The following is a 137,857-nucleotide window of genomic DNA, read 5'->3' as shown; positions in this document are numbered from 1 at the left end:
GTTTTTTTTTCCCCCAATCTCTTGGAAATCTGGTTCCCCCCCTGCATTTCCCCCTCCTTTCCCTGCAACAGGGCTCTTAGCCCCTCGGTTCCCAGGGCTGGTAGTGCTGAGCACGGCCGGGGAGGGGACAGACAGACAAAGAGGGGGACAGAACGGACGCGACCCCCCAGTTTTTGGACGCTGTGAAGCAAAGAGCGCGAGAGAGACGCCTCGTGGAGGAGACGGGATCCCTGCTGTTGGCTCAGACAGGCACTGCTCTTCTCCAAGCCCTTAAGAAATCGCTTTTTAACACTTATTTAGTATTTTATTTCCCCCTCCCCACCCCATCTCTGCTCTACTGTGCATTAGAGGACCAACGGACCAGCTCCTTGCCTTAAAACTCTCCAAAAGCTGGCTTTGTTTTTAGCAAAAAAAACATCCCCCTCCCTCCCTGACCCCTCTGAAATTAAAAAAAAAAGAATTAAAGAAAAAAAAAATTCTTAAAAACCTTAAAAAGCGTTAGTTTTGTTATCGATATATTAAGTCTAAAGATCACTGAGCAGCCCCCCCGCCCCCCCGAAGCCAGGCGAGCTCCTGGAGGACACGGGTGGCTTTTAGGAAATTTAAAAAGAAAAACAACTCTCTCTCTCTCTCTCTCTCTCTCTCTGTCTCATCTCTCTGCCTATGTTAGTCCAACTAAAGGGACAGCGTCGGGAGGCGACGCAAGAGCCCTCCCCCGCGCGCACCCTCGCAGCGCCCCGGCCGCAGCGGGGGGGTTGGGGGTGCTGGGGGGGTCTTTGGTTGGGGTTACATTCATGGGGCGGTGCCGGGCGGGAGCGTCACTTGCTGGGCTGCGAGGCCGCGGCTCCCTGAGCGTGTTTCTGCTCCTGCTGCTTCACCTGCTGAACGATTTCCCTGATCTTGCGCTGTGCAGTCTTGGGGAAACAAGAGTCGGGGGTCAGGGCGGGCACCCCGAGGCGTTGGTGTCCCCCCCCAGCCGCAACAGCATCTTCTCCCAGGCAACCAGCGCTAGGACAAGAGGACACAGCCTCAAGCTTGGCCAGGGGAGGGTCAGGTTGGACATTAGGAAGCATTTCTTCTCAGCAAGGGTCATTAGCCATTGGAAGGGGCTGCCCAGGGAGGTGGTGGAGTCACCATCTCTGGAGGGGTTGAAGAAAAGCCTGGACATGGCACTTAGTGCCCTGGTCTAGTTGACATGGTGGTGTCAGGGCAATGGTTGGACTCGATGATCCCAGAGGGCTCTTCCAACCTCATTGATTCTGTGATCTCATCAAGTGTTTAATTACAGGACGAGCCCAGCTGTAATTAAGGATGGGCTGAAGAAGGAGCTGCGGGGTTTTAACTTGTGCTTCCTCCATCGTTCCTTGGGAGCCGGAGTCCTGGGGAGTTTTGGGGAGTTTTGAGGAGTTCTGGGGAGTTTTGGGGTGCAGACACCCCCCTTGAGCAGTCAGGACACAAGGAGCCCACTCACACCCTGGGTGCTGCTCTGCGGGGTGGCCAAGACACGTATTTTAGCTAAATCGAGCTAATTTAGACCCTGGCCCAGGTTGCCCAGAGAAGCTGTGGCTGCCCCCTCCCTGGCAGTGTTCAAGGCCAGGTTGGATGGGGCTTGGAGCAACCTGGTCTGGTGGAAGGTGTCCCTGCCTGTGGCAGGGGGTTGGAACTAGATGGGCTTTAAGGTCCCTTCCAACCCAAACCAGTCTGTGGTTCTAATTGTTAATTTTAATGCTCACAGGAGCTGCTGAAACACCTTCAGCGTGTTCTGGGTGGGCAGGACCCATCCCCACCAGAGCACCAGGGTGCCCAGGCTGCTTTCCTGGGTGGGTTAAACCAGCTGGGAAGAGCAGAAAAGCCCCGGCCAACCCCTACCTGACTGGCAAAGAAATGCCCAATGATTTTCACGATGACCTCCTCGTTCTCGTCCGGGGTCTGGTCTCGCGGCACGATCACTTCTGCGCTCGTTAAATTCTGCAGCTCGTTTACCTGGAGCAAACGACAGAGGTTTGGTGGGGAAGAGCACGCCAGGCTGCCACGGGTCACACCGTGTCCCCCCACCCAAGGAGAACCACCACCAGCACACGGGGCTGGGGCCAAGACATTGCTGGGGTCACTGGGCTTTGCCCCCAGGGAGGGCAGGGGGTGATGGATGATGCCCAGCTCTGGGGTGGGGGGGGGGCATTCCCCCACACCACCCCCACCTACCGTCTTGCCACCTTTGCCTATCACGCGGCCGGCGGCGAAGGAAGGCACCTTGATGTGGGCTTCAAGCTTCACTTCTTCTTTTGGGTTAAAGAAGTTTTCCTCTTTCAGCTTCCCAAATATTCGCCCCTGGGCCTGGGGGAGGAGGCGTAAGGGAAGTAAAAGCAGCGTAAAAGCAGCGGTCCCTGCTCTGCCTTCCCCAGTCCCCAGGGTGATGATGTGCCAAAGTAAGTCCAGCAGCACCAAAACCATGGTACCCATCACCAAAACCATGGTACCCACCACCAAAACCACGGTACCCACCACCAAAACCACGGTACCCACCACCAAAACAACCAGTACCCACCACAACCATGGTACCCACCACCAAAACAATGGTACCCACCACCAAAACAATGGTACCCACCACCAGAACCACAGTACCCACCACCAGAACCACGGTACCCACCACCAGAACCATGCTACCCACAAAAACCATGCTATCCACCACCAAAACAATGGTACCCACCACCAAAACCATGGTACCCACCACCAGAACCACGGTACCCACCAAAACCACGGTACCCACCACCAAAACCACGGTACCCAACCACCAGAACCATGGTACCCACCACCAAAACCACGGTACCCACCACCAAAACCATGGTACCCATCAAAACTGCTCCCCTGGCCCTCAGGGAAGCAAACCCAGGCTGGCAGCACAGCGGCGACCAACGGGACGCTCTCAGGTTGCCCCTTAGCATCCCACCCCCACCCCTTCCCCAAACCACAGCCCCCCACCCCCTTGCCCAGCGCACCTTGAACTGAGCCTCGGGCGGCCCCGTGATGATGACCATCCGCTCGCTGGCGTTGGGACCTTCTGCCGGGGCGATCTGCAGAGGGGTGGGGGAGAAGGAGCAGGAGGGTGGCCCCACTGTGGCAAGATCTCTGCTATGTGGGACGTCCCCCCATGTAGGTACATCCCCCCACACAGGGGCATCCCGCTCCCACCCAAGCAGGGGTGATAACGGGGCTACTGCAGGACTCAGCAATGGATTTCTACTGATTTAGGGAGTGAAACTGCTCCCCCAGGACTCCCGGTCGCTGCCCTGGTCAGAAGACAGGTGAAACTGAGGCACGAAGCGCAGGCCCAGCCCCGCAGCGCCCCGTTCTACCTTGATGGAGGCGCCGGCGAAGCGCGCCAGCTGCTTGATGTGCTGCCCCTTCTTCCCGATGATGGCCCCCACCGCCTGCGTCGGGATGAACAAGTTCACAACCTCCTGCTCCGGCAGCTGCGAGGGGCACAGAAGGGTGAGATGGGTCAGGGGGACCAGCTGGACCAGCTGGACCAGTGGGATCCCCCCTGCCAGCATCCCACCCCTCCTGAGGTGCCCGAGTGAAGATCTCCTGGAGGAAGGCGCTGGGGACTTACGGGGTGCTGATGGGGGAAGGCACCGGCCGGGGGGGCTCCGTACAGACCCGAGAGGTACGCCGAGGAGCTCTATGGTGGGAGAGAAAATGATGGTCAGTGGTGTCCCCAACGTGCCACCCCCTTCCCAGCCACCCCCAAGCCCAGCGTCACCACCGTGAGCCTGGCAGGGACACGGGGACAACGCTTCAGCCCCCAAAACCCCTCCTGGAGAGCACAGGTGGACCTGAGGGTGCATCAGGGTGGGGAGCAGCCCAGATCCTGCGCCTGCAGCACAGCCCAACGGCGCTGGGAGGTGGATGGGAGCTCCCAGTCACCCCCACTCCCTCCCTGCTGCTGTTTTTTCGGCTGTGTCCTGCTGGGGTTTATAGTGTTCGGAGCAGCCACGACCCTGGAAAGCCACAACTGTGCTGTGACCACCACGGGGCCCCTGCGCAGAAGGTGGGGGTTTGGTGAGAACCGAGCAGAACAGCTGGCTTGGCCCTAATTTCCATCACCAGTTCCAAGAGAAGAAAAAGCAACGGCTGAAGATGTCCTCCCAAGGCCTGGGCTGGGGCTGGGGACAAACCAGTGGGTCTCTCCATGGCCAAAAGCAAGGGGTGCATGCCAGCACCCCAACCCAACCCAACTCAATCCAACCCAACCCAACTCAATCCAACCCAACTCAACTCAACCCAACCCAACTCCTCAACTCTCCTGCGTCTCAAACACACCAGACATTGCTCCTGGCAGCAGACACAACTCTCTCCCACTCTGGATTTGGGCAAGTGCAACCAGATGCTACCTGCAAACCACAGTTACTCGGGCGAAGAAGACCCAGCTCCCCCGTCCACGGCAGACATCACTCTCGCTCCCACCCCTCTCCTTACACCTGCTGCGCTGAAGCTTTGTGCTCCTCCTCGCACCGAGCTCGTGCTCCCTCTGTCCACCCTCTTCTGCTGGCCATAGGCTGCTCCATGTCTCCTACACCGTGTCCTCTCCTGCCCAGTCTGTCCTCACAGCCAGGCTGGGCACTGCAACCTCCCCAGCTCCCCCCGTTCACCATGAGGCTCCTTCCTTGCTAGAGCTCCAGAGTTGAAGCTACAGCCACCGGCCCCAGGTCCTGCTGGGGACACGGTCAGAAATGACCACTCTGAGGTGTGAAACACAAAGTCCTCGGGGGACAGGAGCCACCACAGAGCCAAGCTGGTTTCCTCTGAAACCTTTTGCCACCTCCTTGTTTTACTATAAAAAACGCTGGTGGGGGCAATTGCTCCTCTTGGCTTGAAAAAGGTCACGCAAAGCTTTGGGGTGAAGGAGCCTACACCAACCACTGGCCTTCAGGAGACCTGCCCAGCTCCTCTCCATCACACCACCCAACGCTCAAGCAGATGTTTCCCGAAGGCAGAGCATCCTCCCCTCGGCGGGCTGGCAGCGCATGGACACACCGACCAACCGACCCTCTTGGGGCCACCACACACGTCACACTCCGCACCGCCAGCCCGGCACTCACCGTTCTCCTCCGCCCGCTCTGCTGCTGGCGTCGCCAGGAAAAGAAAACAGCACAAGTAAATGAACCCGCGGCCGCAGCATCTCAGCACGTTTAGAGAGACTTAAGGGACCACAGAGCCTGGGCATCCTGAGGGTGCTCTGTAGGTGCACCCCAAGGAAGAGGAAAACCCTTCTATGAAGGCAGGTGAAGAGCATCTCCCAGCAAGCACAACCCTCCAGGTGCTGGGGCAGGGGTCAAGGCCGATGGCGGTGGTTGTGCAGGGCGTGCTGCTTGTCCCCTTTCACGCCACGCTCCACGTGCCCTGTGGTGATGCCACCAGGTTCAGGTGGCCACCAAGACCACCTGGTGGTGTGAAGTGGGAGTCGGCCTCTTCTCCCAGGCAACTATTGATAGGACAAGAGGACACAGCCTCAAGCTTCGCCAGGGGAGGTTCAGGTTGGACATCAGGAAGAATTTCTTCTCAGCAAGGGTCATTAGCCATTGGAAGGGGCTGCCCAGGGAGGTGGTGGAGTCACCATCTCTGGAGGGGTTTAAGAAAAGACTGGACATGGCACTTAGTGCCATGGTCTAGTTGACATGGTGGTGTCAGGGCAATGGTTGGACTCGATGATCCCAGAGGGTCTTCCAACCTCATTGATTCTGTGAAGACCAGACTCGCAGGGCACAACTGAGTCCACACCATCGCACCCCAGCAGTGGGTTTGGGGTCAGGACTGAAGACCACCTCCATGGTTTTTCCGTGCTGGCATCAGCACCGATTGCCCCCAGCCACCTTCAGAGAGCAGCACCCTCGGGACACGGCCAGTCCTTAAACACAGGTGACACCTTGCTCAGCACAACATGGGGATGCAGCTGATCTTCCCGGGGAGCTAAATCCAAGCCACGTTCAACCACCATCTTCTCCACTTCGCTGGCCAAGAGTCAGAGCACTTGTTCAAGGCTCCCCATGAGATGGCTCCTATAGCTACGGTGTCCACCAAACCCAAGAGCTACAGACCAAGAGTCTAGAGACCACTCTGGCCCCAAGAACGCATCCCCCACACCCCAAAAACCTCTTGCACTTACTGCAAACGGGTGGTATGGGGTGGCCGCCGCAGCCCCTCGGGCCCCGGGGGTGGATGGGAGCATGGACATCCCCGTCGAGAAGATGCCCAGAGCACTGAGGTTCAGTCCTGGGATCAGGTGGGCTTGTTGCTGGGAAAGCAAAGACATGGAGAAACGTGTAAAAGGCAGCGTGGGGCTTTTGGGGTTCTCACCACGTGGTGTGGACATGATGGGTGAGGGCCAACCCTTGCCATAACACATGGACTCCCCCCTAGGTTTTCTTCTGGCCACCTCAGCAGTGGCTCTGAAGCAGGGGCGTCCCAGGCGAGAGGGCTGGAAGCTTACATTGACGGCCACCACGTCGTTCTCATAGGCCTCTCGCAACTTCTTCATGATCTCCACCTCGGCGTTGGAGCACGCCTCCATGCTGCCCTTCACCGTGATGGTCCGCTCGGGGTTATAAATGGTTAAATCCTGCAAACTACCCCACAGATAAATCCGGAGACGTGGTTACATTCTTTTTTCAAGTCAAAAAAAAAAAAAAAAGGAAAACTCGAATCAAAGATGAGGGTTCCCCCCTGAGACACAGTGGGACCACATGCCCTCTCCCTGCCCAATGCCACCATCCACCCAGGATGAGGAACGCCCACCCAGGGTGGGGAACATGCATGGGAGGACACAACTTCTCTGTTTTCTGGCTCCAGCGCTGCCCGTACCGTGTTGGATGGAGGGGGATGGCTTGGTGTTCACCAGGACTTACGGGGAGATGGTGATCTTCGTGCCCGTGTCCTGCTCGATCTTCTTGAGGTTGCGGCCCTCCTTGCCGATCAACCTCCCCACGAGGCTGTTGTGCGCTAGGATTTTCAAGGGAATCTCTTCTGTTCTAAAATGGATTTAAAAACAAAATCTAAAGGTCCATCTGGTCAGGAAACCAATTTCCAGCAATGGGCACTAACGATGTGGTGGACGGAGCGGAAGAACGACCACCATTTCCCACCAACGTATCTCCTCAGCTTCAGGGACCTCCCAAGCCCAATGGCGTTTTGTTCTCCAAGTTTGCCCACATGCTCTTTGGACCCGCTTCAGCTTCTGGTCTCTACAGCACTGTCAACCACACCATGGGGAAGTTATGAAGTTGGAAGTTATCAATTGACCTGACAGCAGGTCCCTTAGGGGGTGGGGGGTGACAGAAGATGGCTGCTTCTCCACTGATGGCTGAATTTACTTCCCTTCCACTAAACCCGCCCTTTCTGCCGAGCCAGGGGCACTTACGATTTAGTCTCATCAGCCTCCTTCTGCATGATATCAAGGATCATGCGACAGGCTTCGGAGCACCCCTCCGGCGTGGCGTGGATGGTGACGGGCTTTTCGGCGGCGCCGGCGTTCTCCTTCCGATGGATGTCAACCCTACGGCGAAACAACCAGCAGAGAGGAGCCCCCTGAGATGCGTCTGATGTCACACAAAGACTTTCGAGAGCTCAAGAGCTGATTTCAACACTTGGGGTCAACCTGGGCCTGGCTGATGTACATCTACCACCACCTGGTCTCATGCAAGCCCAGGTGGTGTTTCGCTTCGGTTGGTTTAGATCAGATATTTGAGCTACGTTCGCCTTTCTGACCTGAGGTCTGCCTGGGAGCTGAGGGACGTCAATCAACATCTAACGATGCATCAAGAGGGGGCAGAACAAATCCTCAACTGGACAAAGCCCTGAGCAACCTGCTCCTGCCTGGAGCAGGAGACCGGATCAGAGGGCTCCAGAGGTCCCTTCCAACCTCAGCCTCTCCCTCCGCACAACATCCGAGGCTCTCCAGCGACCAGCGGCTGCCACGACTGTCGCGTGTCCTTCGGGACAGAGAGACAACTTACCCGTGGGCAGCATTTTGTCACGACACGGAGGCACGCGTCAACAACAGCGCTGGTACTCACGCCCTTCCACGGGAGACCAGAAAGCTCTCCCTTGCGCACCGGCAGGGACCGTGCTCTAGCTCCTCTGGTCCTCCCCTCAGCTCATGGCGGGGAGGAGGCACGTGCCTCCAGCTCGCTCCTCACCGCTCAACCGTACCTGGCAAAGGCCCTGAGAGAGAGGGAGAGAGGAAAGTAGAGTAGGAGACTCCTGCACGTCAACCGTGTGTCTTGAAGCAGAGGGACAAGCAACCTTTCCACCTCCACCATCTGAGTCCGTGCACTCTTCCCACTGGAGGATGATGCCATGCAGCCATCCTGCCATCGGCCACCACCTCAGGGGTCCCTGTCACTGCCACAGCCAGAGCTGGGCTGGCCCAGATCTTCTGAGGAAGGTGCAGTAGCAACTGCTCAGCCACCCAATGAATGCCACCAGCGCTCAGCTCCAACACGGTGCCCTCCAGCCACGTCTCTGTTTTTGTTAAGAGGTCCCCATCCTGACCAGGATCATTCATGGGTGCTGTTGTGCATGCACGGCCAAGGGTTGCGGTGCAGTCACCCCTAACCAGCACCACATCTGGATGCTGCAGGGTCACGGTGAGTTTGCACACGTCAACTCTTCCAGGAGCTCAGGAACCAGCACGTAGGAATGAGGACGCTTCATCTACGGGTAGAGGGGGAGCAGCTGGGTGAACCTTCACTGAGATAAGGGAAGAGCCTGACACCACCAGCCTCAAAAGGGAACCCAGGGTGGTTTTGTCTGCACACTGAAGAAGGAATGAAGACAGAGCTTGATCCCCCTTGCAGGCTACATCTCTCCAGATCTCCTACGGCTTCAGCCAGAGCTGCTCAGGCAGGAGACTGGTCCTCCTTGGACTGGGCAAAGAGGTGCTGGGGACACCAGCACTGCCAGGCTCTCCCTGCCCTTTCGTTATGTCTACAGCACACAGTGACCCCATCGTGTGCTGTCACTTGCGTGTGACACCCTCTAAGGCGCTCCCAGCTACGGAGCTCCAGCAGGTTGACTTGGAGGACGTGCTCCTTTGGAGGCAGCACCCAGCAGGCACAGGGACACCCACTGCCACCCCCTCCACCACGGAGATGGCAAACGCATCATGACATGCCACGAGAGGCAATGACAGGCCCGTGCTCCAGAGCAGTGCCGCAACGTCACACCAGGTTGATGGTCCCAGCTAGGGAGAACTCATGAGGAATCCATGGTTGCCCCAACAAAGCCCACAGACAGGACTCATGCAGCTTCTCGAACCCATGAGCAGTTGAGGTCGGTGGAGGACCAGGACAGCTGACAACAGAGGATGGTGGGTTTGCCCATGGTGCAGGTACAAGGCAGGTTTGCTCATGGTGCAGCAGGAAAAAAACCTCCAAGACACCTTATAGTGGCTGGCAACGCTTCAGAGAGTGGTGGCCATGAGGGACAGCCCTCTCAAGGTGGATGGTACGGTGTGCACGTAGGATTATCCTTGCCCCATGGCTGCCTGGTAGCAATGGTCCTCTCTCCTCATCAAACTACAAGGGCTGCAATCACCGTGGAAGGTCCTCTGGTGGGGTGGGCTCTTGGTCTGGGCTCCTCTTCAGCCAAGGAAGAAGATGGCTCAACCTGCAGAGTTCTGTTCCCTGGAGCTCAGAAGCATCTCTAGCATCACAGCGTGTGAAGCGTTGAAGTTCTACCTGACCAGAGGACTCCTGGGACCCAACGTCGCTCTGCGTAGGAGCAGGGGCCAGGCAACAGGATGTCACCAGCACCTTCATCCCCAGGATCAGCACACCAGTGGGTGAGGGTGGCCTGAGCAGGCACAGAGCTGCAAGCTGACACCCCAAACCGAAGGCAACGGTCTCCTGCGACTGCCTGGTCCAGGTGCACAAGGTGGTGGCCCACCATGGCACGTGGCCTCCTTGGGCAGGCCAGAAGAAGGGAGAGCACAGAGCACAGTCTTCCTCCACGGCACCAGGTCTTCAGGTCAGGCACAAGGAGCCAACCCACAAGGCGGGACAGTTCAGTGGCAGAAACTGCCCCAGACAGCAGTATTGGGCCTTCTGGTCAGGAGAAACTGGCAGCCTGCGCATCCCACCTTCCTCGCCAGGCTCAGGGCTTGCAAAGAGCAACCTTCCAATCTTGGGTGGCAAGGACACAGCTACACCCGCTGCTCATCACACCAGGGGACTCACCTGGAGAAGAAGGGCTTACAGCCAACCAGGACTGGCTCATGGCTACTAGGTGGCCACGTTCTAGGGCTAGCCAGGCTCGAAGAGCTCCTCTCCCTACGCATCTGCCCCCTTTCCATACCAACCTCTTCCTGCAAACCCAACGCTGGGGTTCGTCTCGCTACCTCCTGCTCAAGAGGACCAAAGAATTTGCCTCTAAAAGCTTCTCTCAGAACTAGGATGCCCTGCAGATGTTCTGGTACAGGAGTTCCTACGTCCTGTGGGATCACCAGGTTCAGGATGATGTGCGTGGGAGAAGACAGCTTTGGGTTAAAACACAAACAAATCTGGGCAGGAAGAAACCATGCAGGAAAACCATGCGGAGAAATCAGAGGTGAAGAAATCAACGTGAACATCGACAAGAGAAACATGGACAACTTTGGCAAGACACTCCCCTCCCTTTATTTTTTTAAAAAAAAATGTTAGATTGAAAAAAAAAGGCTTCAAATGGTTACGAGAAGCCCATCCTTGTCCAGGCAGCGCTCCCACCGTGCCCCCTTTCCCCCTCCAACAGCTCCAGCCCGTACGGGGCACCGTGGAATGAGCAAATCCTGAGGGCAAGGACCACGTGGCCGCCGTACCGAGGATTCCCCGTCAGCATCTTCTCCCCAAACTTGCCGTTTTTCCCTAAAACCTCATCCCCAGCCCTTCTTTAAGAAGCCCATTCCTGGCCAGTTTTGGTGGGCATCCCCCTCTTGCCGCACCCAGACCACCCTGGCCAGCAGGAACGGTTGAGGAAATGGGTTGTGCCACCATCCCCTGAAGGCTGCACCCCAAAAAACCAGCACTGGCCGGCACTCAAAAGCCCCGAGCGCATGGAGGACCCACGCCAAGGACCTCCAGCACCCTACGGAAGGAAACAAAACCATTCGAGGTACTTACTTGGACTGGGTTTGCTTAGTAAGGTTCTTTATGGTCAAGCCCTCCTTTCCTATGATCGCACCAACAAACTGCGTGGGCACCAGCATCCGCAGTGGGAACTCGAGCTGTTTGGGCTGCGAGGAGCCCCCCGGGGAGGAGCCCCGCTCCCTGGAAGAGTGGCCCCCGCGGCGGGATCGCTGCGGGGGCGGAGGGGAGCTCACCTCTTCATCCGGGATGTAGGATATCTTGAAGGAATAGTTCTCAAACTGGTGGCCACTCAGCTTCTCAATTGCTCTGCAAGGTAGGGAGAGGTAGGGGGTGGTGAGGGGCTCTACAGGGATGGGTACATCTCCAGAACTTGCCCCTGTAGATCATGGTCCCTTCCCCAGCCCTGCACCTTCCTCCCTCCCCAGTTTGGAGAAGGTGGCCACAGGAAGCCAGAGCCCCCCACTTTCCCCACGCAGAGCAAGCGCCATAGCGTGGTGGGATGATATCCTCTCCCACGTGGGTGATGGCACATGGCTTGTCCCCGCAGCAGAGGTGGGATGCCAGCCTAAGGATCTGCCACTTCACCCAGGGAAAGTGGTGGCCAGAAGCTATTGCACAGTGTGGAAACGCTCTCAGGGGCTTTTTGGACATGGAAAAGGTGACAGACAGAGGGGCTCCGAGCAAGAGCCACCGCTCCAAGGAGAAGGACACGGCACGTGGTGTCCCTCTACCGGGAACCCCAGCTCCCCTTCCCACTCCACTGAGGCTGGGGGTGCAGCACCTGGGCTCTTCATCCCCCCAAGCCCTTCCTGGGCAGTGCGATGCTCAGCCGTGCTGGAGTCACAGAATCCCAGCCTGGTTGGGGTTGGAAGGGACCTCTGGAGATCATCCAGTCCAACCCCCTGCCCAAGCAGGGTCACCCAGAGCACGTTGCACAGGGTCATGTCCAGGCGGGTTTGAGTATCTCCAGAGAAGGAGACTCCACAACCTCCCCACATTCTAGTACATTCTTGGTTTAAGTTTGGACTTCCAACCTGGGAAGACAACTCCTTAATGAACAGCTTATCTGACCTGACCCTCAGCTTTCTAGAACACTTTGCTCCCTGAAGACAAGGCCACTGCGACCCCTCCTTGTAGGAGGTACGGTGTCCAGAGTGAACTGCAAATCAGCACAGCTGGGAGCCCTTGGGGACAAGAGGAGAAGGCACAGAGGAAGAGTGGACAACCACGGAGCTTGACGGCTCCTAGCTGCATGTATGATGGGACACCACGAGGAACCCCATCTCCCATGCAAGGGGAGAAGGCAGGAGACGGCCCTGCGGTGGGACGAAGAGGAGAAGATGGAGCTGACTGCTGGCAGAAGATATGATACAGCTCAAGATAAAACCCAAATCTGCCTGTTGTATCTTGAGAAGATACAGAGATGGTTCTTAGGGCACTTGAAGCTTCTACTGCAAGAGCTTAGAAACAGCCCAAGGAGGCTTTGGGAGAAGACAAGAAGCAGCCTGGGGGAAAACAGCTGGGATTCCTCAGGAGAAGTCTGGGTGGTGTGAAAATAGGGACAAAACGCAATAAAACCCACTTACACTTTTGCTTCTTCCTTCGTCGCGTACGTTACGTTGACAACGGCCGTTTCCGTGTCTGTGTTGACTGGGGGGAGAGCAGGAGATGGAGCGTTAGAGCAGGGGAGGAGGGAGATGTCACCACCACTCACGGCCCCCCGCGGTGTGCCCTGAAGGGGGGATGCAGGTGGGAAGGGTGGGAGGGTAACGCCTGTCCCATGGGACAAGTGGGTTTTCATTTGCCAGCAACCAGGAGAAGCCCCGGGGATGGAGAACTGATGGCCACCACCATCCCACCACCAGACGGGTGGCCCCACCTCTGCCAGCAGGGCTTGTGTCTGCAGGGAAAACCATTTTAGCCCAGTACCGATGACTGGGAAAACCAGTTTTCACCCCGCTGGGTTTTCTCCAGTGTGGGCAGAGCTGGGGAGCAGCACTGGGACTTTCACACAGACGGGGACCACCACGCTGGACCATCTTACCTTGCTCTACGTTCTCCACTGTCCCATACTGAGCTAAGAGGCCGTCCAGCACCTGGGGAAGAGAGCAGCAAAAAGGACAAGTGAGGTGGGCAGGGAGCAGGCAGGGAGCAGGCAGGGAGCAGGCAGGGAGCAGAGCCTGCTTCACCCACCGACACCCTCCAAAGAGCCAGTGTCACCCAACTGCTTCAATGCCTTCACCCACCTGCATCCCATTACTCCAGGGATGCCCTACTGCTCAGAGCTGCCCCACAGCTCCATGACCCACCAGGAGATGGAGCCCAGCTCACGCTCCACCTCCCTCCTGGGGTTACTGGGAAGGGAAAGAGTGGCCCATGGGCAGGCAGACCACACAGTCCAGCACAACTGATGGAGGAGGAGATGGATTTGGGGATGGTTTTAGGATGACTGATGGAGGAGGAGATGGATTTGGGGATGGTTTTAGGATTGTCCTCTTCTTACCTCCCACTGCAGGTGGGGGGGGATGTTTCGGATCTGGATCTTCCTGCTCCTGCAAAGACAAAGCCCAGGGTGAGGGTCTGCAGACACGCCGCAGCAGGAGGGCAAAGGCGTTCTGGAGACTGGATGGCAGCTGGTGAGAGCTTGATGGAGCAGCTCAGCCCTGGGCTAAAGCCATTCTTCTCCCAGCCTTGCCCCGGTCACCTCCTGCCAGGGCCGAAGCTGTCTCAGGAACGTTCCCTCCCCACGCCAGCTGATGGGTTTCCAAGGAAACCTCCTGAAATGAGCCTCTGCAGAGCCACGGCCGCACAGCACGGCCAGGATGCACACACACACACCCCTGACCGCACTGCCCGCGCTGGCCAGCTGGGTGGGGACAGGGGGACAGCACCTCGAGACCCACCACGGCCAGCCCTGCTATGCCTTGAGGGGGATCTCCAAAGGTGTGTGCTGCTGATGTCCACCATCTCCCAGCAACGTGGGGCTGCTTTCTGTGGGGAAACCTAAATACATATCCTCAGAGCCTGCCCTTGGAGATGGCCAACACACCCAACCTTGCCTGGTTGCACTCCCTCACATGACTGAACTCCCAACCTTGCCATGGTTGACACCCAACCTCACACGGTTGCACACCCAACCTTGCCGTGGTTGCACTCCCAACCTGGCTGTGGTTGCACTCCCAACCTGGCTGTGGTTGCACACCCAACCTGGCTGTGGTTGCACACCCAACCTGGCTGTGGTTGACACCCAACCTCACATGGTTGCACACCCAACCTCACATGGTTGCACACCCAACCTTGCCATGGTTGCACTCCCAACCTTGCCATGGTTGCACTCCCAACCTTGCCATGGTTGCACACCCAGCCTCACACGGTTGCACTCCCAACCTCACACGGTTGCACACCCAACCTCACATGGTTGCACACCCAACCTCGCCACAGTGCAGCCTTGGGGCATGGGCACACAGGAAGCATCACAAAGGCTTCCCAAGAGGGAACGGCCACCAAACGCCTCCCTAGCCTGGCTGCAAGAAGATGTGGTTGGGCAGTGGGGAGTTTTGAGACACCCAAGTCCATGGAGGATCCAGCCAAGCCATGGACTCATCCACTGTTCACCCAGACCAGCTTTCATAATCCTGCTTGTAGGCAATCAGCTCCGCCCGAAGTGGTGTCCTGTGTCCTCACCTGGTTCAGCTCTAACGCTCTGATCAGAGCAGAGCAGGACCACCTCTCCCCACATCAGGGATGAGTCTTCTGACTGAACCACCCCATGCACACAGCCAGGTTTCGGGAGCTGATCGGCAGCTGGAAGCTGGTTTTATGAAGCTTTGCCCTTCCTTGAGATGAGCTCAAGGAAGATGCTGGTACCACCAGCTTGAACGCTACGTGGGCACATGCAAGCAGCCACCAGCAGCCCCAGCTGATGGCCAGCAACATCCAGGGGCTTTGAGCCAAATCTGGAGGAGCTCTGCTTGCCTGCAAACCATCAACACCCAACACCCTGATTCCACCAGTGGGCTGTGAGGGCAAGACAAAATCCACAGCTTGTCCCACGAGAAGGACCGTGGTCAAGCAAAGCAGCTGATACCACCAAGGAGCCTCCTATCTCATGGTGCTGCTCAAACAGGTATGGTCAGCGGTGCGATCAGCAATGGACAACCAACCCTACGCTCGCCTCCGACCAAGGAGGTGTGCTCAGTGCAGCCCTGCATACAACCCGGCTTTCCCAGGCCAGCCCCTGCCGGATCCTCCTCTGGGGATCCTGCGTACGGCACTACCAAACCCCTCTCGTCCAGCAGCCATTCCAGAACCACAGACTGGTTTGGGTTGGAAGGGACCTTAAACCTCATCTAGTTCCAACCCCCTGCCACAGGCAGGGACACCTTCCACCAGACCAGGTTGCTCCAAGCCCCATCCAGCCTGGCCTTGAACACTGCCAGGGAGGGGGCAGCCACAGCTTCTCTGGGCAACCTGGGCCAGGGTCTCACCACCCTCATCACCCCGCTCCCGAGCCAAGTGGTTGCACACAGTGAGGCCAGTTTGCCCGAGCAAACCCCAGCCCAAGTGCCAGTGAGTCTCAAACCCCTGGCACCTGAAAGCTTTCCAGAGGAAAGCCCTTCTCCACTCCAAAAGCCCAACAGAAGCCCAGGGCTGGCCTCTCCCCACTGGCAGAGAGCTGGACACGCTTCCCAGTTACTTTTACCACCTTCCAGCCCCAAAACAGAACTGGTGACACCTTCACCTGCCTTATCCCAAGACGCCACTGCTCAGCTGCCAGCCAATGTATCGCTACAACCATCCTCCTCCTCCTGCTTGGCAAACATCAGTGCTCATGGATGCTACGGGCTGGACCATGGAGAAGCCACCCTCCTTTTGGGGTTCATTTGGCTCGTCTCGCCCCATCACCGAAGCCCAGGGGACACGGGAGCATTTTGAAGCAGCTCATCTAAGTGAAACCAGGACACTGGACACAGTCCCCTCGCCACGGTGTTGGGAGCGACTCTAGAAAAGCCTCTGCCTTGAGCTGAGCTGCACCAGGGCCATCATCTCCCTACACCTCTGCCAAGGGTGATGCCAGGGCAGCCCTGGTTCCCCGAGGTGCTGCCTCACCCCTCCGTGCCACTCACCCACCTCCTGAAACACCCAAAGAGAAGGACGACAGCAAGGTGCCACGTAACCCCACTCCCAACAGGATGCTACAGCATATTCCCACTTCCAACACCCATCTGAGCTGACCCAGAGCATCTAAAGGTACCCAGACGGTGCTCAAGGCTTCACCCCAGAGCATCTAAAGGTACCCAGACGGTGCTCAAGGCTTCACCCCAGAGCATCTAAAGGTACCCAGATGGTGCTCAAGGCTTCACCCCACCACCCAGCAGGGCCTCCCACCAGCTCCTTATCACCACTCAGCATTTACAATACGGTTATTATTCCTCCTGGGTGTATTTTTTACGGCTCTCATAATTCCCCACCTGGTTGAAGCGGTGCTGGAGCAAGCGGAGCGATGGATGTGTTACCTGGGGCCATCACAGATGTGTTATTGCCGGGGCACAGACCACGTGTGGTCCCCTCCAACACCACTCCCGGCAGGACTTTGGGGCAGAAACCCCCTTTATTTTCCTTTCCCTCGTTCCTCCCCAGACCTGGGAGGGAGGGGAGTCATCCCGGCGCACGCACACAACCCCCCGGCGCAGGACCTCGTGACGAAGGCAGCGGCCACGCTTCACCCAACCTGTTTTGCAACAGGCTGGTCGGAATTTAAAAAAACAACCATAAATCATTAATAACCAGTAGCTCCAAGCATGGAGTTTGTGGAAAAATACTTAATTACGTGGTGCCACAAGCGAGCTGACCTCAGAAAACCACAAGAGCTGGATCCTTCTGCATCGCCCTCCTGCTCTTCCCTACCACCTTGGTGCCCAGCCCAGGACGAAATGCCTGGTGGCAACCAAGCAACAGCCTCAAGAAACCAGATTTCTACAGGTTCACCTGCTTTTTCACCCTTCTAAATCCAACCAAAACCAGTCCTCCAGCTCGAGGAGGAAACATCTCCATCCCAGAGCTGGGTTTTGGGTACCACATGCTGGCCAGCACCACACGCAGGAGAAAGGAGCCAGCTTGCTCATCAAGTGAAGGTGGGTTCATGCCATAATCCACGACGAGCTGTGCTATATTTCATGCATCAATTATACCAAAATCATGAGGTCAACGTCACAACCGTGCAGGTAAAGGCGATGGAAACCCCACGTCCCAATAAGAGGAGGTACGAGATGGCTTCACCATGCTTTGCCCTAAAAAAAATGAAGATTTTTCTTCTAGACAATCTTCATATTATAAAATCTAAAGGGATTTTATCACCTTCCACCTCAGAGCGGTACGAGGGCAGAGAAAACACTGTCCGGCAGCTCCTGCTTTCAATAAAAAAATCAGTTTTCAAGAGAATTGGGGGAAAAAAACAGAGGGGAAATGTGCTGGAAACCAACCATCTCCCTGGCAGCCCTGCCTGCTTTATGAAATACTTGTCCCAGGCAAGAAAACATCTACAAAACCTGATGCTCATCATCAGGTGGGATCCAACCTCAGTCCCACCTGATTTTTTCAGCCCCCAAGTCGGACACACGCCCCTAAGCAGGCCAGGAAGAAAGCGCCTGGTGGGTTTGCCTCTCTCTGGATTAATATATATAATTTTTTGGGTCTATCGGGGTCATCCTTGACGAGTTTTGCTCTCGCCCAACCCAACCCAGCATCTTAACGATGGATGCGGATCTTAACGAGCGATGGCTCCGTCAGCGCCGGGTTGGATAAGCATTAAAGAGCTGCCCCAGTTTCAACCAGTTGCCAAGATGCGTCTGCTCCAGTTGCACTCCCAGGCCGGGGGCTTTGCCTTGACGCTCTTAAGGAATTAAACTCGGTGCACGTTAAAGCCCTGTCCTCCTCGGCGGGACGAAGGGACGGAGCTGGGGGGGACGGCGGCAAGGACGGCACGTGATTGATGCATCCCCGTGAGCTGGGGATGTCTTAACGGTTGGGATGAAGGGGAAATACCGTCCCATCTGTCAGGGCTTTGCGAGATTAAGGGGGTGGGGGGGAAGGGGGGGAGGAAAAAGGGGGCAAAAAAAAAAAATAGAGGGGAAAAATAAAAGCGGGGGGAATAGATGGGGGGATAAAAGGGGGAGGAATAAAAGGGGGGGAACTAAAAGGGGGGGGAACTAAAGGGGGGGGAACTAAAGGGGGGGACTAAAGGGGGGGGAACTAAAGGGGGGGAATAAAGGGGGGGACTAAAGGGGGGGACTAAAGGGGGGGGACTAAAGGGGGGGGACTAAAGCCATCACCAGCCACTGGCCACCCAAAGTCACTCCCCGTGTCCCAGCACCCGTCTCTCCCCAGGGAGGGCTCTGGGGGGTGAGCGGGGGGAGCAGGGCGTCAACACGATGCCCAAGGGGGTCAGGAGGGCGAGTTCCAACCACTGGAGGAACTATAAAATGATAAAAATAACAGGTAATTAATGGCCTTGGTCACCCCGCTGCGTCCTCCACGTCCCGCATCCCCGATGCCACCCCGCTCCCACCCCCGCGTCCCGGTGGGCGGCAAAGGGCCAAGCGAAAAGGTGGCTAAAGCAAAATAAAACCACTCCAACGCCACCAGCACGCAGCTTATCCACACCTGAAAACAGGGAAAATAAAAGGATAACAGATATAATAAAGAGTGACGGCGTCACGCCTAGCTAGGACAGGTCTGCCTAGGAAAGGATCAGCTTAACGGGGCTTTTCTGGGCCAGCTCCATAGGGAACAGCACCTGAGACCTATAGGAATCCTATAGGAAACCTATAGGAAACGCTCCCAGCAGGCAGCAAGAGGGGGTTTCCCCATGCCCCATGCGACCAGCATCGCCCTGGCAATGTCATATCTATATATATATATTTTAAAAGTATCTTTTTTAATATATATAAATATATATTTTATAGTAAAAGTGTATATATAAAGTATTTTATATATAGTATATTTATATATACAGTATCTTTTATTTGTATATGCAGTATCTTTTATTTATATATACACAAAAGATACTAAATACTTCAAACACGAAAAGCGACGCTATTAATTCACATAACTATAAAAGAAAAATTAAAAGAAAATATTAAACATATATATTTAAAACCCGGACTAGGACTGAGAGCAGCCCCACTTTCAGCCCTCCAAATTCACTTTTCAACCCGACGTGTACCACACGCAAGAAAATCTACACCGAGTTTAATACTCTCAGCGAAGCGAAGTATTTTCTCCCCGGTGAAAAACCTCTTCGTGCTTTTTTTAGGTTTCTCGAATATTTTTTAAAAATTTGAGATAATTTTTTAAATTCGAGCCGTCAGAAGTGCAGAGCCATTTTTTTCTGCTCCTCGTATTTATAGTCGTGCGCGTGAACAAGGTGCTGGTGGCTTCTCCTGGCGAAGCGACTGGTTTGCACGAGGATTTCCTCGCCCTTAATTAAGCACCTCACCGACGACAAGCAATTAAGAATAAGGAAAGAAAAGCTGGGCTGCTTAATGGGGAAACAAAAGGGCTTGTCTATTTATTCCCAGCTTTAACGTCGCCAGCTTTTTTTGGGTTTAAAAAACAAGGGGGTGGGGGGAAAAAAAAAAAGAAGGAAATAAATAAATAAAAGCCAAAAACACGCGGAAACGAGAACTGAATTGATGCTCAAGAGAGGAAACTTAATTTAAGGAGAATTCCTTTGGGAACAGGAGAAAACCCTGCCTATCCCATACCGTCACCCCCAGCAAAGCTCCTCGGGCAGGCGCTTTCATCGCTGCCCCTCCAGCGACCTCTCGTCGGGGCAGAACCACCCAAGTTTTGCCATTTACTAGAATAACAAAAAATTCTGGGTGTTTTTTTTTTAATATTCCAGTGCTTTCCAGCCTCCCCCTCCGCGCTGCTCAGCTGTCCCTCGTGCTTTCATTCCTCCCTGCTGAAAATTATGGGTGAAGCAGAAATTAAAAGGCACCTTTGCAAGCGGAAACCTGACAAATTTCACTAGTTTGGAGCCATTAAATGGGGCTTCACTTATTAATCTCATCATTTTTATCCAACCCTTTGTATAAAAGCCAGTATTGGGGCGGTTGGGTTTTGCCCTCCATATTTCATAACCACTCCTAATTTTTTTTTTTTAACATCTTTCTTTCCCATTAACAGGATTTTCAAAGATTTCAGCGATGGGGCAAGATGCTGATGCCATAAAACACTCTTGAAGCAGGATGGCATCGCCCCGCTTTAAGCTGAGAAAAGTATCCCCTGCTCCTGCTGATTTTAAAAATCAATTTAAAAATCATTTTTAAATGTTGATTAAAAAAATAGGCTGATTTTTTTTTTTCCCCTTTAATTCCCCAAAGCACAACTCAGCATATAAAAGGGGGAATAAAAAAAAACAATCGAGACACTGTTGGATCCTTCCTATAGGAGCCCGAAGCGTTTGCACGGCAGCAGAAGGGCTGATTTTTAACTCGTGAGAGGCAGATCGGAGGAGGAGGAAGGATTTACGCTCCCTTTCCCATCGCCGGCACGTTTTGCCTTCGGAGAAACAGAAACAACCTCCTGCCAGCAACTCCCGGCAGCACCTCGAGGAAAATCCCTTCCCCTCCGGAGAGCGGCGAGACGTCGGAGGCGTTTTCCAGCCCGTTTCTTATCCATACGCCTATTTACACACGTATAAATACATCGGGACTAATCGATCCGTATTCGATTCGGTTGTAAAAATGAAGCGCTCCAGGTGGACGCGGGAACGTCGGGCATCGGCACCTCCTGGTTCCCATCCCCGTGACGCAGAAACGCCGGGGGACCGGAGCCAAGAGGGGCTCGGGTTGCCCAAACCCAATTAAAACACAACCTCACTGAAATAACAGGGGGGATTTCACCCCTTTGAACCCCCCCTGAAATCCCAGCACTCGAGTGCAAGTACAAAAATTGGATTTTCTACAAATTTTTAAGGGGGGGGGGAGTAAAACATGACCGCGTGAGGCTCCGTTCCCTGCCAAAAATCACATTATAAAAATAAAATCTCTAATCTACCACAGCCCCCCCTAACTGGATATATTAATATAAAGCAGAATATATTTTTTTTTAGCTGTGAAAAAAAGGGTATCAGCTTAAATTAGATCTCAATAATCCGAGGAAACTCGGGAGCCGAGCTGGAATAGAAAACTTGGAGCCAGCTGAAAACAGACCGATGCAAAATAAATCTGCATTTATTTCTGGGCTGTTTAAATGGCTTTTTTTTTTTCTTTTAAAACTCGGAAGGAAAAGTAGCAGCAGCCCAACCCGACAGAGAATTGAGGTAAAGAGGAATTCCTTGTTTACATCCCCTTCGTACAGGGTGAAAGTCGAGTCCCGGGTCCATACTATCTTCCCAAACTCCCAGTTTCTGGCTCCATCACTCTTAAAAAGTCATCAGCAGAGCAGCCCACGGCTGCAGAGCTTTACCTGAGAAATAGTATAGATGGTTTGGGGTTTTTTTTAGCTTGTTTTTTGAAGATTTTTTAAGGTAAGTGAGCGTGTGATCCCTGCCGAAGATGAAATCCCGCTCCGGCACACGTGATGCTGGGCACGAGCCGTTCCCCCACCGAGCCTCAATTACACAACAGCATTTCCCCCCCAAAAAGAACCCTATAATCTCAAAATTAATACTCCCAACACCAATCACAGCCCAAACCTCCACCTCAAGCCGCAGCAAATTATCCAGCAGGACCATCCAACGAGGTTTTATCCCGACCTTTTATCCCGACACATGTTGGCGGGGGGGGGATAAAATTAAAATCAATCTCACGCCGAAGCAGCTACGCAACGCGGGTGCCGGGTTTTATTTTCTCTTATTAAACGAGCGTGTCCCCACCTGTGTCCGGCCTCAGCGCTCCCCAACACCTGATATTAAAATAAGGCGGCAGCGCTTTGACACAGTATGGCAAGGGGGGGTTGGAACTGGGTGATCTTTAAGGACCCCCATGGCAAGGAGGGGTTGGAACTGGGTGATCTTTAAGGACCCCCATGGCAAGGGGGGGTTGGAACTGGGTGATCTTTAAGGACCCCCGTGGCAAGGAGGGGTTGGAAATGGGTGGTCTTTAAGGATCCCCATGGCAAGGAGGGGTTGGAACTGGGTGGTCTTTAAGGTCCCCCATGGCAAGGGGTGTTGGAACTGGGTGATCTTTAAGGACCCCCATGGCAAGGAGGGGTTGGAACTGGGTGATCTTTAAGGATCCCCATGGCAAGGGGTGTTGGAACTGGGTGATCTTTAAGGATCCCCATGGCAAGGGGGTGTTGGAACTGGGTGATCTTTAAGGATCCCCATGGCAAGGGGGTGTTGGAACTGGGTGGTCTTTAAGGACCCCCATGGCAAGGGGGGGTTGGAACTGGGTGATCTTTAAGTACCCCCATGGCAAGGAGGGGTTGGAAATGGGTGATCTTTAAGGACTCCCATGGCAAGGAGGGGCTGGAACTGGGTGATCTTTAAGGTCCCTTCCGACCCAAACCACTCCGTGACTGCAGGATTACAAATACCTTTTAGTTTTTGGGATCCTCTGGCAAATATTAAAGGGGGGGAAAGAGGCGGTTGGGAAGAGCAAGGAGATGAATTACTGATGAAAAACAACCTTGGCCCCCAGCCCCGCTGCAAATCCCAGCCCACCCTGCCGACCCCCAGCAGAAAGTGGGGGGAAAAAGGGTTCCCCCCCCCCTAAAAAAAAAACAACAACTCCCAGTTGTTTTCTACCTGCCCCGGGTAGGGGGGGGACACGGAGGGACCCGGGGGGACATGGGGGGACACGGAGGGACCCCCGGGGCCGGCAGCTGCCTTCTCTTCGCCTCCGCTTCCCAGAGCGAAAGTAAAACCCTGCGGGGCTCCCGCCTACCCCCCCCCCCCCAACCCCCGCCCGGTTCCGGACCTTCCCCCCCCTCCCCACCCCGGTGGGCTGAGGTGAGGGGGTGAGGTTTGGGGAGGGGGACAGCGAGGGGGGGGTTTTACCTGAGCTTTTTGGGCACGGAATAATCCACCTCCATCACTTTGCCGTGCAGTTCCACTTTCCCTGAGGAGACAGCGGGGTGCTCAGCGTCACCCCGGGGTAACCCACCCCCCCTGTACCCCCGCCATGTCCTCCATCCCCCGGCCCCCCCCCCGCCCGCCCCCGGCCCGGCCTGCCCGTACCCGCCCTGCCCGGTGCTCTGCCCGCGCCGCCCCGGCCCCCAGCCGCCCCTTCGGCCGCCCTTTGCTCCGCACCCCCGGCGAGTTGGGACAGGGCACCTCGTAAAATGGTTCCCGAAGGGGAGAAGGGGCCGGGGGGGGGGTGGGTCGGGGGGTTCCGCGCTCGGTTTCTTCTTAATAAAATCGAAGAAAAAAATCAGCGAAAAATCCCCGAGGTTGGAAAGAGCCGGGAAGGAGCGGGGCGGGGAGGGGGGGGGACGGGATCGGTGGGGATGCCCGGGGATCGGGGGGGTGGCACTGGGATGGGGGAGCCCCGGAGGAGCTGGGGGGGGGGCAGCCATGAGGGGGCGGTGGGGTTGGGGGGGGGCTGCGGCTCCTGGCTTACCCGAGAGGGTCTCGATAGCCCGGATGGCCCAGTTTTGGTCCGGGTAATCCACAAAGGCGTAACCCGATTTGAGCAGGACCTGGCCGGCCAGGGGGAGCTTCCTCTCCCCGAAAAGCTGCTTGAGGTCGTCGGCGGTGACGGCGGGGCTGAGGTTCCCGATGTACAGCTTGTTCATCCTCCGACGCTTCATGGGGGACAACCCCCCCACACACCTTACAGCCCCCCCCCCCCCCCCAACCCCGGCTCTCCTCCCCGCCTTCGGAGGCCGGTAGAGCCACGGGGACGGGAGGGTTACGGCTCTGCGCCACCCGCCCTACCCCAAACCCCACACCCCGAGCCCGCAGCAGCCTGTAACGGCGGCGGGCGGCGGGCGGAGCCGCGCCGAGCCGAGCCGAGCCCAGCCCAGCCCGCCGCCGCCCCCGCCGGCACGGAGCCGCCCGGCCCCGGGGCCGCCCCGGCGGCTGGCGGGGCTTGGGGGGGGTGGGGGGCAGGTGGGGCCGACAGACCCCCGCCGTGGGGCCGGGCCGGGGTGTCCCCGTCTCAGGGGGGAGCCGGAGGCAGCTCCTCACCCCGGGGCGGGGGTGCTTAGCCCGGGTAGAAGCGGCTTCCAGCGGGCCTCCCCCCCCGGAGAGGGGTCCCAGGGCATTTAATGGGGGGGGGGGGTCCGGCCCTGCCTGCACACCCCAACACCTCTGCCCTAAAACCCATCCCAGCCCCATCTCCCCCAGTTTGCCCAGCTCCGGTGTCCCACTGGCAGATCCCGCTCTGTCCTCGCTCCAGAGTTCCTACAGGGAGAGGGAAACCATCTCGCCCAGGAACTGAGGTAAAAACATCAGTAAATATATAAAAGCGTGTTATAAATGTGCTTTTTTGGAAGGTGCAAGTGTGCAAACCAGCCCTGACCAAGGGCTCGTCAGCCATTGCCATGCACGAGCCCATCATCCAACACCTCTGCCCTAAAACCCATCACACCCCATGTCCAACAGATTGCCCAGCGCCAGTGTCCCACTGGCAGATCCCGCTCTGTCCTCGCTCCAGAGTTCCTACAGGGAGAGGGAAACCATCTCGCCCAGGAACTGAGGTAAAAAGATCAGTAAATAAATAAAAGCATGTCATAAATGTGCTTTTTTGGAAGGTGCAAGTGCGCAAACCAGCCCCGACCAAGGGCTCATCAGCCATCGCTACGTGCGAGCCCGTCATCCGAAAGGCTTCAAGAAATGGCGAGCTGATGCTCCGACATCCCGGCGCTGAGTTTTGCCCGTTCTCAGCCCGGTGGTCGATGGCTGTGGTAGCTTTTGGGGCACGTGGCTCTCGGGGGCTCTGCTGAAGGATGTCCTCAAGTGACCAAAGGTTAGTGTCACGACCTGCCTCGCCCTCTGAGGGCTGCATTAATTAATTAAAGGCAGGTTAAATGACTTTTTTTCTCTCTCTTCTTGAGAATACAAAACCAAATCATTATGGAATTGCATCGGGGCTGTGACTGTGACTGTGGCAGGACAATGGCAAGCGACACTCCCTTCTGCCGCCCTCCATCCCTGCTGCCGCCCTTCCCCTGTCATGCGGAGGTGCTGGATGGGGTAGGAATAGCGGTGACGGGTGCTTGATGCCACGCGTGTAGCAAAAATAGATGTGGTTGGACTGCGATGATGCAAAGCGAGAAGAATCCTTTCTCCTCCGATTTCTTCGTCTTTGCTTTCAGCGCAGCTCCTGCCGAGCTGCCGTTTAGCAGCGGGGCTGGGGGCTCTTCCATCCCCAGCACCTTTTTGAGGTGCTTTTAGGCTGAAACGTGTTGATAATGGCCTTTTAAAAAAGGCTTACCCTCGTCCGGGTCGTTAATTCATCCTCAGTGACAAGCTATCGACAGTAACAGGGCAGGGGGCCACCATTTCATCCCGTGAGGTCATTGCCACCAGGAAGCAGCAGGAGAAATTGAGGTTTCTTGAGTAATTAGTGCCCACAGGTTGCACTACTCATTTATGACTCAAGTCTTCTGCAGGAGCTGGATGTAACGTAGGAAAAATCTGCAGTTACCTGGATGATCTCATCCCTCCTGCCCTTGATTTTTGGCTTTGCAGAAGGAGCTCAACAACCTTCTTGAGATGTTTTCCCAACCCTATGGAGTCGGTTACTCTCTTTCCCAGAGTTTTGGTGGAACGGTCCTGATGCGGATGAGAAGGTCAAGGGAAGTATGTGCTTTGGGGAGGAAGGTTTAAGAGCACTGACACAAAATAGCTGGTGAGGCAGCAACCACACAGGGAAAGCTTGGGATAAATGGTCCCAAAGGTGGTGCAGGACCTGGCAGGAAAGTCAAGTTGTTGGACTCGATGATCCCAGAGGTCTCTTCCAACCTGATTGATTCTGTGATTCTGATTCTGTCCTCTTCTAAGGGCAGATGTTCAGCGAGATCATTCCTCTCTGAAAAGAGATGCTGACATGGAATGAGTCCAGGAAGTGGTGGCAAGACTGATAAAAAGAACAAAACAAAAAGCCCCGTGAGAGCAAGGGAAGGTTGAAGGAGGGTTTGTTTAGTCTGGAGGAGGAGGACAAGATAACGGGCTCGTGTGTGTGAAGGGCTGCTTGGAAAAGACAGGAGAAATGAGGAAAAAAATTAGTATTTGGTGGATCAGACAGGGGAAGAGAAGGAGGTGGTGCCAGTCCTTGGCTGGAGGTAGGACAAAACATCTGGGACCACCACATCCACCCTGGTGCTGGCCCAAGGGGTTCCCGAGTCCCTCCAAGCTCAGGAGAAATGGGTTTGGCCCACAACTCTCTTTTATCCGGAGCCATTGGTAAGCCTGTCTTGCAGGAGGCAGGTTGAGCTCAATCAGGTTTCATCGCCCTTTTCTGCTGGACTGGTCTTACTGGGACGTGCAGTCAGGGCACTGATTGGGCTCCTGTTAATGGATGCTTTTGGGGGGGGCCTGGCTGGGGCATCTGTGGTGGGATCTCTGCTTGAATTGTGCAGCTGGAGCATCCATCCCCAGAGGGAGTTGGGAAGGGGACAGAGAAAGGGACAGCGCGGGGATGGTGGGTTGTGCCTCAAGCCAAGGGGAAGGGTACGGTGAAGCAAGAAAACCGAGCAGCTGCTACGGAGACAAGGGAAGAGCATCACCGAACCGGCTGCAGTCAGCACTGAGGCACCTCGGTAGGGTGAGATTATCCATCACAAACAGCGTAGTTGAGAAAAATAATTCAGAATCTGGTTGAAAAACCAGAATTTCAGCAGCTTTCAGGTCATCAGCTCTTAATACTGGGGGATGCCGAGGCGCAAAGCAACTATTGTGGCTGGGTGGTTGAATTAATAACTGGGTCTTCATTAATTACACTCTTACAGGGGCCGAGCACAACCAAAAAATAACTTATAACCTTTTTAAGGATGGGAATGATGGACAGAGACTGTACCAATAGCTCCTTCCCAACAGGCTAAACGTTTCGGTGACGCTCCAGAGGTGATGTCTAGGTACAGATGTCTAGGACTAAGGTGGTGGAGCAAAGGCCAAGTGCCAGAAGTGGACACCCAGGTGAGCCTCGAGGAGCCGTACCCATGGTATTAAAGCAGGGAAGAAGAAGGATGAGCTGCTCTTGGCTCCGAAAGCAGCTCTTGGGGCAGGAGTATCTGCCTTTGGTGCCATTGATTTGCTGGAACTGAAATGGGAACCACAAAATAAATTGCTTGAACGCCAATTAAGGAGTTGCTGGGGAAAAAAAGAGGATTTTTAGGAACTCATGAGGTTGAGCAGAGCCGAAAGCTGCTTGTGGGAGGGGTGCCAGGCCAGGCACAGCCCTGTGCTCTCCATTCCCTGGACCCAGGCACTCTTAAGACCCAGTTTCAAGTTAATTTCGGCTTGTTAAGCTCACCTTACGATGCTCAGGAGGTCCCTCGAGCAACGTCACCCCCACAGGGTGCCCAGGGGAGCAGGGGGATGAGGGACCCAGAGCAGAGGACGCTTCCCCAGCGCCGGTGGGATTTCTGCCCGAGTTCAGGGGATGCTTCCCCACCTCGCCCTTCCCCTGCGATGGGTTTCTGCGTGACCCGCCGGCAGAGCGTCAGGCCATGCAGCAGTGATTCAGAGGCGGTTTCGAAGCGCATCGACATACCACAGCAATCTGTCATTCCTGCGTTAACAGGGCAACATGACACACGCCGGGGAGCATCTGACCAGGGGCCCTTTCTGCACTGAAGTGACTCGGCAGCAGGAAAACACCCAGACAAAAGGCTCTCCCCACCCCAAGGCTACAGGAGCACGGGAGCTGCTGCTTCCCCAAAGCCTCAAGACAGCTTTAAAATGGATTTTAGGGTGCACCTGGGCACCGACACCACCCGCCCCGTTCCCTTTTGTAGCCTTTGCGGAGGAAAAGCTTGCTTTAGAAGAATGGTTTGGGGTGGAAGGGACCTTAAAGACCATCTAGTGAAGGTCATCTTTCCTCCAGAGCAGGACACAGCTCCGTCGTGGATCCCAGAAGTCCCCCAGGTATCAGTGTGCAGGGAGGGGAGTGGGAGGACGCTGCCATCAGATGAACTCAGCTGCCAGGAACTGCACGGCAAGTTATGAAATCCTGATTTTACTGAAACATAAAAGACCTTTACCCAAGGACACGTGCTCTCGCCCGGCCTTTGTCAGCCCCTGCCGGGTGATTCAAAGGAAGCGTAAGACCATGACTAAGAAAAATTGAAAGAATGAAGAGAGAAAGGTCAGCACCAGCGGGTGGGATCCACCTTCCCGGAGAACCGTGGCACCACAGCCCCGAGATGCCCACAGCAGGCAGGGACCTGGCACAGGGATTTGGGATGCTCTCGGCTACACGCTCCAGGGGACGTGTAAACGGGAGCAGCAGCTCGGCCCTGGCCAGGATGCTACTGCTGATACAGTTATAAATAATCACTGCTGAAATCCTGGTGTCCATTCTGGACTTAAGATATGGATTTAAAAATCCATTTTGCTTCTGAGAGCGAAAGGGGAAAGCATTTTCTTCCCTACAACAGCAGAGAACATCACTTTTTGAGTCCAGAAGTGAGTATACCACTATTTCTACACAAAAAAACAACTATTCTCACCATAAACCAATGAGCAAAGCTCAATGCATCTCCTCCAACCAAAGATTAAAAAAAATAATTAGATCATAGAATCAATCACAGACTGGTTTGGGTTGGAAGGGACCTTAAAGTTCATCTAGTTCCAACCCCCTGCCATGGGCAGGGACACCTTCCACCAGACCAGGTTGCTCCAAGCCCCATCCAGCCTGGCCATAGATTTAACCGCACAGATTTACTACACGGTATGACAGATACACCATGTAGTGTTTGTCCACAAACTTTTAAATCCAGTAGATAACTCAGCAGCTGAAAACCAACATGAGTTATTTTAAAAATGAGACATGGACTTCAGGAGCACATAACGAAGAGCCTTCAGTGCAATTTCGCCTTCACAGGACAGCAAGTGACGGGCTGCTCCTAGAAGCAGCAGGATGTTGCTCAGGGAGTATGTGAACACTCGCCCTGGGATTCCCTCTGGGTTTTTGTTAGGCTGACAGGACTGTTAGACTACCAAGGGGAAGTGAGGCTGCTGAGTGTTCACCCTCCAGTGCAAGCCCTTGGCAGTTGCTGTATGAAAACAGCACTTGAGAAAACCAAACCAGGACAAGCGTGAGACGGTGCTCAAAGAATCAACATCACGTTACCAGATAAACCTCAGCCTCAGCGCAACGCTGCGTGCCATCCTTCCACTCTCCTCCGCGAGAACAGCCAGCAGGATCAGGAATTATTCAAGTTAAATTACTGAAAGCTTGCACACAAAGATCTAACTAGATCTGAAAAGCACAGGAAGACAAAAGGTGATTAGAAATGGCAGAGAAATGCACTGAGAGTTCTCTCTTCCATTCCCATAGAGGAACAGGGGAAAGAAAATCATCAAATAAAGGTGTGCAGGGTCCTGTAACTGCTCTTAGTCCACGAAAAAAAGTGTGGAAATTGCTATGCAGGTAAAAGGAGAGGAACTTGCATTGAAAATCTGAGAGAGCAGCAGCAGAGGCAGCCTGGCATCTATAAGAAAAACCAAAGTAGTCTAGATATTATTTCATCCCCTTCCCTAAGTGGATAGTTATCTACTCCTACCAAAGCCCTCTCCTTATTTCAAGCTCTCCACATTACAGGTGATAATCTGCTGAGAGCTCAAGGCTCAAGAGCATTACCAAGAGTTCACCACAAGCGTTGCTCAATGACATCTCTCGCTCCTGCGGCCGTACCACTCGCACACAGACCTCTCCACGCAGTGATTTCACACACCTGAAGGTGTTACAACCCAGAGAACAACCCAGCAACACAAAGTTAGGGTGAATTTTACTTCTGGGCTTGAAACGTTATTCCAGAATACACAGCAGAAGCGCTGTAGTCTCTTTTCAACCCATAACTTGGCAAAAGTAATTAGGAAAAGAAAAACCAAACTCCTTTTTATTTTATTTTTTCACTTTTGGAAAGCATTTTACACAGGTTTTGATCTTCAGAATACCTTGGAATCAGTAGAAAAAAAACCTAACTGAACAGTTTGTCTTTACAATAGAAACCTTTCAGGAGTCAAAATCGAGACTAAAAAAATACATGCAAAACATACTCCTTCCAAAACACAACTGGAAACAAAGCACCGAACTACACAAATATGCAGAACGAAACAGCGTTGAACATCACAGAAGTAGTCTTCATAAAAGGTGTAAAAGTCACCTATTCACTAGGCACTGTTCACTTGTTTAAACAGAAGAGACAATAAAAATATTGTCCACAAACTTGCAATTTCAACTCAAAAGGCCGTAGCTAGAAATTCCTCTATGTGTCATGCTTCAATAGCGACCTGAAAGGAAAAACAAAATATATATGTATTTTTACACTCCACTGTTAAGACTTCCAAGGATTGACAGGTTTAATTAAGAGTTCTCAATTCACTGCCACCCCTCAAATCCACATCGAGTTCGTGCACCTTACGATTTGCCTGTGACAAAGCCCAGCAGTCAGTATGGTTGTGCCAGGAAGTTCCTTTGGGTAGAAAACCCCCAGTGCACAAAGAATTCACCCCAAAATTCACCCCGTTTGGGTTTTTTTCAGCTTCCCCATGTGGCAGTAAAAGGGGTGACACTTGTTTTCTGAGAACACAACCTCTTCACTCCCTCTCCATCCACTACAAGGGGAGTATGTTAGGAATGCTGTTGTGTTTTATTACACATTATTCATTATTATTATTATTATTATTATTATTCTGGGCCCCGCACTTCAAGAAAGATGTTGAGTTGTTGGAGCAACCCAGAGGAGGGCGACCAAGCTGGGGAAGGGTCTGGAGGGTCTGACCTACGAGGAACGGCTGAGGGAGCTGGGGGTGTTTAGCCTGGAGAAGAGGAGGCTCAGAGGTGACCTTAGTGCAGTCTACAACTACCTGAAGGGAGGTTGTAGTGAAGTGGGAGTCGGCCTCTTCTCCCAGGCAACTAGGGACAGGACAAGAGGACACAGCCTCAAGCTTCGCCAGGGGAGGTTCAGGTTGGACATTAGGAAGCATTTCTTCTCAGCAAGGGTCATTAGCCATTGGAAGGGGCTGCCCAGGGAGGTGGTGGAGTCACCATCTCTGGAGGGGTTTAAGAAAAGACTGGCCATGGCACTTAGTGCCCTGGTCTAGTTGCCATGGTGGTGTCAGGGCAAGGGTTGGACTCGATGATCCCAGAGGGCTCTTCCAACCTGCTTGATTCTATGATTCTGTGATTACATTTCTGCCATCAAAATGCAGCTTTATCTTCCACGTAAATAAGCAATTTAGAAAAAAAACCCCACACTATCTGGGCCTTAAATGAAGTTAACCTCCTCTTGGGAAATTTAGCTGCAGTGTGAGAACGTGTGAGGGTTGGGAATTGAGCCTTGTTGTCCCAGAGGCGACCAAACTGTCAACGTACTGTGGACTCCTGTTGTAACAGAAAGAAATGGTACCTCCCACTTTGTAACAAGGGGTATTACCTGGTTTATTTTCTTGCAAACTAAATATTTGCTCTGTCCTCAAGGCTGTCGGTTGCTCGATGAAACATTAAAGGGAACCATGGTTCAAAAAAAAAAAAACCACCACACTGAAGTCCCGCAGTCTTTATGGACACAAACCCTCAGGAGAAGTGGAAATTTGCTTTTGAGATGTGAGCTCAGAGTACTTACGAGGCGAATAGGATCGAGATCTGGATCGAGATCTGTAGCCCCCTCGGCTGTAATAAGGGGATGGTGACCTCCTCCTGGGAAAGAGGAAACAACCCCTGCGTTAGAGCCTGGGAGAGGCTACATGGATACCTCTAACCCGATCCTAGTATCAAGGGTGTGCTTAGGAAAGCTAATGAGCACAAAAAGAGCTGATCAACATTTCTACTGCATAACAAAGCAAAGATTTGCATTTTCTTAACGCTATTTTTATTACTGGGTCAGAGTAATATTACTTTGGACTAATAAAAGCAATACAAGGTCTCCTGCGTTCACAATTTGACCGCCTGCCATTCTAGCTTCAGGCCAAACAAGTTGTTTTGGTTAGTTTCACACCCCAAACAAGCAGTGTTAAGCCAAATCACACCTAAACTTTGAATCTAAGTTGTTTGTTCCGAGATGAAGAGTTGATTTGAGTAGCAGACACTGCTACAACCAACCCCACCCCCAAACCCCTCCGTTCCAGGCACTTTCCTTGCCTAGTTCCACTAATCTCCTAATAAAAAAAAAAAATAAATCCCCAAGCGTTCAGGACATTCACTTCTTGGCATAAATCACAAGTTTTTCCTGGGCAAAGCCACACTAACCTGTCCCTATACTAACGTCTCCCCTCTATGCAGCGATGAGGGAACCCTGAAATGAATTGCACTGCTCACGGAAGAGCTGCCAGTGCTCAGCATCCACTGAGCTTCTGTTAATGTGTTTAAAGATATCCTAGACTCGATTCATAGAATACTCAAAAAATATCATGTATAAGATATCAAAAAACATATTTCCACTGTTGACCAGCCACTGAAAACTTCCCTATCATACACACCTGTAGAACTGATCCCTGTCTTGAACAGCTCTCCAGCCTCCTCCGCCGCCGCCACCACCTCCTCTGCGAATACAAAACCAAAACGACTTTTGAAACTTTTAAAAATAACCAAAAAGTTCCTTGTACAAGCAAAAAGCATCGTCAGGCATAAGAAAATGATGTGAAGACAAGAACACATTGGTTCTCACACTGGATAATGGTGAATTACTTCACTATCTTCATTTTTATGTATTCCTGGCCTGAGTTGGCTGAACTCGGTGTCAAGGAGCAGTTAATGTCATGTTCCAGCTGACCAATATTGTATTTTACGATGCCATACCCTCCAACAAGCAGCATTTTAAGATCCTAAGGCTGTTTCTATTCTCAGATCCTCACCCACTTGAGGCAAGCAATTCCATTTTATTTTTTCAAAGCAGCAGGATCAACTCACTGTCCTGAGGAAAAAGTTGATTCCAAGGTGGAGACAGGGAAAAAAAAAAAACCCACTCTTACATTTTAACACTTTGTGTTTAAGGGCATTTAAGAACAGAGGTACAACCTCTCCTTATACAGAAGCTGCCTAGAACTGAAACAACACATTATAGTATTTAACAGTATATTAAGTGGTTGGGCTAGTACCTCCAGAGGTTTAGATACAGTAAAGCATTATCAGGAGGAGATCAAATCAAGTTCAGATTAGGACCAGTCACTGCCGATGTCTCACAGCAGCTCAAAAAGGCCGTAAATCATATGAAAAAGAACCCCCAAACACTAAACCACATTTTCAAATCAGCAGATCTCCTGTTTTTTTTTAAAGTCTCCTGCATTTGGTAGATAGTCAGTGTGCAAGTTGTTTTTTTTTTTTTTTATTTAAAGGTTATTCTTTAGTCTACAGATACTTTTCCAGCCAAGATTAAGCATCCCATGGCACTGAGGAGAAATTAAAGCTTTAACATGACAATTCCCATCTGAAATTGTATTTCCCTTAAGGCATCACCACACACAGGGCAAGGAAAGCAAAGTAATTGTTAGCAATTGATTTGCTAGGGTGGAGTACTAGTATGCAACGCTCTAGGGCATCTCTAACAAGTCTAACTTTCCCCTCCCCAAGGAAGCACTCACGACACACACACACACAACTACCCCTCTCAAACGACCAGTACCTGGCAGGATGAGAGAGTAGGTAGCTGACCTGGGCAGACCACGATATTTTTTTAGCCACACACAAACCATCTGTGCCTTACTTTCAGTCTTCCAGTATCTAATATCTTCTATGAAAAGACATCAAGGATCTGCAGTGAGCTTTTAAAAATTGGGGCGTGCTTTGTTGGGGTTCCCTTTTTCTTTCTCAGATAGGAAATAAGAAATCACCCTTGCTGGAATTGTCACTACTGTGAGTATTTCCACCCCAAAGCACTAGTTCACAACAGACACAGGGTAAGAGAGCGCGTAGGAAGGTCAGAACGTCGCCCAGCACGTGACCGAGGCATGGCCATGAACTCTGATATGCTACACTCACTTCTCACATCACTTCTTACCAGCCTGCTCTTCCTCATCTAACACATGTACTCTTCTTTATGTTCAGTCACCACCACAGTCTGCAACTCTTCTCACTAGCACGCACCCAGAACTGAGGTAGTTACAACTTCTGATAATGTTTTACAAACCTCTGAGCCCCTGTTCACTCTCAGGAGTGAAAAAGTAACACTTAAGCACTAAAGACTAAGAGCCATGCCATAATCTACACCAGGAATAAATTACATTTCAAGAACACGCACGCAACAAACAACAGCTTTCAAGGACAACCAGTACACCCTGACTGACCCTAAGGAAATCTGTACTGTGAAGAAGCACAAGAATAAAGACCAATGGTGTAAAACTCTTCGCAAACGCCACGTGGCCCCACATCTTCTGCTGGCCCTTAGGTGCCTTTGCCATTTGATGGGTTCACATCAGAACACAACACACAAAAACAAGCTGGAAGCACCACTTACAGACTGCTTAGCAGGCTATGCTGCAAGTCTTCTGTTCCCCAACACTTTGGCGAGCTGCTTCAGTTAATTTACCCACTAGATTTCAGTTAATTAGTACATTAAGGGCTATGTTAACTATCCCAAGCAAGTTTTTGTACCTCGTGCTCTGAAACAAACTGGAAGTTTGGTCAAAGAGCCATCTACCACGTATGAAAGCCCATGTAAAAGCGCTGGCAAAGTGAAACTCAACACATCTTGGTTCTTGTGTGGCCGGAATCAACTTCAGATTTTAGCTGCTACAATTCTCCAAAATGTTTAAACCACTGATGTCTCAAGAAAATGGATTGTTAGAGGCAGAGAAATACCCTAATGCCTGCTTTGCTTCCCAGAAACGTGAGCAGAACGCTTCTGTCATGCATTCACCGTGATGATGTAGAGCACCTTGACCCCTCCCTGCCCACACAGCAGCACTGAAGCGCTGTAGAAGCAAGGCAGGGAGGGGAGAAACGGCCTGGAAGCAATGCCAACAGCTGGGGAAGGAGAAACTGTGGCTAGAAGTAGTGGGAGGGGAAGGAGATACCTGCCCTCAGTCACTCACAATGGCCATACAACTATCAATAATAGTATAAAGATGATACTTTTTTCTACATCTAGAAAGCAAGTACACTGTACTAGAAAGAGTACACTGGAAGCTGAGATCACAGAATTTATTATTTCTTTTGTCTTCAAGCTGTAAAGTGATAATGCCATTTGAATTCACCACGAATACATGGTTGCCATCAGGGAACAATCCTAAATCCACCCATCGCTGATGCATTTAAGCTTTGCAAACCACTTAGAAAGCCCTACTACAGAATTCTGCAACTACAGGAACGTTTGGTAATTGCAGACAGAAAAAAAAAAAAAAAATCAACTCTTATCTTTGTGTCCAGCTTAATAGTGCCCCAGAAATTGTGAGGATTTCACAGGGGACAAGTCTAAACACAGAAGTTTAGACTGAAGACAGACAGAAATCGGAGGTGTGAGTCCTTCAAGTCAAACACACACATCCCACCTGACAGAGTATGTTAAAAAAGCTTTTTTAGGCACATGTCCAACACAGAACAGGTAACGTTCCAATCCCTGATTCCTCCTTTTTGGCAACATTTGAGGTGCCATGATTATTAGTAGGGGATACTGGTGACCACTGAAATCTCCCACTTTTTGGCTACTACACTACACTCAAAATGTAACTTGGCACTGTGATACCACCACAAATATTACATCTGCACCTGTATCCCCACCATTTCACTGCTAACAGATGAACCAACAAAAGATTCTTTTAAAATGAGAGTATAGAGAACATACTCTGTTTTTCAAAACTTAATGCAGATTAAAAAAGCATTATGGACTAACTCATGCCCCAGGTTAAACATCACGTAAGTGTTTCTCAACCTGGTTTGGACTGAGCAGTCATTTTGGTCAAGATTTCATAGTAAGAATCCAGAATGACAGTGAATGCAAAAATATTTTGGCATATATATATATGTAGTATGAACTGAGTAACATTTATATAGGTAGAAATGTAGATGAGAAAGCAGAGTTTAAAAAGCAGTCGAGCATTACAAATATTGCCTCACCTGTACGATCTGCTGTAATAGTCACGATCATCATACCCTCTATCATACCCTCTGTCATAGTAATCTCGTCGTCGTGAGCTGCCACTACAAGTAGTGAAAGAGAATTACACTTAAAACAGAAAACATTAACACTGTTTGCAGTGCTTTTCAGTAGGCACACAGTTAAGTACACACTATTTTAACTGGGTGTCCTCATAGCTGAAATGATTGTGAGCACTCCTACTTTCCCATCAGTGCAGATGGGAACAGAACTACTTGCTTTTTAAAATGCTTGAATGTTCACATAGCTACTTTCCTCCTTGGTCTGAAACCTCTTAACCTTTTGATATCACAGGCACACGAGGAATTCCATTCTGTGACAACTCTTCATTCACTTTTAACTCTCAGAAAGCTCCTTTTGGAAAAACTTTCTGATTAAAAAAAAATAACCTGCAGTCTCAGCACAACATTAACTATGTAACCACCAGTACCGTAAGCTGAAAGCACTGGGAAAACACAACTGGGAAATGACTTGGGAAAACAATTTACATTCTTGGCAACTTCGAGTCAAAAGTGTACTCTGTGGACAGGGCAAACTGCGCCACACAGCTGCTTAATTAGTATTTGTTAATTCACTCTGTGAAAACTTGTGCTTGCAAAAGACACCCATATTTGAAGGTACACAAGGCAGCAACTGAAAGTAATTTAGAAATTGTCAAAAAAACCTCACTGTAGACTTATTTAAATGTTTAGCTAGCTCATGCCTGGGCTGCATAACTAAGGAACACAGGTTTCTGCTCACTGTAATCCAGGCTGACCCTGTATCAGTCACTGCTAAGTGCCGTATAAATTAACTCCTAAAGAGCTGGAAAGATCTGCATTACTACTGATGGCTGTCCACATGTAGTCTTTTTTTTTAAATTCTGAAGAGCCTCCTTTATCAGCTGAGTTTTTTAGTTTTCAGCAGCTTTGCCAGGTAACCACATCAGTGTTAGCACAGCTCTTGTCAAGGAGACTTGACAATCCTATCCTGTACTGGTTTGGAAAAAAAATCTCACACAAGTAACTTACTAAGTGGGTCTTCCCATGTAGATTCCAGGGGTAGGTGTGTGAGGTCTTTTTGTTATGGAGAAGTCCACCCGGATCCTTCTTCCGTCCAGCTCCATTCCATTGGCACGTTCCTTTGCCTAAACGGAGTGATGAAATACAATCAGCTGCAGGTATGAACTTTATTACCAACACCAGTTTCTAACCACTGCTTCAAGTACTAAAATGGCTCAGTTAAGATGCACGTATCTAACTTTCACTTATGCCTTTACATGTAACACTGAACATAAACTGTAAGACCTTCTAGGCCAGCTGGATATAAGCTTGAGTAACCACGTAAAACATGACTTATATTGCATAAAAAGCCTGAAAGGAACACAATTTAACAACTGTTACAGTACCTCTGTTTCTAAGATGATTAAAAGGAACCTCTGAACATGCTTAAGTAGGGAGATGTAACAACTCCAACAGGCAACATGAAGCAAAGCATTTGTAAGCTAACAAAACAGCACTGTTATGTTGATTTAAGTTGTTTTTTCCTCAAAACCTACCATAACCTTGAATATAGTAATATCTGAAGTCATAAGTAAATCTGAAGTAAAAAAACCCAAATCATTGGGGTTTTTTTCTGCCACGTTAGCAGGACCTACAACCAAAGCTCCAACCTAACGTGGAAGTCTTCAAACCAAATTTGGAAAAGATGACACTAGAGACTTCAGTAGTGGAATTTACACTGAATAGAAGCCTAGTTACAGCCCATAAGCATGCTGCTCTCCAAGGGCTGCCCCGAGTGTAGAATCCCCTGTTCATTCTGTAGCACTTGTAAGCACAAATCCCGTAATTTATTATAGGGTATTGACACTGCTTCAATTTACTGCCTCCCTTAGGGTTTCCCAGAGACATGTGCAGGGACCAGGAAGCCACCGTACACTTGCCTGGCCTTTTATTTTCAGAAAAGATTCCCTCCCCACCTTCCCCTTTCAGACTGAGGCACTACAAGTCAGCAGAGTGCACGTTAGTGCTCCTAAGAGACCTCTGAAACATCCGTCTGGTCCCCTCTGAACACGCCTGTCATTAAATATAAGATCACACGTGGAGTTAGGAAGGAACTCTCATCTCATAATTAGAACAGAGAGCCTGTGTTTCTATTTTCTTTCCCTTGCTGGCATGGTTTGCACTATGGCTAGCCTGAAGTTTGCTTTTGCGAGTTACACAACAGCTCAGCCTGCACAGGGACCAGCATTCATGCCCCTCTCGTACACAGTACTAAGCCTCTGACGTTTATTATGAGGTGCCAAGTGTTTTTTAGGTCCTCAGAAGGCAGGGAAGAGAAGATACTGAGGACTAGCTTGCATAATGATTATTTCATATAGGCAAAAGGAACTTTAAAGGCTCCTATAGCATTTGAAAGGTCAAACAGGGAGTTCCCCCAGGCTATATCCTGTTAGTGTACATAGAATCACAGACTGGTTTGGGTTGGAAGGGACCTTAAAGCCCATCTAGTTCCAACCCCCTGCCACGGGCAGGGACACCTTCCACCAGACCAGGTTGCTCCAAGCCCCATCCAACCTGGCCTTGAACACTGCCAGGGAGGGGGCAGCCACAGCTTCTCTGGGCAACCTGGGCCAGGGTCTCACCACCACATCCCAGCAACTGAGAACACAGCAAACACCCCACACGTTCGGTACCCCAACCCACCTCCTTGGCATCCTCAACGTTCTCAAAGTACACAAAGGCAAATCCTCTGGAACGCCGAGACTGCTGATCATACACAATGGAAACGTCAGCAATGGGACCATACTTGGAGAAAACTTCTCTCAGGTCTCTTTCTGTGGTGTACAGACTCAATCCGAACACGCCAAGACAACAGTTTGGGTCAGGATTTGCCTGAAGGAAGGGGACAGAGAGATAGGTATTAGAATAAAATCGCTTGTGTTTGCAGTACAAGGTATTTCACAAGTTGTGATGTCAGAGCTTCAAGCCAAAACAACAAGTAGATACTGCTGAGGTTCAGGTTGGGTTAACCTGCTAAAAGACACCATTACAATCAAACCTACAAACCTCCTTTCACAAAAATACTTTACATTTCTCAGGGTACTCTACAAACTACAGTTACAGCACATAATAGATGCTGTGTTTAAGAAGTTTCCCCTCCGCAGGCTAGCTGATGACTGTTGAATGTGGAGAGACACACACACAGACAGAGGCCTGGACCACATCTTCCTCCGTGTTAGTTATTACTTTTTCCCCCTAATTCAGCATGAACCACACTCAGCCACCTGAGCCTGTAAGGAGCTAAAAGCAAGCTGCTTTGCGTGCTCATTTCATCAAGACACCATCAAATCACGTTTTAATGAAATGTTTTGTTTTCCCAGGCTTTCTAATCAAGAAAAGCACAAATGTTTCTCCCTCTGCTCTTCACTGCATACATTTGCTCATTTATTCCAGCAGGTACACTGATGCCTGCACTGGGAGCACTTCTAAAAGCATCTGTTAAAAGCCAAACAAGACACCCCCACCCCACAACCCTCAGCAAACTTATGGAGAGCTACTGTTTATCAAAAGCCAAATTACAATTAACCTCAACACCACCTTTTACACAGACCTGAGCAGGAAGCAGAATGTTTTTCTGGAAAACTCCAATTAATTAATTCAGTGATTTCAGGATGTATTCGGGACTATGTATGAGTCACCTGCTTCTGTAACAGACGTACCCTGTTTCCAATATGACGTCTGCGAGTAGACATGGGGGAATGGCTGTGGCTGTGTCGTCGCCGATAATCCCGACTGTAAGACCTACTCCTGGATCTCCTGTGAGAGCGGGAACGAGAGCGGGATCTTGTGTAGTGTCTACGGGAACTCCTCCTTGATCTAGATCTGAGGGGAAAAAAAGAACAAGGAAAAAGTTACAGTGTTGGGTTCGTTTGGTTTTTTTTAACCCTTCAAAAATATTCACAAACAAAATGTCTAAATAACCATTTTCTAGAAACCTGCTGCACCACATGATTCAGCTATAATCAACTTAGTCACTACTCTCAAGGACTGCGTGCTAAATCTTTACAAGTGGATTACTGTAGATGCTCTCAGAGCATTTCTACTGCAGAACAGGAACCTCAGCTTCCATTTTAGTTAGCTTTTAATTCCCCCATAGCTTTTAACTTTCTCTAACAAGGCTATCTTGGTTTGACACAGTGTATGCTTAGAACAGTCACAGCATTTACAGTAGTAGTTAAAAATAGCTGGGGTGGCTTTCTTTAAAAGACTTAACAGAAAAAGGGAACAGGAATAAATGACTCAACATGAAGCATGCACGATTGCAGAGGTGCACACTCCTGCTTAGTCTAGCACTCTGAACAGCACTGCCTTCAGTGACACTGAAAAGCAAATACACTTTTTACACAGTGCGTAACTACAAGCACAGAAGTCTGGCCAACGCCCCTGAAACAGAGCTTAACACAACTGAAGCCATAAAGCTGTAGTAGGGTTATTTCCCTGCTGGTATTTCAACAGTTATTTACCATTAGCTGTTCATGAATATTTACATGTTCACACTTTAAGTGTATTCAGGCAAAGGTGTAACTGCTCACTAATTTCAGCCCGAGCCTCCTCAGAACAGCTCCAGGAATGTTTCCTGACAGCACTAGGTCGGTGGAGATGAGGTCCTGGAACACTTCAATTCCTTCTCCTAAACCCTCAGCCCTCCCAACCCAGGCAATCGTAGCTGAACCGCTGGGCAGGCACTTAAACTGGAATACTACGCTGATGGCAGTCACTGAATAATGTGCATTCCACACAACTACAAAGAAAACTCCTGCAGGGCTATGTGTAACAAACAGTTTAATATTCAAAGGCTCTTAGCTATAAATCATTAATCTTCAGACTCTTGTTTATGTCTAAGTGTCCTTCTCTATTTTGCAGAAGGCAAGGTAGCAAGTACTGACCAAGAACACAAGCTCCCATCGTGGCACAGCCAGGTTTCCCAGTACCACCACCACTACGCTGGCATGAAGGAAGCTCTGAACCTGAACCTGTTTTTACTCCTGAGCATTTAACAGCTTCTTCCACAGTCAGGATTTCTCACTGTCACCACTGCATGATATACACTATGTTACAGGCCTCCTTAAAAAAATGCCTTCAACCTCATCAGAAGCGAGCCAGCTAAGTTCTGTCTTCCTCAACTTGAAACATATACACGTGTCCAGAAGAAACGATTTCAGCACGTCCCATTACAACATTTCTAACTATGTATTTAGAAAGAATAAATAATTTTTGGCAACAGAAAGTAAAAAAAAAAAAAGAGAGAACTTCCCTGAGGTGGGGAAGACAGACAGAAATAATAATAAAAAGGAGTTAAACACATGCACACAGCCACATTTCAACTGCTGACACAGAAAAAAAATGAAGGCAAACATACAACTGATGTTCCAGGTAACAGAATGCACCCATCACACATTTCTAACCCAGGCAACCCGTTATGTGAGAGAATAAGGCTTATTTTAAGTAGGCACTGCTTCTATCACTGCCTTAAATGTCATATTGCCATTATTCTCCTTTGCCACCACAGCTGAAAATCCTACTCCTTCGTTAAGAATTGTTTAGACTTCACAGAGTCAGCCAAAGATAACAATATTGCTGTGCTGCTGCTGAAAACTTCAATAAAAGCAGATTTTTGAAATCAAGTAGATCCACACCCCAACTGATAAATACGCCAGGACACAGATTAGTTCCCAAATCAAAGTTTAATTTATAAAGCTGGTAACTCAAAAATACATTTGCAACAGAAACTGCCAAGAAATATGAAAGTTCTCACAAGGTTATTTCTCTGGCGAGAGCCAGAGTTAGATGATCTGCTCATGATCACATCCAAACATGTGACGGCACTGAAAACAGATGTAAGTATGTTGGTTCTAAATACGTGCCTTGACACAATTCTGCCCAAATCTGCTAATGAACACACTCTAACTCTGCAATAAATATTCTTCCAGTATTTCCAGCCACAGGCATTTTCAAGACAGCTGTTAAATGCTCAGGAAACCGTGGTAGTCATAAGCTTCTACTTCTGTTCATAAAAAAAGTAAAAATTAAGTTGCCAGGGTATTATTTAAAGGGTGATTTCTCAGAGTAAATGATTTGTCAGGTCTCTTGTAAATTCTACATCTTTTATTTGCTTTTTCCAGCGTTTTATACAATTTGTGATTGCATTCTTACACAGTATTATGGTTATTCTGCAAGTGAGAAACATGGTGCTTTGAAGAGTATGGAATCCCTAGGCGTTATGGATTAAGGTGCAGAAGGACATGCTGGGCTGGGTCCTGACTTGTTTGTTATTTTACAACTAAAAGGTTCCCCAAAGGTGTTTTGCAGTCTCTGTCCTCTGAGGTTTTCAAAACCCAACTGGATAAAGCCTTGAGAACACGGTCCGAGCCCAGAGCTGACTCTGCCTTGAGCAGAATTTTGGACTGGACCCTTCCTGAGCTGTCCTATGAATCTCTCACTACTAGTAATTCCAGAGGTCACTCTGATTTCATACTCTCTAAAGCGATATTACTCTACCAAGTATTTAATAATTTAATTTGACATCTTTATTCTTGTGCTACAGGGATTGCCAAGTGTGTGATTTGACACTTGTGGCTGTGCCTGAAGCACACAAAAAAGCCCAGCCCATTCCTCTGCTGTCAAAATCTCCCAAGTATTTTCCTTCTCACAAAAGCCTTTAAAACGGATCACTTTGATCTTGCAAGGAGACCTGAACACAGGATTTGATAGCTTTCCATCGTGGGTGATTGCTAATAGCACAATGTCTTCCAGAGTGGTCATCCTTCCTCCAGCCTGACCCTCAAGCTTTGACAAGCCTAATTCATTGCTTATACACACACTGTGACCAGCTCAACTGGAAACCCCACTGCTGAAACCCGTGTTAACCTGAATGCTTACAAATGAGTAAAGAAACTATCAACACATTCACTTCTGTAGTCAGTGCTCAATTACCTAGCCTCTTAATAACATCATTCACCCTTTTACAGGTTTTATTGCCTTTCTATTCATTCTTTATCGAATATCTATCTCTTACATGAATGACACACCTGGTAAAGCCAGCGTGAGGTGGCTAGCAGTGACGTTTCTAGCCTTATTTTTAGACTATCAGCATATTTTATGTTTCAGTTGTGTCTGTTAACAGATTTAAGAGGAATTTGGTCACTGTGCACAGCTTGTTTAGCAGATGAGTAGAAGGGCAGGTAATACAATGCAAAAGGCATTTTCATACTGCACATTTGCCTTGCCACATAACCAATACAATAAGCAAGCTACTTTCTCCACAACTTTTTTTTGAGCACTTGGAAAGCTGTCTAAATCTTGAAAGCTTTCCAGTCTGGTAATTTTCAAGTTAAATTAATATAAATTTAAAAGGTCAGACAGATGTCTGTTGAAATTCACATTTATCTTTTTCACAGAATATACCGTTAACTACTCCAGAAACATCACTGCTGCCAGTGAGAAAACATAATAATGTGACCTAAAATGGGAAATCTGCTGATGCACCTACTTCTTTTAATGCAAAACTAAGATCTAGAGCTCCTAATGCTTCACACTCAGAAACTAGCCATTATTGTCAGACTTAAAAGGCAGGCCAGCTCCAAACTGTATCAGCAGAGATACAAGCCTACGTAGCCAACTACCTCTTAAAAAGCTGTAAAAAGATCTAACTTGATAGTTTAGCTTTTCAAATCCTGAAACCACACATGTCCCTTTGGATTCAACGTCCACAGACCACCAGTTATGTCTGGAAACAGAACTGGGCTACACTGGACTTCAGTTCACCGCTGACATCATCATCTGACTTGCGAAGAGGAGGAAGAGGTATAAAAGAAGTAAACTCACCTGGATTCAGATCTGGATCTAGATTTTGACCTGGAACGCCTGGAATCCTCCTTAGATCGAGATCTTGCAGGGGTGTGCCTCCCCGACTTGCCAGACCCATGAGCACTTCCGCTTCTGGAAGCAGAACGGGATTCCTGCACGCAGATATTGAAAGCCTAATTTGTACACCATTCCTCGTTTACCTAAGGTCTGTAAACAAGCTCCAGTGAAATAAATGGTAAAAATTCATATCTATGTGTCCGGGCAGTTGGCATTAGAACTGCCTAGATTTTTAAGAAAGGTTGTTTTTTTTTTTTTTTTTCCCTGGTAGACACTTCTTTACCCTGCATATACTTTTGCTATTAAACAGATAATGCATGCATGTTTAGCAAAATATACAGGGACACATAAACAGACTAGTAATTACTTAGCGTAGTGCTTTCAGATTCCAGATTACTTCTTATCTTAACTTCATTTTTATTCCTTTTCTTCATTCTTCCGTTTCAAATTCTGACTTCTTTCATCTTCCCCACTTCACACAAATTGCTCAATATTCTACAAGTGGGACTTCTGGTCTGATAATTAGCATGCATTCACTTTCTTTTTTTTCAAATTTCAGCTTCACTTATTCCTGAGCTTCAAATAATTCTCATTTATAAAACTTGTCAAATGGCGACTTCCGCATTTTCCTTCTTCAACATTAACCTTAATAGAAAAAGAACAGGATGAAGAATATTTAAAAACTCCAGGATAAAATCTAGTGCCAAAACTGAAACTAGAAAAAAAAAAAATTGTTTTGTGGACTTTTACTATATATGCAGTTCAAGAATTGAATCTACCAAATGCCCTACTAGTCTACAAACAGATTCAGTCCATTCAGTTTAACTTAGCACTAAGCAACTGAATTCACTATTTATGCCTATATTTAATAGCAAATGCACAGCGGATCAACTGAACATCTACTAATGAATTCTAGCATGAGAAAACTCAAAATACTTTGCACTGTCAGCCACATACTTAGATAAAAATCAACAAGTGACTCAAGCTAGGTCCCTACTGTGGCCAGAGATGACTGACTGATGCACTTTTTGATCAATGACTTACGATTACATTACTTTTTGGGACATTTCTTGCCATTTAAAGGTCTAGTCTGAAGGTTTGTGAGCACAACTCCGCCTGCACAAGCGTGGTTACGTACACAGGCTTCGTGCTTCCAAGGAAATCATAATTTTCCACTGACTGAAAATCCAATTCTGCACAACACACTCAAACGCTGTTCTGGAATAACACCCCATCTACTCTATTATTTACCTGTAATCTTCTTTGGTAATGACATCACCTAATTAGCATTTTCAACTTTTTTATATGTATTTTTTTCATCAGTATAATATACTTATATTATACTTACAATATACTTCACTTCAGTCACAGGGCTTAAACACTGGGTCTGAACACACCAGAAAGTATTCTTTATTACTTGATATTAGAGAAAATTAAATGTTCAGCAGCAGAATTCTATTTTTACCCTAAATCCAAACAATTCTCAATTTTGTGTCAATTCTGACCAAGAATGCTCACTAACACCACCGGAGCACCAGATTCTTCTCAAAAATCACTTGATTTCTCTCTGTAACATCTCTTAAATCTCACCACTCACCGGGCATTCCGCACTAAGCATTCAGAAATTCATTTGCTAACCCAAAATTTAATTGTGTTTAAACCACTTCCACACAACTTAAAGTTTAGCTGCGTACAATTGCCTACCATGTGATACTGGGGGGACAGGGCAGGACACAACTTGCAGGATAAAGCAGATTTTCAATGAATACCAAAAGCAACAGATATAAAACAAAGCTTATCAAGGTCATATTCTTCTCTGGCAAAGTGTTTAAGGAGGTGTTCTAAACTATAGCCACCTCATAGACTAACCCCGCAAAGGGCAGTGCAAATATTGAGAATTAATTTAAGTTACAAATAACAAATTTAACCTAAACCCACAACTACCTTCAAAAGAAAACAATCCACGGAGTTCTGAGTTAACGTATTAGTTGAGTCATAAAAAAAAAAATATTCAGTTCTCTTTTTAAGAGTTAGACAAAGCAAGATTGAAGAAGGGATAAAAACCAAAGCTAAGGCTATTAATTTGAGGAAAAATATTCCCATTCACAAAACGTAACAGTCTTCACAGATTCAGGCTAGACAGAAGGAGCCGTGTCCAAATACAGGTGGTCTAAAACTGAGAAGGACACAAGAAACACAGGATGGGAGGGAAGCAGCAGGGAGGATCTTGCCCACAAACACACCCATAACCCTTTTGAGAAGTCAGTAAGCTCTGAAGAAATCAGTAGCAAAATGGTATTAGCATAAGCAAATTACTGAAGTCTTCATCTGTGTGATACATGTTTTTTTTAGAATGATCTTTGCTATATTATGGTAAGACTGATGTGGAAGCTGGACACCTAGGATCTGAGAAGAAACTTAGGAAGAAAAAAACCTTAAGACAACTGTATATCTAAATCAGAAAATTAAACAGCTGCTTATTTTCATCCAGCTCCTTTGGACTTGACAACATTTTCCAGTTTTTAAACATCCACATTTTGCTTCCAGATCATCCTTCTTCAAAACCTTTATCTTCAAACTACGATGACATTTTACAGGATTATGTCACTTTATACTTTCAGCCTCAAAGGAATTCACTGCACCTCACGTGCTCCAGATGTTACTGGTAATAACCCCTAAAATTTCCAAGCTCTTACCCTCCCCACCCCACCTCCCTACCCAACATTTCAAGCCCCAGGAGCCTGCAGCACTCCAGACAGTTTATGCCCCATTACACACACAAGCCACTCCCATGCTCGCTTAAACTGGAGAGTTTCTACTATCTGGCTTTGTTGTTCTTCACAGTTTCTTTTTCTACCTTTTGCTCTTTCACTTTATGAATTTTAAGTTTTTTTAAAAAATGCCAAAGTAGGCTCCTGTCATGACATGTGGAAGAAGAGAGAAGAAACAACCTTCTTTATCCTACCTATATTCAAGCACTGCTGGTAAGCAGATCAAGACTGGCATTCACTATTAAATAACTTTTTTTTTTTTGCCTAACCTTGAATTTGTGAAGTGTAGATTTTAAAAACCACCAGATCCTTGATCTTTACCAACAGTTCTTCCCCCCTCACCAGGCATTACTGGAATTCAGGTGGAAGCCCTGAAGTCCAGGCTTGTGGTTTCCAAATTATTCTTTCCATACTTTAAGCATATTAAAAACAGTGTAATACTGTAGGGATGATATTTTTAACACCTCTAAGCACACTCAAAGATGCGTTACAGCTGTCTATAAGCAGGGAATGCCACAACAGCAGGATTATTTTGGGGGCAGCAGACAGAAAAGGTTTCCATGGACAGAAGCAGCTGTAAGGTACGGAAGTGAGGACAAGGTGTTCTTCGCACTTCTGAGATCCAGTTTTTCCTCACGGGAATACAAGTTACAGATTTCAGTTACTTAATAATGTAAGATAAAATTATTAGTATTTAAATCCTAAATCCCTATAAACTTATATATTCCCACTTGTTTTTCTAAAGAAAGGTGCAGCCTCACCTTACACATCACCACGGTCAGATTTATTCAAGGTGTAACTGTGCTAACTTCACACTCCTTCAACCTCTCTACTCCTGAATTTAGCAATTGATCCAGCAGAAACCTTTTCAACCTAACCTTCTCAACCTGCTTCCTTAGGCCTTCTGCTACAACTCAGCAATAAAATCAGCATTTTTGAAAATATCTGTTAAGTACCTTGTAAGTACACCTATAAATTAAGCATTTATAGCATTCAAGTTACTCTGATTAAAAAAATGAACAAAAACCCTATCGTATTAAAGAGTTTAACCAGACACAGATCACATAATCACTCTCAGTATTAAGAAGATGAGACTATTTTTTTTCCTCTACTCTTCTTTCCAACCCTTCCACGCCTGAATCACATGTACAATTTCAACGAACAAAAACAAAACACAAGCGACTCCGAAAAACGTGGCAATTATTACAGCATACTGAGAGTATTTCAAGTGTATTCCAGTATTTGAAGTATTGGCAGCATTTAATAATTTATAGTCTCTTCAGTTAAAAAGTGTTTCCAGAGTTCAATCCCACTGTGGAGTAGAAGCTGTAAAAGAGAATTTGGGGATTTTTTTTTTTCTTCTTCCTTTTTTTTTTGTTCTAAACTGTGACATAAACCAGTTCAAGTTTGTATTGCTGTGGAAATAGTAAGTCCCATTACTTTTGAAAGCACCTGGTATTTCTTCTAGGACATTAGGACTCACGGCTACACAAGCAAATCAAGCCTGCAAACCAATGCAGCTGGAAACAGAATCAGAAAAAAAAAAATTCAGCTGATTTAATTCCCAGATCTGACTGACTACACAAACACTAGCACAAGGGAGAAAGCAGGAACACATTTTCAGGAGCACAATTCTTGTTGGCAGCAGGGACTTGGAACAGCTTAACACACAGCTGTAAAGTCATATCCTAGATCATTTATCCAAACACTGTTTCTACTCTGCAGAGACTTTAGCACTTCCAGCTTGAAAAAGCAGAAAGAAATTGACTCAGTAAAATATAAGCCTTAAGTAAGCCAAAAATATCATAAAACTGGCAATAGCATTAGAAAAGCCACTCCCTGATCTAGTCTGAAACAGCAGGCTTGTAGCTCTGTGGTTTTATCTTTTAGTTTTACAACGATGTACATTGCATACAACTTACCTATTTACGATTCACAAAAATTCAGACATAAGTCATTTTAAGCCTCGGTGAAGACTGCCTGCACATGATTTGTTTTTTTTTTTTTAATAAAAGTACAGAAAAGACAAAACAGAAGAGCGGGTGGGACAGCAATTGCTGTCCTCTCATACCCTGCACAATGATGTTTCAAAAAGACTTTGCTATGAAGGTTTTAACCTTTCCACTCGTTCTGATTGAAAATACAATGCAGGTTACCCTGACAAACTTTAGTAATTAGGCTACCACCTTAAACAGGTTTTCAGTCTGACTCGCACAATAGCAGTTAAATCAAATTTTTTAAAAAACCTAACACCCAGAAATCCACCTTGAGCAAGTCAGAATATTCCCTCACTAAAAATATACCAGTTGTAAGAGTGACATGAAGGCATCAATGAAAAGATAATACTGGGGGTGGCACGAGTCTATTCTTTAATCCCTATCTTTCAGCGTTCATTTCCATCCAGCATTTTTAGCTTCGTGAAGACCAATTTTTTCTAACCTAACCTACCTTAAAATAGTAACACTCATACTACTAAACCTTACTGTAGTGAATCTGAACAAGAAAAGGCCACAAAGACAAGACACTACAATTTTGTACTCAGAATTATTACATTCTCCGTATTTTTTTTTGCCACTTCTAGTGAAGGGTTAAAATTCCAACTACTTATCACCTCCACAACTCCCTCTGATGCTGCAGTAAGTTAAAAAGTTACAGACTAGTGCTAAAAAAAACCCACCAAAACCACAGTATTGACCTCTGCGCTGCACTTGTCTGTTGCAGTAAAAATTAAAGACCTCAAAGGAAAACAAGACTGATTCACTAAAAAAAACCCCAAGTATAGGTAATCTGTACTGCAGATGTACATGACAAACGTGAAGTTTAGCAACTCAACTGCGATATTAGTAAAATTCCCTCCAGACAGTAACCTCTTGCAGTAACTATGCAGTTTAAGAGCACATCTGCTGCAGGATTCACAAAGCAAAGATATCACCCTAGCCCTGAGCACGTTCAGTTTGAGGTTTAACCCTTCGACTACTGCAGTCACATTTAAATTAAATTAAGAGACCAAACACCCGGGTGCAAGGCTGCAACTACATCAAGAAGCGGAGTTAATATTTTACAAGCAGGAGCGAGGAGCGGCAAATCGGAGCTCAATTTAGAAAGTAATTCGCCAAAATTGAATCGCAAAGCAGCTTTGGAGAGAGTGTAACAAAGGCTCAAGGCTACAACCGGCTCGGGATGCTCCTTCCCTACCCAGGCGTTACCTAGCAGGGCTGGGGGACAGAGGACGAGGCACCGCGGCCCCGCCGCAGCCCGGCTGCGGGCTCGGGGGGGGGGGCGCTGAGCGGCCGTGGGCCCCCAGCGCTGCTGTGGGAGGCACGGGGGAGCGGAGCAGCGGCCGCCCGGCCCCGCCGCAGCCCCCCCATGCCCGAGGCAGGGCCAAGGCAGCCCCGCCGTGGAGAGAGGCGCCGGCGGGGCAAGGCCCGGGCCACGCAGCCCCGCCGCCCTCGGCCATTTTGTCCCTCTCCGGCGCGCCCGGTCACCAGCCCAAGATGGCGCCGGGCGGACTCACCACGGAGCGCGTCGGCAGATCGAGCGTCCCCGCCGCGCGCCCCCGCCGCCTCCCCGCCCGGGCCAGCCGCCATCTTCCCCCCCGCCAAGCCCCGCTCCCCCCGGGCCTCCCGCGCGTCCGCCGGGGCCTCCTCACCCGCCGCGGCGGCTCCGCCACCCGCTCCGCCCAGGCCGCGGGACGGGGGGGGCGACCGCACCGCCCAGAGAGGGGGTCAGAGGAACGGGGGAGGGGCGGCCCGTCCGGGCAGCGCACTGAGGCTCCGTGTATTACCCGCTCGCCGTAGTTCTGCTCGCCGCTGTCGCTCATCGTCCCGCCGCACCGCGCCGCTCCCGGCCACCGCAGCCGCCGCGCCGAGCCGAGCCAACCGTCCCCGCCGCCAGCGCTCCCCGCAGAGGAAGTGACGCGGCCTCCGCGCGGGAGGGGAAAGCCCCGCCTCCGCCGGCGGCCCTGAGGAGAGGCCCCGCCCCCCCGCGAGGCGAAGGCCCCGCCCACCGCCGCCATGAGGCGGAGGCCGTGGCCTTGGCGGTTACCCGCCCACCGGCCCCGGGCTCGGGAGCTGCTCGGTCCCGGGGGGCCACAGCCGGGCGAGTGACCCCTTCAGAGCCAGCCCCAGTGCCGTGTGGAGATGGTCCTGCCCGCCCGGCCCGGGCAGGCCGCGGCCAAGGCCGATATCTCCCCTTTCCCCCCGGCCTCACCCTCCGCAGGCCGCGCGGGCCGTGGAAATTTTAAATAAAATCACTGTGATGGCAAAGGGTCTTTCGTGGAGGAAATGCCCAAGAGTTTTAAAGCGTTAGTTCAGCGCAGGCCGGGACTGAAGGCAGGATATCTCTAAAATACCCACGCGAGGGCAGCACAGCATCACCGACCAGGGGTTTGTGCTCAGGCCTGGAGCTGTTCCCTCGCCACACACGTACCACTGCGGCTGCCAGGAGCGACACAAACACCTTTTCCTCCATCACAGGCTGTCACTGACTCTTGTCACGCGTATTTATTTCACCCTGGCACGACAAGCAGCGCGCGTAAAGCACCATCATCCCCAAAGGGTCACCGCTGCTCCCTCTGTGAAGGTATTAAACAAGGACACCCAAACGGAGCGGAGCGCCGTGACTTAAAATATACCCCCTCGGTTTAAGCAAAACACCGACTTATTCAGCGCTCTTGAAACCACGGCACTGCGCAAGGGTTGAAGTCTGGAGACAGAAGGAGTCATCACACCCGGCCAGCATCCCAGCACATCGGTTACCCCGCACGCTGCCGCGGGAGGATGCGATCCCACTCCACCACTGCTCCCATAACCATCTGACACGCCAGCAGCAATGACTCTTCTTCACTTAACTGCATTTTCTGTATAATGAGAGTTGGGATAATGCTCTGCGCACCCCTGCATTTGTGCCGTTAAAGGAGCAGCGAGGCAGAGAGCTGAGCAGCTCGGTACCTCTTGTACCTGTGGATTTTTTTTGCTGCCAAGGTTATTCCCAGCGCCGTTTGCCACACAGATTTAGGAGGTGGCAGCAACGTGCTTGAGCAGTAAAACTGAAAACGCCAGACAGGAGGCTGGCAGCAAACTGCAAAGCGAAGACAGCGATTTGACTGACAGATTTAAACGTCGGCCAGCTCTGCTGTGTGGCGAGCAGCTCCGGCACTGCACGTTTCCAGGTGATGACTCCTGAAACGCCCAGGGCGGACTCCAGCTCCATTTCGATTAACTTTGAAACTCATGAGAAGAGACAAGCCGGAGGCTGCTTGGCCTTCCTTTCCCTCCCAGCCCCAGAAAGATGAATTGATCAACCAGAAATGAAGATGAACAGTATTTTCACAGCTTTTGCTGATTTAAAGATACCGCAGCTCTTTTTAATGCCAGTTTTCAATGGTTTCATCTCAATGCTTTGCTGGTGTTACAGCACAGTCAGTGATACACTGCGCTGTACAAAGCCCTAAGCAAGGGTGGAAGGATGTAGGCACAGAAAGCATCACCATGTTCATTGAATCACTGAGAACTCAAGCTCAGACAAATCGGTTTTCCCTATATGCTGCTTGTAACAGAAGGGGGAGAATCACAGAATCACAGAATCACAGAATCAACCAGGTTGGAAGAGCCCTCTGGGATCATCGAGTCCAACCATTGCCCTGACACCACCCTGTCAACTAGACCAGGGCACTAAGCGCCATGTACAGTCTTTTCTTCAACCCCTCCAGAGATGGTGACTCCACCACCTCCCTGGGCAGCTCATTAGGAGCATCCTGCTGAAGGGGCAGGGAGAGATATCTGACACAAGGTGTCAAAGCTGGCTAATAGTCAGGTGCATGACACTGAAGTTCTGGGTTGCCTTTAGAAACCATAACACTCACCCAAAAAGTGTGGCAGAGAGTTTTGACTGAAAGTACCTGAACTCTACAGGGAATCTCCTGTGGTTCACTTCTGTTGCAGAAAGTTCACTGGCCATTTGTGTTCCAGCCCTTGGTCTATATTTATAAAGCCAGGCAGTCCTCGACCCTCAGGGAGGCTCCTGTGACTGTAAAAGCCAAATCTCTGCCCACAAACTGCTGCAGAACGAGGTGCTGACCCGCAGGGTCTGCCCACCCCTCCTTGAGCTCTTCCCCTTCACCGAGGAGACACCACTGGGGATAAATGGGATGGAGTTTGCTAGGGGCGAGGGCCTCTCGCAGCTCCCCTGCCCCTGTGGTGGCAGGCACCCCGACGCTCCTGAAAATGCTCCAAGCAGGAGAACGGGGTACAAAGGCAAAGGGACAGCCGACCAGAGAGCGCTCTGATCCTTTCTATTCACATTTAAACTTGGTCAGCCACGAGCTACCAAAGCAAACCTACCTTTCGGCAAACATCTGAGCCCACTGTGCTCGGCCTCTGCAACACTGACGCAGGCGTGTGAGATGATCCCAAGGAGATTATCTCCCTGCTCCCAGCGGCACCCAGAGATGCAGCCCTTCCTTTCCCTTTGCGCGGGGAGCGCGACTGGATTTAAGAGAGGTTTTCTGGTTTGCTTGGGCCATTTCCAGCTTGCATTTCTACGATGTGAATATGCATTCGTAGCACTCCTGACCGTGTTCTCCACAGCCATGTTCCCATCAGATCTTATAAAACCCACTCGTGCAGTTAAAGTAGCAATCTCGCACATGCTACATCATCTTCATGATGCAATTCGTTCCTCAGAAGAGATCCCTCAACATCCACCAACAGCTCAGGTCATGCACTCGGGTTTCAGAGCACGCTTAGACGTGGCTCAGGTTCAAGCAGCGACTGTTCTCTCCACGCTCATTTCCATCTGCTCTTTTCAGCGCCAAGGTGAGCCGTCGCTCAAGGAAAAAGGTTATTATTCTTAGCTTGATCGGTTCTCCGATCCCCTTCCAGCGAGGCGGTGGTGGAAGCTCACACCGTGCTGCCACTGGAAAGCTGTTGGAGAAACCGGACCGTCCCCCTTGGCAGCAGAGCTGTTTAACACCAGCTCACTAATTATTTTCGAGCTGGCTCGCTCCCTAATGTGGTTTCTGCGTGCTCCAGTGAGCGTGTTGGCGTGCTGTGCTGGGGCACGAAGAGGCGGAGGGGAGCAGGGAGCTGTCAGGGTGGCTCTGCAGCTGCGGACGTGTTGGAATCGGAGCGCGCTGCTGAAACAACTCTCCTTTCCTAACTTGCAGAAGCGTGGAGTTTTTCACCAGGCTGCAACTCAGTAAGCAAATGCCAAAGAATTAGCAACCCCTGAGTGAGCATTGCTCTTTGCCTTTTATATCATAAAGATCTATTTGTCAAAATAAATCACTTTTCCTCATGTTGCATCACTCACAGGAGTGGATTTTTCCTTTACTCAAATTCCATGTGATCTCTGTTAGTCATCCGAAGCTGATCACAGGCGGTCTGTCGTTCTTGCTCAGCAGCCTTAAACAGCACAGGATAAAAAAATGTTCATTTTCAACATGTTTTACAAGAGCTGTTGCATTTGTACCGTGCCCAGCGTGTACAAATCCCATTAGTGCGTAATTTGCTAATTTGGGACGACAGCTGATGAGGAACAGAAAAATACTGATAAAAACATAGCAAATATATCAGGTGACACTCAATCCATCAACCCTGAAAAGGAACTATATTGGTGGATTTATTAAAAAATATTCAAAGGCACTTGAAATTGGGAATTTAAGGAAATTCCACCTTTGTTTTTTCATTTTTTTCCTTTGGTCTATTAAAAAAAACTGAAAAATTAACCCCAAAAGGTTAATCTCAGCTAGCAGAGATGTGGCTAATGCCAACAGCAGCAGTTCAAACGCTGCCAAGCCCACCTTACTGCAGCAGTAGTGGGGCCTATGGATGGACTTTAGCACTTTGCCCAGCAAGGGAACAGCCAAAATGTTGCCACCACGAGATGATTGTGAAGCAGCAAGAGCAGCCCAGTCTGCTCCAGAGACCTGAGCAGTGTAGGCACGAGCCACTCACCTCCACTCAGGATCAATTTGGGGGATTGTACGTAACTCCTGCTGCTGGGCAGAGTGAAAGTGCCGTTCTGGGAGCTATTACAGCAGCTCCTTGCCACAAACAGGTGGTTTTTGCCCAGGACTTTTCACTTACTCTTTGTTCTTAATCTTTAATCTTCACTAGAATGTTCTTGATCTTCACTTAATCTTTGTTCTTCCATGACGCTGAGCTCCTAATGGGGGACGTGAGGAAGGAGCGGGATCGAGAGGTAAAACAACTGGGCTGCAAGGGACATTTTCCCTGTGAAGTGGCATTGTCCTTGGCAGATCTGGGTGGAGAAGACTGTGCTGGTTAAACTCCCTTTATCTCTTTGCACCTCCTCGTACTCTTCTCCAGACCCTTTTTAAAATGTAATTGAAAAAACTACCAGATTTGCCCCTTGGTTGTGACTTGAGAGTATTATGTGCAGCTGTAGTGCTGGTGCTGCAATCCACCAGCATCTGCAATGATCCATAAACCCTTTTGAAGGATTTCTCTGCTTTTTTCCCTTTTCTCTCTCCCCCAATACCTGTTATTCTGTTCACAGGAACATGACTGCAGTCAGTTCACGACAGCTCCTTCTGTGTTTTGGCTCCCTTCACTCTGCGTCACTAATGCTGTGGGGTTTTGTCTTCAGAAAGGAGGAAGGCAAGGGGGAGCTTTCTGACCCACCTTGCGTCTCATGTTCTACCCTTTTGGCATGTTTTTTTGGTCTCCTTATAAAGGAGGGACATATCACCCTGATCCCTTCAGGCTCCTTCCTCCGAATCTCACAGCATTGCACGCTCTGCATAAAGAAGCGGAATATTTTGCTTTGATTATGTGTATATCAGCAGGATCCCAATTCCCATGTAAATGTATTCATATGAAGTGTATTATTGACAAAAGGAACCGATAATAACAGACTCTACAGAGCTCTGCGAGCAGTGGGGAGGAGTCTGAGGAAAGAAGTCTTCTGGTGGCCTTTGCCCCTTCACTCTTAATTCTGTAGTCTGCAGAGTAAATTGAATACTTGTTCTATGCCCTTGGTTATGAGGACAGCAAGCTGCCCGATGAGATTAGCTTTTAATAATATAAAAATTTGCTACATAAATAAATTGCAAGTTCTCGACTTAGCGCTTTCTATGTGTTGTAGAAATTTGCACAGAAATTGTTGTAGAAGTTCTCGTTAATTAAGCAGATAAAAATCAATAGAGATTAAAAAGAATTAAGAATAGAATAATAAATATAAGTCTGATAAACACAGGTGGGCTTTCACAATCTGTGAATATTGTTCTCAGAGCTCCTTGTGTAATCCTGACCTATGACTGAACAAATCATCAATCAAAGCTTAATGAGTAGCTAAGCAGGAGTAGGCCTAGAAGTGTTACTTTCTGATGCCCTTAGTAAAAAGGATGTATAGTTAACCTGTTCTTTACCTTAAAACAAATATAGGATACTTAGAAATAAGCATTAATAAAGTTCTAAATAGACTTTAGCTATTTTAGGTTAATACTTAGGAGATGCTGGCAGTGGAAACCAGGCTCTGGTCAACCTGGATCAAGATGGGACGCTGATCCCAGCAAGAACATTAAGGATGGGGTGTCGACTGGAGCTGGAGTGGAACCAGAATGTAAAGATCATCAAAGCAATGGAAAAGAATGGACTTTTGTGGACTCCTGACAATGGACTTCTGTGCACTCTTGACGAAGGAAGAAAGAGGAATTGAAATAGTTAGTGGATTTTTAACAGAAGCTTGTGAGAAGTTTGTGATGTAACTACTTATTAGTTTCTATATAAACTGATAGTAAATTTGAGTCAGGTACCATTCACTGCGGTGGTGGGTCCAACTCTGAGTTGCTTCAATAAAGGATCAGCAAACCCAGAGACCCGGACTCTGCCCATTTTCTTTGACACTATGTTTTAGCTTGACATGATAGCGATGCTTCCCCAAGAGAAAACTGAGCCTCTGACGGAGCCTGCGTAGGTCTCTGGTGACATGCCTGCCTCCATGATGACAAGAATTTTTCATTAGCTCTTACCAAACCATGGCATTTCCTGCCAACATCTAAAGAGAGATCCCATCACTCTGGGTGTTGCCAAGCCCAGAGCAGTGACAGTTGCACAGCGGGAATGTCCTGTGGGTGGAGTAGCTGCTGGAGGGCTGCCATGAGCAGAGCATCCTCTGAACCACAACGTGGTCAAACTTGCCATGATGCTAAGCTACGTTGGAGCGGTTACAGGAACAACTTGCCGCCCAGAGATGACTGCTGAGACACTTTCAAAGAAGTGGGGCTTTCCCAAGAACACCCCAGTGGCTGCTCGCCCTTCCCTGCCACACACCATGCAGATGGGGAGGGAGCAGAGCCCATCTCCAGGCGTGCTGACCACCTCTCTGGTGATACCAAGATAAAACAAGTTCTCTGAATGCCTCCCCTAAATCCGTCCTGCTCCTTCTACCCCATTTAACAGCTCTTCCTAACCAGGATGATGCTTGGTAGGGATCAGCTTCTGGACTACACCAAACTGCTGACAGGAGGTACCACCATTGCAAGTAGCACCAAGCGAGGTGGCTCCGAGGCTGCCTACTGCCAAGAGTCAAGAGAAGGGTGTCCTCAAGCTGAGAGCCTGGGGAGCTTTCAGTGGGGAAGTTCAATCTCTGCACCTTGAAAGAGCTGTTAGGTGACACTGCAGGGCTATGAGCAGGAGGTGGACATGCCAGGGATTGGAATTGGTCTTATGGAACCTTACAAGACTGTGTGGTCCCAAACCTCAGTGGTTCTTTGGTCCTTCTCTCCAGGCTTTAATGCACTTTACAAGTCTATATGCATTATTTAAGCTCTCTACTTTTTAAAAGACCGGTGAGGAGGTTTGCCTGAGATTATTATCGATACTACTTGCAATATTAAACTGAGGATTAAAATAGATTTTATTTAATTAACCTGAATGAAACAATCTTTTGTGCACGTTTCAGTCACAAGAGAGGTGTCAGAGCAGACAGGGGAGGGTGTGTATGTTTAAACTGACTGAACTGTACTTTTGTCAGCAAGATGAGCACAAAAATCTCTCTGTGGCACCTAGAGAAGATTCCTTAATCTACTTAGCCTGTTTCAGGGGCAGGCTTCGCTGCTGACAGCGCAGCAAAGCATGGCTGGGGCTGGGATTGTGCAGCTGGGCAGCTGAAAGTGCGCTTGGGTGTTTCCATGTTCCACTGGGGGTGAAAACAGCCCAGGATTTGGAGAACAAAAGTACAGCAAAGCCGTGTACATTGCTGTTCCTCCCGTGACACCGTGGTCCAAGCTATGGTTTGAGGGTTGGGGAACTTAGATGGTAAGAGTATAATTGCCCAGGGATTTCTTTGTTCGGGGTCCCTCTTCAGAGGCACCCAGCTCGAGCTGTGGCACTATTAATAAAAAGTACTTTTGCAAAGGAATCTGTCTTTCGGCTTATGCAGAAACCTGGAGTCGAACCCTGTTACGGTGGCTGGCATGTGTAATTTCCCTAACAGTTTGGTGACCCAGATGGGACTCCAGGCAAAGGATCCTTCAAATTAAAGAAATTGGCTACACTCCAGACAGTTTTGGAAGATGAAAAACCTCAGCAAATGGATTATTGGTATGTATGGGATAACAGGGCATATGACCACCATAAAGAGGATGGTCGAAAATGAGTACGAAAACCTCAAGAAAGAACTTCAGCTGCAGCAACTGTGAGTAATTTAACCGAGGTACCTGCAGAGCCTGCACCACCCTACACTCCTCCCTCTGTATCACAGAATCAATGAGGTTGGAAGAGCCCTCTGGGCTCATCGAGTCCAACCATTGCCCTGACACCATCCTGCCAACTAGACCAGGGCACTAAGTGCCATGGCCAGGCTTTTCTTAAACCCCTCCAGAGATGGTGACTCCACCACCTCCCTGGGCAGCCCCTTCCAATGGCTAATGACCCTTGCTGAGAAGAAATGCTTCCTAATGTCCAACCTGACCCTCCCCTGGCGAAGCTTGAGGCTGTGTCCTCTTGTCCTATCGCTAGTTGCCTGGGCGAAGAGGCCCCCCCAATTGCCTCTGCTGTCCCCACTGCTTCTGCTGGGTTCCCTAATCCTCTTGTAATGCAGCCACTTGGGGGTATGTGCGTGTGGGCATGAAATGTTCCTCCCCCAACTCCAGTGTTACTTTTAATAATAAATGGGCAGCAAGTGTGTTTGTGAACCAAACCACCTCTGACATCTGCAACTATTTTAAGGATCGCATGCCGGGGTGGCAAGGAGAAAATTTGAAAGATATTATATTACCTGGAGGTTTTATACTTGTACAATATGTAGATGATTTGTTATTTGCCAGCAAGACATACAAAGATTGCTTAAAAGATACTATTTATCTACGTACTGCTTTAGCAGAAAAAGGTAATCACTTCACCATACATCTCTTTCTAAGCTGCAGGAAGTAAAATATTTAGAATTTATATTAACAGAAGGACAAAGATTAATAGACCCAGAACAGGTCCAAGCTGTCCTAGAAATACCTGGACTGGTAACAAAGAAACAACTGCGAGGAGTTTTAGGCCCTGTAGGATATTGCAGACCCTGGACACCGGGACTAGGGGAGTTAAGTAAGCCACAGGCAGAGGCTACCAAGGCAGAGGAAATAGAGCCTATGTGTTGTGGTCCAGAGAGAGAAAAGGCTTTCCAAGTTATAAAAGGAGCTTTAGCTTCTGCTCCGACCCTGGGATTGCCGGATTACTCCAAGCCCTTTGAACTATTTGTGCAGGAGAACAAAGGAGTAACCAGCGGAGTCCTTACTCAAAAGCTAGATCCACATCGCTGCCCTGTGGCTTATTACTCAGCTCAGCTGGATCCTGGAGCAGCAGGGAATAAATCCTGTGTTAGAGCGATAGCAGCAAGAGCGACTGTCACAGAAAGGAGCAGCCTGGTGGGGACGTCATCAAGGGATAATTATTTATACTGATTCTAAATACACTTACGGAGTGTGTCATGCAACAGCTGTGCTATGGACAGCATGAGAGTTCCTTACCTCCACGGAAAAGAGTCTTTCTAAGGGAACTAAAATCCAAATGCTGTTGGAAGCTATTAAGCTTCAAAGGAAATCGCTGTAGTACGCTGTCCAGTTCATACCGAAGGCTCCAGGAAACTGAAAAGAAATAATAAAATTACTCAAACTTGTAGTCAGGTGGGCGTGAAGTGGCCTGAAGTTTTAGGAATGGGATATTGGAAATAGCCCTCGCCAACCTCTAAGGTTATCATCAAGAGGAACAGTGTTTGGCAGACACTTAGCAATACCCAGGACCTTTGTCCCTGCTAGGACCAGCCTCTTAGATGGAGATGAATGAGTTACCAAATTTGTATTAGGGATACAAAATCATCTACAAAAAAGTTTCAAAATTAAAAGGGATCATGCTCAGTGGTACAAACCCACCCCTCCAGAGATCCAGGTACACGATTTGCTGTGGGAATGGAGTTCTAATAAAAGTATTTGCCTGTAAATCTAAACTGGAACCCAGGTGGGAGGGACTGTATACTGTTATTAAGTTCTTACTTTGCTGCAAAAGTTGCAGGGAAGGAAGCCTGGATCCACCATTCACGTTAAACAACTACCTGAGGATCATTGAGTAGATGAACAACGACCAGTGATGGAGGAACTCACCGCAATCGCTACTTTGGAGACTGAAACCATTTGAATTTGCGAAGGACGGAGGAGTTCCCAAGTCGTGTCACTTGTGTCCCTTTTCCAGAGCTGCTTGGACGTGGGACTCCCCAGACGCTGGGTGAAGTGATCCATCCGAGACTGTTAATGAGGGGTTTTACCCCTCTTGGTCACAGGTGAAGTTACTAACGTTCGCTGTGCTTATGACACAAAGTGGAAGGATTTCAGCCGATGTCTGAAAGTTATGGGAACAAATAAAATTAATGCATAAAATACAACTGGACAATACTTCAGCAGGGTTCCAAGAAGTGCAGTCTTAACTCACCTCCTGGGTACCAAATTTAGGAGCTTAGGTAGAATTAATTCTTTTATAGATTCTTAATTTTTGTAATGACTCAATGTTGTCTCAACTGTGCTCACACCTTAGAGGCTACGAATGTTCTGCTCTCATATGATAAGAACATTAATAAAAACAAAGTGAGGGCTGTTGTAGAGAAAATTAGTTGAAACTTTTAGCCCTTCGCTTACTGAGAAGCACGGTGATAAGGAAGGTAGGGAGCTCAGTGCCACCCATCTCCTGCCCCCAGCACAAGGCCATCACCACCACCACACCCAAGGGTTCAGTTCCAACCTACTTGAACTGCTGCACCAAAACACCAGCATAAACAACTAAATAACCTCCAGCCTCCATCCTGCAGTTGTTCCTGTTGATGAGTAAGGCAGAAACATGCAGAAAAACATGAGAAAACTGCACTAACCCCTTAGTTTGGACTGTCAGTCTTTGCTAACCATACCGCTTCTCCAGGCCTTTTCATTTCAACCACCAAAGCGGCGTGTTAAGCCCCTGAAGACACAAAACGGAGGCACATCACAGCAATTGTACCCCAAAACGTGATGGAGGAGGACTGACCTTGGGGCTCCTGGTGCTGGTGCAGTCAGCAGTGCGACCTACATTTCTATATATTAATATATATGTATATTTCTATATATTCATAGAATCACAGAATGGTTTGGGTTGGAAGGGACCTTAAAGCCCATCTAGTTCCAACCCCCCCTGCCACGGGCAGGGACACCTTCCACCAGACCAGGTTGCTCCAAGCCCCATCCAGCCTGGCCTTGAACACTGCCAGGGAGGGGGCAGCCACAGCTGCTCTGGGCAACCTGGGCCAGAGTCTCACCACCCTCACAGCAAAGAATTTCTTCCTCACATCTCATCTCAATCTCCCCTCTTTCAGTTTAAAACCGTTCCCTCTCGTCCTGTCACTCCATGCCCTTGTAAAAAGCCCCTCTCCAGCTTTCCTGTAGCCCCTTCAGGCACTGGAAGGTGCTAGAAGGTCTCCCCGGAGCCTTCTCTTCTCCAGGCTGAACAGCCCCAGCTCTCTCAGCCTGTCTCCATAGCAGAGGGGCTCCAGCCCTCTGAGCATCTCCGTGGCCTCCTCTGGACTCGCTCCAACAGCTCCGTGTCCTTCTTGTGTTGGGGGCCCCAGAGCTGGACGCAGCACTGCAGGGGGGTCTCACGAGAGCGGAGTATTTAATATTAATATGTACCAATATATATTTTATTTATGCACCCTTCATATATATATGCAGATATAGGGGTAAATATACTCACGTGTAAAGTTAGATATAAATATATCTCCCTAAAGGTGTAGCCGTATGTATGAAACACTCTCTAGTAAGATGTAACGAAATGAATAACATAATTTACACGTAATCATGAAGTAATTAAAGCGACCCGCACCCCCGGGAGCTCCAGGGCCCGCACCCTGCTGCGGGCGGGGCTGGGCACAGGCCCGGGGGGGGACGATGCCGCCGGTGCCCGGCCCCCGGCGCGCCGCAGCCGCGGAGGCCGGGCCGGGGAGGGGACGGCCGGGCCTTTCCGCCGAGCTCCGCCGCCAGGGCCCGGCGCGGCCCGGCCGGGAGGAGCCTGCGCGGGCGGCGGGTCCCGCCCCTGGCGACGGCGGCGGCGGCGGCGGCGCGGCCCGGCCCGGCCCGGCCCGGCCCGGCCATGAGGCTGACGCGGGCGGCCGTGCTGGCGCGGGCCAAGGCCGCCGCGCTCGACGGCGTCCGCCGCCTCAACTGCTGGTGGGGGACGGCGGGGGGCGGCCGGGGCCCGGCGGGGGGCGGGCGGGCAGCGCTGGGCTGGGGGCGGGCAGCGATGGGGGGGGGACAGGCAGGGATGGGGGGGCAGGGCTGGGTATGGGGGCAGGCAGGGGTGCGTATGGGGGGCAGGCAGGGGTGGGTATGGGGGCAGGCAGGGATGGGTATAGAGGCAGGCAGGGATGGGTATGGGGGACAGGCAGGGATGGGTACGGGGGACAGGCAGGGGTGGGTACGGGGGGCAGGCAGGGATGGGTACGGGGGACAGGCAGGGATGGGTACGGGGGACAGGCAGGGGTGGGTACGGGGGGCAGGCAGGGATGGGTATGGGGGCAGGCAGGGCTGGGTATGGGGGCAGGCAGGGGTGGGTACGGGGGGCAGGCAGGGATGGGTACGGGGGGGCCAGGCAGCCCGGAGGTGGAACAACAAGGCCCGTGGTGGGGTCGGAGCAGCTTTGGTGGGGACAGGATGGAGGCGGTGGGGGTGCAGGGGCAGTGGGTGGGCAGCGAGGCCCTGCCATGCCCCCGCTGACCCCCGCTCTCCTCCCGCAGGGGCAGCCACCTCACCGATGTAAGTACGGCACAGCCCACGGCCCGCTCCCGTCCTGCCTGCACCGGGCACCGAGGAAGGGCCCCACGGCTCCCGGCCGCCATGGGGAGCCCCAGCGTGCGGCGTGCGAAGGGCCCCACGGCTCCCAGCCGCCATGGGGAGCCCCAGCGTGCGGCCCAGCCCGAGGGAAGCTTTAGCCTGGGGAGGGCGTGGGGTCGATGGGGCGCCGAGGAGGGCACAGGCCCAGGTTTGGGCTGCGAGCCGCAGTGCCTTTCAGGGTTGATGAGCATCTCATAACAACAACAAAAAGGGTCGCTGTCGTTTCCAGAGAGCGCGTGGAAAATTCCTCTCTGAGGCCCCGCATGGACCCACAGAGAGCAGGACCCTGAGCCCTACCTCGTCTGTTTGGGACTTTGGGTGACGTACCCTTGTTAGGAGAGGGCTGCTGGGGTAAGAGGGGTCCCCTCTTGTGTGCAGTGGCTGGAAAAACACCTCGGGGATGGCAGAGCTGATGTGCTGCTGGCTGGTGTGTGCGGAGAGGCCGGAGGAGCTGCTGACTCTGCGCTGACCGCAGCAGCAAATCGCCCTGCTGGCGTTAAGCTTGGCTTAGACTGCAGCAAACCAAAATTCCTCTTCTTGCTTTTATCTTGCTTGTTTGTGATTTTAAATTGCTTTTATTTATGTGATTTATTTTTCTGGGAGTGCCAACTTGTTGTTTCTGTCTCTTCCTGCCCAGATATCGATCTGCCGGGATTTGCCCAACATCGAGGTGATCACGTTCAGGTGAATGTCACGCTGCGGGGGAAATCGCCTTTCTCCTGGGGCTGGGCCTTGGGTTTCTTACCACCTTTCTGTGGTCGTGTGTCTGAGCTGCCTGGTTCTTCGTGCCCCATTTCTCAAGCAGCAGAGACACAGAAATGATTATTATTCTGCTCCTTGCCCTTTGCTACCTGAGAAAATAGTCCTGGTTTCGAGAGGTGTTAAAACCTCGTAGGATTGTTGCTCCCCAAGTCCTATTCCATAGTTTGGGTGGGATCTTCTGGGCCTCCGTATAGGGCCGGTTTGCAGAATGCTTGTTGAAATGCTTCATGTATCACAGAATCACAGACTGGTTTGGGTTGGAAGGGACCTTAAAGCCCATCTAGTTCCAATCCCCTGCCACGGGCAGGGACACCTTCCACCAGACCGGGTTGCTCCAAGCCCCATCCAACCTGGCCTTGAACACTGCCAGGGAGGGGGCAGCCACAGCTTCTCTGGGCAACCTGGGCCAGGGTCTCACCACCCTCACACCAAAGAATTTCTTCCTCAGATCTCATCTAAATCTCCCCTCTTTCAGTTTAAAACCGTTCCCCCTCGTCCTATCACTCCACGCCCTTGTAAAAAGCCCCTCTCCCGCTTTCCTGTAGCCCCTTCAGGTACCGGAAGGTGCTAGAAGGTCTCCCCGGAGCCTTCTCTTCTCCAGGCTGAAGAGCCCCAACTCTCTCAGCCTGTCTCCAGAGCAGAGGGGCTCCAGCCCTCTGAGCATCTCCGTGGCCTCCTCTGGACTCGCTCCAACAGCTCCGTGTCCTTCTTGTGTTGGGGGCCCCAGAGCTGGATGCAGCACTGCAGGGGGGTCTCACGAGAGCGGAGCAGAGGGGCAGAATCCCCTCCCTCGCCCTGCTGGCCACGCTGCTGGGGATGCAGCCCAGGATACACAGATCTCACAGAGCTTTTCATTTCGATAAGCCTCCCCATAACACATCCACCCCTCACCTGTTCTGGGCATCCTGCAGAGCCATTGTTGTCTGAATTTGAGCTTTTTAGCTTGGAAATCCATGGATTCTCCTTCAGTGCGTCTGAGGAGCTGCTATAGAGAAGGGTGCAAGTGCGATGGGTGTTTGGGGGAAGCAAACGCTGTTTCTCACCTCTAGCAGAGAGGAGAGCCTGCTTTTTTAATTCTTTCTTCTGTTTAGAAAGATGAAACACTATCTTCTCGTTCAGTGCAAAACCATAGGCCCCTGAACGCCGTGCTGTGCCGGGGTGAGGCTCCTCAGGGAAGCTGTTGTAGGAAAAGGGGGCTGGAAAGCTGCTGTGCTGCGGGGGCTGCCGTGCTCCCACCTGAACGGTACAGCGAGGGAGGGACGGGCTCGCTGGTCTCTGATCCTCCCATTTCTCTTCAGCGTGAACGGCATCTCGGACCTCGAGCCGCTGAATCAGTGCCAGAACCTGAGTGAACTCTATCTGAGGAAGAACAACATTACAAGCCTAAATGAGCTTTTCTACCTCAAAAACCTCCCCAGGCTGAGGGTCCTGTGGCTGTCTGAAAATCCCTGCTGCGGGTCAGACCCCCACCGCTACCGAATGACGGTGCTGCGGAACCTTCCCAGCCTGCAGAAGCTCGATAACCAAGGTGGGTGTCTGCAGGTGAACGAGCAGCCCCGAGCCATGGGCAGGGGGGAACTGGAAACCAGCGATGTGTTGGTTCCTCTCTTTAGGGTGTCCTTTGGCTCTTCCTTGAGTCAGGCTGTGTTAGAGGTGGAGCATCCCCTCTGCAAGATCCACCACTTCTAAGCTGTTTTCTCCCTTCCCTGCAGTGTCAGAGTTAACACTAGCAGGACTGAGGGTGCCTCATTATAGCTGAGACAACGCCACTAATTAGTGGTTTTATAGAGCTCTCTCCTTTGCTGTTGCAAAACAAAGATTCTGTAATTGGATCTGCTGTCGTAAAAAAAAATGAGAAGCTTTTCCCTCTGGTAGCAGTAATTTGGTGGCTTGTGGAGCGTTCTCCAGAGACAAGAAATAGCAAAGCGTGTTTGCATCCCTCCCTGATACATTCCCCACTTTGAGAGACTGGTGAGAGCCGCCAGCATCTTCCTGTGCAGGTTTGACTGCAGGAGGAGGAGGAGGAAAGCAAAAGGCCAGGAAAAAGGACGATTTTTAGACCAACCCCGTGTGGAGTAGCTCTGCAGCAGCAGTACGTGCCCCGTTAGAGATGCTGGAGCTCTTTGCAGCAGGGTTTTGTTTTGGCTTTTGCAGCTGTGACAGAGGAAGAACTGTCCCAGGCCCTGGTTGATGGTGAGGAGATCACGGCCCCACCAGCCAGGAGGAGCATGGAGATCAGCTGCCCCGAGTCCACTGAATCCAGCGCTGCTGAATCCACGATGGAGACCGAGAGCGAGCTGCTGGACTTCAGCCTGGAGGAGACAAAGTGAGGGCTTGCCTGTGAGCTTACGTTAGGATTTCAGGGCTGAACTCGCGCGTAGCATGAAAGGACCCTGCCAGCCAACCCTGATATCCCACGGGCCAGGCCTGCAGCTGGTGCAGATTCCTGTTGTTCCAGTTACCGTGGTGGAGCTGTGCTGGTTTAATAGCACTTCTGGGGCTGGTTCCCTATCTGCAAAACAGGCTCTTCTGTAGGTGGGTACTTGCTCTCAAGCTGCATGTGCAGAGCTGGATCCTCTCTGAAGCCTGAACTCCCGTCCATTCCCTCTTAGCTCTGGTTTGGTGCACGTCAGCGCTGTGGCACGTGTTGGTTGAGGGTGTTGTGGTCTGTAGGCAGCGGTGGGGTGTGAGTAGATGTGCCTCAAGTCCTTCAGCTGGATACTTCTTGCGTGGTTGCCCATGATTAGAAGGGATTGGCCTGGCAGAGGAAGGTTCTGCCAGCTGGTCATAGTAACATTGGCTCTTCCTCCCCTTCTTCAGCAAAATTCGACAGGAGCTTGGTATGAAGCCTGTTCCCAGGGATAAATTTTCCTCCTTTTCACCTCGAGAGACAGACTGCAACCGGAAGAACAGAGTGAGTATCTTCTAAAGTCTAAATTGATTTTTGTTGTGTGCAGCTCTGGGCCCCACCATTTAAGAAGGATATGAAGGTCCTTGAATACATCCAGAGGAGGGCAGGGCTGGAAGGCATGTCCTGTGAGGAGCAGCTGAGCACGCTGGGCTTGTCTGCTTTGGGGAAAAGGAGGCTGAGGGGCGACCTCATGGCTCTCTGCAGCTTCCTGAGGAGGGGACGTGGAGAGGGAGGTGCTGAGCTCTTCTCCCTGCGATCCAGTGGTAGGACATGTGGGACTGGTTCAAGGCTGCATCAGAGGAGGTTCTGATTGGACATGAGGAAGCAGTTCTTTACCAAGAGGGTGGTCAGACACTGGAACAGGCTGGTTGATGTCCCAAGGGCTTGGACAATGCCATTAACAACATGCTTTAACTTTTGGTCAGCCCTGACTCGGTCAGGCAGTTGGCCTGGATGATCATTGTAGGTCCCTTCCAACTGAAATAGTCTATTCTTCTATCTTTAAGACATCATGCAACGTAAAGAAAGCCCGATGGAGTTCGTCCTCTTGATCTGCCTGCACTTGAGCTCCTGTGCGTCCCTTCACTGGGGTCGTGCTAAGAACACGTAGTTGGGCACGGGCTGAAATGCAGGTGGCAGACTGTTGGCCTGGCAGAAGGGAGACTGCTGGATTGAAAGCTTAGGTGATTCCTCAGACCCCTCCATGGTGTAGCCTCGGGGGAACCTCATGGATCTGGGCTGTTCAGCTGGGAATTGCTGTCTGCTGGGCTCCGTGCCATCCCTTCCATTGGGAGGGTGAGATCTAGGCCACGTTCTGCCTCATTTTGTTAGGTTCATGGGTATTAGTTGCCTGTGATCTCTCTTTTGTTCATGTTTTAAACGCACTTTGCAGCACCATGAGTAGTACTGCAGGCTCTGGCCTTTGGGAAGAGAAAGCGTTAAACAAGAGGAGGTTCAGGTTGGACATTAGGAGAAGGGTTTTCCCTAGAAGGACAGTTAGTTAGAGAGGCAGCGGAATCTCTCCCTGGAGCTTTTCAAGAGGTGGTGTGACAGAGCCGTGGTCTGGTGTTGGCAGTAGTCCTGCGTCGGTGGGAGGGTGGGCTGGGGACCTTCAGGGGTTCCTTCCAGCTCGTGCTTTCTACCAGCTCTTGTTATTCCTCAGATCAGAGGGGTCCTGTCCTTTCCCATCCTACACGCGGTCACGCTGGCAAGAGAGGGCGGCCGCCCTTGGATGCTCTTTTCCTTACAGAAGCCAGTTGGGAGGGAGGCCAGGAGCCAGAGGCGTGTGGGCAGTCCAGGGTGGACGGGCTTGTCCTGCATTCCTGTTCACCTCCTCACATGCAATCCCTGCCCATGTCTGCCCTCAGGGCTTGGTTGATCTGTCCCTGTAGCTGCAGGTGGTGGTGATGGTGGGGGAGTTCCTCGAAAGAGCAGCTCTTTGAAAACCAAGTGTCCTTTCCTGGGCTGGCGTTAACATGCTTGTATAAAGCGGCGTCTGTCTCCTCCTGACAGAACAACGTCCTGAATGCCATCCTGCTCCTCATGAAGGAACTGGACGCCGAGGGTCTGGAGATTGTCCAGCAGACGGTGGGGAGGAGGCTCCAGGCCTTTCGCAAGAAGGAGCTGCAGGAGGACTGACGGTGCCCATCACAAACCACCCCAGAGCACCAGCCAGCCCCAGGTCCCACAGCTCCATCCTGCCCACCCGTGCCTGGCTGCAGCCAAAGCCTCGGCGTTTCCCGCTGCGCCTCTGGGGTGCTGCTGGCTGCCCTGTAGCTCCTGCCATCGCCCCTGGCTGTGCACATCACGCTGGGGCTGGCAGCGCCTGACCCGGCTCTCCGGAGCTTTCCTGCTTGCGTTGCAGCCTCCGTTAACGATCGTGTCTCGTGTCGCCAGGGCTGTTTGCTGGGGAATCAGCAAAGCAAAAGCGAGCGGGGCTGCAGCGAGAGGTGCTGCTGTGCTCTGCGGTCGGAGGGGGATGGCAAAGCCTGCTGACAGCCGCAAAGGTCACTGCTTGGTGGCTCCCGAGCCTTGGCCTGCCTCTGTCCATGCGTAGCACGCTCTGAAGGCAGTTTCTACCACAAAGGTTTGTTTTTGTGAAGTCTGTCGGAGGGGAGACGCTGCCTGAAACGATCACCAAGAACTGTCCGGTGCCGATTGTGAAGGTCAACGTTAAATTCTTCATTTATCTTTAACTCCTGACTTCTTCTGGTCCTCGTTAGTGCACGCAGCATCCGACTCGGTGGTCAGGCAGCCCAAAGAACAGCTCGGGGCAGCCTAGGTGAAACAGAAACGACTCTCCCCCAGACCCTGAATGCTCGGCTGTACTCTCACCCGTGCCTGCCCCTGCAGGCATTAAAGCAGCTTAAGAAAACTTAATATCAGAGGAAGAAGCCCCTGTGTGTTTTGCAGTTAGGAGAACACAAGCCAAGCGTTGCTGTCTGGTTTGCTTGTCTCTTTAACCGCAAAAGTTGCGTTTACTAAGATTTTGTAGAGCCATTAAATACAAACTGAAACGTTGTGCCGTACCGAATAAACCCAATTATCCCTCTAGGACTGAGTAAGTTGTGGCTGGGGGGGTGGTTCAGCGACCGGAGCGAGAACAACTGACTGTGGGCATTGCTCCATTACGTCTGGTTCACGGCTTGCATTGTCAGCCCCGCGGCGCAGGAGGAGGAGGAGGGCTGTGGGCCCCCGCGCCTCCCCGCTTCGCTGGCCCCGTGACACGGCTCGCTCGCCTCTGGTGCCGGTCGATACCGCGGGGGCTGCTTTTCAAAAGCACGCTGCTATTTGGGAAGCTTCTTGCAGCCCCAAGTCCACACCCCGAGTGCAAGAAGAGAAAGAGAGGTGCAAAGCCTGCCCGGGCAGGATGATGGCCCCTGAGATACGGGGCGTGAGCCCTTGGTGCTGCTTTGGAGCCTGGTGCCACGCAGGGCAGCGTGGCCTTTCCGTGTCCCCTCTCTCCTTGGTCATACAGGTGTCTGAGCCCCTGTGTGCCGGGAGGGAACGTTCCTCGGGGATGGGGATAGCCCCAAGTTCACTTGACCTTGGTGGGAGGGGGCCCGGGTTTAGGATGAGGCCTTGAGCAACCTGGTCTGGTGGGAGGTGTCCCTGCTTGTGGCAGGGGGGTTGGAACTAGATGGTCTTTCTTTAAGGTCCCTTCCAACCCAAACCAGTCTGTGATTCTATGACTCCATGACCCTTGTCACGTGCGTGAAGATTGCTGATGCCTGTAGCTCCTCAGCTGACCTAGTTCTTGCCTTCTGCATTAAACCCAGCTGCATTTAAATGGCCGGTGTGATTTATAATGTACCAGACTTCCCCGGCCAGCCAGGGCCCGAGAGACTTACCCATCATCTTGCCCTTGTGCCAAGGGCGAGTCCTCTCCCAGGCCGTCTCGATGATCTTAAAGGTCCTTTCCAACCAAAACGATTCTCTGACAGCCTCCTCGGTGGCAGAAATCACTCCCGTTCGCATCGGGGAGCAGGGGAGCTGCTGTCTGGGCATGCCAGAACCTCGGCTTGGCTGGGAGGAGAGTGATGAAAGCGAGCGTCACGGTTTGTCATCGGGGCACGGTTGTGGTGACGGCAATGGAGCAATGGCCACCGCCTGTGGCTGCTCTGGCACAGTTCCTCCCCTCTCCACTGGAGAAGTTGGGTTGTTAATCCCCGACGGCACGACGATCCTGGAGCAGAGCTCGCTGCTTACGTGCTTGGCCGGTGCCGGCGCTCCCGCTGCAAGGCAAGCTGCCCTCGATGCTCCTCGCAGGGTGACCCCGTGGTGTCCCACAGAGGGGCTGGCCCCTTCGGCTCATGCCTCTTCGCTCCAGGGACCTGGCAGCCTGCCTTTCGCTGCAAGATGCTCGTGGCTTTTTGCTCTGCCAAATCTTCAGGGATGGGGGGGGAAGCTGGACACGCCGGGGAGCCTGGGTGCACGGTCACCATGTCCCCTCCTTGTCCTAGCAGGGCATGGGGTGGTTGCCCCCCCCACGGGATGCAGGGGCTCTGCCTGTCCTTCTCCCCCCAGGAATTCGGCACTCCAGCCTTTTTTGGGTTTGATTTTGGGGTGGAAATGAGGTGTCAGGGCTGCAGTGACCTCCTGTCCCCAAGCGTGCAGCTGGCCTGAGCGTGGGGACACCCCCTTCCCCATCCACACCCTACACCTCGCCAGCGCCGGGAGGAGCGGCCAGGTCTCTGCCTGGGGTCCCCAGAGCAGATACTCGCCCGGGTCCGCTCTTTCCCTACGTGTCTAGCTCTGGCAGGGAAGATACAATAATTATCATAATTATCATCTTTCTCCAGAGCCTAAAGCAACGTGGCCAGCTGGGGGAAAAGCGCTGAAATCCAGGGGGGACTTGTCACTTGGGGACAGCTCCACGGGGAGGAGAAAAGAACTGCACGTTTGACCCCAAAGACGGTGACAGGCCCTAGTGCTGGTGACGTCCCAGAGGCAGGAGCCGTCAGCTGAAAGCCCCAGGAGGACAAACGGCCTGGGAAAGGGGCTGCGAAGGGCCGTCTGGCCCGGGCCGAGCGTGGCGGAGCGCGGCCAGGCCCCGGCGCTGCGTGCGGGAGCCGGCACGCTTGGCAGGCGCCCTGAGAAACTGCCTCTGCGAACCGCGGCGCCTTGATAAATCACTTCCCCGCGGGCTTTGAAGGTGGGAACCAAGACAAGGGAGAAGTGATTTTTCTCGGCGATTGCGAAGTCTCCTCATGGAGGGACGCTGACCTGGACCCCGCCGCGGCCCGGCTGAGTCCCGCTCCCAGGCTCTGAGGATGCACAAGGCAGGGAAACATCCAGGCCCGGCGTTAGAATCATAGAATAGAATCACAGACTGGTTTGGGTTGGAAGGGACCTCAAAGACCACCTAGTTCCAACCCCCTACCACAGGCAGGGACACCTTCCACCAGACCAGGTTGCTCCAAGCCCCATCCAACCTGGCCTTGAACACTGCCAGGGAGGGGGCAGCCACAGCTTCTCTGTGCATCCTTGGCCAGGGTCTCACCACCCTCACACCAAAGAATTTCTTCCTCAGATCTCATCTCAATCTCCCCTCTTTCAGTTTAAAACCGTTCCCCCTCGTCCCATCACTACTTGCCCTTGCAAAAAGCCCCTCTCCAGCTTTCCTGTAGCCCCTTCAGGTGCTGGAAGGTGCTAGAAGGTCTCCCCGGAGCCTTCTCTTCTCCAGGCTGAACAGCCCCAGTGCTCTCAGCCTGTCTCCAGAGCAGAGGGGCTCCAGCCCTCTGAGCATCTCCGTGGCCTCCTCTGGACTCGCTCCAACAGCTCCGTGTCCTTCTTGTGTTGGTGCCCCCAGAGCTGGACGCAGCACTGCAGGGGGGGTCTCCCGAGAGCGGAGCAGAGGGGCAGAATCCCCTCCCTCGCCCTGCTGGCCACGCTGCTGGGGATGCAGCCCAGGACACCGTTGGCTTTCTGGGCTGCCAGCGCACGTTGCCGGCTCGTGTTGAGCTTCTCATCACCCACCACCCCCAATTAATCTGGCTCTGTCAAACCATCTGGCTTCGCTCATCCCCACCCTAACTCCGCGTCTGTCCCTCCCCGGCGCGCAATGACCACTCTGCGGCGCGGCAGGTTTGGCTCCAGCGGGTTTTATCTCTAGAGGAGAGCAGCACTGTAAACGGTACACGATTTGAGGGGGGTCACAGAGCAACGGCGAGATGACGGACACGGCACCCGGGGCCACGCGGGGACAGTCGCAGCCAAGCGAGGTGGCCGGGGGAAGAGGGACTTGCCAGGACCGGTGCTCTGCGCTGAGCCCTCGAGACACCCCACCGGGCAACCGCCACGGGAGGATGGAGCTTTACACCGAAAGCCCCCCAGGAGCAGCCCCTTACTCGCTCCGGGACGGCCCCGCGTCCCCCTCGGCTCCCCTCGCATACGCAGGGCGGGCGATGAGGAGCAGCGCTTGGCTCAGGAGGTCAAGCCAAGATAAGGAATCCAGATATCCATCATTAAATAATAGGAATAAACTCTTAAGGGATGATTAAGGGTTTGGGGCTGCGCAGCTGGGCTCTAACACCACTTCTTGTCTGCATCTGCACAGGGACCAGACCCCTGGACCAGTTGATTTGGGGTGGGATTGTGCAGTTTTGGGAGCGGGGACCAGGCTCTGCCTGTTTTAAGGGGTCGGTGGCAAAGCTACAGGGCTACTGAGAACAAGGGGGGAGCCGGTGCTCCCCGAGCAGCACGTGGGGATGGAGTGGACACGGAGCAGGGGGCTACGGCTCGGGCTGGCGGGACTAGAAGCCCTTCTCGATGCTGAGCGTGCGGCGGGTGACGTGCTCCATCTTCCCCGAGATGTACTCGGTCAGGCTGATCTGGTAGTTGGCCAGCATCTTCAGCATGAGCCGCAGGTTGAGCCACCACTGCTCCTGGGGCAGCCGGTGCCTGCGTGGGGGGGGGGACACGGCTCTCGAGCGGCCCCGGGGACAACCCAGGAAGGTCCCCTGGTGAACCTCTGGGGCGTGGGGACAGGGACTTACTCAAAATCAGTGACTTTCTTGAGCTCCGTCACGGGGCTGAAGGCCACCACCTTCTTCCTGAGCCCGATCACGCAGGCAGAGTCTTCTGAGTCGGCAAACACGCGCCCTGGGAGGGGGACACAGCCCACCGTGGCCACCTCGCCAGAGGGGCTGAGTGGCTGAGCCCAGTGCCACCAGCCTCCCACCACCCCAGGATGCCCATCCCTCAGCTCACCCTCGCTGTAGACCTCCTGCAGCTTCTCCGACATCCACAGCACCGCCTTCACTCCCAGCTTGGTCCCGTAGTTGCGGTCAAAGGGGGTCGGGGCTCCTCCCTGGGGGCAAAGAAGATGTCAAACCCATCCAGCTCTTGGGGACAGCGGTGGCCCGTGTTGCCCCGTCCCCCGTACCTGCTGGAGGTGGCCCAGGACGTTAATCCTGCAGTCGAAGATGCCTTTGCCCTCGGAGGAGTAGAGGTTGTAGAGGAACTCGGTGGTGTAGTGCTCGTGGCACTTCTCGTTGCTGGGGGAGCAGAGGGAAGGGGTTGGGGGGCTGGTCCAGGGGGTCCCTCCATGCTCCCCTAAACCTTTTCTTTGCTGTTTTGTTCTCCCAGAGGCCCAGAGCCCCAGCCCATCTCCCCAGCAGGACCCTGGGGCCAGGGTGGGGATGGCAGCAGAGGCATCCAGCGCGGGCCTGTCCCCCTGGCCAAGCATGGCATCCTTGGGCAGGACACCATGTGCCCAGCATGCCCGGGAACTCCTCTCCAGCCTTGCTCCTCGCCACGTGGCTGGGTTTTTCAGTGAGGATCCCCAGGGATGCCCAACTCAGAATCACAGAATCAGTCAGGCTGGAAGAGCCCTCTGGGATCATCGAGTCCAACCATTGTCCTGACACCACCATGGCAACTAGACCATGTCCAGTCTTTTCTTAAAACACCTCCAGGAATGGTGACTCTACCACCTCCCTGGGCGAGGGAGCTCACTCACCGCAGCACCAACCCTCTCTGGATGTCCGTCTTCATTTTGTCAGTCAAGTGCTCCACGTTGGCCTGCAAGATGAACGGCAGGGTGCTGGCAGCCATCCTGGGTCCCTCTGCTCCTCTCGTTGGGACCCAAGCGCCACTAGTGTCAACCCAACAGCTTCATGGGGCTTGGCCACGCTCCTCCGAAGGAGCAAAGGATGCTGCCAGAAAGCAGCCCCCGGCCCCACTCACCTTCAGGTCGTGGATGGTGAAGGGATCTTCATAGACGTAGGCGGCGTCGGCACCCACCGCGATGCCGGTGACGGTCGAGAGGTACCCGCAGTAGCCCCCCATCGTCTCCACGATGAAGACGCGGCGCTTGGTGCCCGAAGCCGATTGCTTGATGCGGTCACAACTCTGCGCCGGGAGAAATTGGTGGTGGTGGGGGGTCACGGTGGGAAAACCCACTGGGATGGGACGCTGCTTCATTCCCACGTCATCCCAAAACACGGTGGGACATGGTGGAGCGGGACAGCCCCGTGAGCTGCCCCCCGTCTTGGCCTGTCCCTCACCTCCATGGCCGCGTTGACGGCCGTGTCGGAGCCCAGGCTGAAGTCGGTGCCGGGCACGTTGTTGCTGATGGTGGCGGGGATGACGCACATGACGATGCAGAGCTCCTCGTACTGCCCGCGGGCCTCCACCAGCTGCAGCACCCCCTCGTACGCCTGCAAGCACCCAAGGGCTGGGGAGACGCCGGGGCCACATCTGCACCCCAAAAGGGATGGCCTGGGGTGGGGACAACCTGCCCTGCCCCCCCCCCACTGAAACAGGGCTGAGGGTCCCCCCCGCACCTCAAACCCCCCGATGACCAGCAGCGCCTGGATGTTGAACTGCCGCACGTTCTCCACGATCTTCTCCATGCAGGTCTTGGGCAGCGTCCTGCGGTGGGGAAGGGGACAAGAGACCACGGGGGTGAGGACAGGGGGGTCTCCGCAATCCCCGGGGACAGCGGTGTCCCCCTCCGCTACATCCCCTCGGGGCTGCGCTTACCGCTTGGTGCCCAGCATGGACCCACCACGTCCCAGCCAGCCCGCCACGTCGTGCCAGCCCACCTCGCGGATCTGCAAGCAGCAGGGTGGGGGAGCACCCCATTACCCCCTCCAAGCCCAAACCCCTTCCCCCCGACCCCTGGGCTCACCGTTCCCCTTACCTGCCCCTTGGCCAAGCCCTCGAAGCCGTCGCTCACCACGTAGATGGTGTGGCCCTGGCAGATGCCAATCCGCACGGCCGACCGGACGGCAGCGTTCATGCCGGCGGCGGGGGCACCCACGTTGAGGATGGCCATGCTGAAGGGGCTCTGCGGGGACACGGGGATGGCGATGGCACCTCAATGTGTGTCCCCAAAGTGGGGACGGGGTCTTCTGCTGCTCCTCCGTCCCTCCTCACCTTCTCCTGCGCCGGCTTCTGGTGCGCCAGCAGCTTGTAGATGTTCCAGTTGTTCTCGAAGCTCCTGTGAGGAGAAGGCGGTGTGGCCTCGAGGGAGGTGGCAGGGGGATGCCCTCCCAGCTGGTTTCCCCCCCTTTAGCCACCCCATAGGGATGTCTCCCCCCATCCCAGTCCCCTTTCCTCACCTCCCACGGAGCTGGATGGCCTCCTCAAACCTCTTCTCATCCATGGCCTTCTGCACATCCTTCGTCTTAGGAGGGGGGAGAGACGCAGCACCGTGACACCGGCGCTCGCCGGGAGGGGAGCGTGCCCCCCCCCCACCCCAGCGTGCCCCATCCCCTCCGTACTCACCACCTGGACGCACTCCATGAGCGGCAGCCGCACCGACTGGTTCCCCGAGAGGCTCACCACGCAGGCGGGGGTGTCCGGCGTGGCCTCCAGCAGCGCCATCACCGCCTCCATCCCCATCTTGCTGCTCTGCCAAGGGCAAAGGGGCACCCGCCGCTGCGTGACACCGGGGCCACCCGGGTGGGACACTCCCCTCCCCGAGACCTACCAGCACGCGGTCGAAGGCTGACGGGGTCCCTCCGCGCTGCACGTGGCCAAGGACGGTGACGCGCGTGTCGAAGCCCAAGCGTTGCACCACGAGCTGCGGAGCAGAGAGGGGGTCACGGCGGGGGTGTGGTGGTCACCGCGGGTGCCAGAGCGGGTGCCGGAGCGGGCGCTTACGTCCTTCACGTAGTTGGAGGAGATGGGTTTGCCGGTGCGGTCGATGGCACCCTCGGCGATGATGATGATGTTGAGGCGCGACCCTCTGCTGCGCGACTGGCACCGAGGGAGGGAAACACCCACAGAGGTTGGCAGAGCCCTCGGGGATCACCGAGTCCAACCGTTGCCCTCACACCACCGTGTCCCGCCACCGCTCAGCCAAAATCCACCGGTGGCCAAGCTCGAGCATCCCTTTGCCCTTCACCGCCCGTAGCCCGGGGCGACGGGGGGGTGGCCGAGCCCCCTGGCACGCGAGGGCTGGATTTGCGCTCGGCTGAGTGCCCCGGTTCACAGGGACAATGGCAGGAGCTCCCGAAGCTTCGCAGGGGCCGGGTGCCAGCGGCGGGGCTCAGCCCCGGGGTCCCCGCGGGGGACAAAATGGGGGGGATGGGACCGTAGGAACCTTCCCCCCAGCGCTCACCTCCCCCAGCCTCTCGCACATGAGGTCCTCCCAGCCGTCCTCCGGAGGGGACTCGGGGATGAAGAGCCAGTCGGCACCCGAGGCCAAGCCGGACACCAGCGCCAGGTACCTGTGGGGACACGGCGGCGGTGGCACCGGCACCGGCCCCGAAACGCAGCATTCCCCCACCCATGGGTGCTTACCCGCAGTGACGGCCCATCACCTCCAGCACGAACGTCCGCTGGTGGCTGCGAGGAGAAAAGACGGTGGGTGGGATGCCCAAGGGTGGTCCAGCACCCAGCACCCAACCCGCTCACCTCTGCGCCGTGGTGGTGATGGCGTCCACCACCTCCATGATACGGTGCAGCGCCGAGTCGGTGCCGATGGTCATGTCGGTGCCGCAGAAGTCGTTGTCGATGGAGCCCACGAGCCCCACAATGTTCAGGTGGGAGTACTCCTGCGCCGCCTCCTCGCTGATCTGCCCTGGGAGGGGGGCATGGCCACGTCACCCGTTATTTTAGGGTGCTCCCCCCGCCAATGCTGGGCAGAACTGGAGGTCCCAGCAATGGGGTGGACCTCTGGACCTCAACACCTTTAGACCTCCACACCCCTGGACCTCAACACCTCTGGACCTCCACACCCCTGGACCTCCACACCTTTGGACCTCCACACCCCTGGACCTCAACACCCCTGGACCTCAACACCCCTGGACCTCAACACCTCTGGACCTCCACACCTCTGGACCTCCACACCCCTGGACCTCAACACCCCTGGACCTCAACACCCCTGGACCTCAACACCCCTGGACCTCAACACCTTTGGACCACAACACCCCTGGACCTCCACACACCTGGACCTCCACACACCTGGACCTCCACACCCCTGGACCTCCACACCCCTGGACCTCAACACCTCTGGACCTCCACACCCCTGGACCTCCACACCCCTGGACCTCCACACCTTTGGACCTCCACACCCCTGGACCTCAACACCCCTGGACCTCCACACCTCTGGACCTCCACACCTCTGGACCTCCACACCCCTGGACCTCAACACCCCTGGACCTCAACACCTCTGGACCTCCACACCCCTGGACCTCAACACCTTTGGACCACAACACCTCTGGACCACAACACCCCTGGACCTCAACACCTCTGGACCTCCACACCCCTGGACCTCAACACCTTTGGACCACAACACCCCTGGACCTCCACACCCCTGGACCTCAACAGCTTTGGACCTCAACACCTTTGGACCTCAACACCTCTGGACCTCAACACCTCTGGACCTCAACACCCCTGGACCTCAACACCTCTGGACCTCAACACCTTTGGACCTCAACACCTCTGGACCTCCACACCCCTGGACCTCAACACCCCTGGACCTCCACACCCCTGGACCTCCACACCCCTGGACCTCCACACCCCTGGACCTCAACACCTTTGGACCTCAACACCTTTGGACCTCAACACCCCTGGATTTCAACAGCCCTGGACCTCCACACCCCTGGACCTCAACACCTCTGGACCTCAACACCTCTGGACCTCAACACCCCTGGACCTCCATACCCCTGGACCTCAACACCTCTGGACCTCAACACCCCTGGACCTCCATACCCCTGGACCTCAACACCTCTAGACCTCCACACCTCTGGACCTCCACACCCCTGGACCTCCACACCTTTGGACCTCCACACCTCTGGACCTCAACACCTTTGGACCTCAACACCTCTGGACCACTTTTGGCTCTCCCTACCCAGGGATTTTGGGGAAGGAAGGGGGGGTTCACGCACCATCCTGGACCAGCTCCTCCAGCAGCCCCCCCCACTCGGAGCGGAAGATGTCGGCGCCCGTGAGGCTGCCGTCCCCACCGATGACACACAGGTTGGTGACGCCGTGTTCCACCAGGTTACGGGCGGCCCGCAGCCGGCCCGCGCGCGTGGTGAAGGCTTTGCAGCGGGCGCTGCCGATCACCGTCCCACCCTGGAGAGCGAGAAAGGGGGGGGGGACACACACACAGCTTGTCACGCCGGTTTGGGGGGGACGGTGGCACCTGGGGTGTCCCCATGGGTGCTCCTCACCAGCTGGATGATGTTGGAGACGCTGAGCCAGTTGGCTTGCTTGATGTTGTGTCCCCCCTCCACCAGCCCCTCGTAGCCCTGCGGGGAAGCGGAGGTGAGGGGTGCCCTGGCACCGGGGAGGGGGGGGGTCACTTCCCCCCCACCCACGACGGGGAGCAGGGGGGTGCCCCCACCTCGTAGACGAGGAAGACCTTGGCTCCCACGTAGATGCCCATGCGGGTGACGGCGCGGACGGCGGCGTTCATCCCTGCGGAGGCGAGGGGTGAGGTGGGGTGACCCCACGCCCCGTAGGGCACCGGGGCCTACGGGTGACCCCGACGCGTCCCCTCGAGTACCGGCGCGGGCAGAGGCCGGGGAAACTCGGCGCACGGGTGGGAGCCGCGGAGCAGCGGCGGCTCCAGAGCGAGGCCCGGTAAAAATAGCCGCTGATCCCCGGGCGGGGCGGGGGGGGGGGGGGGGGACACCCACCGTGGGGCTTCCCCCGTGGGGCCGGGCCCGCCGGCGGGGGGTGCCCCGGGGATGGGGATGCCGCGGGGGGAACGCACCGGCCCTGCCCGGGGAGGGGGGGGGGGGGCACACGGCACGGGGGGGTGTCCCCCCCGCCTCCCCGCTCCCGAGCCGCGGCCCCGCTCCGCGCCCCGAGGCCCCGCGGACTCCGCTCCCGGCGCGCCCCGGCGGCCACGGCGGCAGCGCGGGGCCGGGAGCGGGGGGGGGAGCGGGGCCGGGTCGAGCCCCCCCGCCGCTGCCCGCGGCCCCACCTTGCGCGTCGCCGCCGCTGGTGAGCACGGCGATGGCCATGCCGGCCCCCGCCATCCGCAGCCGCTCCAGCTCCGCCGCCGCCATCGCTGCGCTCCCGGCACCGGCGCCGCCGGACGCGCCCCCGCGGAGACGCGCCCCCTGCCGGCCGGGCCACGCCCCCCGCGCTGGGCCACGCCCCCCCCGCAGCCGGGGCGCGACGTGATGCGACGTGTCGTACCGTGCCGTGCCACGCCGTGCCACACCGTGCTGTACCGTGCCACACCGTACTGCGCCACACCATGCTATACCGTGCCGCATCATGCCATGCCATGCCATACTGTGCCATGCTGTGCCCACACTGTGCCATACCACACCATACTGCACCATACCATGCCATACTGAGATGTACCATGCCATACTGTGCCGCACTGTGCCATACCGTGCCGTACATACCGATCGACAGCCGGCTAAACATGAGCCAGCAGTGTGCCCAGGTGGCCAAGAAGGCCAATGGCATCCTGGCCTCTATTAGGAATGGTGTAGCCAGCCGGTCTGGGGAAGTGATCGTCCCTCTGTACTCGGCACTGGTGAGGCCGCACCTTGAATCCTGTGTCCAGTTCTGGGCCCCGCACTTCAAGAGAGATGTTGAGGTGTTGGAGCGAGTCCAGAGGAGGGCGACCAAGCTGGTGAAGGGTCTGGAGGGTCTGACCTATGAGGAACGGCTGAGGGAGCTGGGGGTGTTTAGCCTGGAGAAGAGGAGGCTCAGAGGTGACCTTAGTGCAGTCTACAACTACCTGAAGGGAGGTTGTAGCGGGGTGGGAGTCGGCCTCTTCTCCCAGGCAACCAGCGATAGGACAAGAGGACACAGCCTCAAGCTTGGCCAGGGGAGGTTCAGGTTGGACATGAGGAAGCATTTCTTCTCAGCAAGGGTCATTAGCCATTGGAAGGGGCTGCCCAGGGAGGTGGTGGAGTCACCATCTCTGGAGGGGTTTAAGAAAAGCCTGGACATGGCACTTAGTGCCCTGGTCTAGTTGACATGGTGGTGTCAGGGCAAGGGTTGGACTCGATGATCCCAGAGGGCTCTTCCAACCTCATTGATTCTGTGATTCTGTACTGTGCCACACCGTGCTGTGCCATACCATGCCATACCGTACTGTACCGTGCCACACAGTGCCATACAATGCCATACCATGCCATGCCACACTGTGCCATTCCATGCCAGACTGTGCCATACCGCACCATACTGTGCTGTACTGCGCCACACTGTGCCATACTGTGCTGTACCATGCCACACCGTGCTGTGCCACACTGTGCCGTGCCACACTGTGCCATACCATGCCATACCGTGCCACACCGTGCTGTTCCACACCATACCACACCACAGTGTGCCATACCATGCCATACCGTGCCACACTGTGCTGTACCACACCATATCACACCACACTGTGCCATACCACGCCATACTGTGCCATACCACGCCATACTGTGCCATACCATGCCATACCGTGCCATACCACACCGTACTGCTCCATACTGTGCCGTACCGTGCCATACCATGCCATACTGTGCCATGGCAGGCAGTGTGGTGCTGCTAATGCCGCCCCAGGCTGTGCCATGCTGTGCCAACAGGACGAGCTGGATACTTTAATATAAATTTTATATTTTTAAATGTTAATCTGTAATTATTTGAGGTGTAATTAGAAACCAAACGTACGGAGCGAGCCCAGCCAGGGGTTTCTCGGTGTCCGTCCCCCTGCTCAGAGCCTCACCCCGCACCAGCACCCCTGGGTGCCACAGGGCTGGGCACCCCCGGCCCGGCCGGCAGGGAAGGGGTGCGGGTGGCTCGGGCTGAGGAAATGGGAGAGCCCTGGCCGGACTCCAGCTCTCCTCCTCCCGCAGCCCCACCTCCCCGGTCCCGCTTAACTCCGGGCCAGGCCAGCTCTGGGGCCACCAGTCCCGTCCCAGTCCCATCCCAGTCCCCACGATGCTGCGGTTGCTGCTGCTGCTCTGCGGGGCCCTGGGCTGCGGGGCTGAGCGGGCAGGTGAGGCAGGGACACGGTGGGGCTGGAGGGACTTGGGGTGGCATGAGGGGGACACAGGGCTTATGGGGATGGGACGGGGCGGTGGGTGATGCCCGGGGCGGTGGGTGATGCCCGGGGCGGTGGGTGATGTCCAGGGTGATGTCCAGGGCAGTGGGTGATGCCCGGGGTGCTGGGTGATGCCTGGGGTGGTGGGTGATGCCTGGGGTGGTGGGTGATGCCCGGGGTGGTGGGTGATGCCCAGGGCGGTGGGTGATGTCTGGGGTGATGTCCAGGGCGGCGGATGATGTCCGGGGCAGTGGGTGATGCCCGGGGCGGTGGGTGATGCCCAGGGTGATGCCTGGGGCGGTGGGTGATGTCTGGGGTGGTGGGTGATGCCCGGGGTGGTGGGTGATGCCCAGGGTGATGCCCGGGGCGGTGGGTGCTGTCCGGGGTGGTGGGTGATGCCCAGGGTGGTGGGTGATGCCCAGGGTGATGCCCGGGGCGGTGGGTGATGCCCAGGGCGGTGGGTGATGCCTGGCGTCTCTCGCAGCCCCGCTCGCCTTCACCATGCTGCAACGGACCCGCGTCTCCAAGGGCAGCTCTGTCTTTTGGGGGAATGCCAGCCTGGACGGGCGGCTCAGCCACCTCCTGGAAGGGTTTAATGTCACCCAGGTGCTGCCGCTGGAGCCCCCGGACGCCTGGGCCAGGCGGCAGCAGGACGTGGCCACCTACCTGCTCTACTTTGGCCAGCTGGTGAAGCTCTTCAGCAAGGAGAGGCCCATCAACTGTGAGTGGTGGCCTGGGAGGGGATGGGGACGCGTGGCCGGTGTGGGGACAGGTCCCACTGGGGAAGGGGACCCCCCCTGCAGTGCCTGGGTACCGGGACGGCTCTGCGGGGACAGCTGGGCAGAGGGATGGGACACGGCAAAGGCCCTTCTGCGGGTGGGACCTTCCCACCCCGAGCACCCTCCAGGACCAGGGCGATGCTCAACCTCCTGCGGCCCCTCGGGAGAGGGCTGGGGGGTGCAGCCGGGGAGGATGGTGAGGTGTAAGCACCCTGCCTGCTCCCTGCCTGCACCCTGCCTGCACCCTCCTGCACTGTCCTGCACCCTCCTACATCCTGCCTGCATCCCACCTGCACCCTGCCTGCACTGTCCTGCACCCTGCCTGCACCCTGCCTGCACCCTCCTGCATCCTACTTGCAACCTGCCTGCACCCTGCCTGGATCCTGCCTGCACCCTGCCTGCACCCTGCCTGCACCCTGCCTGCACCCTCCTGCATCCCACCTGCATCCCACCTGCACCCTGCCTGCTCCCTGCCTGCACCCTGCCTGCACCCTCCTGCACTGTCCTGCACCCTGCCTGCACCCTCCTGCATCCCGCCTGCACCCTCCTGCATCCCGCCTGCACCCTCCTACATCCTGCCTGCATCCCACCTGCACCCTGCCTGCACTGTCCTGCACCCTGCCTGCACCCTGCCTGCACCCTCCTGCATCCTACTTGCAACCTGCCTGCACCCTGCCTGGATCCTGCCTGCACCCTGCCTGCACCCTGCCTGCACCCTCCTGCATCCCACCTGCATCCCACCTGCACCCTGCCTGCACCCTGCCTGCACGCTGCCTGCACTCTCCTGCACCCTCCTGCACTGTCCTGCACCCTGCCTGCACCCTGCCTGCACCCTGCCTGCACTCTCCTGAACCCTGCCCGTGCCCTGCCTGCATCCTGCCTGTGCCCTGCCTGCACCTTCGTGCACCCTACCTGCATCCCACCTGCACCCTGCCTGCACCCTGTCTGCACCCCTTCTGCACCCTCCTGCATCCTGCCTGCACCCTCCTGCACTCTCCTGCACCCTGCCTGCACCCTGTCTGCACCCTCCTGCACCCTGCCTGCGCCCCGCAGCCCCCGTGGGAGCTGTGGGACGCTGCCGGTGCAGGTCCCATGTCCCGCCAGCCCCGTTACCCCCAACGCTCCAGCGCAGGGTGTGTTTTACCCTCGGTTGCCCCCCCCTCGCTCTCCAGCCCACTCAAGCTGTGGGGTTTAACACCAGCTCGGGGTGGGCTGTGCCGTACCCAGCAGCTGGGAGAAACTGGAAAGAGAGGAAGGAAAGAGGAAGGAAAGGGGGGAGAGAGAGAGTTAAAGGGTCACTGGTCCAGTTCCAGCACTGGGCCAGCCAACGGGGGCTCTCGGGTCTGTAGAGACGCTCGGCCAGAAGTTCCCCCGACTTGTGGCTCTTGTCTTCTCTTTTTGTTGTTGTCCTTCGATGTAGAGCAACTGTTACACAAGTCAGAGCCTTGACTGGTTTGGGTTGGAAGGGACCTTAAAGCCCATCCAGTCCCAACCCCCTGCCACGGGCAGGGACACCTTCCACCAGACCAGGTTGCTCCAAGCCCCATCCAACCTGGCCTTGAACACTGCCAGGGAGGGGGCAGCCACAGCTTCTCTGGGCAACCTGGGCCAGGGTCTCACCACCCTCACAGCAAAGAATTTCTTCCTCAGATCTCATCTCAATCTCCCCTCTTTCAGTTTAAAACCGTTCCCCCTCGTCCTGTCACTCCATGCCCTTGTAAAAAGTCCCTCTCCAGCTTTCCTGTAGCCCCTTCAGGTACTGGAAGGTGCTAGAAGGTCTCCCTGGAGCCTTCTCTTCTCCAGGCTGAACAGCCCCAGCTCTCTCAGCCTGTCTCCATAGCAGAGGGGCTCCAGCCCTCTGAGCATCTCCGTGGCCTCCTCTGGACTCGCTCCAACAGCTCCGTGTCCTTCTTGTGTTGGGGGCCCCAGAGCTGGACGCAGCACTGCAGGGGGGGTCTCAGGAGAGCGGAGCAGAGGGGCAGAATCCCCTCCCTCGCCCTGCTGGCCACGCTGCTGGGGATGCAGCCCAGGACACGGGTGGCTTTCTGGGCTGCCAGCGCACGTTGCCGGCTCATGGTGAGCTTCTCGTCACCCATCACCCCCAAGCCCTTCTCCTCAGGGCTGCTCTCAATCCATTCTCCGCCCAGCCTGGATTTGTGCTTGGGATTGCCCCGACCCACATGCAGGACCTTGCACTTGGCCTTGTTGAGCTTCACGCGGTTGGCATGGGCCCAGCTCTCAGGCCTGTCCAGGTCCCTCTGGATGGCATCCCTTCCCTCCAGCGTGGCAACCACACGGTCACTCTGTCCTTCTTTGGGGTCCATGGGTGTATTGAGTTGGTGGTCAGTGGGTTGATGGTCAAAGGGTGGGTGGGTGGGTGGGTGTGATCTCCCCCTGCCAGAAATACCTCCTGCTTCCCGTGCTGCGTCCTCGGACAGCTCGCTCTGCGCCCAAACCCCTCCTGTCCCTAAAACCGAAGCTCTGTGTGGCTCAGGAAGGGAAAAATGAGCACGGCCACCAGGAAAGTCACCGCTGGAGCTAAACCAAAACGCAGCTGTGGGTGGGTCGGGCTGCGCGAGTCCGAGGCCTCGCAAACTCAGCGCACGGCTCGATGCTGGTGACGGCAACGGGCTGCCGAGGGTGGGAACGTGCTGACCCCGCTCCGTCCCCGCAGACACGCAGAGCCTCTGCTGCCGCCTGGGCTGCCGCCTCTTCCCCAACGGCACGGCCCACAGCTTCTACGAGGTGACCCTCAACGGGACGGCTTTCCTCAGCTTCCACGTCCCCAACGCCACCTGGGAGCGGCGCTGGCCCGGCAGGGACGCCGTGGCCACCTTTGCCGAGAGGGAGCTCATGAAGTACCCCAAGACCACCCGGGACCTCCAGCATTTCCTCAACACCACCTGCGTCGGCATCCTGAGGGCTCAGAGCTCCTGGACAGGTCTGTGCTTGGCAGGGGGGACATGGAGTGGCATGGTGGGGGTGACCTCCAGGAGTCACCTCCATCCCTCTCGTCTCTTGCAGGAAAACAGAGCAGCCGGTCGCACGCTCCGCTGGTGCTGGGCCTGATCCTGGGGACCTGCGCCCTGCTGGGCATGGCCGTGGGGATCTTCTTGTGCACGGGAGGGAGCTGCTAGCTGTCCCACGTCACCCCGTGGAGGCAGGGGATGGACCCATCATCACCCCGTGGAGACAGGGGATGGACCCATCATCACCCCGTGGAGGCAAGAACCCAGCCTGGGGGTCACCGGTCACTGAAGGACACTGGTGGCTTCCTTGCCCAGTCCCAACTGGGTTGAGACCCCCAGGCAGCAGCACCCTGCCCCGGGGACAGGGGGACAGTCCCCACACCGGGCTGGCACGATGCACCGGGACTTCACACAGAAACACGCTTGGATGGAAAAAATGGGGAAGAGGGGGGAAAGTGGCAAGAGAAACAGCCAAGAGAGGGTTAAAGGGTGGCACCGAAACCCACATCTCCCTGTTCCAGGGGGGATAAATGCTACAAGCTGCTCTTTGGCTGCTCAGACGTCGCTCATATTAATAATAAATTCTTGGCTCCGTTTCCCTTTGGCCCATAGCAAGATTTTGAGCAAAACACCCCTCTCCTCTCCGCTGCCCCGTGGGTAGGAAGGGCTGGGGATGAGCCAGGAGCTGGCTTGGGCCACCAAAGGAGGGGACAGCACATGGGCAAGGAGCTTTCTTGGATTAACTTCCAGCTTGTTCTTTTCTAAATAGCTTTTCTTGCAGCTCAAAGCAAGGAAGAAAGGGTGGGCAGGGGGGGAAGGTGGGGAAAAACAGAAAGGGGATGGGAAGATGACATAGTGGTTGTCCTCAAGGAGGGATGGAGGAGGAGGAGGTCTCCAAAGACCACATCTCATCACCCTGGCCCCCCGCCACCCCCTGCCTTGGCCAGGCTGTGGGGGTCAGCGCGCTCCCCACCCTTCAGCGGGCTCCTTGAAAGGGCAGCCAAGAGGCTGGAGGATCCAAGACGACGCTGAGGAACGTGAATGTCATCGCTTGGCCTCCAAAGCAGCGCCCTTGGTGGGGGCTCTGCTGCAGGCCGAGCACCCCACGGCCCCGCCGCGGGCATCAGGGGACACGAGGCTCATGGGGAAGGTCCAACCATGGATGCGGGCACCTCCGCTGCACCGTGGTCCCAAGACCCCCGTGTTTCCCCAGATGAGTTCTCATGCTGAATCCCCAGGGCCGCAGCTCCTTGCTCCCGCACCAGTGATGCCCCGAGGCTGGGAAGGTGCTGCTGGACACGGGTTGGCAGCAGGGAGGGCACCCAGGAGGGACCCAGGCTGGAGAAACTGGGGAGGTCTGGAACAACAGGGCTTGTTTTGCTTTTTTGCTTCTGAAATGCGTCATCTTTTGGACAGATGAGGAAGTCTCTGCTTTAACCAGCTCTGGAAAAGCCTTTTCCTGCCCCCAGGCCCCCCATGTGTGTCGGTCACAGCAGGAGAGTGCTCCAGAAAGGAGCTGACTGTTGTTGGCCTACTTGAGTCTCCACCAGCACTCACAAGGGGATGGGGCAGCGCCCAGCAGTGGGGACCCCCCCCGAAACCGCAGCATCCTGAGGAACCACCTCACCCCAAACGGTGCCCAGAGCTGCCACCCACCCCATCCCAGGGCCACCTCCCTGGTGGGGACTCCAGCACCTGCGCCCAAGGCAAGGTGGCCCAGAGCCGAGGGGTTCTGGCAATAGCATCCATCCCCTGTCCCAGCACAGCCCAGAAATTTCTCTTTCTCATCCCAAAACCTCCTCATCATGGGGACAGCACCACTTGGCCTGGAGCAGGACGTGGGGGACGTATGGCCTGGCTGTCCCACCACGGACCACTTCTCCAGCAGCTGGTAGCCACGTCCATGGCCCATCCTCTCCCAAATTTGGCTGTTGTTCCACCCTTGATCACAGCTCGGGAATGGCACCAACTCTTAACCATATCTCCGAGGTTCTTCCTAATTTGCTCCTCGGTTTTGGGAGGCTGTAACCAACCCCCCTGCGCAGCATCTCCCCCAGAGCGAACCACCCCGCTCAGTCACCCCATGAGGCTTTCCCTTCCCCACCCCACACAGTTTCCATCACCCAGCTCTGCTATCGCTGCCTCGGGGAAGGGTTGAGATAAGACGCTCAACCTTGAACCTTGTTCCAGTGAGTCAGACCATGCCGATGCGCTAGGAACCGGCTTTCCCCGTCACCCACCTCCCTTGGGTGCTTCAGATGGGGTGGGCAGGGGCACAGAGTCCACCCTCCCCAACCGCCTTTTGGCCATCAGCTCCCACCACAAGGTCAGCATCCTTGGGGAGCCTCCAGCCGCTCGCGCAGCATCGTTGGCTCCGTGCCTTGTCCCCAGGGGCAAAGGGCTGCGCTGGCTCCAGGAGCTGCCCAGAAACGCAGGGACAGGCTCCAGTGCCTGCTGGGGTGGGGAAGGCAGCAGCTGGGGGAAAAAATTAGTTTGGCTGAGAGTATCAGAGCTTCTCGTGAAGATGGGTAACACCAGATTTAGGTCTCTGGGGACGGGAAGAAGGGATTATCCTCGTAAACAGCCCTTACGCACGCGCCGCCTGCCCTGGTGTCATCACCGCTTTTCTGGACTAAACAAGCTCCGTTCTTCTGGATTCCCCCTGAGGTCATGTTGTCACAGCCCCAGATGTTCTCATTTCTGGTGGCATCACCAGTTTTTAAACATCCTTTTTAACTGGGATGTGCAACCCACACAGCCTCCGGCCAGCCCTCCCTGAGCAAGGGGGGGATTTTTTGGGGAGGGCAATGTAGTTTTGGGTGTGGAGGCTGTTGTGGGTGGGTTGGTACCCGCTTTCCAGCAGCCTCCTGCTCCCACAGGAGAGCGGGCAGCTCCCTGGAAAGATTTAATGGCAGAGGAAAGGGCTGTGCTGGTGAGTCCCTCCTCGCAGGGGTGCCCAGGACCCATCGCTGCCCTCTTCCCTTTCCTCTCACCTCCCAGGTCAGCGTGCCTGACCGAGCCGGAGGAAACGGGAGGAGAAAGCTGGCTGCTGGCCACAGTCAACACCGAGCAGGGCTACGTGGCAGCGGGATCCCACCAGTCCCACCACCCCTCCCAGGCTGTCCCCTCCCTGGGGACCGCTTCGGTCTGAGCAAGTCCTGCCTTGAAAGATGCTCCACCGCTGCTCACCAGCCCAACAGCACAGGAGCAGAGATGGGGGCTGCTATCTAGAAATCACATGAAAGACTCCAGCGAGGAATCATCACTTCACTCTCCTCTCCCAGGCAGAGGACCCCCATGGCCTTCAGACATCTTGTGAGACCCCCCTGCAGTGCTGCGTCCAGCTCTGGGGCCCCCAACACAAGAAGGACACGGAGCTGTTGGAGCGAGTCCAGAGGAGGCCACGGAGATGCTCAGAGGGCTGGAGCCCCTCTGCTATGGAGACAGGCTGAGAGAGCTGGGGCTGTTCAGCCTGGAGAAGAGAAGGCTCTGGGGAGACCTTCTAGCACCTTCCAGTACCTGAAGGGGCTACAGGAAAGCTGGAGAGGTGCTTTTTACAAGGGCATGGAGTGACAGGACGAGGGGGATGGTTTTAAACTGAAAGAGGGGAGATTGAGATGAGATGTGAGGAAGAAATTCTTTGCTGTGAGGGTGGTGAGACCCTGGCCCAGGTTGCCCAGAGAAGCTGTGGCTGCCCCCTCCCTGGCAGTGTTCAAGGCCAGGTTGGATGGGGCTTGGAGCAACCTGGTCTGGTGGAAGGTGTCCCTGCCCGTGGCAGGGGGTTGGAACTGGATGGGCTTTATGGTCCCTTCCAACCCAAACCAGTCTGTGATTCTGTGATTCTATGATCTGAGCACATGGATTCCAGAACACTGCAAATCTCTGTGTCTTCAGAGCAATTTCTCCTGGCACCAGTCACTTCTCCCCTCCCAGCTCCAGGAGCAGTAAAGTTTACATATAGATAAGTAATTTTAAAATAACAAGCTCTTTGGAAAAACCCAAGCCCGCCTGCGCTGTTACTTGCGGAGAAGTTTCCATGGAGAAGAAGCTGCTGTTTGGGAACACTTTCACCCCGCTGCCCGGCCTCAGGGATGCTCTGTGCCGCCTGCTGTGGTGACAAATGACAGCAGCGGCCCTCTGCGTGGCTGAGGCCATGGGGAACAAAGCACCCCCTCAGGCCAGACTGGTCCCCAGGACGCACGTACCCAACGCTGAAGGTCCCGTGCACGGTCCCAAAACTTCAACATCTGGTCTGGGATGGGCGATGTGGCTTTAGGCACAGCGAGCCCCAACTGTGGAGGGACAGCTGGGAGTGAAGTGGGAGTTGGCCTCTCCTCCCAGGCAACTAGGGATAGGACAAGAGGACACAGCCTCAAGCTTCACCAGGGAAGGTTCAGGTTGGACATTAGGAAGCATTTCTTCTCAGAAAGGGTCATTAGCCATTGGAAGGGTCTGCCCAGGGAGGTGGTGGAGTCACCATCTCTGGAGGGGTTTAAGAAAAGCCTGGACATGGCCCTTAGTGCCGTGGTCTAGTTGCCATGGTGGTGTCAGGGCAATGGTTGGACTCGATGATCCCAGAGGGCTCTTCCAAACTCATTGATTCTGTGTTTGGAGGTGATCAAAACCACTGACTTCAGAAACAAACCAGGATCCCATTTTACCAGGCTGGTTTAAACGCCCCCTCCTCCAAAGAGCAAGGAGTTCTAGAAACGTGTTTCAAGGACGAGTGTTTTGCTAGAAGAATTGAACAACATATCTACATGTAAACCCTCGACAATCCTTGACCTGTGCAAGGATTTAGGGTAAAAGGGGACCAGGAAATTTTGTTTTTTTAATTTGATCCAATTTGGGAACAGCAGCATTGCTTAGAAAGGGCTGGAAATTAAGACTGTGCATTAGTTTCCAGCTCCGAGGCTCACACCTCTGGTCCCAAAGGATGTGAACATCTAAGCCTCCTAAGAAGCATTTATATGTGATGAAGGAGTCCGTGAGTGCTACGACTCGCTCACACCAGCTAAATGTCACTGAAATAGGGGACACAGGACATCACAGACACCGAACAGCTTCCACATCCCCCTGGCCACACGCCCCGGGGCCCGTGGAGGACAAACACCTCCCCACCATCCTAGAAGGTGCACAACTTTCCTCGGGCAAGTGGAAATGTTTGAACCAGCGCCTGGCAAGCACCGTTGCCTGCGGAGAAGGGATGGAAACCCTGGGAGCTTTGATGGTGGGAAAGGTGGAGGACCCCCATTCCACACACACCCCACTGTGGGGGCAAAGAGGAAGGTGGAAGGAAGCGGGGTCACTTGGTATGATTTGGGGCTTTTCTTCTCACCCTTGGAAAAGTCAGGGCTTTGCAGCTATTGTTGCTGTTCCACACAGCGCTGGCCTCTCGGAGGAGCACAGACCCACAATGAATTAAAAAAACAACCCAAAAACCACAGGAAGGAAAAGAACTACCAGGGAAAGGAAAAAGCAGCGGCAGGAACAAATACTCACGGCTGAAATAATGCGGTGGCTGCTGCGAGGGGTGCAGGTAGGAAAGGTCACACCCCAGGCAAACCCTCTCCTGGGCAGAGCTTCAGGCTTTGGTGTGAAGTCCTGGCTTTTTGTCTTTATTGCTACAGGCGAGCACTGGGAGCACGGTCGTGGAACGGGAAGGCAGAAAGGCAACTGGGCACTCGAGGGGGTGAGATAACAGGAATAAGCCCCGTGAACAGGGGTATTGAAGGAGAATTTCTTTGAAATCCGAGATTTCTTCGAAATCCAGGCTCAGGAGGGAAGCAGCTGCCTGCAGACACCTGGAAAGTGCTGGTCATCCAACAGCAGACACTGGAGGTGGCAGCCTCAGCTGGGATTAACAGCTTACGCTCATGGATTTTGAGGAAGACGAGCACTGAGGCCAAGGGTTTGGCATCCCGGGTTTGTCTCCCCCCCCTCTCTCAGCTGAAGCCCCCGCTCCGCTCTGCCAAGGCAAACGGACAAAGGATCCAAGAGGAAACCTTCCCGGTGCTGCTGCTTCCGCCGCGTCAGCTCCCACCGGAGTTCAACGGTTGGGTGGGACGTTGCTGGACCAAGGGCAACACGCAGGGGCTGGGCCAGAGCTGCTCTCCACCTCTCCGAGCTCAGATCCAAGCTACTTAAAGTTCACAATGAAGAAAAAACAAACAACAACAAAAAAAACCCAAAAATACTACCTCGAGTCTCCTGCTGCTGCTCCCCAGCAAACGTTTCCATGGAGAAAAATCAGATCCCATCCAGTTCCCCGTCAGGGGATGAGGTATAAAGCAGCAGCTGTAAGGATCTCACTTTATAGCCCCCAAGAGCCCAGAGGGAAGGAGCAGACACCACCCTGCATGAACTGACTCCTTTCCTTTGCTGCCTACATCCCTGCCACAGTGAGGCACAGGCACCTCCGAGAAATTCAGCTACCACTCCTGAAGAACATGTGGAGATGAGTCTCTGATGGGGATGCTTAAAACATCATGGTCTTCATGACAAGAGACCAGAGCAGCACGGGAAACCCCCTGCCAGGTTACCAGGCCCTTGGCTCAGATAAAGCAGCTACGGAGCTTTCGCTGGGATGAGCAGCTGGAGTGCCACCCTTCACAGCAGCTCACAGCTTAGATCACCGAAGGGACCATTCCTTCTGCATGGAGTGAGTCCAGAGGAGGCCACGGGGATGCTCAGAGGGCTGGAGCCCCTCTGCTCTGGAGACAGGCTGAGAGAGTTGGGGCTGTTCAGCCTGGAGAAGAGAAGGCTCCGGGGAGACCTTCTAGCACCTTCCAGTACCTGAAGGGGCTACAGGAAAGCTGGAGAGGGGCTTTTTACAAGGGCATGGAGTGACAGGATGAGGGGGAACGGTTTTAAACTGGAAGAGAGGAGATTGAGATGAGATATGAGGAAGAAATTCTTTGCTGTGAGGGTGGTGAGACCCTGGCCCAGGTTGCCCAGAGAAGCTGTGGCTGCCCCCTCCCTGGCAGTGTTCAAGGCCAGGTTGGATGGGGCTTGGAGCAACCTGGTCTGGTGGAAGGTGTCCCTGCCTGTGGCAGGGGGTTGGAACTAGATGGGCTTTAAGGTCCCTTCCAACCCAAACCAGTCTGTGATTCTGTGATTCTCAGTCCAACAGCTCGCAGCTGTCCCAGGGAAGGGCTGCTGAAATACATAACCAGGTAGGTTTCACCATTCCAACTCAAACACCTTTATTTCTGTGCTGTCAGCTTCACCCGTCCTCACAGAGGACAGAGCGCAGGAGGGAAGGGAACTTTCCCAGACAAGCTGTTGGTTACATTTGGGGGCAACAAGGAAGAACCAAGGCCACGAGGAGCCATTCCCATTATTTTCTTTTCCAAAATCCCACTGTGAAAGTCTGAGGAGTCTTTGCTAAGCTGTTTTGACTTTAAAATTAAAACCAAGCGTTAACTTTTGGGCCAAGAGGACTACTTGGTAGTTAAAAAGAGTCCACAGGAGCCTTAAGAGACTTTTTCCCCCTGCTTTCCCAACCAGATGTGGGGCCTAACGTAGCCTGTAAAGACTCTCCTGCCAGTCCTCTCCCAACAGCACCTGTACTCCTGCCCCAGAAACAGACTCTGAAGCAATACCACACTCTGGACTCAGAGGGGAAGGGAAGGAAAGGCTGGGATTAAAAAAACAAACACAACCCAAAACAACAGAAACTCTGAAGAGACTGACACAAAAGACATAAAAAGCAGGAGAAGCTCTGAAAATATGTTGAGATGGTCAAGAAAAGTCACATCAAAATATATTTAAAAACCAGAAATTCCAATCTGTGTGGAATTTAAAACTCCTTTCCCCACCTTTTCTTTTTTTTTTTCCCCTGCTCAAGGAGTCTCTTTGTTGTTCCAGGATGTGGAACACGATAGGCAGCACCAGTTATGTCCTGAAAAGGGTAGTACTTCCTCCAACTCGTCTGAGCACTTCCATCATTTACAAAGAAAAAAAATTACATATACCTTAACAATTGCCCCAACCCTCCCTCTTCTCCATTCTACAGTGGGCAGGAGACTTGCAAACAAATCTGCCTCTGAATTTAAGTCCTGTTTTTCCACACGTCAATAGCCCTGCAGTCCATTGTACACCTTCTGCACCGATCCTTGTTTCAACAGCTGTTTGAGACCTGCAAGAGAAGGGGAAGCGTCACTGCACGGCACAAACAGGAGGACTCTGCATTTACACATCTGGCTCGGAGGCCCCCGTGGCTGAGCTCATGTATCTGAATAACGCAAACACTGGTACTCCAAGAACATCATTAAAAGAAAATTAAAAAAAAGGCAAAAATCCCCCTAAATCCAGAGGTGCAACAGCGTTTCTGCTCCTCCTGCACTCCTAAAAGGAGAAACAGGACTGAGGTTAGTGACGCCATCCCAGCACTTTCCCACGCTCTCAGGACCACACGAGGCCAGTAGATCCAGGCAGAAAGTCGCCCCTGCTACAAACTCAAAGCCCAGAGCACCACCTTGAGATCCTCACAGCTCTGGAAGGGATAAAGCCGACTCCCAGAGCTGCTTTGCTATTTGAGTTGAGAACAATTTTATCATCTGAAGTAAAACTGCAACAACAAACAGCTTTCTGAGTGTTACCAGGGTCTAATTCACCCAGCTCAAGAGAAACCTGCTAGCAGCAGGCTGGGGAGCACTATGCTTGAGTCCTTCTGGACTTGCCTGCTACAGAAACCCCCATTAGTAATTAGAGAGCAGAGGTTTTCACACTGGTATGTGGTGCCTGGGGACACTACTGTCCACTAGAAGTAGTCCCTGAAGACAATTAAGAGAAGCAAACTCATTATCTGTGGGCTTAAGTATCCCACTGAAGGCCTGAAAATCTTTTGCAACCCAGTTTCACCAAGGAGCCCAGATGGCTTTACAAATACCATCTTCCCCACCCCTGAAAGCCCATTCACAAAACGTTTCAAAGAACTGACTGCTCTGAGGTCCTGGCAGTATCAGATTCTTCGCAGAGCAGGATAAGAGAAGAGTGAGTCAGCCTTTAAAACCATAATACTTCATCTACAGGGCTCAGCATGTTCAGGGGAAGACTGGCAGGTCTTCACTGCTGCTTCAAGGGCAAGTCTGCACAAAGCAGAGGAAGAGGACTGGCAACAATGGATGTGTCACGCTATTTTTTCCAGAGACAATCAGAGGGGACTCCCTCTTCCAAGTCAGCCTGGTCACACACTGCCAGGACTCCCACTGCCCTGGCCATGGGGCCTCTCCAGCACCTCTGCTCTGACCACCACCAGAAACCACTGAGCCCGAGCAGGGGCTGTCAGGACAAACACAGAGATGAAAACTCCCCATACCATGGGTAACTTTTAAATAATAAAAATAAAATTAAGCTAAAAGTGCTTAATTCTGCTGTTGGATGTCCCTGAAACAGCATCAGTCTTGCAACAAAGCATGCTGGTTTGCACCTCAACACAAGACAGGATTGCAGCTTGCTCTGCTGCTCCACTGAAGCCAGAGTCATGGTGTCATACTGCTCCTGTTTGTACAACAGGTCAGACTAGGCTGCCTGGAAAACACTGCCGTGGTCGTTAATTTTAAGTGAGGTACATAGGCATGGAGAAGGAGGAGCAGTAATTAAATCAACCAATTTACTTGTACAGAAAAAAACACCAAGCTTTCAGGCATGCAAGTCCTTCCTCAGGAAATGCAGCTAGAAGAGAGCACGTCTCCCTGCAATCCTTGTCCTGCTTGTCTACCCTTAAATCATTCTGGCTACCAATACTACTGTCCTTTAAGACCAGTGATTTGATGCATAACGGTCACAATAGCTCTGTCAAAACCCTGGAAAACTGTCCTGGAAGTAATAACTGGACCCAAGACGGCTCTCTGCCAGGCAAGAACTATTCATGCCTCTTCCTTGCTGCCCAGAGAACCCTGAATTCTTTTCTACATTCAGAAACATCCTCAATAGCAGGGCAAAGATGAGCCCCTACACAGCTAATTATTCAGGATAGGTCATTCTCCAGGGGAGTGTGAGGCAAGTTCACTTCCCCTCCACAGCCAAAGGAGGCTCAAAGCCACTTCCTGGCTGATGGGTGAGAGGATTTGCCTCCTGGATGTGTAGTTCTTTGAAAGGAAGGGCACAGCTGGAGAAAGGTGCTCCAGGAACCCTGAAAAAAGTGGGTTTAGCACCATTCCCGTACCTCATTTCCTGCTAGCAAGCTCCAGGCAGCTGCCTGCTGGCCTGAAGGATACCCTCATTAGTGCACAGGATATTTCAACACGTTATCTGACGTTGAATCAGGAATTCCAGGCAGGAATCCTGGCATTTGGTGCTACTGCACCTCAGGCATTTTTTTTTTTACTAGAGCCACCTTCGAGATTTTTCTGACACCACCAAGAGCTGACGGGTTACAACACAACCCGGGCACTTTGCTGCCTGTTGCTGCTCTCTGAGCACTCCAGAGTGGTATTCAGAGCTCAAAAAAAAGACAATAAAGTGCCAGTAGAGATGTATGAGAGAAAGAGAAAGTCAAAGAGAAAGTCACCTCTGATCAACAGGCAATAAATTCCCTGATGTCACACTGGCAGGAAAGCAAGCATATTATTTCTCTGACTCTAAAAGCTTAGACTAGAGCGGTGCTCTTGGAGTCAGAGTATCTCCTGCCTGCCCCAGGAGCTGTACATTTGGTAACGAGATAAGAAGTTAGGACCAGCTCCAACAATAAGAAAAAAAAGGATGTTTTGAATTCTGAAGCCTACAGCCTTCCTTTGAATGTGTACACTGAACTGCTGCCACACAACGTGAATAGACCTATTCCCTCATAAAACTCCTGAGATCACTGGATGTTTGGAGATATTCTAGCACACAGAAATGCAGCTGACTGCCGACCCAGTCACCTTCCCCTGGGAACGTGGAATCGCTTCAGGAGGGAGTGAAACCCCCAAAGGCCCCCTGGCTGCACACACTCATGCCAGTACCATCACCTCTGCGGTTCTGACAAACACGCAGGCTTCTGTCGCTGCTCTTTGCCCACTCTCTTCACAAACTGCCAAGAGCAACAGCTGGAAAAACCTCACGTCTGTTGGAGAGGTGCTGTCGCCTTATGAAGCTTCAAGAAGGGCAGCAGAGCCTGGAAGGAGACTATACACTGAAGCAGTAACTGTGCTGCGCAGCCCTCACCAGACACAACCAGCAGGAAAGCACAGGGGGTCAGAACACAAACCAGCTTCACCCAAAGCACAGCCCAAACAGCTGCAGAAAAGCCACAAGCAACCCTGGAGCTTCAGCTACCCACTGAGCTCCAAGTGGTAGCTAGGACAGTGTCATCAACGCAACAAGAAGTGCTGTAGGGCTGAGAAAAGCCCACCCAGGGCTTGGCTTCCCCTCTACCAACTTGAAGAGTCCAGGAAAGCTGCATATTTTCCTCATTTCACCAGGACAGCTGCCAGAATCCACTAAAAGGGCACCTTCAGAAGAAGAAAGTATGATAGCCCTAAGCAGCAGGAAGAGGTTGTGGGGATGGGGATTATCTAAAGAGCTGCACTGGTACATGCCAGGGACATCTTTGCCCCATAGCAGAGGATGGGGCCCTTGGCGCCTACTCTGATGCCTTGTGCAGAGCAGCAGGACCTACTGCAGAGGCTGCTGAAGCAACGAGGGATTTCCAGCTAGGAGTACAGTATTTACCCACCCATCAATTTTAGGATTTCTACATAGTTCACCAAGTTACCATTTGAGCACCGAACCTGAGGAGCAGATCTCTCCTAGGAAATATCTGCATTGTACCCTTCTTCCTTACACGGCCACAAAGCACTTGGGGTAGAAGGAGATGGAGAGAGGAACAACCCTTCTCCTGATGCTGCCTGATACTCTTCACCCTTGAGAGCAGAGGGATTTTCACAAGTCTTGCCTCCAAGAAAGCAGAAGCAGGGGCTGGAAATCCACTTGTGATCCCATTCCAGCAGAGGCTAAGCCCAGCAAGTCAGACAGATGGCCAGCTACAAAACAAAGCACCTGCCCACTTGCCAAGTGCTACATCCCAGCAGTGGCACATCCCAACCTCATCTGGTTCCCTACAGCTGCAGCAGCCAAGCTCGCTGGCTTCAAAGGGAAATTGAAGTTAATCACAGGGCACCGGCCAACTGTGTTATGTTGTACAAGGGGCACAGGGAAAGCAGAGCCCCCCTGACCGCTACAGGCCACCGGTTCAGTGGTGCCAACTTCTTATCAGCTTTGGCGAGAGGTCTGTGCCACCCACTGCCACGCCAGGGCTTTACAACACTCACCTTCCCGCTGTTCGTTTGTCAGTTGCTCTTTGGGGAACTCCACATCAAACGTTATTATTAGTGAGCCTTTAATATTATTGTTATCAAAATTTGGAAGGCCTTCTCCTTTCTTCCACAGTTTGGCCCCGGGTTTTGTAATTTTATCCCGAGCAACATGAACCTAGAGACAAAAGAAACGTCAGAACACTACTAGTGGTGCGTGTGTGTACCCCAATACCCCAAATGCCCTTTCCAACCCACGGGAAAGCTTCAATTAATATTGATTCCTTGCCTAATTCAGTGACATTTCAAAGGGTCCAGGCAGTATTACTGCCAGGACACATGCCAGAACTACCACCACCAAAGACAGTACATGCAATAACTGCTCTGACAGCCTGGAACCCAGACCCACACTGTGCACCCCCTCTACAGGGCCTGTTTTGGCTCCATGGGAAGTGGTCTGGAAGGCTCTAGTAGATGGGATACTCTACACAAGCAGGAGCTGCACAGACCCTGAGCAAGCTAACCCTCAGCAGAGGAGACCTGCAGCTAAATTTTGTTTACACAGAGCAAAAAAGCAAACCATTGCCTCACCTTGTGCCCATCCAAGTGGGCGATATCCATTTCAAAGCCCGTAAGTGCCTCGACCAGCGAGATCGTCACGTTTGTATACAAGTCATCTCCTCTTCTTTCAAAGACTGGGTGCCTGTGGAAGTAAAAGACATTTTCTCCTTTCCCATAGGGGAAATAGGTCCTCTAGCTTCCTCCCCTCTATTTGTGAGCTTGGAGAATTCACAAATTAGAGAGGAAGTGCAGAATGAATGACATTTAGCTTCATTTTCCTGTGCGAGGTATGTACGACTAAATAACCTTCCTATTTTTAGGGCAATGAGTGATGAGGCGTGTCAAGAAGTTGTGACTCATGCAACAGTCCTCAGTAGTGCATTTCTTTACAATAGGGAGATAGTATATTTATGGAAAAAGAAGATATTTCATGTGATTCACACAGGAGCTACTAATACATGCCAGAATTGAAGCCAAACGAGATAGAAGTGGAATTATCGCAGCATCGTAACAGTGGTGAATCCATCATCAGGGTTGAACATCCTGCACAGCCCTGAGTACCAGACCTCTGGCTGCACCAACTCTGCTGAAGGGCAAGCTACATGCTACCCAAGCAGGCCACGCTGGCCAGAAGATTGCTTGCAAGCTTCCTTTGCAGGAACCAGAAAGAGCGGTCGAACCAGGCCAGTTACTTACTTCAGAACCTTTATTCGGAAGCGCAAATCGCCCGGCTCCCCGTCCACGTGGGGTTCACCTGGGACAAAGGGAAAACAGCTCTGTTTAAAGGAGCTGGTTAGTGTCAGCTGAGAAAACAAGCAACATATTAAACACAGTAGAGATCTGCAGCTCACATGTTAAAGGAGAAAAATCAACTTGTTGATCTTTACATGACTAAAACCCTGCTTACATGGTTATTAAAGAGCCGAAGGCTTCCTGAGCATTGCCTCATTGAGCTCACAGGTCTCTGCTGTTCTGAAAGACTTGCCAGCACATTAATGATGTCCTTTGCTTGTTGAAGGACTTCATCTCCTTGGGCAGAGGGGATTCCCTTGCATACTCAAGGCTGGAACAGATGTTCTTACTCAAAAGTTATCTGAAACATCCCATTTAGAGCTTTTTTTTTGGTGTGTGTGTATGCCCCCAGCACCAGCAAAGAGAGTGGAACTCAGAGGGTTATTCAGACCTAGCAAAGAGTGTGCTCCTGGATTTCAGCAGCACGCAGAGGACACAGCCCTTCAAACCACACGAGCTGCTCAGTGACCCAAAGCAGGGCTTGGACACTTTCACTGCCATCAGGATCAGCCTTGTGGCACGGAAAAGGAGCAAGTCAAAGCTGAGCATCAGGGCAGTGCCCACACACATACCTTCACCAATGAAGGGATACTCCATCCCATCCCTCACGCCCGGCTCTATCTCCACTTCTAGTGTCCGCTCCTCATTCACGAGCCTGCAAAGGGGAGGAGCAAGCAAGCAGTAAGTTTTCAACAGCAGGTGGTAGCACCTACTTACGGCACTGGGGTAATGAGAACACCCATACAAGTTAACACATACTCTCTCCTTGCTCACATCTAAAACTGGAAGGCGAGTGCTGCCTTTCTTGTGTGTTGATACTCATCTAGTAGAGAAGACGAAGTTAACTCCTACGTGCAGTCAGCATCCGGATGTGTGACTACAGCACAGTATTCCATGTCCAGCTGTTCCCAGCTGGAAACTGTGGGCTTCCCTGTCTTTGTTTATTCAATTTAGTTGTGGAATTTCCACTGTAGTACTGCTGAGTGTTCAAAGACGTAAGAGGCTGAAAGAGCAAACTGGGGAGCTCTACATCTGATAGAGTTGGCTGTCTCTACTGTAAGAAGACTGGTTCCTTGGAAATGAGAAACCTGTGCTAAGTTCGTCCAAATTCCCCAGGTCTCACTGCTCATACAGGCACTTTCCTCCATCTAGTGGCAGGTTTGCTCCATAGAGCAGTAAAGAGCACAAGACTCACTTGACGTTGGGACATTCATCACAAACAACTTCTTGAGTCATCTGGAAACGGCCAGGACCCAACTGGGTGGTCCTCATCTCTTGCCGACAATTGCATTTCCGTTTGCCAGGGGCCTGTCTTGCCACTGGCTTGTTCCTGACAACCTGCAGGAGAGAGGAAGAGGTTGACACCAGCATGCAGGCCAGCACTCCTGGGTCTCCACAAGGGTCTGGATTTCTCAAGCAGCCTGAACATAGTTTTGTTTGTTTGTTTTTTTTAATGCACTTTCTGCTGCCTCTACAGTAGCTCCACATGGTCTTGGCCTGATACAAATAACAAAATATCAGAAAAAAAACCTGTCTCTAACACCACTATTACCATTTTCTTTCTTTTTCTGGCACGCCTCTCTAAATAGGAAAGGTAACACTAGGATAAAACAGCCGACACCTTTAGTTATGATAGCTTCCTCGTTCCACACAGTGGGCAAAATTATTTGGAGTTCCCCATTTACCCAGACACTCACAACGGAGATTCAATCAACACAAGTTCTAACGTGCAGACTAGCAGGGATTGTCAGCAGCAGAAGTGTAGCTTGCTTAAAAAAATGAAATAATTAAATCCAGAAGTTTGCAGTGACATGTTTGGCCATATAAAGAGCCTACGAAAAATCCTCAACGTGGTTTTGCAAGAATTGCAAAATGAATTTGAGGCTTATGAAGGGGGCCTCAAATACCACCAAATTCTACACAAAGACCAGTTACACCTTTTCCAACTGGGCTACTGTAATAGAAGAGCTACAGCTGGTCACTGACAGCCAATAAATAAGCTATTATCACAAGAAGCATCCCTTTATAGAGAAATTGCCAGATGGCAGAGAGGAATAAATGCATTTTCCCAGGCAACTAGCAATAGGACAAGAGGACACAGCCTCAAGCTTCACCAGGGGAGGTTCAGGTTGGACATCAGGAAGCATTTCTTCTCAGCAAGGGTCATTAGACATGGGAAGGGGCTGCCCAGGGAGGTGGTGGAGTCACCATCTCTGGAGTGGTTTAAGAAAAGCCTGGACATGGCACTTAGTGCCCTGGTCTAGTTGACATGGTGGTGTCAGGGCAATGGTTGGACTCGATGATCCCAGAGGGCTCTTCCAACCTGGTTGATTCTGTGATTGTTTCTTCAGTTAACTACTAGCAAATAGCTTCACAACATCCTCCACTGTCACTGCCAGAGACTGAGAAAACGAGCATCTATTTTAGTTCTAGTCTTTGGGAGAAGCAGTGGCCAGGCCAGACATCTCAAACCTCAGAACACACTGGAGAGACCAACAGGCAAGCGGTCAAACTTACTTCTACAAAGTTTCCTGAATACACCTCCTCCAGTGTGACCTCCAGGTCCACGATGATGTCGCTTCCTCGGGGAATGTTCCTGTCTTGTTGGCGAGGGTTACCTCCAAACATGAATCCAAAGTCCCCAAAGAAGCTGGAGTAAAACACATCGATTAGTTCAGGAAGAAATTCTGCTCAAAGAAGGCTTCGCTGAAGGGAGCCACCCAAGGCAGCAGCAACGTGCTGCTTGGTAAATGCTTCTAGCCCCCTTCAGAACAGCCTCCTCACAGCACAACAGCACCATAGTAACTCCAGATACCACTTTTTGCTCCTCGAGGACACAAGATAACACCTTCAAACAAAGCAGTCGCTTTGGCAGATTTTTCTGTACTAAAGAAAGCAAGTTTTGGAGCAGGAGTTGAATGCCAAGACCTCAAAATCTGACCACTGCCTAAGAGAAGTCCCCTCCGTACCACACTGCTGCTCAGCTACCATCACCCCAAGGTGCAAACTCTGAGTAGCGCTCCATCTCTGGCACTGCCAGTCAACGCTGGTCTTCAGTAGTTGGAGGACAAGGGGTATGAGAAAAAACTCCCTAGTAAGTCTGCATATTTTTCCTCAAAACAGGCCAGCAGACTCTGCAAGTTCTCACCCAGAAGGATTACACAAGATAAGCAACTTTAGGAATTATTTTAGTAAATCTGTGCCTAGCACAACCAAAAGGGGCCTTAAACAAACAGAAGATCAGGTTCTGCCTGAGCAACATGTAAATGCTTTCAGGTTTTAATGATCCAGGTTCTACAGCTCCTCTGAAATGTAGCATAAGCCACTACAGCATTACTTTGCAACAGAAAAAGTGATCCCCAGAGTGCACACATGATCTGAGACAGCAGGTTAAACATCAATCACATATCAGAGAACATGAGAAAGTTCCTACATGTTTCATGCAGCTGCAGCACCTTACAAATCACCCACCCTGGCGACGCAGCTTGCCAAGTATGAGCTGTCCATGTGGGAAGACAACACTGGTTCCTATCAGTTCTTGGAGCAAGGACTGATGCAAGACAGACAACTGAAAATTGCACGTGGGACAGCCACTGTACATGTATTTCTTCAAACTCTCAGTTGTCACTTCAGATCAGTGCCTCCTGACTGGGTAAAGGACCTTAACATAGAATTTGCCCACGTCAAACGTGTGCAGGAACATCACAAAATTAGAGCACCAACTACAGAACAGCCTGAAGCAGCGACACCTCCTTACTGTGAGAAGATGTCTCCATGGGAGCTCTGGTGGCCATCCTTCAATCCCTCCTCACCGTACGCATCGTACTGCTTCCTCTTCTCCTCATCCGACAGCACCTGGCAAAGGGATGCAAACAGACACGACATTCACCCCTGGCTGAACTGGGTTATTGAAACACAGCCCTCAGAGGAAGCTCCCCAGTACTCTTCAGCTGGGGACAAGTAGCAATGCTTCACACTACAGAAGCACTGGCTGCACTGGCCTGGAAAAGTTAAACATTTATCTGTTAAACCCATAAAAAGTATGGTTAGTTTATTAAAACAGCAGAAGCAACACAGAAAATATAAACAATATTGAGTTTATCTTATGGATTAAAAAAAGAGTCAGAAGGAATAATACAAACCAGTTCCTACAAAGCAGGACACTGAAAACCAACATAACACCACCCCTCTTTCTCTGTTCTCAGTTTGTTATTTCTCCCACTACTATTTCATAACAACTAGCAACAAAGGCAAGTCTGCCTGCGAATCTGAACCTGACAAACACGGTAACTCCACACCAGCTCAAACGCTGACCCTCATCCCTAAGGGCAGCAAAAGTTAGAAGTAACTTCAGTACTGAGGCAGAATAACAGATCCCAACACACGTGACTTTCAAGCCTGTAAAGCTTCAATTTTAATTCCTAAGTATTGATCCTTGCTCTTTCCTTCCCCAGAGATCCAGAATTTCCAGTCAGATTTAGTCTGCCTTCCCCTTCCTCCCCTGTTGATTGTGTTTTGGCAGATTAAAATTGCCAGGTTAGCTGGCAGAAGGCTGGAGAGGAGTGGAAACAGGTGGAGAAGCTCACTAAAGGATGAAAACCAGCTGAAGTTGTAACCAATGATAAAGGGTAGCAACAAGCTAAAGAAACCAACAGTGACTTTCATAGCTTCATCTTGTAGATGAGTTCAGCTCTCCCTTTGTCAATCTAGATTTTGCATTAAAACACACATTTCCTGAAACTGGGACAAGCTTTCCATTGTGTCAGAGCAAAATTCTTCCAGTAAAGTCCTGCACAGCACTGACGATACCACAAGCAATGAGAAAGGAATAAACACCACCAAATAATTGCCTTCCCATTAATTCTCCTTATTTCTGCAGGCTTTTGGAGAACACTACTCCAGCAAAGAGAGTTTTTTTTTTTAGGTTAGGTTGCCTTGAAAGCAAAGCAACTACTGTGGGTAAGCTTGGAAAAACCCCACCTCCAAATCACTCAGAGACTAAGGGCTCACGTGGGATCAGTCTCCTTTCTAACTGTAACACCTGTGTTCAGACCACACAGCTGCAGGGGGAAAATCACTCACACAGAATCACAGAATGTCAGGGATTGGAAGGGACCTTGAAAGATCATCTAGTCCAATCCCCTGCCAGAGCAGGATTACCTGGATCATGTCACACAGGAACACGTCCAGGCGGGTTTTGAATGTCTCCAGAGAAGGAGACTCCACAACTTCTCTGGGCAGCCTGTGCCAGTGTTCGGTCACCCTCACAGTAAAGAAGTTTTTCCTCATATTTATGTGGAACCTCCTGTGTTCCAGCTTGCACCCATTACCCCTTGTCCTGTCAGTGGATGTCACTGAGAAGAGCCTGGCTCCATCCTCATGACACTTGCCCTTTACATATTTATAAACATTAATGAGGTCATCCCTCAGTCTCCTCTTCTCCAAGCTAAAGAGACCCAGCTCCCTCAGCCTCTCCTCAGAAGGGAGATGTTCCACTCCCTTAATCATCTTCATGGCTCTGCGCTGGACTCTCTCTAGCAGTTCCCTGTCCTTCTTGAACTGAGGGGCCCAGAACTGGACACAATATTCCAGATGCGGCCTCACCAGGGCAGAGCAGAGGGGGAGGAGAACCTCTCTCGACTTGCTAACCACACCCCTTCTAATACACCCCAGGATGCCATCGGCCTTCTTGGCCACAAGGGCACACTGCTGGCTCATGGTCATCCTGCTGTCCACCAGGACCCCCAGGTCCCTTTCCCCTCTGCTGCTCTCCAACAGGTCTGTCCCCAGCTTGTACTGGTACATGGGGTTGTTCTTGCCCAGAAGCAGGACTCTACACTTGCCCTTGTTATAGTTCATTAAATGTCTCCCCGCCCAACTCTCCAGCCTGTCCAGGTCTCTCTGAATGGCTGCGCAGCCTTCTGGGGTGTCAGCCACTCCTCCCAGTTTGGTGCCATCAGCGAACTTGCTGACAGTGCACTCTATTCCCTCATCCAAGTCATTAATGAATATATTGAATAGAACTGGTCCCAGTACCAACCCTTGAGGGACTCCGCTAGACACAGGGCTCCAACTGGACTCTGTCCCATTGACCACCACTCTCTGGCTTCTTTCCTTCAGCCAGTTCCCAATCCACCTCACTACCCGATCAGCCAGACCACACTTCCCCAGTTTAGCTGCGAGGATGCTGGGGGAGACCGTGTCAAACGCTTTACTGAAATCGAGATAGACACATCCACAGCTTTACCATCATCTATCCACCGGGTTACGTCCTCATAAAAGGCCATCAAGTTGGTTAAGACTCAGGTTAAAACTCAGGCTGTTTAAACGAAGGAGACTTGAGTACTTTAATTAACCTACTTTCCCCACAATTCTTCTGCAGACTTCGCTATAGATAGCCAGTCAAACCCTGCGCAGCCACGCTGCTAACAGAGGCTTTGCTTTATGGCACAACCCATCCTGGTTTAGGTTATAAGGGAAACATAATTCTAGCTCCTTTTTGCCCCAAACAATCCAACACGCTGCATGTCATGGCTAATTTAGCAGGCTCTGCAAGCTGTGCTGGCTAAATAGAGACCAAGACCCTGCAGGACATCAAAATGCTTTGCACTCACTGGTTTCCCTGTGAGAGTTCAGCCAATTTATTTAAGACTAGGTAAGTGTGAACTAAAAAAGAGGTCCCAGCTCTGATACAAAAATAAAGCCACTGTGGGTTTTTTTTCTGACTAAAGAGGAATGCATTCAAGCGGTTTCTCTCACTTCCCCATTCATTTTATATTTGCATATCTGAAGAGCAGAGAGCACCAGGGATGGAAGCAGGAGCCACGCTGCAGCTGCAGGCTGAGCAGCACCACCAGACTGCAGTGGGAACACAAACCCTTTCCCCTTCTGAAGCTCGACTCCTCAAAGAGGACACAAACCTCCCACTCAAAAAGCCCACCAGCGCAGGCAAAGTCCTGGTGGAACCACTGGTATGAATTCCTGCTGGTCAACACCATCTTCCTCGGGGGCCCTCTGCTCCACAGGGCATGGCAGGAGCAGATGGAAACCAACAGTGACGGAAGGGAGACAAAAAGAACAGAGAATGTGGAAGAAACAGATCCCATCTGCCTGCCTGAATTGCAGTAACGTGTATGTACGTGGCAGAGAAAGTAAGCTTTGACCTAAAACATTTGGCTAATAAAATAATCTACGTGTGGTTTATATAATGCACTGTGCTATTAGTGCCAGCTATCATTTGTCTGCTGCTATATGATCATTGAAACAGCAGGAATCCTCGTGCATGTGCGACTCACAATCATTTTTCCCACCTTAACACCTTCTAAAAGACAAGCCAACCACCTTCCATCTCCCATCAGCTCAGACTTACTCACAGCCAGGCACCACACACACACACTTGCTCCTGTGCCAATATTTACAGCTGATGCTACGCTATTTCTTCCTCAGAGAACTATTAATAAACACCAAATAACTTTAACTGCTGCCATCACTTTCTCCTGGCTAAGCGAGCTGTTGTCCTCTGACAGAAGGAGCTCTCTAATCAGCCCGACAGACTCTCCACCTCTGTTTTTGGTTTGGTAGAACATCCTAAATTTGATATAGTAATAGGGGGAGGAGGGATTGCACCTGCACCTTATAGAAGGGTATTTACATTTCCTAGAAGCCCTCCTTTTTCATTCCGCTGAACATTATGGGATGAACCCTCATGGGACAACTTGTTGGCCACGCTCAGCTTCATGTTCCCAGCATATTTTACCACGAACCCATCCACCCTTCACAGCCTGGGAAGAATAAGGTTCTCCGAGTCCCTCACAACAGGTTGCACAACTTCACCCCTCTCCCTCCCCAGCAGCCACACCAGGCCTCCCCACACCGCAGGCAGCGGGGTGGGGAGCCCACGGCCCCCGGCCTCACCTCGTAGGCAGCCCCCAGATCCTGGAACTTCTCCTGCGCCCGGGGGTCGTCGGGGTTCCTGTCGGGATGGAGCTGCAGCGCCAGTTTGCGGTAGGCCTTCTTGATGTCCTTGATGGAGGCGCCGCGGGACACCCCCAGGATCTTGTAGAAGTCCCTCCTGGGGAGGAAGAGAGAGAGGGGAAGGGAGCGAGGCCCCGTCAGCACCCGCCGAGCGCGGGAGGACACAGGCCCAGCGCTGAGGCGATGGCGCGGGGGGGGGACAGCCACAGGCCCGGCGCACTCACCCGGCGGCGGCCTCCCCACAGAGGCAGAGCAGCAGGAGGCAGAGGCGGCCGAGCCAGCCGGGGGCCATAGCGCGGCGGCGGCGGGGGCCGGGCCTGCCCGGGGCGGAGGGAAGGAGGGAGCGGCGCTCTCCGGGAGGGGCCGCGGCCGCCCGCCCCGGCCCGGCCACCATGAGATGTGAAGCGGAGCCCGGCGACAGCCGCCAGCCAATAGGAGCGCGGCGCTGCCCCGCGCGCTGCAGGCCGCCGGCCAATCGGCTGCGCACACTTCACCACCGGCTACGCGCCGCTGACCAATCGCCTGCCAGGGCGTCGGCTCTGGGCCCTCTGGTCCAATCATCACTCAACGCGTCACGCGGCCCCTTGCCCTATCGCCGCGCCAGGCCACAGGAAATATGCCTTCCCCCAGCGGCAGCCAATCAGAGGGCGCGTCGTTTATTCCCGCCTCCGCTCTTGTTCGAGCAACCAATCGAAACCGGCTCCTCGGGGAGGGGGCGGGCCTGCGCAGCCCAGGCGGAGTCCTCCACGGGGTGAGGGAAGGGCCGTCTCGTTGGTCCGCGCGGGCGGCGCTCTGCGTGGCGCCTCGGCGGGCACCGGAAGCGGGCGGCGGCCGCCATGGAGGCGGCGGCCCCGGTGCGGCTGTGGGTGAAGATGGAGCCGTTCCTGGTGGGGGCCCTGCCCGTCCCGCCGCCCGCCCGCCTCGGCCCGCACTACCTGCGGAAGATGGCGGCGTACGCCCGGGCGCGGGCGGCCGAGGGCTGCTTCCCGCGCCTGTCGTGGCCCCGCTGGCGGCACATCGCCTGCGGGAAGCTGCAGCTGGGCCGCGGCCTGGCCTGGCTCTACTTCGAGCTCTTCCACAGCCTCCTCCGGCACGACCCGCCGCGCCGCCTCGAGTGGGCCGAGGCCGAGGCGGCCTGTGCGAGCGCCGACGAGCTGGAGCGGGAGCGGAGCAAGGCAGGAGCCCCATCCCGGGCCGGGCGGGCGGGGTGGGGAGAGCCCAGCCCACCCTAATGCCTCTTTTTCTCCCCTCTCGGCCTAGCTGTCGGTAGACACTCTGCAGTTCCTGCTCTTCCTCTATGTCCAGCAGCTGAACAAAGTCTCCTTGCGAAGGTCTCTGATCGGAGAGGAATGGCCCAGCCCCAGGGCCAAGTCTCCCAGCATGACTGGGAAACCCTCCAGCGAGAATAAGGTATGTGTGGCCGTAGGATTCTGCTGTGTGGGGAACTGCAAAGTCCTGCCTTGAGGTGGGTTGGGAAGCGGCTGGTTTGGGCCTGGGAGGGTGTCACCCTGCCTGCGGTAAAGTCTAGGCTAGAGTCGACTTGGAGATGCTTCACTCAGTGGTAAATGAAATGAAGTTGGTGTATTCTCTGCAGCTTTACCAGCAGAGAATTCTGCCCTTGGGAATTTCCTAGAGCCTGAGACCAACTGTGAAAGTTCTCACAGAGCCTTGGCAAGTGTCCGTTTAAGAAGCAACGGCCTCTTTGCTTTTCCGTTAGCCAAATGGGAAGCTTTTCTTGTGTTGCAGGCTGCTTTCCCGTGATCCCCTGTAGAGTATTAGGATCCCAGAATGGTCCCTAGCATTAAGTTATATTTCAGAGAGGGGAGTTGGTTGGTCAGCTGTAGATCAACCGCGTGGAAATGCTAATGTTTCCTTTTAAAATGCTGTCAAATATTTTGAAAGAAGTGAGTTGGGTATCGGGTGCAGCTTGTGGGCAGCTCTGTATTTGAGAGTGAATTACAGATTCATTATAAAGGCCAGCTGCAAAGCTCAGTGGGTTTCTGTCATGACTGTGGTGCTGTGAGCTGGTGAAATGTAGCTTGGGACGAGCTGAAATAATTAAAAATAGGGACTGGGTAACTTTATACTGAAAGATTGAACAAATGAAAATAGATGTGAGAGGAACAGAGATACAGGGCTGTGAGTTGGGTGGCTGTGGAGCATCCAGTGCTATTTAAAAGCTGATGTTTTCTCTTAGCTGTAGCTGTTACATAAAACTCTGGACAGGGGTTTTATGCTTAAGGCAGGGATCTCCAGCCACTGCACAAGACACTCACAGCTGCTTCTTACACCCTTTTGGCTACAGCCCTCAGGGGTGGTGAGGCTGACGTGTAATCACAGCCCTGTGTTGCTTGTTGTGCAGTTTGCAGGCCAGCGAAGGCTGTCTTTATTAATGTCTGCCATAATTCTAGTCTCCTGCTTTTTTTTTTTTTTGGAATTTGAACTAATGATTCTTTCAGAGGTCGTTTGCTTTATTGGTCAGCTTGCTGTGAAGAAATGACCCTCTGCTTTTTCCCCCGCAGCGCCTCGGAAGGCGGCACTTAATCATAGCTGAAGGTCTGGAACAGATGCAGCGATTTTCCAACAGAGCAGTTGCAAGACCTTGCCTGTCAGTTATTGATTTGTTTCCTACCTTCCCTTGCCAGCAGCAGCGGGCTGAATTTGTGTGGGCAGGATCATAGGAGAGACTTTGTGCTTTCTAGAGTGAAATATTTGGTACTTGGAGGTAGAATAAAATGGTTTTCTCTTTTTTGGGGGGGAAGTTGCTGATGAGTCCAGTTTCAATTCTGTGTTTTGGAAGAGCAAAGGGAGCAGTGAGGAGGAGAGCACCTCAGCAGTGAGGAGGAGAGCACCTTGTCTGACTTGCTTTCCCTCTTTTAGAACGAGTATAAGCGAGGATGCATTGTATACTGCCAGTGGAGCTTGTCAGCTCTGTGAGAACTCACCTTGTTCTTCTGTTTTTTTTCTGCCCACTAAGAACTGGAACGATCAGGACCACCGTGCTTTCGTGCAGAGCCACCTCTCAGATATGCTGGAACTGCTGCTGGAGCCGGAGCAGCTCACCGCCTCCTCCCATTCCACCCACAGTAGCTTGGTGTCCTATGAAGCCATCTGTGCCCTCAGCTTCCTTATTGAAGGGACGGTGAACAAATCCAGGACGGTCCATCCTCTGCACAAGCTTGCCCTCTGGCAGCCCTGTCACGGGCTGAATGGCTACTCAAAGGTCTCCAGAACCTTCTCTTTCCCCAAGCTGGAGAGCTGGCTGCGCTCTTGCCTGACGACAAACCCTTTTGGCAGGACTGCCTGCCTCAAGTCTGGGAGGAAACTCGCGTGGGCACAGCAAGGTAGCTACAGGCAATGCTTTTATTTTTAGAAATAACTTTCCAGTCTCAGCTTCTCTTGCTGACTGGGGATCTGGGAGTGGTGGTGGGGGGGTTGCCTCCTTTGCCTCCTGCTGTCAGTGGAGATGGGGAAAGTGATGGCTTAGAGGTGAGTCTGGGGGACTAGAGGGTGCTGCGTGACATCTGTCTTGTATTTTTCTGGTCCTTGGAGCACTTCTGTGAGCAAATTTAATGAGTTTATTTTCAAAGGCTCCTCTGAGTGAGGTTGGTATCGCTGTCCTCATTATTCAAGTACAGCTGGACACACAGAATAGATAATGTGAGGTGTTTGTGGCAAAGCTGAGGACTGGTCTGGGTTTCTTTGCCTTGAATCGCAGCCCCTCGCCTGCAGGGACGTGGCAGCGGAGCCAAGGCACCTTCCACCTTAGGAGACAAAAATCCAGATGCATGTTTTGTTTCCTCTGACTGCACAATCGTAGGAGTCACAGTGTGTTGGGTAGGACAGTGTGGTTGCTCAAGGATTGTACTGTAGAGGGAGCATTTCACTGTTGTATAAACCTACAGTTCCTGCTTGCCACATAAAACTAGCCCTAAGGATCTGCAAGGCTAAGTCTTGTGTTCAAGAGCAGGCTTCTGGAAGTGGAGATGCCTAGGTCAGGGCTGTCTGTAGCTTGTGGGAGGCTTTGGCTGCCCCTGAATAATCATAGAATCAGAATATCTCGAGTTGGAAGGGACCCCTGAGGATCGTGGAGTTCTTGAAGTGGTTTTGATCTTTGAGTGTGCCCTGACTTCTGGAGCTTCTGACCGCTACGTACTGCTGGGGTGCCCAGTAGGCATCGGCGGATGGTATGACTGGTGCGTGAAGTGGTGCAGTTTGATGGTACCACCCTTGAAGTTTTGGGCTGGTTATTTTCTTGAGGGATTGCTGAGTGATGTGGACAGTGAACCATCATGTCTGTGTCTCTGTAGGAATCATGTGTAGCCTTTTTGTGCCTTTTTTTTTATTTTTAATTTTAAATGCATTAATGAACTTTATTCACAGTTGAAGGAACAACCAGGAGAGCAAAGATTGCCTGCAATGCTCTTGTGCTGCCCGAGGTGTTCCCCATGGTGATAATGAGCCAGGTGTACAAGCAGACGCTCGCCAAGAGCTCGAACACCCTGGTGGGGGCTCACATAAGAATCCATCGCTGCAACGAGTCGTTCATTTATCTCCTCTCTCCCCTCCGGTGAGTTTTTGTTCTTCTGGGACACAGCTAGATGACTTTGCAGCAAGTTTGTTCAAGTGCTGAGTTCTTTCAGTGAAAAAGTCCTGGTTTTGCTCTTTCCTGCTCACTGTGTCCTCGCTCGCTTGTTCTTTCGCAGATCCGTGACCATCGAGAAGTGCCGGAACAGCACTTTTGTCCTTGGCCCTGTGGAGGCGTCTGTTCACGTCCACAGCTGTGACAACGTCAAGGTCATTGTGGTTTGCCATCGTTTGGCCCTTTCTTCCACCGCTGGCTGTACTTTTTACATTCTCACACCTACCCAGCCTCTCATCCTCTCAGGGAACCGAGCAGTCAGCTTTGCCCCTTTCCACACCCATTATCCCATGCTTGAAGACCACATGGCTCAGGTGGGCTTGGCTACTCTGCCAAACTACTGGGACAGCCCCATGCTGGTGGGCAAGGAGAGCGGCGACACGAGTGTCTTCCGCCTCTTGCCGCCCTCGGACTTCTACACCTTCGTGATTCCTTTCGAGATGGAAGGAGACACCATGGAGACGCCGGGTGGGCTTCCCCACGCCTATCAGAAGGTGCTGAGTCAGCGAGAGCAGAAGGTAGAGGTCTGGCAGAGAACTGTGAAGGAGGCAGGCCTGACCAAGTGAGTGCTGCAGCCCAACAGGAACGTGTGAGCTGCCTTGCAGCTCCGCTCAGACGTACAAATGGAAGATTTATTTGATGTGGTTCAACAAAAAATGCTTTATTAATGGGTTGGTTTGCGTGAGCCTTGGCTTGTGTGCCGTTTCTGGAGTGTTAGTAATTAGCAATCTTGGGATCCTGGTCTTTGGTGGTGTTATAGTGAGGAGAATAACGTTTGCAGTCATAACTCTGAAGGAGGTGCTTTGTCATGACTGCATTTTCCTAGCTTGTGAGACTCGAGGAAAAGATCCTGCTGAGGGCTGAGGTGAGGGATCCACCCGGGCACGAAGAGTTTACGACTTGCCTCACGCTGGGCACTGTCTCTCTGCTGTCTCTGTTCTGCTTCCAGTGTCGTGGGGGAGATCTGGGTGCCTACCCTGAACAACAGCTCGACTAATTACTGGCCTGCAGCTGACTGGTGGTCACTCTTAGCCCAGCCTTTACATTGAGATTGAAGCTTTAAGTTACTGTTCCATCTGTTGTTGAGGTGAGCTAAGAATGTGCATGTGGACCATTACAGCAGATCACCTCGTGGACAGTAGCTTTTAAAGTCCTCTTTAGCAGATCACATCGAATCCTCTGCCCAGCTTTTGCTGCACTAGCTCGGCCTGTCCCAGCCCATCTGACGTACTGATGGTGTCTGTTTGCTTTCTCAGCACTTCTTGTGGAGTTGTGAAAAAGCTCCGCTTGCTTCCTTTGTCAGTGTGGTTTCTCCTGCAGCCAGCCAGATGGGGCAAGGGTACAAATCTCTGCCTGCTTCAGTTTAGCTGCTTTTTATCTTTTTGTGAACCCTTCTGGTGCAGCAACCCGAAGGACCTGGCTTCCCTTGCAAATACAGAACCCAGATATTCAACTGTAAAGGCTTGAAGAGATGAGAGCAAGTTTTGTTCCCTCAGCTCTACTTGAGCTGTATGGATTTTCTTTGTGTTCTGTGCTCAGTTGATGACTTGTAATGGGCGTGGAAGCAGTGATCTCATAGGGCTTTATCCTGAAAGATATTCTTCACACAGTATGAAAACCTTCTCTTGGGTCAAACTGTCAACACTTCCCCTCGTACCACGCTGAGGAGTTCTAGTCCATTTGATCGTTCGTTGTTTTGGAGGAGGTCCCTCTGCTTCCCTTGTTCCTTGCTAAAATCCAGGTGCCTCTGTGCTGGGTGTGGAGGAGCCTGCAGTCTGAAAGAGCTCTAGACTGGGAGAGAGTGAGGACAGAGGTGCAAAAACCTTCAAAACTTGCAGCACTGAGCCTTCAAGGGCAGCAGAGAGGGAAGTTATAACTTCAGATGTAATGACTAGAGTCATTTGTTGTGTCTGTCGACCTCATCTAAGGTGTTTTTTCCCCTTCCAGCCATTTTCTTCCCAGGGCTGCTGCTTCTCACCCCAGGGTTTTGTGAAGGTGTTTGGCCTGTCAAAATCCTGCTGTTAAAGAAACGTGAGGTAATATGGATGATGTGCTTAGATTTAACATCCTCTACAGCAGTCACAGGAGGCAAGAGCTCACTACTGGCGTGGCTTATTTCCTTAAAGGGGGAAAACTGTGCCCAGTTTAGAAGCTTGCTGAAAAGAAACCGGGCAGCTGAGAGTGTAAAATGTCTCTTGTCTCCTGCAGGCAGGGAAACAACTAGAGAGACGACTAGGAAGCTTAGAGCAAACAGGATATCAGACTTGTAGAAGGAAAAAAGCTGCCATGCCTGAACAGGGAGGTGAAAGGGAATGTTAGAAATAAGAAGACATCTTTCAAGAAGTTGAAGTTGTCTGGATGAGGAAAGTGGGGCAAAAAAAAAGAATGTAAATCCTGCCAGGCTGTAAGTAAAAACCCCGTAAGACAGGACCAGTAAGACAGCTTGAGGAGCAACTTGCAAAAGCATAAAATCCTGTTTATTCATTTTCTGAGCGTATCAGACAGAAAGTCTTTCAGGGTCAGCAGCAGATCAAGGTATATAAAAAGCACTTGGAGAAGATAAAACCCTAAGAGAAGAAAGGAGTGAGTGCCTTTGTGTTCACAGAATTTAGGTTAGTTTCCATCCTAGACCCCTGCTTTCTGGGGAGCATGTGTCAGTGAACGTCTCAAATGGAAGTGGTAGGACAAAAAAGGAGTCTTTAAGTTGAAAAAAGGGTCTGGGTACAGTGGGCTTCTCTGAAGCTGAGCGGTACAGAACTGAATAGAGCTGGTTTGCTGCTTTTCCCAGTACAGGGTGGGGTCAGCACATCAAATTAGGAATGGGTTCAAAGCAAAAGCACAGAAAATCTCCACAGATTATTGAAAATGTTCATGTTTTACATGGGTTCCGAAAGGAATTGCATAAGCTTGTAGAAAAAAAAGTCTTGTCAGGAGTTACTCACTATTTGTGCCACCTTTGGCTTAAGAACTTGTGGAGCTGAGCTGATCCCAGGTGGCTGGGATGCTGTTGGGGAGAAATACTGCACAGCTCTTGGACATCTGACCAGTGCCAGAGGCAGCCTGAGCTAAGTGATATACCCTCTTATTGCTGGTCTTACCAAAAACACCCCCAAAATTATTTACCAGTAATGGGAATTATTTGAGGAATGTTGTTTATATGCACGTTTGTTTCCTGATCTCCATCCCCTCTCCTTCAGATGCTGTCAGAACGGAATTTTGTGTCTTCAGTGCTTCAGCCCTCATTACTAATCTGCTTTTTCTCCCTTTTCAGACAGTTTTTAATCTGTGCTCTAAGAGTAAAGCAGGGGAAGCCCTGTGGAGCAGGGTTGCTGTGCTGGTGGAGTGGGGAAGTCTGCGTGATGAGTTCTGCTTTTGGGGTTCATTATAGTCATATTTACTTGGTAAAAACCTTCTCTTCCTGGTACAGACAGTTCATGAACCAAGCCCAGCTCTTAGCTGGTCTATATGGAAGCTTGTTTTGGTAGTGAAGGTGAGGTTTAGAAGTATAATACTATAAATAAACGTGATCTGTATATACTTCCCTGCTGATCTTTTGGTTTCAGGGATCAGAGGAAACAGTTCCAGATGCTGGTAGAAAACAAATTCTACAAATGGCTGGTTCAGACAGGGAACCGTCAGCAGCTGGATAGCCTTGTCCCTCCTGCAGTGGGCTCCAAGCAGGCAGCAGGATAGCGTCGTGTTCCTGGACAGCAAAAGGAAAGGAAGGGTGAGTAGAGGGCACGTTTCTCTTGATTCTTCTCTGTCTAGAAGAATTGTCCTAGAAGAATTGTCTCACCTAGGGAGACGTGGAAGAAGTAGGAGGCTGTTCAAGTGGACATTCTCCCGAGAGCCTTGCATTTGGTTTTAGTTCTTATTTTGCAGTCAAAACCTCTCTTCAATGTGAATCTGTTCCCTGTGTACTCAGCACCTCCCTCGCTCTCTGCCGGCGTTCTGTTTGATTTGTTGGGGACGTCTGTGTGCGTCTGTAACGGCAGATAGGTGTGTTGTACGTAATCTGATGGAAAAACTTATTTGAACAGCTGCCCGTTCAAAGAGGCTGTGTGTATTAATGCCCATTTTTACCTGTCTCACTTTGTGCTTAAGAGAATCAAGTGAGACTTCAAATAATTCTTACTTCATAGTGTCTTTCTGTTCCCAAGCAGATTTAGGAGCCAGAGAGAAGCCTTTACTCTATTTTTCTGCCACTGCATGTTTCAAGCCATTAGAAAGTTGTGGTTTTTTTTTCCTTTCCTTTAGTCTTTGAGTTGCTTTTTCTTTGCTGGTGTTGGGAGTAAAATTTGCTCCTCTGTTTTGTTACAGAATTCTGGGAACAGGCAGCGCTAGACTGAAAACAGTTCTCATTAAGACTTCGCGGCCATCCTGACTGAACACACTTGATGTGGACCTGGCGCCCAGCCTCGGTGTGCATTGGACTGTCTGTCTGTCTGCTTTAGGATTTCTGATCGCTGCCACTTTCCCAGGACGTGCTGTAACTATTCTGTTGCTAATTGAGAAAGTGCATGGCACTAGAGGGTGATGAAGTACGCCTTTAGTGGGGAGGGTGTCATGGTTAGCGTCCGTGGTGTGCGAGTATCCAGCAAAGGAGCCCTTCCTGGTGCAGAGATGGACGCAGGCCATTGCTTACACCTTTATGGTACGAGCCAGCTGCACTGGTTTTTATAAATGTGAACGAGGAATGTTTGATTTTTTTTTAATGAATGAAATTCAATGGCTATTTTTTTAGATGAAGATGGCACTTAAGCAATGTGTTTTTATGGAATTAGCTTTCTTTTACTTTTGCATTGTCTTGACAAATGTCAATAAACCAGAGTTCTCAGATAAGCCTGGCACGTGTCCTAGGGAAAGGGTTTTACCTGTACAGTGGGTGTTAGAGGGACACAACATCTTCACTGCTTGATGAGATGTGAACTGATCAGCTCAGAAGTGCTAATTATTAACAGCCGTGGAGTTGAAGGCTGCCCTAGCACAGCATTTTGATACAAACGCTGTTTCCTACCTTTAATATTTCTTGCAAAAAGTATCGACTTGAATGAGTACCATTCTCATGCCCTAGTGGAACCTGTCCTGGGCAGGCGTGCTCATAGCTGAGCACCTCAATAAGCTGGGCAGAACAGGCAGAGGCGTCGCGTGGGTGGCTGAATGTAGCAGCTGTGTGTGCCTTGTGAATCATAGAATCATAGGGGTTGGAAGGGACCTCTGGAGATCATCGAGTCCAACCCCCTGCCAGAGCAGGACCAGTCTAGGGCAGGTTACACAGGAACGCATCCTGTGAAGAGCTGTCCAACCTGAGTGCGAGGGGAAGGCAGGGGCGGTTAGTTCTGTGGTGTATCCAGCTGTTGTGATGCTAGAATTTTTCTGGTGGTCTCTCGTGGCTCCTGGGGAGGCAGGTGGTGCAATGCAAGAGGAGTTTATTATATTTAACCGACTTTGAAAGGGGGTATGTGTGCAGAGTGAGTGCAGCGGAGCTTTGAGATGTCCTAGTGAACCTACTGAGTTGCCTTTCGATAGGATCTGGATTGTGGTTGGACTCTGATCTTCCTCAGACAGCATTTGAGTTAAAAAATGTGAGGGGCCTCGCAGCTTTCTAGCAGTAAGAGCTGTAAGGAGCAGCACTAGATGATTCAAGACACCTAAACAGAAGGAGGCTGAGGTGCTGCTGAGCGTGTGTCTGGGGCTGTCATGTCTGACTGCACTGAGCAGAGCTGCTGTCGTGAGACTGCTTGTCCTGACAGATTGGACGCTGCTGGGCCAGATCCGTGTCCCTTTGTTCTGCTAAGCCTGGGGGCTGGTGCAGTGAATGGCTGCAGAGGTGGTTTTTCATGATGCTCTGGTGGGGGGGTCTGGGTGTCCGTAAGCCGGCAATCCTCACCCGCCCTGCTCAGCGGGCCGGAGCGGGGCTGGAAGAAAAACTCTTTTGCTCAAACTGCCCACAGTGGTGTAGGAGTTTTGAGTTGAATTGGTGACATTGGCAGATTTTGTCAGAAATTTGGGCGCCGTTCTTTACCATTTGCTGTGTGGAGTCACTCACTTTGGGGGTGTGCGGCCAGGCATATTTCTTTTCCTCTGTCAGGCACCATTGGAGCGATCCCTCAGCCACACAGCACTGGCCTGCACATGGGCAGAGGTGGCTGCGCTTTCTTGCAGCCATCTAGAAATAGGTGCTTTCCCCTGATTTGAATCCTGTGTCCAGTTCTGGGCCCCGCACTTCAAGAAAGATGTTGAGGTGTTGGAGCGAGTCCAGAGGAGGGCGACCAAGCTGGTGAAGGGTCTGGAGGGTCTGACCTACGAGGAACGGCTGAGGGAGCTGGGGGTGTTTAGCCTGGAGAAGAGGAGGCTCAGAGGTGACCTTAGTGCAGTCTACAACTACCTGAAGGGAGGTTGTAGCGCAGTGGGAGTCGGCCTCTTCTCCCAGGCAACCAGCGATAGGACAAGAGGACACAGCCTCAAGCTTCGTTAGGGGAGGTTCAGGTTGGACATTAGGAAGCATTTCTTCTCAGCAAGGGTCATTAGCCATTGGAAGGGGCTGCCCAGGGAGGTGGTGGAGTCGCCATCTCTGGAGGGGTTTAAGAAAAGACTGGACATGGCACTTAGTGCCCTGGTCTAGTTGCCATGGTGGTGTCAGGGCAATGGTTGGACTCGATAATCCCAGAGGGCTCTTCCAGCCTCATTGATTCTGTGATTCTGTGGTATAGCTCAAGCTGAAGTTGTGCTGTAAAAACACGCAGCCTCTTTGCTGCCACGGGTGTTCCATTGTGAGCTTTGGAAGCAGAGGCTCCTCTTTGCCAGCCTGTGGTGTCTGCCCTGAGCACGTGTCAACCATTTCCTAGCTGCATCCTTCGCTGCATGGGGACGTTCTCTGATAAATACTGTGTCTCTTCCTTACAAATGAGGACGGGCGTTTTAGAGCTGGTGAGGATGCCTTCTTGTTTAACATGCTTGAAAGGGAGAGAGAGCAGCCAAATTGCCCCTCGTCCTCCAGGACTTGGCAGGGGGCTGTGCGTTTTGAGTGCGTTTGGCAGAATTTTGGTGCCCTGACTCAGCAAACGGTGACAAAGGGAGGATGGCGAAGCCTTTCTTTATTCCGTAATCCTGTTTGCTTTTCTGGAAAGCGCCTATAGCCTCGGAATCACTGACTCAATTTTTGGATTCTATTCTCATGACAAAGCGGCTGTCTGGTTTAAAACAAGCCCGTTATAAAAAGGATGACTGGAATCCTGGCTGTTTGTAACAGCTTCTGACGTTCCTCCAGCACTGGGGAGCGTGGCTGGAACGGAAAATGTCCGGAGCTGGAACCAAGGTATGTTTATTTGCAAATTATTTGTGATTGTGCCTAGGAGTAGAGAATTTATCTGGGGTAAGTTGTGGAGAAACTTGGCGTTTCTTTGTTCTACTGCCAGCTTCCTGCTCTGTCGGTCTGTCAGCAAGAGGAGGTGCTTGAAATCCCTCCTCGAATGGAGGGGAGCTGGAGCTGAGCCCTCCCTAGTCTTTTCCCAGGTCTTGGCTGTTTCCTCTAGGTGTGGCTCTGCCAGAGGATGGAGTCGAACACAGGGACTGGTGAGGGGATATTTTAAAATGCACCAGGACCTGATGCCTTGTAAATCGACAGCGGAGGCTGCTGTGCCAGCAGCGAGCGTGACGAGCTGCATTCGCAGAGCAGAGTCTCGTGGAAGGCTTCCTTGGGAGGACCTGAGTCCCAGCGCCAGTGGCAGCCACCACATCCCCCTTCCACGGTGGAGCAAAGGGAGTGCTGCGACAGAAGGACGCCTGGATGGTGACCATAGCATTCCCTGAGAGATGTGATTTGGTGGAATTGGCAGAGGTGAATTTAAACTGGAGAAGGAGATAGATCAGAAAGATCTTCAACTTCAGCTAGAGTGATGTGCATCAGATGGGGATCCAGCTCTAATGCTGTGCTCTTCAGTCTTGAAGTTAGCAGAGCTGAGCTGGTTGGTCACGCAGACCTTGTTGTAGGGTTGGGACTGGGCAGGGATAAACAGCTGGGAAAGGAGGGCGAGAACTGTGGGCTAGTGGCCAGTTTCTCCTGTGAAATGTTACACAACTGTTACAAGGCTGTGGACACACATCTTTCCATTGCATGAGTTTGGCTTTGGGGTTACATTCCTTGTAACATGTGGAGGCTGTGAGACCCAAGGGGGCAGAGGGTGCAGAAGCATCGTGGGTTTGTAGGCCCTGGCCGATGCTATGGAAGATCTGGATTCAGGCTCTGCTTCTCCACACCTTTCATCTGTGATCTTGGCTCAAAGCGATTTGGCTATTTCTGAGCAAATCTTTTCTCTGTGCCATGCCCTTGCCTAGCACAGAGATAAAAAGAGATCATTAAATGCTATTTCCCACAACCTAAGCGTGCGTTCTGCCCTAGAAAGGGGTCACTGCCCCTGTGCTGCTTGCTTAGAACGCAGCGAGTGCTACTGGTTGTTGCTGCTCACTAGTTTCCTTCTAGCAGAGCTGCTGTTGGGAAGAAATGTGATAACTGCTATGAGGTGGCCAAGAGAGTAAGAGTTTTACAGTCCCGTAAGGAAGGTCTGCTCTGGCAAATCTGTTATCTGCCAGGTAAGCCCCCAAAAGCAAAGTTTGGGCTGTGAGCAGAGCAACTTGGTGGCTTTACTGAAGGACGACGCTTTGTGTCAGAGTAACAGGCGACTGGAATGAACCGACAAATCTGGAATTGGAATCTGTCCTTCACCTGTTGTTATCCTGGGGGTGAAAAACGTCCGTCTGCTCTGTTTGTGCCTGAATCATTGGAGGAAGGCTGAGAAGCGCTGAGCGTGAAGGTCTGAAAGGAATTGAGGGTGTGTGCAAAGAGCTGTGGTGGAGAATGGGTGGGCAGGAGCCCTCTCCTGAAGTCTTCCTAAAAATGGGCTAAGAATAAAACAACGAATGACAGTTTTGGTTGTTCACTTGTTCTGTGGGAATGTCTATACCCTTAATGTGCTCTTCGATTTCTTTGGCTTTGTGGCTTTATAAGTACAGGGAAAATATCCTCCTAGGAACACCCAGGTAGCTTTGCCAAACTGAAGTTAGCTGTGTGGGGAAGGAACATCAAAAGAGCTTTTCTTTTCTGTTACAAATGAATGGGGCATCGCAAGAGGAGCTGGTTCTGCTGGCTGCCAGCCACAAAATCACGGCAGCTCACGCGGAGCCAGGACCAGAGATGGTGGAGACCCTTTTCCATTGCTAATCACCCCGCTGTGAGGCAGGAGGAGGCATCTCTCTGCCTGCCTGCCTGCACAGAGAGCAGAGCTGTGGGTCTTACAGACGTTGGGCAGAGTTCATCATCGACCGTGCTGGACGCTCACTGCGAGGACAGGAGTGGGATTGCAGAGCTCTGGGGGTGATGTTGAAGAAGGGGAGAGCTCATCAGCTGTCCCAGTGAAGGGTAATGGCTGAGCCATGAAGAGATGCATCACTACAACCACTCCACGGAGGGGATTACAGGGCTGCTGTGGCTTCCTTGACCATTGGCTTCAAGAAGAGGATTCCTGGTGGTGAGTGACTGCCCAACCTCAGTGAGCAGGGCTTTCAGTGTTGCCTCTGGGCTCATGCTGGCAGATTTTTCAGGTGATACCTCTAGGGATAAATATCCAGAACCAGGATCTGTAAGACAACAGCAAGGTTATGGCTGGTAAGGGCTGACCAGCATGGTTAACTGTGCCCAGTGGGAGCAGTGTGGGAAAACAGGAGTTGGAGATTTTAGTGCATACCCTTTACAACCTTTGCTGGAAAGATGGTAGTGATCTGCCAACTCTCCATTGCACTGACTATGGGAAGAGTTTGCTCAGGAGGGAGAGATGTGGGGACACGTTGCTTTGTATGTGCCGACTGCTCTGTAATGGGAGCTCAGTCCCTTGAAATTAAGAGGAAAACGTGAGGGAAATAACATTATCCTAATAACGGTCTACTAACAGGCCACGAGACCAAGGACGTAAATCCTCTGAGTCCCCATATGCCTGGTCAGGCTGGTGGGACCCTTTTCAGAAAGGGTTATTAGCCATTGGAAGGGGCTGCCCAGGGAGGTGGTGGAGTCACCATCTCTGGAGGGGTTTAAGAAAAGCCTGGACATGGCACTTAGTGCCCTGGTCTAGTTGACATGGTGGTGTCAGGGCAATGGTTGGACTCAATGATCCCAGAGGGCTCTTCCAACCTGGTTGATTCTGTGACACACTGACCAACCAGCTCTAGGAAATCTGTGGCCACCTTGTTTTTTAACACAAAGTGAATGGAAAAAAAAATAGTAAGCGGGTTGTCCTCCATTTGAGTCTGTGTGAAACGGTGACAATGAGCAGTATGTTTAACAGCAGTGGTGTTAGATCAATACAAGTAGCCAAAGCACGTGGTGAAGTACAACCAGGTAGGAGCAAAGGGTGAGTGTGTGTCTTAATGCTCAAACTATGGAAGAACTATGGGGAAAATGGATTACAGAATTCTGCATGTTAGATGCTTAAATCACAGTGGCCAGAAAAATTCTCTGCAAAGCAGCGTAGGGGAAAGGGACCTGGGGGTCCTAGTGGACAGCAGGATGACCATGAGCCAGCAGTGTGCCCTTGTGGCCGAGAAGGCCAATGGCCTCCTGGGGTGTATTAGAAAGGGTGTGGTCAGCAGGTCAAGAGAGGTTCTCCTCTCCCTCTACTCTGCCCTGGTGAGGCTGCATCTGGAATATTGTGTCCAGTTCTGGGCCCCTCAGTTCAAGAAGGACAGGGAACTGCTAGAGAGAGTCCAGCGCAGAGCCACGAAGATGATTAAGGGGGTGGAACATCTCCCTTCTGAGGAGAGGCTGAGGGAGCTGGGTCTCTTTAGCTTGGAGAAGAGGAGACTGAGGGGTGACCTCGTTAATGTTTATAAACATGTAAAGGGCAAGTGTCACGCGGATGGAGCCAGGCTCTTCTCAGTGACATCCCTTGACAGGACAAGGGGCAATGGGTGCAAGCTGGAACACAGGAGGTTCCACATAAATATGAGGAAAAACTTCTTTACAGTGAGGGTGACTGAACACTGGCACAGGCTGCCCAGAGAGGGTGTGGAGTCTCCTTCTCTGGAGACATTCAAAACCCGCCTGGACGCGTTCCTGTGTGACATGATCTAGGCAATCCTGCTCCGGCAGGGGATTGGACTAGATGATCTTTTGAGGTCCCTTCCAATCCCTGACATTCTGTGATTCTGTGAATTGGCTGAGGCAATCTCAGATGCTACCAAATAACCCGGCAGCACATATGGGGTTGGTGCTGTACTGGAAGGCTGGAAAAGGTGAAATGCTGCCTTGAGTATGCACGGCATTGGTTCAAGCAACTTGTGCATCAGTTGGTTCAATGCAAGGCTCTAGAAGCCACCAGTGATCAAACTGCTGTTAAGGTGGGAGATGGGCTGGTGATTGGGTGCAGCTGCAAGGGAGCTGCTGAGACCGATTCGTGTCAAACTCATGTGATTTTTGGCATGGTCTGGCATCACAGTATCATAAGCAAGCAAGGGATATAGATAAAATAGACATGATGGAACCCTTATTGTAAAAAGCAGCTCTTCATGAATGATTGTCACCTGGAAGAATCTAAAACTGGGGCTGCACAAAGTACTGGTCTGGGTCTAGGGCTTGGCAGTATTTCCATGAAGGGCTTTTTGAAGAACGCATGCGTTGCCTCTCCGGGCCTGGCTGGGTTGGTGATACCTCGGCAAGAGGAATGGGATTTGCTCACCAGCTCTCGAGATCATTTTGGAACAGGTTGTGATCAAGCAGGGAAAACGTGTCCCTAAGGAAAGTGCTTTGCAGTCAGCTGCCTGGCTGTAGAGCAGCACTTGGGAAAGACAACTCCAAATAACCAAAACAGAAGAAGACAACTGCAAATGCAGCCCGTGGATGTCCGAAGAACTGTGCTATCCACCACATATGTGGAGGTCTCCTTTAGTTTTTCTTGGCACTGGTAAAACTTGTGTGATGTCCAGCATACTGTGGACCATTAAGAGTGGGAACAAGAACAATTGCAGGGCTAGAAGACGTGGCCCAGGAGGAAAGAGGCCTCACCACCCCCTTGTCAGTGAAGGTCCAACTGCAAACACTCGGTAAGCTGGTATAAATGTACAATCCGTTGGCTACTTATGGCTCCCTTGGCTGTAATTTAGTAACTACTGATCTAGAAAAGGTGGGAGGGAAATGTTTTAATAGTGCTTTGCTGCAAAGAGGACGGGGACTTCAAGGGAGCTTTGGGTTGGACTGGGACAGAACTAGATGCTGGGAAGGGCGAGGAGTTGGTGGTGGCTGGAATTGTTGGGGCCAGACCGGTGAATCGGCTGCCAGGCTTAGTTGGGATGCAGTTGGTCCTGATGTTGATGACTTTTTGACGTCTTGAGGGCTCTGTTTTCAGATAATTCATGCCATGGTGCAGCTAGAATATGGACACAGGCATATGCACACGCTGGGTGATGAGGAACCTCCCTGCTTTCCTTCCTCTGCTTGTGTTTCAGGTCACCTTCTATGAAGACAAGAATTTCTTAGGCCGTTGTTACGAGTGCGACAGCGACTGCCCCGATTTTCACACCTACCTGAGCCGCTGCAACTCCATCCGCGTGGATGGAGGCACCTGGGTGGCCTATGAGAGGCCAAACTTTTCCGGGAACATGTACGTCCTGACGCACGGGGAGTATCCTGACTACCAGCACTGGATGGGCCTCAACGACCGCCTCGGCTCCTGCAAAGCCGTCCAGATAGTAAGTGTGACCTCTTCCCAAGCGACGTTTTAATTTACACACCTATCATTAAAGAGTTTCAGCATGCTTGGGGGTGGACCCCATCTTCCTGGGGACCCATGGGAGCTCCCTTGGAGAGGTTGGCTAGAGGGGGTTTGCTCCTGCAGTGCTGCTCTGGGAACGATGAGGTGTTTGGTGAGTGGAGAAGGTAAATCTCTTCCACTCCTGACTGCAGTGGGGAAAAGCAGATCCCTCTGAGTGCTTTGTAGGTGAGTTTCCATCAGAACAGCAGCGTAGTTTTATCTGCATCTTCTTCTAGGGACTTCAGTGTCCAGGCAGGTCACTCCGAGGTTTGCCTCTTGCCTTCCCCCCTGGTGGAGGTGGTGGAGTCACCATCTCTGGAGGGGTTTAAGAAAAGACTGGACGTGGCACTTAGTGCCCTGGTCTAGTTGACAGGGTGGTGTCAGGGCAATGGTTGGACTCGATGATCCCAGAGGGCTCTTCCAACCTCATTGATTCTGTGATTCTGTGGTGTGCTGCCAACTGAGCCAAATCTGATGGTGGGCGCAAGGCTTGGAACAGTGGGATGTAGATTTTGCAGGAGCTCGAAGGAGGGACAGTTCGTTTGCCTCTCTAGCAAGCCAGGGCTGCCTCCTGATACAGGGAACCGAATCTCAGTATCACCAAGCCCTTCTGGGCGTGGGGAGAACAGCCCCAGGAGCAGACCTGGAGCGACCAGGCGTGGGAGGGATGCCTGAAGCCCTCCTTGGGCATGCTTGGAGGATGCTTGGTGTCTCCTGGTATTAGGCAACGCGTGTCTCCCTGCTGCAGCACAGGAATGGTGCTCATCCCCTCCTAACCGATGATGGGCAGATGCTCCTGCAGCCTCTGGCAACCTCCTGTTCTTCCACCAGCAGGAGATGTAGGTTGTAGTTGACAGTGCGCAGCATTTACACCCTGGAGAAGTGCTGGGGTGAGGGGAGAAAGGAAGAGAGGGAACGATCCCTTTGGGAAGGAGCCCCCTTTAAAACTGGCAGGGATGGGAGCGTGGATGGAGGGTGGACTGCGGTTGGGATGCTGAGTGCTGCCGCTGGGGTTTTGCCAGCAGTGGGGCAGATGTTGGTGACTCGAGTAGCACAGCCACGGATTCCCGTTGCATGGAGAGGGTCACACAGCTGAGAAGGGGTTTGGCTTTCATGTCTGGAGGTCTAACTCCACTTTGAGCCCGTTCTGAGTTTGAGCTAGGTCTAAATCCCTTTGGGCAGGGAGAGTTTGCAACCAGTTCAGAGCGCTGAACTGGAACCAAAACACATGGGAGAGGTAACAGCAGCACAGCTGCTTCCACCAGGATGAAATGCAGAGGCCTTATCCTGCGGGTCCACCCAGTGCCTGGCTTCCCCTCCTGTGCTTGGCGAGGTCACCCAGGGACCTGCCGCTCGCAGGCGTCAGGTCAGGGTGCCCCGGAGAAGCCGCAGCAGCAGCACATGGATCTGAGAGACCCCGCAGTGCTCGGCTGGGGCTGGCAACGAGAGCGGGCTCGGGGGGAGATGGTGTCCAGGCAGCTGCAGATTAAAAACTTGCCGTGGTGCCTTCAGGCAATGCAGCGCTTCAAATCACAGAGGAAAATACCTGCGCTGCGTTCGCCTGTAATACAACCCAGCTGGGGTCACCAGCTCATTAAACTCCTCGTTGCCCGGAGGAGCGGGCAGGGGAGGGGGGTCCGTCTCTCCTCACGCTCACGTGGAGGGGCTGAAGGGTCCGAGGTGGGCAGGCTGCCTGGGGTAGAGAGCCCAGCGCTTGCTGACTTGGCTTGATCCCTCCCTGCGAAACTGGGGCCGCGGTGGGGGTTTGAGCCGAAGCTGCTCCGCGCCGGCTCGCTGCTTTTGTGCCCTCTTTGCACGTGATGCTCAGTCAAAAGTTACCCCGCTGCGTATTGGGGGCTGACGTGAGCTGTTCAGCCCTGTCCTGGTGTGCTGGGGGGGTGGTTTGAACCTGATCTGAGTCTGAGCTCTGCTCCCATCTGCTGGTGACCATCAGAGCCGGGGACGTGTCGGTCCTCCAGCGCTCTGCCATTTTCTCTCCCCCTTTTTTCTAGCCAAGTGGAGGCCGGGGCCACATCCAGGTGTTTGAGAAAGGAGATTTTGGTGGGCAGATGTTCGAAGCCACCAAAGACTGCCCTTCTGTGATGGAGGAGTGGCACATGCACGAGGTCCACGCCTGCAGAGTGCTGGAAGGTGTCTGGATTTTCTACGAGCATCCCAACTACCGGGGCAGGCAGTACCTGCTGCCCAAGGGCGAGTACCGCAAACCGGTGGAGTGGGGGGCGGCGAGCCCCGCCATCCAGTCCTTCCGCAGCATCGCCCAGTGAGGCAGCCCGGGCACTGGGCTGCTGGAGGGCATCAATAAAGCAACTGAGTCGCTCAGCTCAGCCTGTCCTGCTTATTCCTGGGGTCTGGCGTGCGAGTTATCCCACCCCAGGGGAGCCATCCTTTGACCAGTCCAGTGGGGAGCAGTGAAACCACTCAGAATCACAGAATCAACCAGGTTGGAAGAGCCCTCTGGGCTCATCAAGTCCAACCGTTGCCCTGACACGACCATGGCAACTAGACCAGGGCACTAAGTGCCATGTCCAGTCTTTTCTTAAACCCCTCCAGAGATGGTTGACTCCACCACCTCCCTGGGCAGCCCCTTCCAATGGCTAATGACCCTTGCTGAGAAGAAAACTCATCCATGGGACTCCAGTTTTTGGTGGTGGCTGTGGGTGGCTCATGACCACTGCAGAGTCCCCGCTTTCTGCGTTGCTGAAAGGGTCATTAGCCATTGGAAGGGGCTGTCCAGGGAGGTGGTGGAGTCACCATCTCTGGAGGTGTTTAAGACAAGACTGGACATGGCACTTAGTGCCATGGTCTAGTTGCCATGGTGGTGTCAGGGCAACGGTTGGACTCGATGATCCCAGAGGGCTCTTCCAACCTGGTTGATTCTGTGATTCTGTGATTTTGCTGCTCTGTGGTGGCTTGGGAGAAGGGGCTGCTGCTGGATGGGGAGAAGGGATGAGGTTTGCATCCATGCCACATGCAGTGAGACCCTCCCTGGGGTGCCTGAGCAAGCAGCAGACGTCCTGTTGCTGGAGGAGCACGTCCCTCGTGATGCACCGGGCAACAGGACCAGGGGGAAAGTTGGAGGTGAGAGGCAGGGATCCCAGAGCAGGCAGGAGGGAGGTGGCTGCCATCTCCTTTGGGGATGCTGGGGACCCCGGCAGCCCCGTGTGTCAGGTACAGGATGCTCCTTGTAGGTGTGAGACAAGGGGGCCAGCTGCTTAAAGTGGGGCTGAGCACCACAGCAGGCAGCTGGGAGGGGTGAGAGAAGAGGCTGGACGTGGACAGAGACGGTGAGTGCCTCTGCCTGGGGCTGGGAGGCTGCTGCTGAACCATCTCGAAGGGCAGGAAGAGATCCCTGGGCACCTGACACATGCAGAGGGAGCAGAGAGGGCTGTCAGGCTCCCCAGGGCTCCCAGTCAGACCAGTTTGCCACCAGCTGGACCACCCCATTTTGCCCAGTGCCACTAGATGTCAGGCTGGACCCGCGCCGTGGCCGTGCAGGAATAACTGATGTCCGCTGCGCCGGGCACTCTCCTCCCGGGCACCCCGGGGACCCGCAGCCCGTTTGCATACCGAGCCAAGGGGCCCTGGGCTAACGAGGCTGGATGGGGAAGCGGAGCCCTCCCAGCCACGCTCCCCGCTCTCCTCCCGCTTGATGTATGAGGTTATTACGGAGCGGGGAGGCAGGTTAAGTGATGCTTGTCAAGCCGTGACCCCCCCAGGAACGCAGCCACCGGCGGGGAGTGGGAAGGGGCTGCCAAGAGGGGCAGCTCCAGCCCCATGGGCTTCCCCCAGCACAAGAGAGTCACCTTCCTCCTCCTCCTCCTCCTGCCACAACCCCACAGTTCACACCCCCCCCTCCAACCTTAGCCCCCTGCCCCGTTTCATCCCTCTGCTGCAAAGGGTGATGCATCTTCTTGACCAACCTCTTGCCTCTCTCCTCTGTCACCGCTCCATCACGGGTCGGTGGGATGCAGGATGCGAGATGATTCGTCATTACGGTGCATTTTTCCCCAAAATATTTCTCCAGGACCAACCAGCCCTGCCAGCACCCACCTCCAGCTCCCTTAGCTCCTGGCAAAGCTCTCCGAGCACTTCTGAAGGCTTCCAGCTCCTCCCTGTGCAAGGCACCAGCTCGAGCGCAGCCTGGCCACCGTTTTTTTGCAGAGAGCCTATTACAACCCCCATTTTGGAAGGAAAATCTCCTGCAGGTAGGCATACTCTAGCTGGTACGTTCCCAACCACATCCTACCCTCATTCTGGGGACTCTCTGCCTGGGCAGCTTGCTTCCCCACCCTATGTCCCCTGCAGTGGGACTTGTCCCACCCCACAGTGGGATTTGGGGTGCTACAGCCCCGTGGGTGCTGACATACATCCACCCTGGAGCACCAGAGGAACAAGACCTTGTTCTGGTTTGCCCTTACAGTAACGTTCCCTCCCCGTGTCCTTCCTTATATCGCTTGATCCACCCACCACCAAAACAATTAACCCAACTCCTTTCCCCTCTCCTCCTCCTCCGGCTCTCGCCCTCCGGTGAATTTTGTGTTGTGCCCCAAACGTTGGCAACCAACTCGAACAACAATAAAATATGCTAGTTGGGTGGGTTTTTAATTATTTTTTATTATTTTCTTATTATTCTAGATGACTTTTTCCATCAGGGGCTCCCTGGTCGCGGCTGCGGAGCGCACACGGATACGGGGAGCGCAGGCAATCCAAAGCCAGCCTTGCTGATGCCGTTTTGCGCTTGACAGCTAATTTCCATTTTTTTTTTCCAGTATCAGGGGGTCTGCTCCGGTAATTGGCATGCAGATTGTGTCTGATGGGCCTGGTAGGCACGAGGAAAAGGCTCCGCTCGTTAGAATAAGCCAACCCCAGGCTGATGGATGGGGCGTAAGGAGGTCATTGCGAGAGAGAACGTACAGATGCTCGTGCACCTACGGAATTTCACATTTTATGCCCTCCCCCTGCTCCTACTTTCTTTATCTGGCAAACTCTAATCTATCGTATTTCGTTGAGACAAATCCTGCTCCATTTCTCTCCCTTTTTCCCTTTAAGGGAAATGTGATGGAACCTGCTCCCGGATTTAATAAGGAGATGGTGCAGCGTAGCAGGAATTAAAGCGGTGCCATGCTTCATTAGCAGCTGGGGATCACGCGGAGCTGGCCCACATGTTAATTACACTTTGGGAATTAATTGGTATAAGGCATTGCTCTCCTCCGTCATCCGTAATCCGACGGGTGTGCAAGGACTTCTGGAAGCGGAGACCGCCGGGTGGGTGTCTGTCTCCCCTCCTCAGCCCATCTGGCCCTGGCCAAGGGGCACAGGTTGGCTTTGGGATCTTGAAAGCACCTTCATTTCCATCCCCTCGGTGCCCAAAAACCCGCTGCTGCTTTTTCCCCTCTTTTCCTCCCTGTGCCACTCTTCTCCAAACTTTTTCTCCAGCTGCTGGGGAGAAGCAGGGACCGGGGAATGGTGGGAGGTGGCACCTCTTTGAAGGAGGAAAGATCACCCCCCCTCAAAGCTGGCTGTCCCCAGGGGACCCTCCACAAGGGCTGGTGGGATGGTGGCTTCCCATCCTTGCTGGCCCATCCCTTGCCTCCAGCTCTGGGTGCAGGAAACTGGTCTCCAGTTTCTTCCCTCCCTTGTTCCATCTTGGATTCAACCCAATGAAATACAAAAGCTCCTAAAAAGCTGTGTGGGAGGTGGAGGGGGGGGAGCTTTTTGCCAGAGGACTGGAATTATATGCTTGGAAACGAAGAATATTCCTCTGAATGCTGCTGATTTGTGTCTATTCTGGGCTGGCTGGTGGCAGCCCAGCATGGGGCATGGTTATCTCTGGACCTCGGGTTTCTGCCTGGGCTGGGAGAGATTGCTGCACAGCCCTAGTGGGACACTCCTGCTGCTTTGCCCCCCCAAAATTGCTCCCAGGCACTAATGGTGTGAGATTGCTGGCCCTGCAGCTGTAGCAGGGGCTTGGCCGGAGCTCTCACCATGGCAGGTGTGATGGGATCAGCCCACGCTCCCGTGTTTGCCCTCCTCTTTGGGGCTTTCCAGCAGCGGTGCTCGCTGGTTGCACCAGTGATCCTCCTTGCCGCTTGCTGTGGGCACAGCCTGAGCTTTCGTGCTGCCCACAGTGGTCCTCAGGGTTTTGTGGGTCTTCTCTTGACGTTGCTGATGCTCTTCGGTCTTGAGGCCCAAGTCTTGATGGAAGCCACCAGCAAAGGTCATTAATGTCACGTCAGTGCAACACTTCATCCCCATTTGGGTCCCTTGGAGCCCTTCACGCTGAAACCACAGGCCCTGTAGGTTCAGCTGCTGCCTCAGACCATACCTGGGTAGTCTCTGGAGGTCCTGGCTGGTCATTATGGCACACGCTTTGGTGTTGCCAGTGCAGCCCTTCCAAACGTCCTCTTTTCCTCTCCTTCATGTGCAAACCACCCTACACATCCCCTGTTGACACCGGGTGAAAGGCAAAGGTTGCACGGAGCGAAGAGTTTCAGGAGATGGTCAAGACCAGCTCTGTCCATCCTGGTTTGAGCTTGTGGGTGAAGCCCGACCCAGCTCAGGGTGTGCAGAGGTTTTGAGCTGTTCATGGGTAGGTTCAATAGCAGAGCCAAGCTGCTTCATACCTCATGTGCATCTGTGTGCCCTGGAGACCCCTCACTGTCACACGTGTCCTCTTGGCCAGATGTGCTGGCCACGTGCCGGGTTGGCCGTGCCCACAGGCTGGTGTGCAGCATCATGGGCGAGAGTCGCCTCTGTGGGACGTGTGAGTGGTGACGGGGCATCGCTGCTGCGGGGGGGTGCTGGCACCCCACCCTGGGGCTCCCCTGAAATCACAGAGCGGGGTGGAGAGGAGAAGACACTGCCCAGGGGACCAGCCTTCCCTTTGGCAGTCCCCAGCAGAGGGCAATAGAAGCAAATGGAAGAGATGAGACCTTGCAAGGGGTGTGCGAGAGGAGCGGGCAACGTGCACGACAGAGCGACGTGGAGTGGGAGAAGTGTTTGGTGGGGCTGGAGAAGGAGGTCAGAGCAAACCAAAGCAATTCAGGGAGGAGTTAGAAGCAAAACGATGCTTTCAGAAATCCCAAACGAGGAGCTTTGGGGTTGGATGGAGAAGGAGGGGGAGATATTTAACTCTTTTGTTGAAACTTTCTTGATTTTTAGGTCAGTTTTTAAGTGAAAAGCGCTGCTGTGATGGGCATGGCTGAGCACCTCCAGTGAAGGGTACTGGAAGGAAAGGCTGTGATAGTTCCCAGCACCGATTATATTCCACCTGGTTGACTTGTGCGACTGCCCCGAGCTCAGTTTCTGGGTCTCTGGATGCTCTTGGTCTCTTGGGGAGCAAATTCTACCATAGCCACATGCTCCTGGAGACTTTGGGTGCTGACCTCCGCATGATGAGCCGGGCTGGGGCTGGTGCTGCCCGCAGGCTCCCTTCTGCCCTGCAAAGGGAAAACCCCCCGGGGCTGCGGGGGGAGCAGCAGGGAAGAGGCAGCAGAGCATCCCTTCCACCTGGACCTGCCTGGCTTGGCAGGGATTCACACACCCACTTGCAAGTTTCCTACACATGGTGGAAGGGAAAAAAAAAATGCAATTATTTCAAAAGGAAGGGGACAAGACGTGTGGCAGGGAGCTGTGAGTGCTGGGAGCATCCAGGAGGACCTCAGGACGGGGCTAGACACCCCAGCAAGCAGCTGGGGAGGTTATTTGGGCAGAGACCCCCACCACGGTGCTGCTGGCGCGGTGCGGGGCTGCTGGCATAGCCTTGGGGAAAAGGACATGTTTTTGAGGAGGCCTTTTGTTGAGATGTTGCTGCTTGGAGAGGGCGCGAACAGACTCCAGCCCTAGAGGAGGGGAACGAAGGGACTCCACCACCTTTGCTGAGGAGCCCCCTGACCCACCTCATTAAACCCACCTTCTTTCTGAGACGAGCAAGGCACAATCTCCTCATTTAGGTGTTATCCCCCCATCCAGGTGCTATCACCCCATCTTGGTGTTATCACCCCATCTTGGTGTTATCTCCCCATCTCGGTGTTATCTCCCCATCCAGGTGTTATCTCCCCATCTCAGTGTTATCTCCCCATCTAGGTGTTATCCCCCCATCTAGGTGTTATGCCCCCATCCAGGTGTTATCCCCCCATCCAGGTGTTATCTCCCCATCTAGGTGTTATCCCCCCATCCAGGTGTTATCTCCCCACCTACGTATTATCTCCCCATCTCCTGCCACTCTTCCAGATGCTCCTTATCTCCTCTCACGTTCCCCAGAAACCAGCCGTGCTCCTCCCGCTCCCCAGGCTGGAGGCAGGGATGGCTGCCCGCGCTGAGACTCTACCTGTGATCTCTGCTGCTCTTATCTATCCACCAGGAGTTTGGATTCAGCCCCCGTCTCAAAGTCAAACGGATTTCTGGCAGGGCGAGCACGGCGAAGGTCGGTGGCGAGGAGGCAGGCAGGGACCGAGCTCTCCCCGTCCGCCCCGCACGAGCCAATTCTCCAGGTAGCGCCTCTCTCCCCATTTATTCTCCAACATTATCAATTACATTCGGATTATTATTACTCATTCAAGCCGAAGCGAGTCGCAGACAGCTATTTCCTAATGGGGAAATGTTACAGGCGCCTTATTAACGAACAATGCGTCATTAAGGGGGGGGGGGGAGAGCTTCAAAGGCTCGTAAATGCGTTTCAAAGGACACAATGCCTGCAATCGCATATCTGGGGGACACGGGCAAAATTTGTGACAAGGAATATACTGGGCCCAATGTAATTAACTAATTCTCGATCAAAGGGGTTTTAGAACTGAATGGTCAGGGAATTCAATTATGGGTTTCCTAATGAACCACTGTGTGCCAAGGCAGGGGGATGTGTTCTCCTGGAAAAGCAGGGCTGAGGATCAGGACTGGGATTTCCAGGGAGGTTTGGGGAGAGAAGCACCAGAAAAGCTCATCCCATGTGGGTTTGGCGCTGGGTGGGGGGACAGAGCGATGCACCTTGGAGGGAGGCACCATCCAGGTCCCCTGTGACAATGGTCTATCCTGGAGATGGCCCACGTCGTGGGACATGTTCACCCTACAGCTGGTTTTTGGCAGGCTGACACCTCTTCTGAAGCCAAGGCTGGTGGAAAGGGCTGGGGATGCAGCTCCCCGACCCCTGGGAGGGCACAATGGCTGCCCTGGGGCTGGCACCACCCAATCCCCTCCCTGGAAAACCTGGGCAAGGGAGATTTCATAGACTCACAGACTGGTTTGGGTTGGAAGGGACCTCAAAGCCCATCCAGTTCCAAGCCCCTGCCACGGGCAGGGACACCTTCCACCAGACCAGGTTGCTCCCAGCCCCATCCAACCTGGCCTTGAACACTGCCAGGGAGGGGGCAGCCACAGCTTCTCTGGGCAACCTGGGCCAGTGTCTCACCACCCTCACAGCAAAGAATTTCTTCCTCAGATCTCATCTCAATCTCCCCTCTTTCCTCCTCTGCCATCTGAATCCAGCCTCCAGGAAGAATATCATCGTTCTCCGTTTATGAAAGGAGCATCGTCTAGTCCTCCACTAGTTTCTCTTTCTGTACAAAGTTGGTTTGCTCACTTTACAAAGGGAAATGTATTATGAATTTTCCCTTCGTTTTTCTCCTTTTTTTTCTCTCCACATTTAACAACCGATTTGTGTGTCGCATGAAAGTTACACAGTTCTTTAGATGCAGTTGCTGTTTTATTTTCTTTCATTCAAAAATATGTCAGTAATCTTTTTGTTAACATGAAAGATAAAGGATTAGTAATGCAAGATGCAGTTTTCTTGTAACCTTCTTGAAAGCAGACTATAGTTTCTTATCTGGCTCTAACATTCATTTTCCTGAAAAGGAAAAAAAAAAAGAAAGACTTCTTAAAATGAAATAAACTATATTCGATTCAGACGAGCAGCGCTAGCAAAGAAATTTATTGCAGCTGGCAGAATGGAGCAGCTGCACAAAAGTCCCTCCGTCGCAGCAGGGAGCACCTTCCCAAGAGAACGGCGCACACGCGCGCGCGCACGTGCGTGGGCTGCATGGAAAATGCTGCATGACCAAGCTTTGCACAGGTAACAAGTGACGGGAGGTGAGGAAACGGCCTCAAGTTGCACCAGGGGAGGTTTAGATTGGAGATCAGGGACAATTTCTTCCCCAAAAGGGCTGTCAAGCACTGGAACAGGCTGCCCAGGGCAGTGGTGGAGTCCCCATCCCTGGAGGGATTTAAAAGCCGTGTAGATGTGGTGCTGAGGGACATGGGTTAGTGGTGGCCTTGGCAGTGCTGGGTTAAGGGTTGGGCTTGATGATCTTAAAGGTCCTTTCCAACCCAAACGGTTCTGTGATTCTGTAACATGTCCCAAGATGTGCGTGGCCAGTTGACTCCGGCAGCTGTGACGCTTGCCTCGGGGACATCCAGGAGCAGGACCCCACTGGCATGTCCCAAACTGGAGATGGGCCACCTGTTTCCGGGGCTCGGTGCTTGTTGCAGATGTGCAGCAGTGGGCTGCCTGCCCCGTTACCTTCTGGGTGCGCCACCGCATCCATTCTGGGTTTGGCCCAGAAGTGCTTGTGAACTGGGGTGTCTTTTGGGGCTACAATGGTGCTGGGTGTCCTGGAAGGCCTGGAGACTACAGAGGCCAAGAAGGAGGAAATCGGTGTGGGTTTTGTATGCTGGTGATCCCTTGAGAAAAGTTTTTAATGGAACCATACACTTGAAGGAAGGTTTTCTCTGCCAGTGGTTCACGAGTCCAGGAGGTCACTGTGGTGGTCACAAGCACATCTGATGGGCTGTGGAGCATCACAGGGTGCAACATGTGCGGGCAGTGTCCACCGCAGCCTCCTCCCACTGATGGTCCAAGGCTCCATCTCCTCATCTTCTGCTCACAGCTCATGAGCAAACAGAGTTTTCCAGCACCGCTGGCTCCTGATCAGTTATTTGAGCAACATTGGGTCTCCAGGAGGTCCCATCTTGCAACACCCCACCTGTCTTGGCCGAGAGCTTCTTCTCCTCCCCACTGGCTGGGGACAGGAGCTCCTGCTTTGGGCTGTGCAAGCTGGTGATGGCAGGCAGGGATGAAAGGACGCAGAAAAAAGCCAGGGAGGGGAAAAGAGATGGTGACAGGAGGAGGTGTGGGAGCAGCAGGGGACAGTGCGAGGGGCTACCAGGGACCAGCAAGTCTTGGAGCATCACCTGCAACCAAATTTGATGGAGTTGATTTCTTGGTAGAGGCAGAGAATGAAAGCAAACCCGGGGTGAGCAGGGGCTGGTTTTCACAGCACTGAACTCCTCTGGTCAAAAAAAAAACCCCACCACTGTCCTCTTCCATTGGGCTGACAGCTCTGCGAGGGTTAAAGCATTATATAAAATGGCAGATTTCTGTGGCAATTAGCTAATGGGTCCTCAGCATGTAAAACAAAGTACTTTTCCCCCGTCGGGTGGATTTGGTTAATATTGAGTTAGCATAATAAGGAGCCGGTGTTTGCGACTTTGTTTATAACCTCGTTCGCGGGGAATATTTTGTTTTGCTCCGGAGAAACTTGATATTTTCTCTCGCCGAGGGAAAGAATGATTTCTGTCACACACAACGTGGGTCGCATTCTGCTCCCTTTACAGGGCTTAATGATTAAAAAGAAGAGCGTCATGTTTTGGGTTGAAATCTGCGCCTTCAGAGTCACAGAATCCCAGAATCAATGAGGTTGGAAGAGCCCTCTGGGCTCATCGAGTCCAACCATTGCCCTGACACCACCATGTCAACTAGACCATGGCACTAAGCGCCACGTCCAGTCTTTTCTTAAACAAAGGGCTCTCGTGTCCTGTGCTAACAGATCCGTGGTTTCATTTGAGGAAAAGTGTGTTTTCATATCAAAGGAGTCCCCCTCTCACTGACCCAGCCTTCCCTTCCCCCTCTCTGCCCCAGCACACACGCTGTTTTAATATTTCATATATTTCATAAGCTTTTATGCCTCTAAAAGAGAAGTGAATTTGTGGAGAGTTGAGCTCTCCAGAGCTGTACTTCAGAGCTGGGAAGTAATTCAGGGTGAAGCCTGTATTAATCTCAGGTGAGAGAGATATTTAAATTCAGGCTACCAGTGTGAATATAAAATGGGGATCTCTTTACAAAAATTTCAAATTGTAATATGCAAAGCTTAAAGAAAAGAAACCCCAAGGGAACAGCTTTCTTCTAGAACATTTTTGTGCCAACCGTCGTCTCCTTACCTTTATTTTTTTTTATTTAAAAACCCTCCCTTTGCCATTTTGTATTTTTAAATTAAATCTTTCAGTTTTTAAAATGAAATTCTTTATTGCTGGGAGATGGTGGTGGAGGGCTGGGGGGGGGTGGTGGGGAATGTAAGTGCCTGGCTGTGAAAAATGGTGCATGGGCGCAAATTTTTAGCTGGAGCAGAAGGAACTAAAGGGAAATAAAGCCCTGCTTGGTTGGCCCCATGTGTCCCCAGGAATGTGGGGTCACCAGCCACCTCCCTGCTTGGGGGGCTGCTGCCTGCACCCCACTTTTGGGGTGGCTGGCAGGCAGGAGAGGAGCCCAAATCTCTGCTTGGGGGGAGAGCAGAGGCAGCACAGCGATGTCCACGCCGTCCTCCTCCACCAGCCCCGGGGCTGAGATGGTTCTTCACCATCGGCGTGAACGGCGTACGTTCAGCTTTCTCCTTCCAAGCAGATAAAATTTCAATATCGATTTGTGATCCGAGGCAGCGGACAATTTATTTGCGTGCGTTTCGGTAGAGGATCAGCTTGCAGATGTCTGTGCCCGGCGTGTGGAGCAGCACAACCCAAACCCCGTAGTGCCGCTCCCGGGAGAGCCCCGTATGTGCATCCGCGGCGAAATCCTCCGGCTGCAACCAGCTCCCAGGTCAGGAGGAATGGTGACAGATGACACGCTATTATCAGCTCTGTCAATTAATTAAATTATACATTATGCTTATGAGGGTGATATACTGAGCCACTCTAGATTAAGTGTCTCAATTAAGTCCTTAATTTAGATTTAATAAGTAAGTTATTATACGTTAATAAAAGATCAATTAGTTGTTAACAGAGCATTGATCCAGGTACAATAAGTGTGTCAGGGAGACATCAAGCTGACAGT

At 52.5% G+C, this 137,857-nt stretch overlaps 8 protein-coding genes across 12 annotated transcripts; 4 read left to right on the top strand and 4 right to left on the bottom strand.

The window, feature by feature from the left end:
• Positions 1–522: 522 nt before the first annotated feature.
• On the bottom strand, positions 523–23,876 carry IGF2BP2 (insulin like growth factor 2 mRNA binding protein 2). The gene is made up of 17 exons (XM_068421123.1): positions 23,687–23,876; positions 23,125–23,185; positions 13,621–13,669; positions 13,162–13,213; positions 12,704–12,767; positions 11,151–11,423; positions 7,415–7,549; positions 6,903–7,025; positions 6,488–6,623; positions 6,164–6,292; positions 5,100–5,120; positions 3,611–3,679; positions 3,354–3,470; positions 2,997–3,071; positions 2,203–2,334; positions 1,870–1,983; positions 523–914 (listed from the first exon to the last, which is right to left on the bottom strand). Exons 1-17 carry the CDS (start codon positions 23,874–23,876, stop codon positions 819–821), a joined length of 1,836 nt encoding a protein of 611 aa, XP_068277224.1. The 3' UTR covers positions 523–818.
• A 6,231-nt stretch (positions 23,877–30,107) lies between these two features.
• TRA2B (transformer 2 beta homolog) lies at positions 30,108–50,899 on the bottom strand. Of its 2 annotated transcripts, XM_068421080.1 has the most exons (9): positions 50,786–50,899; positions 44,192–44,325; positions 40,027–40,189; positions 39,011–39,199; positions 37,337–37,452; positions 36,287–36,370; positions 32,716–32,778; positions 31,863–31,936; positions 30,108–30,528 (listed from the first exon to the last, which is right to left on the bottom strand). In XM_068421080.1, exons 1-9 carry the CDS (start codon positions 50,819–50,821, stop codon positions 30,518–30,520), a joined length of 870 nt encoding a protein of 289 aa, XP_068277181.1. In that variant the 5' UTR covers positions 50,822–50,899; the 3' UTR covers positions 30,108–30,517. The 2 variants fall into 2 exon arrangements, with proteins under 2 accessions (XP_068277181.1, XP_068277182.1); XM_068421081.1 differs by lacking the exon at positions 44,192–44,325 and having other exon boundaries at positions 50,786–50,876.
• Positions 50,900–62,604: 11,705 nt separating this feature from the next.
• CFAP410 (cilia and flagella associated protein 410) lies at positions 62,605–69,587 on the top strand. 2 transcript variants are annotated; one of them, XM_068421122.1, is made up of 8 exons: positions 62,605–62,698; positions 63,265–63,283; positions 63,999–64,045; positions 65,422–65,651; positions 66,278–66,449; positions 66,944–67,037; positions 68,547–68,715; positions 69,121–69,587. In XM_068421122.1, the coding sequence occupies exons 1-7, from the start codon at positions 62,622–62,624 to the stop codon at positions 68,670–68,672; spliced, it is 765 nt and encodes a 254-aa protein (XP_068277223.1). In that variant the 5' UTR covers positions 62,605–62,621; the 3' UTR covers positions 68,673–68,715; positions 69,121–69,587. The 2 variants fall into 2 exon arrangements, with proteins under 2 accessions (XP_068277223.1, XP_068277222.1); XM_068421121.1 differs by having other exon boundaries at positions 68,547–69,587.
• Positions 69,588–72,630: 3,043 nt separating this feature from the next.
• Positions 72,631–80,015, bottom strand: PFKL (phosphofructokinase, liver type). 2 transcript variants are annotated; one of them, XM_068421270.1, is made up of 22 exons: positions 79,924–80,015; positions 79,339–79,412; positions 79,166–79,243; positions 78,878–79,067; positions 77,403–77,568; positions 77,289–77,333; positions 77,107–77,215; positions 76,647–76,742; positions 76,474–76,566; positions 76,269–76,394; positions 76,103–76,167; positions 75,918–75,981; positions 75,682–75,828; positions 75,522–75,592; positions 75,323–75,410; positions 75,044–75,196; positions 74,724–74,888; positions 74,497–74,558; positions 73,921–74,032; positions 73,746–73,845; positions 73,532–73,637; positions 72,631–73,436 (listed from the first exon to the last, which is right to left on the bottom strand). In XM_068421270.1, the coding sequence occupies exons 1-22, from the start codon at positions 80,006–80,008 to the stop codon at positions 73,289–73,291; spliced, it is 2,343 nt and encodes a 780-aa protein (XP_068277371.1). In that variant the 5' UTR covers positions 80,009–80,015; the 3' UTR covers positions 72,631–73,288. The 2 variants fall into 2 exon arrangements, with proteins under 2 accessions (XP_068277371.1, XP_068277370.1); XM_068421269.1 differs by having other exon boundaries at positions 75,044–75,410.
• A 1,827-nt stretch (positions 80,016–81,842) lies between these two features.
• PROCR (protein C receptor) lies at positions 81,843–86,301 on the top strand. Its single transcript, XM_068421206.1, has 4 exons — positions 81,843–81,945; positions 82,475–82,711; positions 85,444–85,710; positions 85,794–86,301. Exons 1-4 carry the CDS (start codon positions 81,888–81,890, stop codon positions 85,904–85,906), a joined length of 675 nt encoding a protein of 224 aa, XP_068277307.1. The 5' UTR covers positions 81,843–81,887; the 3' UTR covers positions 85,907–86,301.
• A 7,167-nt stretch (positions 86,302–93,468) lies between these two features.
• DNAJB11 (DnaJ heat shock protein family (Hsp40) member B11) lies at positions 93,469–107,710 on the bottom strand. Its single transcript, XM_068421107.1, has 10 exons — positions 107,529–107,710; positions 107,245–107,401; positions 103,088–103,185; positions 101,848–101,980; positions 100,526–100,668; positions 99,903–99,985; positions 99,235–99,292; positions 98,569–98,680; positions 97,996–98,155; positions 93,469–93,878 (listed from the first exon to the last, which is right to left on the bottom strand). The coding sequence occupies exons 1-10, from the start codon at positions 107,696–107,698 to the stop codon at positions 93,814–93,816; spliced, it is 1,179 nt and encodes a 392-aa protein (XP_068277208.1). The 5' UTR covers positions 107,699–107,710; the 3' UTR covers positions 93,469–93,813.
• Positions 107,711–108,138: 428 nt separating this feature from the next.
• On the top strand, positions 108,139–116,752 carry TBCCD1 (TBCC domain containing 1). 2 transcript variants are annotated; one of them, XM_068421159.1, is made up of 7 exons: positions 108,139–108,479; positions 108,565–108,714; positions 110,282–110,648; positions 111,688–111,874; positions 112,011–112,508; positions 115,510–115,673; positions 116,267–116,752. In XM_068421159.1, the coding sequence occupies exons 1-6, from the start codon at positions 108,141–108,143 to the stop codon at positions 115,637–115,639; spliced, it is 1,671 nt and encodes a 556-aa protein (XP_068277260.1). In that variant the 5' UTR covers positions 108,139–108,140; the 3' UTR covers positions 115,640–115,673; positions 116,267–116,752. The 2 variants fall into 2 exon arrangements, with proteins under 2 accessions (XP_068277260.1, XP_068277261.1); XM_068421160.1 differs by lacking the exon at positions 116,267–116,752 and adding an exon at positions 112,896–113,033 and having other exon boundaries at positions 115,510–115,591.
• A 2,491-nt stretch (positions 116,753–119,243) lies between these two features.
• Positions 119,244–127,028, top strand: CRYGS (crystallin gamma S). The gene is made up of 3 exons (XM_068421174.1): positions 119,244–119,264; positions 124,439–124,681; positions 126,756–127,028. The coding sequence occupies exons 1-3, from the start codon at positions 119,244–119,246 to the stop codon at positions 127,026–127,028; spliced, it is 537 nt and encodes a 178-aa protein (XP_068277275.1).
• Positions 127,029–137,857: the final 10,829 nt, after the last annotated feature.

This window comes from Nyctibius grandis, chromosome 32, assembly GCF_013368605.1.
Source record: "Nyctibius grandis isolate bNycGra1 chromosome 32, bNycGra1.pri, whole genome shotgun sequence".
Lineage (NCBI taxonomy): Eukaryota > Metazoa > Chordata > Aves > Nyctibiiformes > Nyctibiidae > Nyctibius > Nyctibius grandis.
Note: the sequence above shows the minus strand (reverse complement) of the source record. Positions and strands in the feature narration are given on the sequence as shown.

Coding starts and splice junctions, on each gene's coding strand:
- IGF2BP2 (XM_068421123.1), bottom strand. CDS start 23,876: ATGAAGCGTCGGAGGATGAACAAGCTGTACATCGGGAACCTCAGCCCC. Junction 6,624..6,902: donor ACGAAGATCACCATCTCCCC/GTAAGTCCTGGT, acceptor TCTGTGGGGTAG/TTTGCAGGATTTAACCATTT. Junction 3,680..5,099: donor AGAGCGGGCGGAGGAGAACG/GTGAGTGCCGGG, acceptor CTCCCACCATAG/AGCTCCTCGGCGTACCTCTC.
- TRA2B (XM_068421080.1), bottom strand. CDS start 50,821: ATGAGCGACAGCGGCGAGCAGAACTACGGCGAGCGG. Junction 44,326..50,785: donor AGCAGAACTACGGCGAGCGG/GTAATACACGGA, acceptor ATCTGCGTGCAG/GAATCCCGTTCTGCTTCCAG. Junction 36,371..37,336: donor TACATGGGAAGACCCACTTA/GTAAGTTACTTG, acceptor CACTACTTGTAG/TGGCAGCTCACGACGACGAG.
- CFAP410 (XM_068421122.1), top strand. CDS start 62,622: ATGAGGCTGACGCGGGCGGCCGTGCTGGCGCGGGCCAAGGCCGCCGCG. Junction 65,652..66,277: donor GCAGAAGCTCGATAACCAAG/GTGGGTGTCTGC, acceptor TGGCTTTTGCAG/CTGTGACAGAGGAAGAACTG. Junction 67,038..68,546: donor ACTGCAACCGGAAGAACAGA/GTGAGTATCTTC, acceptor TCCTCCTGACAG/AACAACGTCCTGAATGCCAT.
- PFKL (XM_068421269.1), bottom strand. CDS start 80,008: ATGGCGGCGGCGGAGCTGGAGCGGCTGCGGATGGCGGGGGCCGGCATG. Junction 77,334..77,402: donor ATCACCACCACGGCGCAGAG/GTGAGCGGGTTG, acceptor TTCTCCTCGCAG/CCACCAGCGGACGTTCGTGC. Junction 76,395..76,473: donor CAGCCTTCGACCGCGTGCTG/GTAGGTCTCGGG, acceptor TGCCCTTGGCAG/AGCAGCAAGATGGGGATGGA.
- PROCR (XM_068421206.1), top strand. CDS start 81,888: ATGCTGCGGTTGCTGCTGCTGCTCTGCGGGGCCCTGGGCTGCGGGGCT. Junction 81,946..82,474: donor CTGCGGGGCTGAGCGGGCAG/GTGAGGCAGGGA, acceptor CGTCTCTCGCAG/CCCCGCTCGCCTTCACCATG. Junction 82,712..85,443: donor CAAGGAGAGGCCCATCAACT/GTGAGTGGTGGC, acceptor CCGTCCCCGCAG/ACACGCAGAGCCTCTGCTGC.
- DNAJB11 (XM_068421107.1), bottom strand. CDS start 107,698: ATGGTGGCCGGGCCGGGGCGGGCGGCCGCGGCCCCTCCCGGAGAGCGC. Junction 98,681..99,234: donor TTCCGAATAAAGGTTCTGAA/GTAAGTAACTGG, acceptor TTACTTCCACAG/GCACCCAGTCTTTGAAAGAA. Junction 93,879..97,995: donor GACAAACGAACAGCGGGAAG/GTGAGTGTTGTA, acceptor CTTCTCTTGCAG/GTCTCAAACAGCTGTTGAAA.
- TBCCD1 (XM_068421159.1), top strand. CDS start 108,141: ATGGAGGCGGCGGCCCCGGTGCGGCTGTGGGTGAAGATGGAGCCGTTC. Junction 111,875..112,010: donor TATCTCCTCTCTCCCCTCCG/GTGAGTTTTTGT, acceptor GTTCTTTCGCAG/ATCCGTGACCATCGAGAAGT. Junction 112,509..115,509: donor AAGGAGGCAGGCCTGACCAA/GTGAGTGCTGCA, acceptor TTTTGGTTTCAG/GGATCAGAGGAAACAGTTCC.
- CRYGS (XM_068421174.1), top strand. CDS start 119,244: ATGTCCGGAGCTGGAACCAAG. Junction 119,265..124,438: donor TGTCCGGAGCTGGAACCAAG/GTATGTTTATTT, acceptor CTTGTGTTTCAG/GTCACCTTCTATGAAGACAA. Junction 124,682..126,755: donor CCTGCAAAGCCGTCCAGATA/GTAAGTGTGACC, acceptor CCTTTTTTCTAG/CCAAGTGGAGGCCGGGGCCA.